A 144,179-nucleotide genomic window follows, 5' to 3' on the forward strand; every position below is an offset into this window, starting at 1 on the left:
TCTCAGTATTCATTTCGCCCTGTCTAGACATAATAGTCCTTCAGCTAAAAAAAAAGGGCAGGCAAGTGCATCACAATATTTGCAGCAATCATATTTTCTCCAGTCTATACATATACAAAGAAGGTTGCATACTCAGAGAATCACTGAGTTTGATTCATAGCTCACATTGAACTGCTTAGTACACTCCACTGCAACAGCTTGCCTCAGTTTTTCAAACAAAAAGACACATTCACAATGAGTAACGACTAGATTACATTTGTGAGGAATCCCTCTATTAGATGAACAGAAGTACAATATATGTTATGTGTACAGAGCTACAACACATTCAATACACATACATCATATAATGAGAGAACAAGTAAGTAAGTAAGTGTATGGCAAGACCAGGGTCCAGATATAACCACGACCCATGGAAAACCTGTGAGGTGAGAAAGCACAAAGACTCCGGGGAAGAAGCAATGTGCATTAAATGGACATGAATTCATACATTCATTCAAACTAGTAGACAACTAACACTCTAAACTGTGATATGGTTGTAGTCATGCTTTTATTGTAGTAATTATATATAATATATAATTATTATTATTATATAATAATAGCTTGGTGCTAATGAGTTTTCTCCTCTGCTCCCAGCGGCTCGAGATCCGTCCACCAAACCACGGTCGTGAAGAAAGCTGAATACACTCTTGAGTCTGTGAGTCATGCTTTGTTTTGTAATGTTATATACTTATAATGCTACTTTTCCTTCAGTAGAGAAATTATAAGCCTGTCTCAATCTTTTAGTCTTTATTTCAAAAGGAAAAAGGATTTTCTTGCAGCTTCAATTGATGCAGAAAGAATGACATGAATGGTGTTTTACAAAATTTCCCGTGCACTAGGAACTTAAGCACAACAAACCCGTCCACTTCCTCTTCGACTCAGTTCTGACATAACCCCCCTTAACACTGTTCTTGTCTCCCCATTTCTCTCTCTCTTTCTCTCTTTATCTTTCTCTCTCTCCATCACAGGACTACAGCAACAATGGGGGACTCTGCAAGTCTCCACTCTCACTGTTCCCACCCCACATGTAATACTTTTAATAATGCACATGCAGCTGAAGGAAATGGACGTGTTTCAGCTCTCTGCTTTCCTCAGCTTTCCTGACACATTTGTGTGTGTAACTTCTCTTAAACAGCAACCAGTTGATACAGATCTTTAAACTTCATCCTAAACCAGATACTAGTAGCACAATAACAAGCAAAACAATGTCATAATTATCATTTTCTGTTCTGTTCGGGTTCTGAAATAAATGCAGGTATTTACGGTTAAATAACTGTCTTTGCATATGATTATTGTTTATTCAAGTGTAAAAATATTGTACATGCATTTATATAAAGATAAAGATATATGTAAGCAAATGTCTCTATTATTCTAACATAAATCCATTACATCCATCCATCCATTTTCAATACCGCTTATCCTCATTAGGGTCGCGGGGGCGCTGGAGCCTATCCCAGCTGAAATAGGGCGAAGGTAGGGGACACCCTGGACAGGCCGCCAGTCCATCAAGGGCAATAAATCCATTACATTTAATTATATTTATTATAACCCACATTACTGTATCATAGATCAAACGCATGTTATTACATTAGCTTTGTTCAAAGCTTTTTTATCACAGTTGAGAAGGACATAACTCTGATCCTTCGAATAATTGTGAGCTGCTAAGAACACGTGTGCCAGGTGTGGTCTGGGGCAGTGGTTCTCAACTGGTCTTTTATTCATTTATTTTGTATTTAACCTTTATTTAGCCAGGCGAAACATTAAGAACAAATTCTTATTTTCAACTGTGGCCTAAAAAGAGGCGAAACCTCTTGAGGGAAAGGAGAGGAAAATAAATAAGTACATAAATAACAGGGTTAAAAAGTGCCAAGGAGCGGAGAAACCAACACGTTAACAGCCTGAGAAACAGCTGCATTCGTCTTTCAGCAAGTCCGTGATCTTGGCTTTAAAGGCCGACTTGGAGACCTAGGACTTCTGCAAGGATTTCTGTAGTTCATTCCAGGTTGTAGCTGCAGCAACATTAAATGAAGACAAACCAAGTGCAGAGAAATGTTTAGGGACATCCAACAAAATACGGTTAGCAGAGTGAGTGTTGTAAGCAGGGGATGAGATGTGCAGCAGACACAGGTAGGGCGGAGATAAACCAAGGAGAGTTTTATAGATTAACAAGAACCAGTGAATTTTTCGACGCGTACACAAAGATGGCCAGTTTAGTGATGGTCTGGCTGTGGGGACCCCCCCATCACCCCTGAATGAATGACAAGCCGAGACTTAAAACGAGGAACATTTTCAACTTCTGAAATTGATTTAATGAAAAGATGGTGCAGTTTGAACCTGAGATATAGAATATCACAGTATGCACAAACACAGTTAGAACTATTCCCTTGCAGTCAATTAAAAACCCCAAAGTGCTTCTTAAGGACACAAGGTATTACATAACAATTCAGTAACTTCAGACTTTTTTAAGATACTCAACAGTGCTTTCCTGCAAAAGCATGAAATAAAAAAGTCTAGTTTTCTAGAGTTTTCTTCTTTTTTTGTGAGATATTCACATGGATTCAAATCTCTTGTCTGCGTGTAGTATAGAGCTGAGAGATTAATAAAATGGTGTGTTTGTAGGTGTATTTTCAAATGTGGCCGCCTCCCCTGCTAAGCTAAGCTAACAACATCCTGACTCCGGCTCATCGTGGACATTATATAGGAGATTGATGTCCATCTTCACATCCTGCTCTCAGAGACAACGTGCATAACAACATTCCCCAAAATGTCGAACTGTTCCTTAGAAATATATACGTAATCTACAAAAGCATAACGCAATTTCCAGAAACTTCCTCCCGGAATTTCCATGAAAGTTCTAAGTCTGGATTTTCAAAATCATGTTAGCGCTACAATAGTTGTAGTGTTAAAAGGAATTCACTGAATGAAACCGACATGCTTGTTATATACATCCGACACAGCTGATATATTGATTTGTATAAATAATTTGCAATAATTTCACGCATATGTCTGAGAGCAAATGTTTTGAGTCCAGGAGTTTGAGGCTGAAGGTTCTCTTCTGGTAATGATTTGGTTCCCCTTCAGCAGAACATCCTGAACCCTTTTTGTCCCCCGTCTTTGCTGAGAGATCCGTAATGCAGCTGTGATCGATCCTGATGCCTCATTCCTCCTCTTTTTGGAACTACGTCGGGGTACCGCTGCACCAGCTCCTCCACCTCGATCACCTCCACCACCAGGTCACGGATCTCCTTGATGATGGTCAGCGGGCAGGACTTCAGTGCTCTCCTCCTACTGGGGGTGGGGGGGGGGGGGGCTCAGAAGGCTGAGAGGTTGCAGCATCTGCCGACTCCGCTTCCGTCTGGTCCTCAGGGGACGGCTCGTCGCTCGTGGCTTTGACAAAGTCAGTTTGTCATAGATTTGTGGTCGTATCATTTAGTTTTGTGTCAACCGATCTGTGAACTCCACCTCGCACAATGCACGTCACCAGCACAGCCGTTACCTTGGCTTGCTATCCAGGTAACAGTATCTTCTCTGTTGTGTTTAATCCGCCAACTTTTTTTTTTTTCAAAAAAAGAGCGAGGCCCATTGTTCGTGGGAGTACATCGTGGCTTTTAGGTGTGTAGTCTTTCTAATTACATACCTTCACAATCTTATATTTCAACAGTTAGTTTTACGACAAAAAAACACAAATATTTGTTAATTTTACATTATGTGCAATTCATGACACAATTTCAACGGAATCAAATAGTTATTTGTCCCTCACCATTAACATATTTGTTTGGGACTATTTGAACAGTGATGCGACATTTAGCGTGAGCAAAAAGGTTCATTAACAACAGAGTCAGTTACTACAAATCCGAAGTGAACACAGTGATTCGAAGCAGCAAAGTGATTTTCACCAAAGTTGCATTTAAAATGAACAATCTTTTAATAACTGTAACGTGTTAAATTCCCACCAGGAACATATCTGACTTAATACAGAGAATACAGAGACCGAATAGCCCGGCACCCAGTGGCGGCTGGTGGATTTTTCTTTTGGTATAGGGCCATCCAATCAATTTCAGCAACACATCCCATATGATTCAATGCAAAAAAGTATCAAACACACATTTCTACTTTTTAGTTAAATATGTAACATTTATTCAAACACTGACATATTAAAGACATCTTATTCATACAATTCAGTATATTATTATTATTATTATATATATACATATATCAAATACTAATATTCAATATAATATGATATATAAATACCATATAATGTAAATATACAATATACATATCATAACTATATTATAATAAAATATAAATATCGTATAATATAAATCACATATATAAAATCTAATTGAACATGTTTATATATTAAGATGTCCCTATGAACCTGTTTTTATCCACCTCACTGTGTTTCTTCACCTCATCCTGTGTCCGTCGTCCAGCTGGTAGTGACGTTCACTTTGCCCAATATGGCTGTTTGACGGAGTTATCTATGTGTGTCCTGGTGTTCTCATGTTTTCTTAATTCTTCCAACAAGTGCTTCATGTCCCTTACCCCCGTCACTGTCCATGCTGGATCTGTCCCCGTTGATTAGACTGGGTCGGGTCTTCTTGGAAGAGAAGCGCTCGCGCTGGCTGTTAACATCTCGTTAAAAAAGGCGCCTGACGAGAACGCGCAGCTTTTGGGCCAGATGACTTTGGCCCAAAGCTGAACCTATTTTATGACGCTGGTCTACAGCCTCCACTCCTTGCAGGCGCACAGCATGCTGTCGATGAACAATGCCGGTATCCGGTCCGCGTACTCTGCCTTAAGCCCTTTGACACAAAGGAAGCGCAGATAAATCCTGTGTGTATCCAACAAAAAGCCCGATCCAAAAATAGGGGTCTCCGGTCCGTGCGGGCGTGCAGAGGCACCAGATCACCGAGCAGTCGTCTTCATGTCGAGGGGGCTTGAAGCGAGGAGGGCTCTGGAGAGACTCCCGGGGAAAGTGCCCACTTCAGCTCCACATGGATGTCCGGAGCTGAAGTGGGCCAGGCCTGCTGGTGATGTAGAAGTAGAATATGGGGCTACATCCACACTGGGATCCTCTAGACATCTGCTGCTCCTTCACCCATGAGCGCCACAGGTCTCATACCTGCCCACACGGTGACCTCCAGGAGACGCGCATCACTTAGCTTCTCAAGTCCAGGATCCCCCGTCACCGGTCACCGGGCCACTCGATCGGTGTTGAGTTCAGGGACGTGCTGGAACACGCTGATCGGTTTGTCGCCGTCTAGTCAATGGGACGCGGCGCTGGGAGCGGAGATGGGGAGACCAAGCCCCGCCCTCCCTCGGTCGCGCTATGCGCTGCGATTGGAGAGCCTTCAAAGGGCGACTGCACGACTGACGGGCATCTGCAGGCAACAATGATCCCCTTTACTGAACGTTCCACGGAGGTTTTACATCATGATTTTTTTTAATGCCTCATATAAATAGGAGTAAATAGTAGTTACTGGTTTTAGGAGACAATAGGAGGATGTCATTGTATTCGGATGGTGTGCTGCCTGTCAGCCACAAGGGGGCGTCCAGCGACCACAATACCCGCCCTCACGTCAGTTAGTCTCAATTGATCAGACTATCAGCATCATAACAAGACAGAGATGGGTTACACTGCTCAAGATGCAATGAAGCAAGAAAGTGAGATTCAAATGCCTCCAAACGGATATAAATGGCGAGCGTGTTAATGTGGCGGCAGCTGCTCCCAAATGACTCAGTGTGAGTGACCTTGAGATGCAAGTGTAGTGACAGACTTTCCCCCCTGCAACAGAAAGATCTGCACCCAAAGGAATGTGAGAAGCACACGCGCATTGTGCCTGTGTATGTGCGTGTAATGTGCTTGTGTCAACCTGACAGCAAACCTGACAGTTTTACTCCTGATGCCTCTGAATGACTTGGGGCTGGTATTCAAGGTGCGGCTGACAGTGTCGCAGAGAGGTGACAAATTGTGTTAATCTCTCAATCATCTCTCACCTTCTTCCTCACCACCCCACCACACTCCTCTTCCTCCACCACAGAGACTTATTAAGGCTGAGTCTTAGTGTGTGCCATCTACAGCCCAACCACACCTTACATACCAAAGCTGCAGGCACTCCTGGGACCTACACAACAACTAAAACTAAATGTAATTAAATTAAAGCAAGCTACATTTAAATTAAATGTCACTGTTTGCTAATTATTAATTCATTCTGAATTCTTTCATAATTTGTATTTGCTTTCCTTCCAAGAGTTCATCAAGTACAATAAATATCAATCACGTGTGTGCAGTATTCAAGCTCAAAGGCTTAGGATAAAGACTGGAAGCAGGGGAAAACCATTAGCCTAGCTCTGTCCAAAGTAAAACAAATACAGAAACACTCACTGGCCCATTAATGAACACATCATATATCTAATTTTGTACACAAACAGATATGTAAAAAAATAAATGTTGTGGCTATTCAGCTTGTATGCTGCTCCACTCCTGTTCTTGTCCTCTCTTGTGTGAGCAGCCAACTGAAAGTAAAATGGTATTCTAGAACACTGGCAGGAGAAACACATACGAACACATGCAACAACTATTTATTGGCCAACGCAGGTTGGTGCAGGGTTGTTTTTGTCTTCCCAAGGTTGAAAGGCAACCAGCAGAGACACAGCAGTAAAAACACCTGCAGATGAGCTGTTGTCAATAAGCAGATCCATCTTATAACTCCCCCTAAACGTATTTATTTAGTTTTATTGTGGAACTATTCCTTTAAATGTAAAGGACAATAACACTTTTTGTTTAGCCGCTTTATTATAGTTAATATATATGTCACATTACTGTTTTTTTCATGGGGTACAATAGTATCCAATTAAAGTTTACCACAATGTATTTTATTTATAGATACACTACTGTTTATTTATGCTATCTGGTTATTATCATCAATATCTAATTGAAATTGTGCACATTGGACACAAGCTTATGTTACTAATCCACCATTTTGGCTTCTATATTTGTCAGTTATTTATATTGCTGTGTAAATATAGGCTGCATTACCATATGATGATAAATGCAATGTGATAAAAGGAGAACATGACTTTGTTTGTTCCTCCACAAGACCAGTGACCCAGATTGGTTCAGGTGTCATGTGACGGCTCTCAGACGGCCCCTCCCTCCCATTCACCCCCCTCCTTGCTCTGTCTCCATACCCCCAGGAGGCATATCCATGTCACCCTGCTGCTGCACAGGTACACCTCTGTCACAGGATCAGTGAGCTGCAGCAGCCTGCTCTCCTGTCCGACTGCCATAAACCAGGCAGCACTACACACAGTGGACATTCATATTTGTGTCATCTAGATACTGTTGAGGTGCAATATTAGCATCAAATCATAAAACATGGGCAGCCGTGTTGATATTGAGCACAGAGCTCATCTCAGTTCCCACCGATTCCCTGCACAGTCCCCTCTTTCAGCTTTGATGCAAAGTCCCTCAGGCGATGAATGCGTCTCGTCTTTCCATTTCCCTTCTATGCCAGTCTCTCTCACACACACACACCTGCAGATGCAAACCCCAAAACGTATACTTTTCTTTTTCCTCACTCCCTATGATTCATGTCAAACCCTCACGAATGAAAGTCCTGTCTCTTCCCTTTATGTGACTATTTGTCTGTGCGTGTGTGTGTGTGTGTGTGTCTTTTGGTTTCTGGTTGCTACATACTCAGCTCCACCCTAACCTCCACCGCAGAGTCAGAACATTTAAAGTTTGTGCAAATAGGGTCTGTGGATACAAAAGTCACTTTCAATAAGTAAAAGAAACAACATTAATGAGTCACATATTATAAGGGACACTGATGCAGTTGTAGCTTCTGCCATTTTGTGCCAGTGGAATATATCATATATCTTTGTAGGTGCAAAGATCATCATCGTTTATCTGAAGCAAACTGGGAATTAGTTTCACACCCATTTCTGGCTTAGCCTCCCCTGTCACCAGTTATTGGTTCCAATTGCCAGTTCCAAGCCGATAAAAATACCCAAACGCATTTAGCTCAGTCTAATTAATCTTTTATCTTCTTCTTCTCTCGAATTTACCTGAACTTGATAATAGGCACTTTGTGCTAAACATTTAGATATTTCTTTTAAATCTGCTCTTTGATAACTCTTTTTTTATGGACATCATTTAATTGCCATTTTCTCTTTCTGCACCACCTGGCTTTACAAGTGCAGACATGGGTGTTACCTCGACGTGCCACTAACCCTGAGGGTGTTGAGCTGAGAAGACAGCGCAGGACCACGCCCATTCACCAGTGCTCTGCTTTTAGTTGGTTATGTGAAAATCAACCATGTAAGAATCTCAACAGACGTTTGGCTTTCATTTGGCTTTAGCGTGTGAACTACACTGGCATCTGCAGTCCCAACAAGCATTAGATAGTTTTTTTTCATCTTCCTGGTTTCTTCTAATCTTAGAACAAAGACAAGCAGCCGCACCCTGAACTCCAACAATTATCATCAATAGGCCTTCTCATAACAACTTTTAATCCTTTCGCTTTATGACGTAACACTTTCTCTTGACACACACACGCACACACACACACACACACACACACACACACACACACACACACACACACACACACACACACACACACACATATACATGGAGACGGAGGTAGCCAAGGACCTGACAGATTGAGACAACCTCTCAGACAAAATACTTACAATGCTTCTCCTCTTCAAAAGCTTAAGAGGGAGAAGAGTTGACCTGTCTGCACATGCAGTGATGCCGTCTGAGTCAGCACGTGTTTGTGTGTGTGTGTATGTGTGTGTCCTGGAATAAGGGGTTTCATTTGATAGGATTTATATAATAGCTCTCCTCCCTTGATTCCAGGCAATCATGTGTGTGTTCATGGGTGTGGAGCCTGTATTCGCCCAGGAGTGTCCCTCAGTTTGCCCGTGGGGTAGTTGGAGGTGATAGCAGGGCGTTTTCACATTTTAATATCAATCTGAAAGGTTCTAACGGCTCAGAGACGACAAGTAAAGGTGTACTTACATTTTGGACTGTGTAATATTGATCGACACAACTCTGACGCTTGACTAAGTACAGTTACTCAAGTACAGTTTAGATGTACTTGTACTTTACTTGAGTATTTCCATTCCAAACCACTTATCCTGTTTAGAGCTGGAGCTGATCCCAGCTGACATTGGGCGAAGGCAGGGTTCACCCTGGAGAGGTTGCCAGTTCATCTCAGGGCACACATAGAGACAGACAACCATTCACATTCACACCTACGGAAAAAATGTAGAGTCTCCAATTAACGTGAGCTGCATGTCTTTGGACTGTGGGAGGAAGCCGGAGAACCCGGCGGGAACCCACGCTGCCACGGGGAGAACGTACAAACTCCACAAAGAAGGACCCGGGCCCCTCTTGCTGTGAGGTGGCAGTGCTAGCCACTACACTACTGTGCAGCCCCTGTAGAACTTAATATCCATGTTTGTTTTAGTGCTGGATTTATTAACAATTTGAGATTTTTAAGGTGCGTCACACAATATTTCCCAGAGCCGGTCAAAGCTTCAAAATATCAGACAACTTTTAGAAAACATGTTAAAGTGTGCAAGTCTTATCTTGTCTCTAGTAATCATGAATGAAAGGATATGGGAGAGGGTGAGGACACTGGGACTACGCCTCAGAAACACACCCTTAAATAATTTGAACCAGAGGATAAAAAAGACTAACACATACATCCAGCAAATGTGTTAAATTCAGTGATTAGTTTTGCAGTATTTAAAAGGATGGATGCATCATATTAAACATGCATTAGACTATAACAATCTCCTTCCTATGTCTTAATTTAGCCTTGAGTTAACCAACTAAAATGTGCACATGCAATTAAAAGTTCCATCATTCTAGGATTTTAAATGACACTAAAACTTTCAGAGCGGCAACATTAGGAAACAAAGTGTAGCTTTAGAAAATAAGGAGGACCGGCGCTGGAATGTTGATTATGCAAAAGGTGTGTATCTGTGTGAGTGTATGTACAAGCAAAGGCGTGTTCTTGAATGTCATTTGGGAAATAAGACTCTGGTAAGGTGGGACCTTTTTTTCCCCTGACAAAAATGTTAGACCAGTTTATTACCTTAATGAATCACTCATAAAGAGCACGCACAAGTTCCAACACTAAGCCAGTAGTAATTCAGTGTCAGGTCCCACAATATGATGGGTAACAATTCTTCTTTAGCCAGTCATCCAAACCAAGTCTGCAATTATGCAAATAGGAACAACTGTTTGCAATAAATCATGAACAGCAAACTAACGCTATACTATACCCGTTCCTGCCTCTCTTTTGTACATTCACTCTTGCATGCACATAACTCCGAATCCCACAGTCTTACACACAAACACACACATGTTACATTCCACATTAGCTGCTGAGTTTATTGGGGAGAGAGTGGCGTAAGGACAGCCCTACTGTCCTTGAACTGCACGGTCAAGTTATTATCATTTGTGCAAGTGGACAAATCAAGACTGAAGCAGTCTGAAGGAAATTCTGTCCTGCAGGCGAGTTACTGTGCCAAGACATACCTGTAAGGTGTTAAACATGATCAGTCTTGACTCCACATATGGAAAAACACCATTTGGATTTGTCTTTATCAACTTACTTTGTGCAGTCTAACTCTCCTCTCTCTATTTGCTTTTCTTCCTTCTGTATATTGTTAATTTTTTTCAATTTCTGCTCATGTCAAAGACAAAACACACAATCCTCATAAAAAGAGGTGATTATTTTATGAGAGAAAAAAGAATAGCAGCTCTGTGAGGGAGCAACACCCTAGCGACACTTTGAGCTAAATGCTAACCTCTGCATGCTAACATAGTCAAAATGACAATGCTAACATGCTGATGTTCAGCAGGTATGACGTTAACCATGCGCACCCTTAGTTTGTTGGTGACATTCTAATCAGGCCGTGGAAAAAAGTACAGCTGCAATGACACGTCATTTGTTTTGCAAGTATTTGGTCATTAAAGGTGCAACATTCCAAATTCAGAGCAATAATATTGCAGCAAACAACTATTTGCTATGTAAAGTTATTGTGGAGTAATGTCTACCGGAGCAGAGAATGAAGTAGCTCTCCCTCTGTGTTGTAATCCAAACATCTCCGTGCTCTGTGCTATGTTTCCATAGCCCAGGCCGACCACAAGTACATGTGAGGCTGTATGTGCTCAAGCACTAACCTTCGATGCTGAGGGATGAAGCCGACGCGGAATTGCCAAAAACTGCAATTCATCAAATGGCCACTGACTGCTGGCTCCAATGTAATGATGGATTTGCATCACTGTGTGCAAAGAAATTTGTATTCCTTGAAATGGTGGAAATGTATCATAGTGTTGTTCTAAATGTAACTGTGCAGAGTTCAGCTCATCTTGACCTTGCCTCAACGGCGCCAGCGAAGAGGGACAATAACAGATATATACTTATTATTGTCTCGTCGTCTTGTATTTTGGCTTTATCTCTATCTCTGTCACCTCTCAGGGACACAGCTAAACAACATATCTCAGGCAGACAGAACCTGTCTGCAGGACGCCGGGTGGAAGGAGGAAGGAGCAAGAGGGGGGGGGCAAACATTTCATCAATAGTTATGACTGTATAAAACTATGTTGCACTATCTTTCTCGGTCAGACCTCCTAACCATGTGTGGGGTGGAGCTCTGGCCATTCAATTGAATGAATTATTCCAAGTTTCTGTTTAATAAATGCTTAAAGACATTTGAGTGTTTCGACATCACACTTGTTTTCTCTAAAGGAGATTGAAAAGGTTAGTTTCCATTACACTTATATATAAGACCTGATGCTGCTATTTCATGGTGACGAGGGGCAGAACAGGGTTTGTACATTTATCTTTTTCCTTCATTATAGTTGAACAGTTGTCCGACACTGTTAATAACATTCAACCAACATGCTGTCAGTCAAGAGCAGCTGTCAAACTAGTTTTTCCTGTGAGTTCCTCCCATTGGCTGGGGGCAAGTGTTTAAGTGTGTGTGTGTGTTTGTGTGTGTGTGTTGGATTGAGAGAGAGAGAGTGAGAGAGAGAGAGAGAGTGAGAGAGAGCGAGAAAGAGGGAGTTCTTTCTTCTTGACAGAAAGACAGAGAATGAGGAGGGCACGCAGAGTAAAGACACAAGTTTGATAAGACGTGAGGAGTGGAGGAGAGAGATGCACTGTGGTTGTTTCTAATTAAAGTTTCACTGGATGCATCACCTGATCAGATGGATGCATCGCATGACATTGCAGACCTTTACAGCAGTCACTTAAAGGCCCAAGGAGAAGGATTTGTCAGTTTGTCAATGTTGTTCTTGTTAACACAACACAACACACTGCTAAATGAGGGTCATGGTGCTCGCCAGCGGGTGAAAGCCGATGCCAGACTCATTTCGGAACTAACTGTGTCCGTTTGCCTGTCACTTATTTAAAAAAATATATATTTGAGATTTTATGGCCAGTTTCAATAACTTAAGGCGTTTTTACTATCTGCTACCTGGTTACTATCTGTTGTAACCATGGTGCCAGATGTTGTAACCAGGTTGTAACCAACAGAAACATAAGAAAATACAGGCAGAGGGCCAGGTCTCTAAATACAGACAAAAACAGGAGGATAAATCGATACATACATTTGAATAAAATCCCTACTCACTGTGCCTTTAAGGTGTTTTAAGATTACCCATTTCATGTTGTCGTTTTTATTTATTTCATTTACATTTTGTGAATGATCAATGCATTATTTTAGCTTTACTAGCAAATAAAAGTTGAAGGGCACACAAACATGTTCCAGTTCCATACTTGTGAGGACACCCCACCCTAAATGTGAATGTGACCATCATTCTAACCTTAAACTTAAAACCGATTCTTCAGGAGCCGGGTTAGATATCCTTACTTTCAAACACTTTCCAAAATATCCACTACAAATAACCAAAAAGTTTACACTTCCCAAAAATATTTTTACCTTTCAAAAATGGCTCGACTTTTCCAAACTGTGCTCAATTTCAAGAATGTAAGTAAATCCCCTGACTAATATTCTCCAAACTTGAAAAAATGCCTTTTAAAAATATCCTAAATCTTCTTTAAATATCATAACCTTTTTATAGTTGGTCCCCACAAAAATATACCAGCACCAACACGCTCTCCGCCTCCAGCTGATTCTGAAGGGGAGTGGCACGGGGAGTTCTTTCTGCTCAGGAGGTTGGGGAGTGGCAAAGAGGTGCGGTCACCAGCCCCAAAAGGTGCTCTCCACTGCTCCTCAGCTGCAGTCTGACCGAGGGAACCAAGCTCGCAGGTGGACAGAGAGACTACCTGGCTGCTGAGTTTCGGACGGCAGATTCCACAGAGTCGCTTTGGCTTCCGTGTCCGTGTCAGAATGAGCATGTACGGGTCCCAGAAGGGCCTGAACATGAGCCGCACGGCCGGGTCCAAAGGCGACATGAACAGAGAGGGGACCAACCATTACGCACGAAGCGAGATCGTGCACGGAGGCGGTAATGGATACGATCCCTACTTTGACGGATACAACACCTACAGCTTTTCTAAGTCCTCTGGAGGCGGAATGCAAGGCGGAATGATGAGCGGCATGGGAGGCGGAATGATGAGCGGCATGGGAGGCGGAATGATGAGCGGCATGGGAGGCGGAATGATGAGCGGAACGATGAGCGGCAAGGGAGGCGGAATGATGAGCACTATGGGAGAAAGAATGTCGGACAGCATGGGAGGCGAAATGGCCGGCGGAATGAGGTATGACTTAATTTTCTGGTTAACTTTATAACTATTTAATGCGCTCTGTTTCTGTGAACCGAGGGGCCCTGCAGAGCTCTGTTTGCTATCAAATATTAATCATGACAGCCGGTTTTATCTCAGTATTCATTTCGCCCGTGCACAACATGTGTAGACATAATAGTCCTTAAGCAAACAAAAAGCTCATACACCAAACACGTGCATCATAATATTTGCAGCAATCATATTTTCTCCAGTCTCCATTAAAATTGAAAGAAGGTTGCATACATCATGACACATTTGACAAATAATGTGCCTGGTGTGGTTTCATGGTGTGTTTGTATAAGGAGTTAGCACCTGACTTACTTCTTACATTGATAGCACAGTGATAACAAAACAAAGCTGCACTTGAATACACACCTTTATGTCTCAATGAGGACTCAAGCTGCTGTTTTGTAGATTCTTTTTTTTAATCATCTCCTCTGCTGCTTTCCTTCCTGGAGAAAATCACTGAGTTTGATTTATAGCTCACATTTAACTGCTTAGTACATTCCACTGCAACAACTTGCCTCAGTTTCAGCCCCCCAAGGGGGTAATATGCCACTGTGGTACTTTAGAAAAGGGACAAGATGTTTGACACAATGAAAAATGTTAATTAATTAGTTCCTGGGTCCAATCATTTCTTATTTATTTCACATCATAGATTTTCTGATATTTGTTACCAGGTATTTGTATCAGTCTTTTGAATAGAAAAGTATTGTCAGAGGTGTAAACCGACTGGCACGATATATCAACCATTTTTATCTATAGCCAAAAACGTACATAATACAATTGGTGCAAAGGAAATAAGTGTGCGGATGTTCATTGCCATTTTTGCTTCAAGCTATTTTTTGTTTTGTGTAAGTGTGCATTAGCTTTTAGGGACGTTTTGCTGTATAATATATTGTTGTTGGTACAGAAGTAACTAGGCATTTTGGTACAGAAATGCCAGCCAGACATATATCTTATACTTTATTTAGTAAGGGGGACCTTTTTTGATGAAATATCCTTATTACATTGTTGATTATGTCATGCCTATGTTAAGAGAGACACCAACATAAGCCTCACTGTTGTCAGTGTGACTACTGCATATGATGATGATAATCAAGCTTTTATTTTTGTGTCATGCATGAACTATTCCCAGCCCACATTGGTTTACAAGACAAATCACTCTTTGGAGAAACTGCTCACAATTCGATTCAATTTATTTTGCATCGCTCAAAATCATAAATTTGCCTCAGAGCGCTCTACAATCTGTACACATATTCAATACAATTCAGTTTATTTTGTATAGCCCAATATCACACATTACAAATTTGCCTCAGAGGGCTTTACAATCTGTACACATACGACATCCCTGTCCCCGGACCTCACATCGGATCAGGAAAAACTCCCCAAAAATAACCTATCACAGGGAAAAAAGGGAAGAAACCTTCAAGCGTCTGTCCCAGGACCCAGTAAAGGATATAGTCCCCCCCCCAAAAGACTTTAATGGGGAGAAAGAAAAGGAAGAAACCTTCGTAAGTGCAACAAAGGAGGATCCCTCTCCCCGGGTGGACAGAAGTGCAAGAGATGTCATGTGTACAGATGAACAACATAACGGAGTTACATCACATTCAATGCACATGACTCAAATTATTCATATAATGAGAGTAGTAGGCATGAGGAAAAGGTTACAACAATAGTAATAGCAATGCAATTAATAATAACAATAATTATAGTAGCAGTAAGTGTACGGCAATACCAGGGTCCAGATATAACCACGACACATGGAAACCTGTGAGGTGAGAAAGCACAAAGCCGAAGAAGCAGAGTATATGTGCATTAATGGGACATGAATTCATACATTCATTCACAACTGATTACAAAGTAGACAAACTAAACTGTGATTGTGTTGTAGCCATGCCTTTATTATAGTAATTACGATAGCTCGGTGCTAATGAGTTTGCTCCGCTGCTCTCTGCAGCTCGAGTTCCATCCACCAGAAAACCACGCTGCTGCAGAACCAGTGCCAGGAGTACCTGAAGAAAGCCGAATACGCCCTTCAGTCCGTGAGTCATGCTTTGTTTTTCGTAACGCTATGGGCTCTTTTCCTCCAGTAGAGCAAATATAAACCTGTCTCAGTCTTCTAGTCGTTGTTTCAAAAGAAGAAAAAAAAATTGTATTGCAGCTTCACTTGCTGCAGAAAGAATGAGAGAAATGATGTTTTGTTGTAAATTGAGTCACTGGATGAGAGAGCCTTTAATGTGACACTCATAGACACATAATAGAAGCACTTTGAGTGTTTAGAGCCAAACCCTCTTGAACCATTTTCCAACTGTCAGTGAATCACACACACACACACACACACACACACACACACACACACACACACACACACACACACACGCACACACACACACACACACACACACACACACACTCTCTCTCTCTTCCTCAGGTCCTTGCTGATCAACTTTTTCTCAATTTGTGTGCGCTTTACTGCAATGTTCACTAGTGCAAAAACCATCGTTGTATGCTTTAATGAAGCGGTTGTGTGATATATTAGCTAATATCGCTGGCTCTTAGTTGAATGAAATCTGTCAAATACTGTAGTGAATATTTCCTTTAATCAGTTCCTTTCAAAAGGAATGTGACATGTTCGTGTTATTACACATTATTGTAGCAGTGTAAAGCAAAAGTGGTGCATTTGTTCAAGAAAACAAAGAATGTGTTTGGCTCTATGTCATATCCCAAAAATAACATCAACAAAGACATGTCATAGGAAAATAAATAAGGTACGGATACTTTTGATTCGTAGACACTGAATAAATTGAATAAAAGTGTCCTTTTATCGGTTTAAAAATTAAAAAAATCTAACATTTTGCACATTTCAACAGACAGAAACTTGTTCACAGTAAAATGAGTGGATGCATATTTTCCAATTGTCTTTCTGCACAGTGATGTTGTACACCTCCATGAATGCTTTGTCCATGCCTTGCAGGGCGGTGCCATGGGTGATGGAGAGCGCTACATGATGATGGCGAAAGAGACCATTGGCCAGCTGAAGAGCTGCGCGTTAGACTTGAGAAAACTGGGACAGCCCTCTGACAACGTAGTCAGGATGTAAGGAACACTTACTTAACACTCTTTTACTCATTTCTTTTTATCCGTAACTTAAAGGATTTTTATACTTTCTCTTATCCTGATCCGTAGTGTGGAGATCTGTAAAGACCAGCTGAAGGGGGTCCGCATGGCCATGAGCGGCTCCATGCACAGGATAAGGACCACCAGAGGTAGCTCCGGAGGATGGGAGGAGCCTGGAAGGAGCTTCCAAGATGCTATGGCCTGGATTGCACAGCAAAAGGTGTGCACACGCACACACACACACACACACACACACACACACACACACACACACACACACACACACACAGACCCCTTTTGATCACATTTCTATTGTGAATTCTATCGCCTTTTCAAGTTCTTCCATACTCATAAGCTAGATTTTAAATTTAGAATAATTTAAAGACAAAGAAATGAGCAGTGTTGAAATTGACTGTCAGATCTCACAAGAGGTAATTCACACATGTTGGGGATGTACTGCAGGGAAATGGACATTAAAAGAAGGCTCTGTCTTGTCATCAACTCTCAGACCAATTTTACTCCGGTAGTATCCTGAGATGTTTTTGGTGTAGAGGCTCTATCTTGGTTCTCTGCCGCCACCTGCTGGTGACATTAAGTGCATATCAAATAAATGTTTGAAACACACTTTAAACTCCCTATCTGGGAGGGTTTCAGAAGGTTTTGTTGCTGTCCGCCGCAAAATTAACTTAAAAATATGCTTTTTTAGCTGCCCAGATTTGTTCAATGTTAGTTTCTGCAGATCAAATATCATTTTTGCTTTTCAGCGTCTGATTGAAACTTCTTCTTGGGGAGACGATGCTGCCGCCATCGATCAGCAGCTCATCAGCCACCAGCAATTTCACAACTCCATCCAGAGGAGCGCCGAGGTGGACCGAGCCAAAGACGACCTGGTGGGTTCAGTCTGCACATTTATCATTCAAGTTATTAGGGTGGCAACAGAAGTCAATTATTCAGTCAATTACAGTATACCGTATTTCTAAGAAAGCACTAACTGACTCCCATATATCCAATGTTGTACCTCAGTAGCATAATTGTGTGAGATCCCCCTGACTGGTAAATGCTCATGTTTCAAACTCCTCAGGCTATTTTTAGATAACGTCTTAAGAGTGTCTTTCACTAACTGAGGTTGATTCTCTTAACACAGATTAAGAAAGGAGAGAAGGGCAATCTTCACGCTCTGGATCAGGAATGGGACAGTCTGCAGGTAAAAATACAAAAAACAATACTCTTGTTTGCTAATCACCTCTTGTGTTGTGCATTTTCAAATGAATCGTTGCATTTAAACATACTCTCTTCTCCCTTGCTAGAAAATGTCGCATGGAAGGACCATGCAGCTGCAAGAGCTCAAGCAGATCATTCAGGATATGTCCAAAGAGATCATGTGGGTGAACGAAAGGGAGGAGGAGGAGCTGATGTTTGACTGGGGAGACAAGAACATCGACCAGTACATCCTTCGCAAGCAGGAGAGCTACTCGGTAAGTAATTAAAATATCAAAAGTCAAATTGGAGAAAGGGGAGAGTTGGGTTTATTTTGATGCCTTGACGCTCCTGAAATCCTTGATTGAATCCAGTTTTTTTAAAAGAGCTTCTTTCTCGTCGCTGAACATTCTTTGCAATCCTGTGGGTCTAAAATACAATAATGCCTTTCTATGAGGTTAACCTGCCTCTTATAAGGGAGCAATCATCGGGGATGCATTACATAGTTGGCGGCTGCAGTCAGTCATCCTCTCAGAGTGAAGTCAGAGAGTGTTCCTCCATCTGCATCCTGATGTTTTCTGTGATTGCTAAACCTCCTCTTATGTAACAGAAACTGATGAGTGCCCTGGAGGACAAAGAGAAGGACCTGAACAAGCTGAAAACCAGAGTGGATACCCTCCTGAAGAACAACCATCCAGCTTCAGACAAGATCGAGGTGTGGGCCGATCCCTCCATCATCAGACAGTGTTTACATGCCTTTATAAGTGGGAGCTTTACCTTTAATGTTTCTGTTTTCTCTGTCTCTGTATTTCAGGCTTACAAGGACACTCTGCAGACTCAGTGGAGTTGGCTCCTTCAAATCACCAAGTGCATTGATATTCATCTCAAGGAGAACGCAGCTTACAACCAGGTTACATGAAAAAAACAAAAACAAACTTAAAGCCACTCTTAATAAACATTTGCATATTAACAACTGGTGTGTCAAAGTAGAGGGTGTTACTCATAGTGATGTCGTGGTTATTTTACTGTTTTGGTTGACTCGTCACTGTCGCTTTCGGTAAAACAAGCATTGATGTATTCCTAATGAAGTCTTCTATGTATCTCAGTTCTTCAAAGAGGCCAATGAGACGTACAACATTCTGCAAAAGGAACATGTGGCGGTCCGTAAGAAGTTCACCTGTGACAAGAACACTTCACTGGATAACCTAATGGAGCTCCTCAGCGCACTGGAGGTACAACAGCTTCCTTTTTTCATTATTTCTTAAATAATGGAAGAAAGTCTGTGGATGGATCTAAACTCACTACTATTTTGGTCTTCTTATTGCTGTGAGCTCTTTTGTTCCGTTGCAATTGTGTCCACCTTCTATTGTTTTTCTAATTATGTCCGTTCAAGTTTCAACCTTTTGTCATTTAATTTGATTTCTTTGTTTTTTTCGTATCATTGTCTTCAGATACAGAACCACTACTGTTTATAATTATTTATAATGATCTGCATTGTTATCATCATAATTCTTCTTTGGTTAGGGTTAGGATCATGATTTGTATTGTTATTTCCAGAGGGAGAAGGAGAAGATTATGGAAAACAAGAGGCAGGTTCAACATCTGGTCAACATGTCCAAGAACATCGTGAGACTGAGACCCAGAAACTCAGACGAGAAGAGCAGCAGCCCCATCCTTGTTACAGCCTTGTGTGACTTCAAACAAGACCAGGTCAGTTTTCTAAGGCACACGTCAACCATACACACCATTGGTAAGACATTAATATTGTCACGCTTGGTTTAGGGGTGACCAAGACAAAACATAATTTAAACATATCTTTCCCATTTCCCAAGCAGCCATGGATATGGATCACAGAAAACTGAATATTTTAGTTCATTTACTGATTTGGATTAACATACTTTCAGCCTAGTCCGAACTAAACAAACCAAGATGCCATCTTCACTCTTTAATGTAGGGAGTCATCATCAATATGTGCCAATCACCTCTATTTAATTGTTGATAGAATCTATTTTTATTGGCCTCCACAGAAGGTGATTTGTAAGGGCAATGAGGCCATCCTCAAGGACAACAGTCAGCGCAGTAAGTGGGACGTCACAGGCCCTGGAGGACTTGATATGTTGGTGCCCTCTGTGTGCCTGATCGTACCACCTCCCAACCCAATCAGCATCAGCCTGGCCAAAAAGTAAGATGCAACAATTCGTTTGTTTTGGCTGAGAAAAAAAGATACAATGACCATGTTGTTGTGAGGTTAAGTTTTAAATGTTGTCTTCCAAAGGAACGAGCAGTACTACGAGGCCATCCTGTCCATCTGGAGTCAGCTGTACATCAACGTTAAGAGTCTCATCGCCTGGCAGTACTGCCTCTTGGATATGAACACAATCAACTCCCTCACCGTGTCCATGGTAAGTGATGAGTAAGCCAAATGGAACAGAATGGAACGTTTGTTATCACGGGAGTGGTTTAAATAATGTTACCTTTTGGTTTCTGATGTTGGTTAGATGCAAGTCAAACTTAATGTGTGTGTGTGTGTGTGTGTGTGTGTGTTCAGCTGTCCAGCATGCGTCCGGATGAATACCGTCAACTTATCAAGAGTCTGGAGACTCACTACGAGGAGTTCAAACGGAGCAGCCACGGCTCCCAGATGTTTGCTGACGAGGACAAGAAAAGCATTGAGACCCAGTTCACCGGAGCTCAGACCCACTTTGATAAGATCGTGGTGCAGCTGCCGACTTACAGTCAGTATTACCAACATTATAGACCTTGCACCCCAATTTATTCTTTGATTTACAGGTGACGATGTGAAATTCTAATTATGTAATGAAAATATTCATCATTGAACATAAATCAAAGCTGTGGCAGTAAAAGACAAGAGAGAACTGTGTGTCCCTGTTTTTTTATAAAAACCTTCTCAGTGAAACAGAAATTGTAAGTGCAGTGATAATACAGAAATTCTATAATTTTGTTCATCACCTTTACAACCAATGTTGCCCAATTTCAACATCTATATTGTTATTGTCAATTGTTTAGAAACTTAAATGTCTGTATTAAGGAGAACATTTAAAATGTAAAGAAAATGCCAAAAAGCTCATCATTCTTAAAAAGCCCTTTAAAATCCCTCAATCTGTGTGATGAACAAGTTTCTAAAGATTTCGATTAGAAAACCCACTCCATGTTCTGGACTCAACATTTCAATATAAAGTCCTCTAATAAAACCACGTTGTTTCGACAAGTGTGCGAGATTGCAAAGCATGTTGTGTTTATACAAAACTCCACCTGTTTGACCATAGAATCATCTTTTCTTCCAACTTTTATAAGTACAACGTATCTTGTCTCAACTCACAGTTCAGGGACACATGGAAGTACAGCAAGCATCCGAGCAGCAAGCAGCTGAGGCCAGGATGCGCGAAGATGAGGCCAGGAGGCTGGAAGAGGAGGCTAGGATGCGCGAAGAGGAGGCCAGGAGGCACCAAGAGGAGGCCAGGAGGCGCAAAGAGGAGGCCAGGAGGCTCGAAGAGGAGGCCAGGAGGCTCGAAGAAGAAAGACGAGTAGCGGAGCTGAAAAAAGTGAAGAAAATTGAGAGCAAGACAGTGAAGAAGGTGAAGGCGCCCTCTAGTTCTGCCTCTCGTGTCTCCTCCTCCTCCTCCTCGTCCTCGTCCTCCCGCAGCTTATCTGAGCTGCATGCGCTCAGACTCAGGCTGGAGGGCGCCGAGGACACGCTGAGTCAGCACGTTCACATCTGCTTGGGAGACGACGGGATGCACGACTGTGGCCTCAAGATCTCTCAGTTAGAGGTAGACACGCACATTCTTAAATACAACAAAAATAGACAAGCACGCAGTATTGAAAATAAATGTTATTTTAAATACATATTCATTGCAATAACTGTACTTGTGCGTTTCCCCACAGACGGTGCAGTATGATGTCCAATCGCTGCATGCAGAGTACTTGCGTCTGAGGGAGCGTATCTTGAAGGAGCTGGAGACCATGAATGATTCTGATAAAGCCCAGTTCCTCCGCAGTGAGATTGGAGTCATTGACCAAAGACTGGGCAGTCTGGAGAGCAGCTCGTCAGCTTACATGCAGCGGTACGCAAACAAACTCTTGTTTTTTAGCTTTGATTATTCAGGAAGTCTTATTGAGATCAAGTTCTCATTAGCAAGAGCGACCTGAGATCAGATGTTATTCACACAAGATCCCAACGAAGAAGATCATAGATCTAAACGGTCTTTTCCAGCAGATGTTCTTATGTTAGTTAGTGTATTAAAAGTGCAGTCGCTTTTCTCAGATTACTAAGCCAACAAATGGTAAGAACTCTGACATCGATTTCACACATTATCAATACATGTTTTCTATGATTTCTTCCTCTCTATCAGGCTGCAGGCTCTAAGGGACATGCTGGAGAGTGTGGCACGAGCTGAAGACATAGTGAAAGTTCATGAGGCACGACTGACAGAGAAAGAGACCACCTCTCTGTCGCACAGTGAAGTGGAGGATTACATGTTGACCCTAAAGGTATTTTATAGGACATATTACATTTTCACAGAATTTGTTGTTGCTAAAATTGCTGCAGTTTTCAGGAAGATATTGCTATGTTTTAGTTTAGTTAATTGTTGTACATTTATTGCACAAGTAAGACATGATCACTGCTAAGACAGTGCATATTAGTGCTTGACTGGGTGGTCATCCATCAGTTAAAAAAAAAAAAGGGCCCCACTGTGTTGCATTTCTGAATGCAGCGATTTAAAAAAAAACATATTGATAACTTGTCCGGCTTTTCACATTTGAATGGTGTCTCTCGTGTCTTGTCGATGTGTAGAATATTAAAGCAGAGCTGGATCAAAAGAAGGATGTTATGGCCTCCATGGAGGCGGAGCTGGCCAAGGCCAGCCACTGGAACAGCCAGGTGGGCGGGCCCTTCCACAGGTGTGACATGATGCTATCCAGATACACTGAGCAGGTGAACCTGCTGTCAGACCGCTGGAGACGAATCAACGGGCAGATTGACACGAGGTATGTCTTCCTCTCTTTCTGATATCTATTTTACACAAGGAGCCCATGTTAAACCTAACCTGACAAATCTGAGGTATGAATCTGAGGCTCGTTTTACAGAAGTGATTTGTGAGCACTACTTACACACAGATTGTGTCCTCCACGGCTCTTGAATTCTTACGTTGAATGTATAGGTGTTAATGTAAGAAGAAAAAGGACTGCTGATTGAGTAAAACTATTTTAAGGTTGCATTTTGTGCGCTGGGAACTTGTGATGGGCTTGTTCAACAATGAATTGATTCATTGAAAAAATGGGAAGATTTATCTATTCTGAAATGTATTTTTTATTGCAGCCTCTCAACACAGCACAACCCATTTATACCTGCGTGCACCTGAAACTCTCTTAGTCTTTCTCTCTGTATCTCCACAAGAATCAATAGTTTCTACTAAAAAAAATGCTGATGATATGTTGCTTTATTATTAATTTATTCTCTTTCCTGCTCAGAGTCCAGGACTTGCACCTGTATCAGCCTCAGCTCCAGCACTACACGCAAACCAGCACCTCCCTTATGGATTGGATTGATGCCACAAAGAAAAAACAAGACGCCCTGCAGGCCACCAAGATAGAGAGCATCCAAGGACTGATCGATCATATTAACAAACAGAAGGTTTCCTGCTCAGCCCTTCATTGCTATTGATCAATTTGCTTACAGCATTGAGAGTCTATGTCCATGTGTTTTTCAGTCACCCGACATCTTTATATTATTGTCTTCTCAAGGTCCTGAACTCAGACATCAAAGCGAGGAGGGAGACGGTAGACAGTGTGCTGAAGGACAATGTGGCCTGTGTGAATGCTATCAAGGTAAGGAGGCCTACATATACTGTATGCTGCCTTCAAACTCATTCAAATAATTAATTGCATGACTATGTCTGTTTTACAGGACTATGAAACGGACCTGGCCTCTTACACCTCTGGTTTAGAGACTTTGCTCAACATCCCCATCAAAAGGACAATGTTGAAGTCGCCGTCGATGGATCTTAATCTGGAAGTAATAAAACCAAATTGGAAAAGTTGTCTCATTAAAACACTAAAGCTGCTTTTGGTATATGGTGTCCCACTAGTATGTGAAATGGTTTTCCCGTTCATTCTTGTATGTTAAGGTATAGGATCAATTACATTTCTATGAATCGTTGAAGTTAAGTGACGTGTTATCTAACTGTATCTGTTATCTTCGCCTTGTCTCAGGCTACACAACTACAGACCCGTTACATGGAGTTGCTCACCCATTCTGGTGACTACTACAAATTCCTGGCAGAGCTGCTCAAAAACATGGAGGAGCTCAAGGTACCGATGTTTTAACATTTCTGTTCGTGCTAAGTTTTTGCTTTTCACATTTTTTAAAATATGGATATGGATATTCTTTTGACGTTGAGTTTTTTTCTTCTTTTAACCCATTTTAATCAATCCTCCAAGTACACTGTGGCGAAGTACACTGAAATGTACTTGATTCAAGTTCCTAAAATTAGCTCTGCATTTATCTTGCTTTCAGATTCGTAACACCAGGATTGAGCTGTTAGAGGAAGAACTTCGACTGTTGAGGGACAACATGCAAGACCACAAGGCCAAGAACAAATCTCTGGAAGATGCTGTTTCCCGTTACCGGCTGGAGTTGTCCAACTCACAGGACATGATGCTATCGATGGAGGAGGTGAAGCAAACCTCTGCGCTGCAGTGCAACGCCACCAAGGACAGTCTTAACTCCACTCAGAGCCAGCTGGCAGACCTCAATGATGACGTGACACGTCTCAACTACTTGCTTGAAGAAGAAAAGAGGAAGAGAAGGCTGGCAGAGGATCGCTACACCACACAACAGGAGGAGTACGAGTCGGTGCTGAGGAAGAGGCTGAAGGAGCTGGAGACGGTCAGCTGGTCCAAGACGGAGGTGGAGAAGAGTGTGGCAAGTAAGGACTACGAGATTGAAAAGCTGCAGCGGCAGCTGGCTGAGGAGGCAGCAAGGTTCAAGGAACTACAAAGAGAGATGTCAAAGGTAAGGAGCCAATTCAGTACGGAGATCAATAACTTAAAGCTCAGCTATGAATCCCAGATCCACATCAGCCGCACAGATATCCAGAGGCTGGCAGCCTGCAGGGAGGAGGGCACGGCTGATCTCCAGCTGCAGAAGGACAGGATGGAGGCAGAGAGAAGGAATCTGGAGGAGGAGCTTAGGGGGCTCAGGGTGTCTTTGAACCTTGCTGAAGAACATAGGATAAGGGCAGAGGAAGAAGCTCACAGTCAGCGTGCTGTCATCACAGAGGAAGGGCGCAGGAGGAGAGAACTAGAAAGTCAGGTTGAGGAGCTGTTAAGGCAGATAGATGAGGAAAGCAGCCAATATACAGAGGAGCTGGTTCAAGTCATGAAGAGTCTGCAGGACAAGAGTGAGGAGCTGGCCTACATTACACATAGTCTGGAGGAGGAAACCCGCAGGAGGAGAATTGTAGAGGAAGGGCAGAGTGTGCTTGAACAGAATTTGGCCCAGCTGCAGGTGAAGCTGACCAGTTCATCAATGGCTGCTAACCAGCTAGGGGAGTGCGAGGAGGAGGTTCAGAAGATGCGTTTGGAACTGGAGAGGGAGAGCAGGGAGCGAAGCAGAGTAGAACAGAACATGAGCAGGTTACAGGGACGTATGAAAGACCTTCAGTCTGTGAGAGATGAGCTAGAGAGCCAAGGGGAGAGTCTGAGAAAGGCTAGCCAACAGGAAGCGTCCAGAAGAAGGCAGGTAGAAACAGAGCTGAAAGACAACACCATGGCCATGACAGACTACATCAGCACCATTAACACTCTACGCCTGAGCCAAGAACATGCCAGCACGTCAGAAAAGAGAGGGGAGGAAGAGCGTCTTAGGTTGCAGGAGGAGCTGGAGACAAGCTGGAGACAAAACAAGACCTCTGCAGAGCACCAGACCCTGCTGAGCGCCAAGCTGAAGGCCCTGCACCAACAGCTCCTCCAGGAGCAGGCCAGAGGCAAAGAAGCAAATATCAAGAATAAGGGCCTTTACAGAACTATTGAGGAGAAGAGTAAGGCACTGAATGAGAACTCTGTTGAGCTTCAAAGGCTGAAGGAGATGACAGAAACCCAGACCAAAGAGAGGCTGAGGCTGAAGGAGGAACTAAGAGCAACACAACATGATAAAGAGGAACTCCTGAGATCCAAACAGGCAAAGGATGATGAGCTCTCCTCCCAGATTTCTGGTCTGGAGCGGCAGCTGCAAGCCAGTGAGAGCAGCAATGTAGATTACCGCAGCCTGGTCTCAGAGCTCTCATCGGAGAGACAGAAACTCAAGCTGGAGACTGAGAAAATACAAAAGCAGGTCACCGAGGTACATGGAAGTGTGGCACTAAGTCCTGGACGACTCTCGTCTTTCCAAATCAGAGTCCTAATTTGGATCAATCAAGTAGCTATTAGTGTCTGTAGACAAACTTTTGCTAGATCCCTTATAAATGCCTCCCACTTGCTAACTCTGATTTGAACACATATTGCTGTATGTGTTTGAATTAACCTGCATGTCAATCACTCGCATGAAAATATAATCTGTGCCTTTCTGCCTGCCTACACTATGCAAAGTTGTGCAGTCTGCATGTTTTTCTTCCTTTCCTTCATGATGATTACATCATTACCGCTGGTCCTCTGGTCTGATACAGTTTGGTTGTTTTTTGTCACATTGACACATTTTGAAATCTTGTAAAAATGGCGCTAGTATACATGTAAAATATCCAAAGAATTTTACAGTATTGGAAGCAACTATTCATGCCATTTTAGATCAGTCAATCAATATTATTTATTTGTCCTGTTTTTTGCAACTTACAGAATGTAGACAGTAACTATTCTAATCTGTAAAAAGTATTAGTCAAAATATTGGATCTGCTTCAGGATTGGGAAGGTTGATTTCACAATGAAAACCTATTGATCTTTGAAATTGTGTTTCCTTCCCCCTGGATAGTTTTTGTATTTACATATTTTAACTTCCCAGTCTTGCAAGACATTGTCTTGTTTTCATGTCGTTTTCAAGGGAATTATTCTGCATGATATATTGTAAAGTAGAATGCACACAGACTTGCTCTTAATATGTTTTGACTATTTTTATTTTTTAAAAACGATTTTGATACACGCTACAGCAAGAACAAAAAACATGACATCTACGACATCTCCCATTTCCCTAAAGCCAAACGGTTGTTCAGTGTTCTGCTTCTGGTAAAAAATAGCATTTAAGTTTACCATTCAGGTTTACCAGCACCAGTACAAATTTAGGTGCAGTTCATTTTAATAGTGGCATGATGACTTCTGAATACATTTCTTTTAGAGCCAAACCTGTTCTATCCTAATCTATCCTTGATTGTATGCTTGCATATTGTGATGTAAATTGCAGAAAACAAATGTATGTACAAATGTATCTAAAATATAGAGTACATTTATCAATGTTTTTCCTGAGTTGACTAACCTTTTGTCTCTCTGCTTTTTTCCTTTTTTTTCTGCAGACAACCGGCTCGATGCTATCCATTCAGTCCCAGTACAGTGAGATTGTGAATGAGAGAGATGCTCTATTGCTGAAACTGCAATTGTCAGAAAAGGACAAAGATCGCTACCAGAGGCTAGAGGAGGAACTCAGTCGCATTACATTGTCCAAAGACTCTGAGGTTCGCAGCATGCAACGTCTGCAGGAGGAGAACGAGAGGGTTAAGAGAGATTTAGATTACTGGAAGGTACAATATGATAGTAAGCAGGGCCTGATAAGGCAACATGACACAGACAAGGAACGTCTGGAGAGTGAAAGGAACACTTTAAAAAGTGAGATAGAGAGGCTGATGAGGGAACTCAGGGAGCTTGATCAGACATATAAAAGTAAGCTGTCAACCATGCAGAGAGAACTGCGAGAGGCAGCTGTTGTCAGAAAAACCAATGAAACAGAGTTGATGAGAGTTAGGGAGCCCCCGACCTTGGATACCTCCACTCTGGTTTTTGACGGAGTCCGTAAGCCTGTCACTGCAAACCAGTTGCTTGACTGTGGTGTTTTGGACAAACCAACATTCAGCCAGCTTGTGAAGGGGCACAAGACTATCCCTGATGTGTCTATCGACAAAAAAGTCAGTCTGAAAGGGACAGGCCCAATAGCTGGGGTTGTAATTGGAGGTCTGAAAGGTCCAGGGTCTATTACAGGACCTATATTCAAAATGACTTTCACAGAAGCAAAAAAAGAGAATCTGCTACCTCGAGATAGCGTTGACCTGCTACTCGATGCTCAGGCTGCCACAGGCCACATAATTGACCCCAGAACTAATCAGAAGTTGACAGTTAAAGAGGCATGTGATCAAGGTGTGGTTGATGAAGACGACAGAGAGAGGTTGCTAGCAGCAGAAGCCGCAGCTGTAGGATATCGTGATCCTGTCACAAGCAAACCCCTTTCAGTATTTCAGGCCATGAAGAAAGGACTGATTGACAAGAACACAACACTGCGTCTGCTACAAGCCCAGGAGTCTGTGGGGGGAATTCTAGATCCTGTACTCAGTGTGTTCCTTCCCAAAGACACAGCCATTGAGCGTAACCTAATTAATGATGACATATATAGTGCTCTGAATCGAGGACCTGAGCTCTACCTGGACCCAGAAAGTGAGGATGGTGTAACCTATATCTCAATGAAGAGGAGATGTAAGGTAGAGCTACACACAGGTCTTCTGCTTCTTCCTATCTCCGGGAAGGTAGACCCCTCCAAACTTGTCTTTGATGGTGTTCGGAAACCTGTCACAGCCAAGCAGCTGCTTGATTGTGGTGTCCTGGACAAGCCAACATTTATAGATCTAGAAAAGGGGAAGCAGAATGTCCCAGAAGTGTCTGTGGACAAAAAGCTTAATCTGAAGGGGACTGGGCCTATTGCTGGGGTTGAAGCTGGGAGTCAAGGCAAAATGTCTTTGTCAGAAGCCAAGAAACAGTTGCTCCTGCCTGAAGATAGTGCCAATTTGCTACTGGAAGCCCAGGCTGCCACAGGTCACATCATTGACCCCAGAAACAACCAGAAGCTGACCGTAGAAGAGGCATGTGCCAGAGGAGTGGTGGACATTGGTGATAGAGACAGATTATTGGCAGCTGAAGCTGCTGCTGTGGGATACAAGGATTCTAGCTCAGCCAAGCCTCTCTCAGTGTTTGAGGCTATGAAAAAGGGACTAATTGACAGGAAGACTGGGCTACGTCTGCTTCAGGCCCAGGAGTCTGTGGGGGGAATTCTAGATCCCAATCTCAGTGTGTTCCTCCCCAAAGATACAGCCATCAAGCGCAACCTTTTGGATGAAAACCTCCGTCTTGATCTAAACCAGAGTCCGGAGTGTTACCGTGATCCAGAAACTGAGCGTGATGCCAGCTATGACGCATTGAAAAAAAGATGCAAGACAGAGCCTCACACAGGTCTGCTTCTTTTGCCAATCACAGAGAAGCTAGACCCTTCCAAATTGATCTTTGATGGTGTTCGTAAGCAAGTAACAGCAAATCAGTTGCTTGATTGTGGGGTCCTGGACAAACCAACATTTAACCAACTATTGAAGGGAGAGAAAACTGTCCAAGAGGTGTCTGTGGATCATAAGGTATTTCTAAAGGGGACAGGATCAATTGCTGGTGTGGCAGCTGGACCTTTAGGGAAAATGTCTTTATCAGAGGCCAAGAAACGGATGCTTATGCCTCCAGAAAGTGCAGATTTACTACTGGACGCTCAGGCTGCCACAGGACACATCATTGAACCCACAACCAATCAGAAGCTGACAGTAGAGGAAGCATGTGCAAGAAGAGTGGTGGACAATCGGGACCGAGATAGACTCTTGGCAGCAGAAGCCGCTGCTGTGGGATATCGGGATCCTAGCACAGCTAAGCCCCTCTCAGTGTTTGAGGCAATAAAGAAGGGATTGATTGACAGGAAGACTGGGCTACGCCTGCTTCAGGCCCAGGAGTCTGCTGGAGGCATTATAGATCCCAATCTCAGCGTGTTCCTCCCCAAAGATACAGCTATCAAGCGTAACCTTTTGGATGACGATCTCTGTCGTGCTCTAAACCAGAGTCCTAAGTGTTACGTTGACCCTGACACTGAGCATGACTCCAGCTATGGGACTTTAAAGAAGAGAAGTACAACCGAGTCTCACACAGGCCTGATACTTCTACCAATCAAAGAGAGAAAAGACCCTTCCAAACTGATGTTTGATGGAATCCGCAAGTCAGTCTCAGCGCAGCAGTTGTTTGAATGTGGAGTCATTGACAAGCCAACATTAGACCAACTAGTTAAAGGGGAGAAATCCGTTCGAGTAGTTTCTAAGGAAAAGACAGTCTATCTTAAGGGAACTGGAGCCATTGGTGGGGTGTTAGCTGGACATGAAGGACAAATGTCTTTCTCAGAAGCCAAGAAACAGTTGCTCCTGCCCTCAGATACTGCATATTTGCTACTCGAAGCCCAGGCTGCCACAGGATACATCATTGACCCTAAAACTAATCAGAAGCTGACAGTAGAGGAGGCATGTGCCAGAGGAGTCGTGGACATTATGGATCGTGACAGATTATTGGTAGCAGAGGCTGCTGCTGTGGGCTTCAAGGATCCTAGCTCAGCCAAGCTTCTCTCAGTGTTTGAAGCAATGAAGAAGGGATTAATTGACAGGAAGACAGGGCTATGCCTGCTTCAGGCACAGGAGTCTGTGGGAGGAATTATAGATCCTAATCTTAGCGTGTTTCTCCCCAAAGATATAGCTATTAAGCGCAACCTTTTGGATGAAAACCTCCGTCATGCTTTGAACCAGAGCCCTGCTTGTTATCTTGACCCAGAAACTGAGCTTGAATCCACCTATGGGGCTTTGCAGGAAAAATGTACAACACAGCCTCTAGCAAGCCTACAACTTTTGCCTGTCTCTGAGAGGTTTGACCCCTCTAAACTAGTCTTTGATGGGATCCGTAAGACCGTCACAGCACAACAATTGCTTGACTGTGGGGTTCTGGACAAACCAACATTTAACCAGCTAATGAAGGGAGAGAAAACTGTCTCAGAGGTGTCTGTTGATATGAAGGTTTTTCTGATGGGGACAGGAACAATTGCTGGTGTGGCAGCTGGACCTTTAGGGAAAATGTCTTTTACAGAAGCCAAAAAACAGAAGGTTATGTCCTCCGAAAGCGCTGACATGCTACTGGAAGCTCAGGCAGCCACTGGCAACATCATTGACCCCAAGACTAATCATAAAATGACTGTAAAGGAAGCCTGTGCCAGAGGAGTCGTGGATAAGGAGGACGAATCAAAGTTGTATGCTGCTGAAGCTGCTGTTATTGGTTACAGAGACCCAAATACTGGTAAGCTCTTGTCAGCAGGCCAGGCTATGAAGAAGGGATTAATTGACAAGGACACAGCTCTACGTATACTTCAGGCACAAGAGTCTGTAGGGGGTATTTTAGACCCTGCCCTCAGTATATTTCTACCCAAAGATATTGCTATGGATAGGGATCTCATCGATGAGGACCTATATCAGAGCCTGACTCAGTATCCTGAGTGTTATCTGGACCCAGACACCCAACAAGCAACCACCTATGTATATCTGAAGAAAAAATGCAAAGTAGATCCAAAAACAGGTCTTTTGCTTCTCCCTGAACCTAAAAAGCCATTAACTGTCCAGGGGCTCAGGGGCCAGGTGTCGGTCATAGATCTAGTGGATGCAAACCTTTTAAACCGGTCGGATATGGACCAACTTAGGGAGGGCAGATTGACGAGCAACGACATTGAAGACCGTCTGTGCTCCTACCTGAGAGGCTCCACCTGCATAGCAGGGGTTTATGATGAGGCCAGTGATAAGGTGATGACAATCTATCAGGCCATGAAAGATGGACTGTTGCAACCTGGGACCACTCTGGAACTGCTGGAGGCCCAGGCTGCTTCAGGTTTTATAGTTGATCCTGTCAACAACCATTACCTGACTGTTAGTGATGCCTACAGTAAAAGGCTGTTTGGGCAAGAGTTTAAAGACAACCTGCTATCAGCAGAGAAGGCTGTGACTGGCTACAAACTGCCTGGTACAGACAAGGTTATCTCCCTCTTTCAGGCCATAGAGAGAGGTCTGGTGGAGAAAGGTCATGGCATCCGTCTACTAGAGGCCCAGATTGCCAGCGGTGGTATAATTGATCCCGAACACAGCCATCGTATTGACGTGAATGTAGCCTACAAGAGAGGTTACTTTGATAAGGAAATGAACATGATCCTGACAGATCAGAATGTTGATACTCAGTGCTTCTTTGATCCCAACACAGAGGAAAAACTAACTTATCTTGAGCTTAAGAAACGATGTATCACAGATAAGAAGACTGGCCTCATACTTTTGCCTATCACGAAAGATCTAGAGTCGACTCTGAAGAACACTCGGAGAAAGAGGAGAGTGATAATTGTAGACCCAGTGACTAATAAAGAGATGACAGTACGTGAAGCGTATGACAAGGGGTATATTGACTACGAAACCTTCCTGGAGCTGTCTGAACAGGAGTGTGAATGGGAAGAGATCACTATCACTAATCCAGATGGTTCCACAGAATTTCTTATCAATGACAGGAAGACTGGAAAACAGTATGATATTACCGAGCTGCTTGAAAAGCGAGTAATTGATCAATCAGATCTAGATAATTACCGATCGCATCGGATCACCCTTACTCAACTTGCAGATATCATCGGCAACAAGTACAAGTCAACTTCAACATCATCAACAGCCGCAGGTACAACTTCGGTGACATCATCATCAACAACTTCAAGAACATCAGCATCCCCTGGTACATCTTCAGTGAAGTCATCATCAACGACTTCAAGAACATCAGCATCCCCTGGTACATCTTCAGTGACGTCATCATCCACTTTAAGAACTTCAGCAGCCTCAGTTCCATCATCAGTGACATCATCATCATCCTCAGTCCCGCCGAGACCCTTATCACCTACTATTGCCAAGATGACAACAACAAGAACGACAACTGTCACAGGGCGAAGCTCCTCATCAAGCAGTGTAGCTCAAGACTCACCTGACTCCCTTAGGGGTATATCCAGTGCATCTATCACTCTGGCCTCTCCTGTTGAAACTGTAGGTGACCAGGAACCTGTCGGTGCCATATTTGACACAGACTCTATTGAGAAAATATCCATCACTGAAGCTCTGAATCGTGGTCTGGTGGACTCCATCACTGCTCAAAGACTGCTGGAGGCTCAGGCTTGCACAGGGGGAATTGTTGATCCCACAAATGGCCAGAGACATAGCACCCAAGAGGCCACCGACCTTGGCATAATAACTGTCGACATGGCCTCGAAGCTTATCCCTGCCCAGAAAGCCTTCTTTGGCTTTGAAAATGTCAGAACCAGGAAGAAGATGTCTGCTGCTCAAGCCATTAAGGAGATGTGGCTGCCATATGAGGCTGGGCATAGGTTCCTGGAGTACCAGGTTGTAACAGGGGGCATTTATGACCCAGAAATGGGCTGTAGAATAAGCATAGAAGATGCTGTGAACAGGGGCTGGTTGAATGTGAGAGCAGGCCAGAATCTCCAAGACATCATGCACCACACAAAGAACCTAACTTGCCCCAAGACCAAACTTAAAATCTCCTACAAGGAGGCTTTTGATAATTGTCTGGTGGAGGAAAGCAATGGGTTGAAAATGCTGCAGGCATCATCTATGTCTTCCAACGGGATCAGCAGTCCCTACAATGTCTCCTCTGCCCCGGGATCCACCACCGGCTCCAGGAGTGGCTCAAGGCGGAGCTCCCGCAGGGGCAGTGTGGACTTAAGCTTCCCCGCCTCTTCGTCAACTTCTCACTACAGTCGCACCAGCTCTACCACCTTCTCCACAAAGTAAATCAAGAAAGATCCTGCACATTCATACTCTTTTCTTACACAAAAATTGGAATCTGTTAATCGTACAGTGATTGTTGAGAAAAGAACTTAGGTGTTGAAAATGAGGAGGAAAATTATAAGATAATGTACTTCGAACATAATGCTCTTAGGGCTTTTTTTTAGATTGTAGCTTTGGTGATGCTGTGCTTTTAGTTCAAATGATTGTGACAATAAACATCACCAAGATCTTTTTTCGAAACTGGACTATGATATTAATGGCAGCCATGTTATGGTATTATTGAAAATTAAGTGGATATTAATATAATTGTTGGTTCCCTTTAGTTGGCTTAGATATCTTATAGATTTCATAGACATATTACAAATATATTTTTCCAAATCATTCTTATATGCTATTTCTTTTTAAGCTTTGCATTGGTAACAGAATGGTTTTATGTTTACATTTATTTGTCATCTGAAATGCCTGTTTTGTGAGGGAAGGGATGCAGGGTTTGGTTCCATAGATTGGCTTAAGGACACTTTTTTTAATATGCTGTTAATGTTGTTAACCATTGTTGTTTTTTTGCTCTTTCACACTTCCGGTTTTGTAACAGTTCAATAATCAATATCTCAAAATAAAAAAGATTCAGTCTTTTTCTCATATGGATTGATGACTGTTATTCATGTTCAGTTTTCATGCAGACATTTGATATTTACATCAGAATTACATTTATTACACAGGTTTTCACATACAAAGAAATTGTTTTGGTGGGAGAAAAAAAAACCTGAACGATTTATGAATTTAAAATCAAAGAGTTGTACGGTTATGTGCAAAGGTTTACTGTATTGAGTATAATAATAATACTAATACATTTATTTATATCCATCCATCCATCCATTTTCAATACCGCTTATCCTCATTAGGGTCGCGGGGCGCTGGAGCCTATCCCATAGGGCCAAGGCAGGGGACACCCTGGACAGGCCGCCAGTCCATCGAGGGACATACAACCATTCACTCTCACATTCACTCCTATGGGCAATCTAGAGATCAATTAACCTGCAGCATGTCTTTGGACTGTGGGAGGAAGCCGGAGAGCCCGGAGAGAACCCACGCTGCCACGGAGAGAACATGCAAACTCCACACAGAAGGACCGCTCCGACCGGGAATTGAACCCGCGGCCCTCTTGCTGTGAGGCGACAGTGCTAGCCACTACACCACCGTGCAGCCCATTTATTTATATAGCACCTTTAAAAACAGAGTTTACAAAGTGCTCTACATATAAGCAAGGTAAAAACATAACATCAATACATGTAAACATTTTAGAAAATACATGAGGCAAAGGAGACAATGCCATATAGGCAATGAACACAATAGAGGAATAGAAAATTACAAATACAAAATAAAGCAGAACAGACAAACTAAAATAGGGGAAACAAGGGGAAATTGCATAAAACGACGACATCACTTAAAAGCACTTCTATAAAAATGGGTTTTAAGAAGTGATTTAAAAGAAGCTACTGATTCTGCTAGTCTTATCCCCTCAGGTAGGTCGTTCCAAAGTCGAGGGGCTCTGATGGCAAAAGCACGGTCACCCTTTGATTTAAGCCTTGACTTTGTAACGGCCAGAAGGGCCTTGAAGGGCCCCACCGGAGGATCTAAGGCTGCGAGCTGGCTCATATGGGGCTAACATTTCAATGATGTAGCTTGGGGCCAGACCCAGGCGTGCTTTAAAAGTGAGCAGCAAAATCTTAAAATCAATTCTAAAACTAACAGGGAGCCAGTGGAGAGAGGCCAGGACTGGAGTCATGTGATGCCGTCTGTTAGAACCAGTCAGAAGCCGAGCTGCTGCATTCTGGACTAGTTGGAGGCGGGAGATGGATTTTTGATTTATACCGGAAAGGAGAAAGTTGCAGTATAGTCGAGAGAAAATGAGTGCATGAACTTCCTACACAAGGATACATAGTATACACATCAGTTTGTAGGAAATTTGAAAGTGACCATAATTCTGTTACAGTGTAAAATGATACTGATAAAATGTAAAACTCTTATCATCATAAAATAGCATATGTTGAAAACTTATTTGTTTTCAGTTTGATCAAGTCAGAAGTAATAGTTAGTTATAATTGCTTCATGCGTTTGTTTGTAAAATGATTGACCTTTCTTACTTTGTGAACACAGAAGTCTATTTAAGTAAACAATTGAAAATATGTCACAAATGTTTCTATTTTTTGCAGGTAATTTTTTCAATATAGTCATTTGAATTATGTAAACATAAAACGGATATCAATTAATGTGTGCAGGAGAAACAGTAGAACATGCTATATATAATAAGAAAGTATGCATTTGATACAAAATCTCAGAAGAACAGATATTCTAAAAACAACAAACAAAATGAATGTTATGTATTACTATTTCAGTATTTGAGACGCATAAATAAATAATATGATTGAGAGCATGTGAGTTTTTAAAAAATATATTATAATAGCATTCTGATCTCCATGCCAGTTGGTGGCGGTAGAGCACTAAATCGTCTTTTGCCAGCCGTCAATATAACAAGACGACAGTGCGACCAAGAAGAGTTTAAAAGAGATGTCACGCGTCATGTCATTAGTGTATACACACCTTGCGCACATGCGCAACTTCACCGCACTGCGCATGTGCGATACCCCATTACCCGGAAGTGTTTCGGTAACAACAACGGTAGCGAACCAAAATCTTAATTTGTGTGTTTTTTTTCTCTGCAGTGCTACGACAACGTGCACCTAAATGCCAATTCATCCAGTGGTCGTGTCGTTAATGTTATACCGCTAGTTCGAAACGCTACGCACGCGCTGCGCTCTGGAGCTATCGTTAACTGAAGTTATGAAGTTAGCGAGCTAGCTCACAGTCTATGTGATTCAGTTGGCGTGAAACACACCTGAACAAGGTAGGAGTAATCATTCAATTTAACAAACATGTATCTTTAAAATGTACTAAAACGAAATGCGCACTGCACCTCACGCTCCTCAGTTAACGTCACTTAAGACTTAATCACACCTGTCGCACCTGTTTTGCAGAGAAACTTAACATTTGTGAAACTGGAACCATGGCATGTTTTTGCTTTGTATGCACCATATGTTATTTTGTAAAGTAACTAGTTACTAAAGCAGACGCATACATGTAGTGCTGTAAAAAGTCTAGTGTTTTTCTTCTGACATATAATGGAGTAGAAGTATAAAGTGCCATGGAAAGAGTTTGAGTTCAAGTACCTCACATGAGTACTTTGTTATATTCTACTACTGACTCATAATAAAAATACAATTAAGAAAGAGACTAAATGTGTTGTGGTCTTGTTAGGATTTGTCTGCCACAGCTAATGCCATGATTAACTCCACACTAAAGGTTTTTGACCAGGTATGGCTGACGACCCTCAAAGAAATTTTCGCTCTGCGTATTATGAGAAAGTGGGCTTTAGAGGAGTGGAGGAGAAGAAGTCTCTGGAAATACTGCTCAAGGATAATCCTCTGGGTAGGTAACAATTCATATTTGCCAGCATTTCTATCTAAACACAGCATGCATATCGAATGAAATTGGTTTAAGAACAGTATTGGGGTTCCATGAGTATGCCCCATCAGTGATGTCAATACAACACATCATACAGGTACATTCAGGTGTGTCAATAACAAATTACAATGGATTGTATTTCACCACGGATTGTTATTATATTGGTTGCTGGAGATTTGGCAGCTGTAAGTCAGTTCTTATCCTGGTACCAATGTTTTCACCGTTTTTAATAGATCTAGAAAAGCTGAGCACCTTCAGTCAGAGGTTCCCCCTCCCCTCGATGTACAGGATCCATGTGTGGAAGGTATTGTTGGGTGAGACGCACACACATATCGCACATATCACTGTAATGACTTGCATTTCCAAAAGTGCATGTAAAAGAATCAAATGTGATCTGCATGAACAGATGTTGCCAAGCAAACGCATTACAAATCATTGTGTTCCTTCAGGAATCCTACCTCCACACAGTGACTCTCACACTATGGTGGGAAGCTACAGGAAAGAGCAGTACCAGGACATCCTGGAGGCTCTGGAGGTGATGAGATACGTCAACTCTTCCACTCCCTCCACCCATATCTACCTGCGCATGTTCCAGCTGGAGAGCCAGGTGCTCGCACGGTGCTCTGAGACCTCAGCCCCGGTAAGATAGTCATGTTCGAGACTGATAACACATCAGAAAAACATTAGCTTGTACATGGTAAAGATTTACTAGATAATGCTAAATCATCCACGCAGGATTTTACATGACTGCTCGGTTTTAGATGCTCAAGTGATGGTCTAATGCAGAACTAATTACATGTCATTTAGCTGACACTTTTATCCAAAGCGACTTACAATAAGTGCATTAAACCATGAGTCCAAACTCAGAACAACAAGAATCAAGCAAGTACAATTTCTTCAATAAAGTTAAACTACAAAGTGCTATCAGTAAGAGCCATAATTAGACAATACAGTGGGAATTGTGACACTGATGCAAGCCCAAATGGGATCCAGAAATCTGAGTGAACTTGGATGTAGAGGATTGTGTGTTGATGCGTGTCCTGTGGCTGGAATTATTCAATTCATGGTTCTGGTACCATTGAATGACTAAAGCCTCATTTAAATGCCAAACCATAAGCACCAAACTTTTCATTATTCAATTCAGTTTATTTCAATTCAATTCAGTTTATTTTGTATAGCCCAATATCACAAATTACAAATTAGCCTCAGAGGGCTTTACAATCTGTACACATACGACATCCCTGTCCCAGGACCTCACATCGGATCAGAAACAACTCCCCAAAAAAAACATTTCACAGGGAAAAAAGGGAAGAAACCTTCAGGAGAGCAACAGAGGAGGATCCTTCTCCCCGGATGGACAGATGCAATAGATGTCATGTGTACAGAATGAACAGCATTTACAAAGTTACATAAACACATTACATGAATATGACAATGTATTAATGGAACTCCAATCCATGAAACAGAAGGAGGTAGAGAGGAGGAGGAGGAGGAGGGGGGGGCGGCGGCGCATCAGCAGGGCCGACGCGGGAGGCCGGCTCATCAGGCATCAGACACCGCCAGGTCCAATGGTCCTTATGAATTCATAAAAATAAATTCTAGCCTAAATGGAAAATTAAGCACGTGATGTTAAGATTTTTGTTAGGCCATCACCTACAATCTTTTCCACATAAAACCCTTTTTGTTTCAGTATTACATCAATAACCCACTAAGCAGTAAGTGCTAGAATTAAAAAGGGAAACTGACTGTCTGCCTTCGGTGTAAGAGCTGTGTTTTGTCTTTTTAAACCACGAACATGCCTAAAATGAACAAAAATTAACACATGTACATCACATACAATTGTAAACAGCACAACGTAGTGAAATTTAATCTCTGCGTGTTAACAAATCCTTCGCATTTAGGAACTGCATTCAAATACCTAGTGTCACGCTCAAGGACTGTATGCAGACTGGAGGAGCTTGATATTAATGTGTTGTTGTTGTTTTCAGGATGAAGAGAACGAGGACTTCCTCTCCATCAGTCGCGCCATGGATGAGATTGTAGATGATCCTATCGACTGCTATTGGCTGATCAAGTGTTTCGTCAATCAGTTCCACACAAAGTTTGGAGACTCGATACCCCACCTTGTAAGTGACACAATTATTGACCTAGTTTTATTAAAAGTTCTCAGCATAAGGTCCTCTGACTGGAAGCTTTCAGCTACATCTTTTGGCCTTCATCAGTGGATAATAAAGATGTTCCGATATCATTTTTTTTCTTTCCCGACACGGATTAAGATATCGGGGAACTTGCGTATTGACTGCTACAAGTACCGATCGATACGTGTGTTAAGAAACAAATATCATTGGCCGTATAAGTCTTGCCCTGTATGGATGCGATACGATTGCTATCATTGTTGTATGGCTTGGCTCAGGTTAAACCCTTTTGTAAAACATGAACAGAGAATGAATACTATAGAACTTTCTTTAATTACCTAGTTTGACAGATTTTCCAGTGTGAAATATTTGTAAATTGCTGTAATTTTGCTAGCTCTGGCTAACATGACACTCTCCGTTAGCACCTGCCCGATCGGTACTGCACATGTGCAACTCTCAACAGATCAGAAAGAAGCAAGATGGCTCACAAGATGGCTACTTCCGTCATTGATTTCGAACGCAGCAATAAGTTTGGGGGAGTAGCTATTGAGCGAGCATGTGTACTGATCGGGCAGGATGTGGGGATTGGGGAGCAAGTGACCCAAGTCAGCTTATAAAGGATATGATGAGCTAATACCGGATTGTGCATAGACTTGTTTTCTGATACTGGCATTGGAACATTTCAAGTTGATGAAGTCCAGTTCAAATCATTTCCAGTATGTGGATTTCATGCTAATTTTTCTGTGTGTCATTCATTCATTGATTGTCCTGGTGTAGTTTTGAACATCCGTCATGGCACTCTGTGATGAGGTGTACATTTAGTTTATAAAATGTCAGAATTGATATGACAAAGGAATTTGGATCACATTATTCTTGAATGCACGTCGGTGTGAATAAAGACTCGTCTCCTCCTGCTCTTGTCTTTTCGTTTTTGTGTAGCCGAAGAGCCTGGAGCATTATCTGAGTCAGGAGGATCCTCGCCTGCTGAAGCATCTGAAGAACACTGGAGCCCTGGCCCAGTTGCCCTATGGCCTCTGGTTCAGACGCTGCTTCGCTGGTTGCCTGCCCGAATCCAGCCTGCAAAGGTCAGTTTATGGACCTGGCCACTATATCGACACACAGCAAGGATTCACTCATTCTTTGTTCATCCTCAGCAGGCCGAGTCTGAAACAAACATGCTAATCAAATCTACTTTCTTCAACTGTTTAGAACAAGTTGGTAAGACAGCAACATTATGTCATTTTATCCAACCTATCGTGCTCTTTTTTTCAGTGGAAATCTGCTACTTAAACGTTTTTGTTCTTTACAAATGATGATACTTTTATTTAGATTTGACATCTTGACCTTTTTTTAAATTCTTCAATCTGGTCAAATTAACTGATGCCTTTTTGATTATCATCATTTTCTCAGGGTGTGGGACAAGGTGATCAGTGGGTCCTGTAAAATCCTGGTGTTTGTGGCCCTTGAGATTCTGCTCAGCTACAAGATCATGCTGCTGGGAATCAGCCGGCCTGAAGGCGTGGTCAGGTTTCTGTGCAATGTGAGCAAACGGTACATCGTGACATTGTTGTCCAAACATTTTGTTCCCCTGTGTGAAACCTCACCGCCACGTTTCCCTTCCAGATACCACAAGAAAACACGGATGCCATTGTGACTAAAGCGATCGACTTGTGGCACAAATACTGTGGCACTCCAATGCACGCCGTGTAGTCGCATGGAGCGCCCCCCTCACAACGGAAATGTGGGCGCACTGGTGAGATGCTTTCCCAAGATGCATCAGGATTGGCTCTTACAGAATGGATGAGTCTCTGCAGGACTGAACGGAAAACTCTTCATGAGCTACTACCTTCAATAATTCGGAGGACTTTGGAGCCACTGTTCTTTTTGACAACTCTCAGCTTTCCCCAAAGAATACGATGAACCGTACGTGGAAAAGACTGAAAGCTGCTGCTATGCAGAGTGAATGCAAAAAAAGGCAAGGAAGCATAAACTTTGTTTTTCTCAAGTTTCTTTCTTTAAGAAACGTCATACATCATAGAAGACTCACAATAAATTAATACCCACATGCAGTTTTTCTGCTTTACAAAAAACATTTGAAAAGTCTTGCTTACTTTCTTTGCTATGTACAAGTCTTATAATTCTGAGAACATTTCTTTCAAAAACATTTTTAAACATCCAAGAGACGGTAATAATACCGACGCTTGTACATACACACGCTTACTCAGTCATACACACAACTGATCAATCAAGGATTGTAAACAATAAGAAAAAAGTGGCAGATTTCATATTTTGTACCACCAAAGATTTATCTCGGGATAATAAAAAAAAAAAAAAGTCTACCTTGTAGTTTGGCAGAGTTCTTTAACTTTTTTTTCTGCGTCTACAGATAATTTGGCAACTTTAAAATCCCTGTAAACGATACCGTAGAGGCACAGTGACACCGTGGGTTACTGAACTCTCAACAGCAGTCACGCTGGGATGCATTCAAGATGGCAACTTCCACAGCAAGTCAAGTTGCTTTGGTTTAAAATGGAGATCTGAAGTGTTTTTTGAGCTCTTGAATGCAGCCCAGATACAGATGGAAGAAAAAAAATCTGAAATTATTGCTCAGTTGATTAATGTGTACGTGTGAGGAGATCTAAAGTCTCACTGTTACTGGCTTGCAGGGAGCATTTTGGCTTAAGATTCAGCTGCCATTTTGATTTCTCTGGCAAATTGTGAAACTATCATTGAGATGTCATCTATGGAATAAAACTGCCAACACAGGAAACCCCCTCGGGAAAGAAAGTCCAGTTGAGGACAGCAAGAACATTTTAAAAAGGCAAGAAATCAATCCGTGTAAAATAAAGTGCCATCCGTATCCTCCACATTGGCACAGATTCTGTTTTGACTAAAGCAGTGTTCATAAACAAAGTGCTGCAACGTAAACAAATGGCTGCCTCTGAACGTAATAATAAAATCTCCACTGAGGAGAGGCGCCAGTTCAGAGTCGAATCCATTTGTGTTTGTAAAAGTGTTCGCTCATGTTTCCTGTAATGCCCGCAGCACACCGGTTGTGTTCATGTGCAGTCCGTCAGTTCGAGGTCAACGGTGGGAAGTGTAGCCGTTTGAGGGCAGCAGGTCGGACCACTCGAGGCTCGGTGTGGGAGTATAAAAAGCACGTCCGATTATCGGGCTGATAATCTCATGGCCGATGAAACCTGCACGGAGAAAGTGAGTAACTTGAAATGCTGCTGTGGTGGTCTTTCACCAAAGAATACTAATTTTGACATATTATACGCTGACTTTCAAAATACCATTCTTTTTTTTTTGACATTGTATACAATAAAAAGTTTGACTTTTTCAACATGAAATGGTATACTATGACCTTTTTTTTAAATTACTTTACAACACACTATACTTTGTTTGACATACTACGTGTTGATTCCATAAAAGGTGTAATAGTATGTAATGACGTATTCAAAATGTCGAAATAGTATACTAGTGCTCTTATTATGGCCCTTTTTAAAACTCCTAATACTCTGCCAAATAAAAATGGTGAAGAAAGTCATTAGTCTGTCATAAGAAATACGATAAATGTCATACTATATAATATGTTGGTATTTCTCACCTGGTAAAATGACGGCTCGACTCGTGCACCTCCATCTCTGTGCTCTTAAACTCATTCAACTCCTTCCGGATGGCGGCCTGAACAACACAGAATGCAGTAAATGTACAAACTACTTTTAATCCAGCGTTCAGGAAGCATTGTTTGGCTTTGTCGTTGTGTGTTCGCTAACCTTATCGGCAGCCGTTAGCCGAGTCCACGGCTTGTCTGCTCTCCGGTCGTAGTCCTGAGCCTCGGCGACCTCCACATAGTCACTGAAGCGAATGAGGATCTTGGCCTCCCTCAGCTCCTCGACTGTGGGCCTCTGGCTGAGCTACAGGGCGCAAGAAAGGGGACGCGTCACCGACGGCAGCTCAATGCTCCGCAACGTGCATGCTGAGGAAAGAAGCCGCTTCCTTTCTCTTGGCTAGGAAACATTTCTTTCTATGTTGTCAATGTAAATATAAGTTAGGTTTTGAAATCAATAAAGTGAGTGAAGAACAAATAAATATGAATGATTATAAAATTGGAAGGCAATCATAGAACCTCTTCCAAGAATGGAAACGGACAACTAAGCTTCATTGTCTCTCCTCTAGATTCGGAACTGCATTAAAAATACACATTTGTATTATAATGGTCTTTCGATGTTAATAATTGGATTTGTCTACATCAATCACTTGTTCCTTGGCTCATCCCCTTTTTTCACCAAATATCATTAATATCTGTTAAGTAGTTTAAAAAAATATATATATATATGGGTTAGGCAGATTGTAAAAAAAACAAAAAACATTACATTTAAAAAGAGATTATTCACTGAACAGATGATACTATACTAAATTCATGCTTTCAAAAAAACTTGCATTCTGAAGGTGGCAGTTCAGACATTGATTATTCCAGACGAGGTCGTGGAACTAACCATCTCATCATGAACCCTGATGTGAAGACTGTCTTACCTTTTTGGACAAATGTCTTATGATCTCGCTCTTCTCCTTCTGCTCCTCCAGATCGTTTCGAGCTGGAAGGTTAGAGAAAGAGAGCGTGGTCAAACACGGGGAATATTAATACGGATCGGGGTTTTTCTCTTACCGTATTTAAGTTACTGACGTTTGAGTATGTTCCTCTGCTCCAGCTCCTCTGCTGATGGCCGTTGACTCAATCGCCTAAAAACAAAAAGAGACAGGTTTAATTCAGCAGGTACTTTTCAGATTTTGTGTGTGCACTTGCAGATTATTCCAATGTTACTCTTGTGGACAGGTGATGTTATTTTTCTTTCAGAGGCTGTACTTTGAGTTCAGATATAGAGTACGTGTTTTGTGTTTCAAAATGGCACCAATGTGACAATTTGTCATTAACAATTTGTAAGATATACACATTAGAACAGTAATAAAAAACTGTGTGTGTGTGTCCATCCATCCAGAGACTCACCGCGTCAGTTTGGTCGCCGTTTGTTGTCGTGACTCTGATTTCTCTTGGTCCGACTGCATCGGCAGGATGTTTTTGTCCTCCAGATCGCTCTTCGATGGACGGTTACTCAGCTTGATGGCCAGAGAGTCCTTTCGTAAAATCTTCATCGCCAGTGCGCCTACAATGTACAAGAGGCACAATGGATGCGGTGCATTAATAATACTCACTTCACAAGCTGCTTGGAAGGAGCTTTCATAGATTTCTTTCCACTGCGAACATCATTTTATCGTTCATATTTCAAGGTTTCCCCCAAAGGCAGAGAAGTATCTCCATGTTGTGATCCATTTAGATTCCAGATAAGGATCTAACAGTTTGCTCACCCTTGTGAGTGTTTTGTTTTCCCTGAAGCTCATTCATCATAACATTGTAATATGACTAACGTTAGCGGAGGCACATCTCAACTTGTAATGATCCACTGATGAACATTGTTTTTGTACCAATGTATTTAAATGATTGTAATGTAATAGAGGTCAAAAAGTCCGGAGAGAATTCCCACCAACGCTGCAGCTCTGACTCTTTTGAGCCTCCTTTACAGTTATTTTTGGTTTTGCGGCACATTTATTCTGGTTAGTCAGGCAGCTGTTATCAAACAAGCTTTGATAAATCTACTGTACAGTACCTGCCCACCATCACCTTCTGTGCTAAATAATTCACAATTATGAGAACAAATTGCAGCTTCAAATTGAGTGCTTCAAGCCATGTGCGACGGCGGCGCTTATGCGACCTTATGGAAACATGTTGCCCGCCTGTATGTATTTTTCTCTCACATGAAAATTAAAAAAAAACAGCAGACGACTGTTAAATGATACAGATCGACACTGACTTACACCCCAAAAAAACCCCCACTACAACGAGGGAAAAAAAATGCCTACTTGTAAACAACGTATCGTCGTCGTCTTCGTCATCGTCTTCTTCATCGTCGTCGTCTTCTTCCTCATCATCATCTTCCTCTTCCTCAGGCAGTTCCTCGTAGTCCGCCTCGTTAGGGAGGTTCTCTTTGTTGCTGTCACGCTCGATCCTCACCTTGGGAACCCCGTGCATCATGGAGCTGCAGGTTGGTGGGAAAGGGCAAAGGTCAGACGTGTACGCTCCACGTCGCATAAAGTTGTGAAATAACAGCAGCTGTATGAGAGAGTGCGAACATGGGTGAAAAGTGTTCTGCTATCCCACTATATTGTCCATCCCTGTTCCCTTGCAGTCAAAATGGCAGATAATATAGCTAAATGTATTTTAGTTATTTGTCTCCATAATATAAAAAAAACATGGATGCCATAACCAATACAAATTTAAGTAAAAAAAAACAATTCTGTGTGGCGATGAGCAGAATAATATGGGATTTGATCCACACCTCTCAAACCTCTGCATAGTAAGGGCAAGGGTCTTGTTGAGCTCCTCTATGATTCGGCTGGGCGGGTGGAGGGGTATCCCCCCGTACTGCAGGGAGTGCCCGCCCATTGGGGCATGGCTGTGAGGGGGGCACTTCTGGAAGGCGAGCGAAGAGGGCTCCATGCTCCCTGCAGGTATGGAGATCGTGAGCTTCTTTGGAGGTAGAGGAGGAGATAACTTCGCAGACATGCACGGCAACTTCACTGGGGCACCGTCTACACGGGAGGGGGGGTTAAAAGATTAGACATGCATACAAAGAGTCACACAAGCGTTTATAAACGTGTGCCAAATGTACCTGCGATGTGATTAGGTAGCCTGTTGAAGGGCTTGGGTGGCGGCACAGGAGGTTGCTTGTGTAGCGTAGGCGGCCTGGAGAGCGTCGATTCAGCGCAATCGGCCGGATACACATAGGACTTCTTCATGGGCTTTTGGCCGTGGTCCTGTTGACATGCGCTTTCTTTTGGCATCTGAAACTCCAGAGAGCCTGAGGATCAGAAACACAGAAAAAAAAAGAAAGAAATAAACCAGTCAGATGCTGCAATATGAGGTGAGCGACGAGGCCGCGATGGTGGCTCTGCTCTGCTGCCTACCTACAGCTGCAGCGGCTCCTTCCATCAGCTCAGTACCTTCAGACTCTGACAGGCTGGAGCCGAGCGCCGGAGAACGCCCGTTCTCCATCTTCACCTCCTGGAGTCCAGCCGAGGAAGAGCCGTCTGGACACAAAGGGAGGGGGGGGGGACAACAGGAGGAAGAAAAAAAAAAAAAAAAGGGACATTAAATTCTAAAAAGGCAGACGAGGCAGTGTTGCAGCCCCGGCTCCACGAGCCAGTCTTTAAAAAAAATAATTGTATCCTTAATAAATACATACAAATGTTCAACTAATAAATAACTAATTTAATCTAAATGATTACATTTATTTAATTTAATAAATAATATGATATGGCTAATTCATGCAAAATGAAGTGTAAAATAAACAAACTGATGCTTAATATGTTCCCCTGACATTAGAATCCCCTGACCAAATAACTAAGTCAGCAATATACTGGAACCATTAATCAATATTTTTTTTATGCTCAAGATTCCGACATAAATAACAGGTATTACTTATAGTAACAAACTGAAAGCAACAGTTATTCCAAAAATGACATGAGAGGGAGAAAAACAAGCAAACAGGCTCATCTGACAAATCAATCTATTAAGACCACTTTTAACCTGATACAATGTAAACTGTCAAGCACAATAAATAAACTAACACATTTGCTAATGAACGGGTTGTTTTACATTTGAGTCCCACATTTTATTGAATCACCTTTCTCATAAACCTCCTTCAGCACTCCTTTCTTGATGAGCTGCTCTCTGCTCTGGCGAGTGGACATTTTCCTCTCCAACACTGAGGGAGAAAAGACATGAAGATGAATAAAGACCACGAATAGAAAGACCACTTGTTGCTGCCCAGGAATATAATATGTGACTGGACCTCTGAGCGACACACGAGAGTCCAGCAGTAACACGCGGTGCTCCCAATGCATTTCTACCTTTGTGCTGCAAAATGAAGGCCGTATTGTGTTGTATTTGCATGCAGAGAAAAGGGAAGCGACCGGCTGCGACAGCTGGGAGAACAGCTTGGCTGGAGGAAGTCTCTCTTGACCTTCTGGGTCTCTCAGTAGGAACATTTCAGTTGTTGTTGTTGTATTGTGAAATGTAGCCGAGAAGCTATTATGTCCCCACGTCCACGTTTCCTCAGATACTGTGGCTAACATGGAGTTAATTCTTTGAAAAAATTAAATAAATGAAAGAATTTAAACCTATTTTGTTGCTGCAGTAAACGTTCAACTTTACGTCCACAGCTGTTGCGTCTCTGATAAATACTGTAATTAACAGCTTGTATTAATGTTTGAACGATCCAATGTAAACTGTGGACATTAACTACTACGAGCTATTTGATTTGTTCAGACTATATATTTTTCCTTTTTTAAGAAGATCATTTACTTAAGTTAAAGTAGTATTTCCACAGTGAGTAATAATGAAAAGTCCTGGATTCAACATTTTAATTTCCTAGGTTTTGAATTTATTAGAATTTTTTTTATTTTTTATTTTATTCCTGACTTCTCTGTAAAGGCATTTGTCAACATGTGTTTTTTTATTCATTGTGCTACTTCAGTAAATTGACTTGACTAGACATGTCAGGTACGAAAACACTCCGTGGGTAGACGTCTTGGTAGGAAACATTTCTTTGTATTGTTGAAACAGACTTGGAGCCTAAATAAACTCTTCAAGTCAATGCAATGCTACACTGGAGAGACACACGCCTGCAACGATCCTAAAAGATTAAAACGAGGTTTAATCCGTAATGAGAGACGCGCAAGTGAGAAACAAACATGTCCGATAGGCTTGCAGTCCAGAACGGAGGTTAGCCAAGTGTCACTCAATCAAACATTACAGCAGCAAAGTCCACAATATTTCACTATTTACTATATCATTCATTATTAGTGTGTTTGGTAGTCTACTTACTGTCTTTTGAGAATTATTACACCCTTTTGTTATTGGAGTCAAATTATTCCACTCTGCCTCCCCGAAGATGCTCCACCGAGCAGCACAGACTTGTACTGGTGTAACCGGTGTACTGGGAGGTCTTACTGGACTTGCTAATTGGACTTTCCTCTTTCCTAACATAGAACTTTTAACTACATTCATTTTTCAACTCTTACCATGTGGTCCGTTCATGTATGACATCCATCTATCTTGATATCAATGACTTGTTACAAACCCAGACTGTGCGGCATGAACCAGGCTCAGCAGTTGGTCTGCTACTGGTCCGGTTGATGATGCAGCAGGAGCTGCTGGCCAAAGCCTCCTGGTGCTTCACCGGCTTTACATAACCATAATCACAGATTGGATATCTTTGCTGCAGCCCCTATATCACCCTCTGCTCTGCAGAGCCATTCATCAATGCAGCTGTTGCTAGGTGCCAGAAGGAGACATGCATCTCCCCCTCCCTATAGCTCATGACAACACGGGGGGGGGGATTATGTGACGAGGTGTTTCGGTTCTCACCGGCAGAGGTCTGCTTGAACTTTTCACTCTTCTTCTTCCTCCATTTCCAGGGTTTAAACAGACGTCCCAGGGTGGCGAACTTGCTCCGCCGCCGAATGGGAGGCGTGTGTGTGCCGGGAACCAGCGAATCAGAGCGCATCGCTGTCAACCTCTCCACTTCCTCGGCTGGAAAACAGGAAAGGGAACAAAAAGGTCATTAACAGGCAGGTGCTTTATTGAGATGCGTCTGTTACTTACGACACAATTATATATCGTGAAGGGAGACAAACGTCTATGTCAGGAAGAAAGTAAATATCCAGCATATTTTCTGTAATATGGCCTTCTTAAAGCCAGAGTTAATAAAAACAGATCATCACTTGGTCTGTGATTCAAATGTGGGGCTGCAAAGAAGCTTTATTGAAGCACAAGTGAAGAAAAAGCTCTGCACGGGCTGACAGAGAGGAACTAAATATGGAATGGAGAAAGGACGAGTGAGTAAACAACAAGTGTTGGATTGAAAACTTCAACCGAGTTTTCTTTTAAATGTTCCTCACTGTCTGCCTGTTTTATGTGCAAAAACTTCAAACACCTCAACAAGCTATCCTCAGCAAAATGACCATGAAGAGCAACCCTGCATATACATATATGTATATACATATGTATATACATATATACACACATATATACAGGTTTAAAGCTCAATATAATGCAGGTCACAAGACCATAGGTGAGTCTTGAAAGTACATCAATAGGGATCTTAAAATCAATCTCAAACTCGAAATCCCTGTAGAAAATAGAGAAAGTTAAGAGTGAAACATATACAGTACTGAATTAATTAATTAAACACTGAATAATACATTTCGTTAACCATCATTTTATTAAGAATCTATACAAAAGGGACAACAAGGCTCAAATCCCCATGTAATTAAATGTTTTGTCGAGCATCTCCTGTTCTCTGCTAAATCCAAAATGCTATTGAAATAAAAGCCATGGATAATAGTGTCAACATTCTTGAGCGATAAAAGCAAATCAAATGTGTGAAGTCGTTGAAGTAAAGGAAGCGACTGAAGTCAATATGCTCAAGAAAGAGACGGCGTGTTGTGTTCTGTGGAGGCCAACAAAGGGTCACAGGTTGTCGCTACACATCTCTACCAGCAGGTGGAGCTCACTCACGCGTAATGAGGCTGGCATGAATTGACAGCTGGGCTCCGAGGCGCAGACTATCTATCAGAACCGAGTCCGTTATCTCCTCCGTGTCACAGCAGGGAGCTGTGTGTTTGAAGGAATTCTATTTTAATAATTTCACTCATGTGTGATGTTGATGTCTTTTATGGAACACCATAAGATCAAAAGCACAAACTGTATTTCCCTAGCTGCAGACGATGAGTCGCTATATCAAATTCAAACCAAGTACCAGTGTTTGTATCAGGAGATGAAAGGGGAACAGTTTAGTGAACGAGCCCTCCTCCTTTAAGGCCTCCAGCTCTTCTCTCACTTACAGGCAGTGGTGGAGGAAGCGTTCAGATCCTCAAATTAAATAAAACTACAAATAACACATTCTTAAAGTCGTGCATTGAAAATATTACCCGATTGAAAGTTTGTGAATTTAATCAGCAAAATGCACTCAAAAAAAGTACTCAAAGCAGAGGAGTGTCCCCCGTGTCTGTTGACATTATTATTATTATTATTTTTTAATGTATTTATTGATGGAAATTGGTGGTATACAGAAAGTAAATTGGGAGGCATTAATGGTACAATCTCCATGTTTTTTTGTTTTTTTCCAAACAAATAACATCATCCATCAAATAACATCATCCAACAGTACTTTAACCTATAAATAAAACATTGCCATTATTATTACTTTACATGAACGTAAAAGCACTTTGATTTTCTTTGTCCAACCAGTACCACAAACATGAAAACGTGTTGTTGGGTAGTTTAATTTATCACAACGCATGCTATTTTACTAGCTCCTCAAATTTTTAGGTGAGACTGCAGGTAGGACTTGCATTACACACAGAAGAGACACAGAGAAGCATTAATTGCTCAACACTTAACTCACAGGAAGTATTTCGATATTTGACGCGAGCACATTTTGTCGATAACATGTATGCATTTCTACTTTTACTGAGGCATCAGCTGTAAAGATACTCATTATGCAGGTTGGCTCATTTCAGAGTGTTATACGTGTCGGCTCCACCAGGCTGGTGCAGACTGACATGTCTAAACTGTGGAGCGAAACCTTTGGAGGGATAGTCCTTTAATTCGGTAGAGATATCTGTGGTGTACCGAGTATGACTCCTAAAGACTTTGGGGATCTTCTGATTGTTCCTCTAGCACCACCAGCAGGTCAACACTTGACCTTGTCCAGCATTTTTTATTCACGACCCAATTTAAACTCTTTCCCATCAGCTTCAGCTGGGCTTTGTGTTAACTGCTAATTCAAAAACTGTAAAACAAACCGTGTACCTTCGAAACTTTAATGTATTTGAAGGCCAGGCTGAGGATGAAATAGTGAGCGGTCAGATGAAACCACCCTTCGCTATTTATTATATCATTTTAATCTGCAAAGTTTGACTTTACTGTCAAAATAGTAAGTGCAGTCCTTAAGACGGGGTAAATGGACTGCAGTTAATTAGCGACTTCATCCAGCGATTGTAGAGCGTTTCCTCTCATTCACACACACAGATAGTGGTTTAACTACAATCTATCCTCATAACCACAAGAAATATAAGTGTCATTTAATTTCAGTTCTCAGAAAGGCGTCTTGTTCCCTGCTCGCATTAGTGGTGGGGCGCGCACACACACACACACACACTCACACTCACACGACCACAGGTGTGCCTGTCACATCAGAGAGGGCCTCACACCCTCTGCCTGTGGTGTGCACAGCTGTCAGATTATTTTCGATCTGCGAGACACTGAGCTCTCCACATCTGTCTCACCGTAAACCGTCCTGTCCAACGGCGTCTGTATTCCGGTACCAGCAGTCTAAGCGCGTCTCTCTCGTGAACCGTGCAGACGTGTGGCCTCACCAGCACGCGGTAAGCCTGGAGGGTTTCTCATCTCCGTGCCTTTGTACTGGGATGGAGAAGCCTCGACTGAATCAATCTGACGCCTGAGCGGGGAGTCACAAATCTCTGCGGGGCCAAGTCTGCCTCACTCTAACGAGCTTCCACGCCCGTCTCCGAAGCTCGTTAACCAACCCTTCTGGTATTAGAAGGATGTAAAAATAGATCCCAGAGATGAACTTTCACACTGCACGTGCATATTGTGGCTCAGGGTGGCTATATGTGTTCGATTAATCAAACAATCAAATTGAACTATAAATCACGTTCGAAAGAACCACCCATGTGGATAAAGTGCTGTGCACCAGAGAACGTAGCTCAACAATAAAACAAACACTGACCTAAACATCAGGCACAAATAAACAGCAATAAACATAGGCACAAGTTTAGTTTCTGGAGGATTCAAACACAGTAGAATCAAAAGCATTTGAACCTGGACTTAAAAGGGTCCCTATATCTGATAGTGGAGTGGGATGATGCTGCAACAGCTCATCCATGAGCTTAAGTTCAGATCGTGGGACAGCCAGGAGGCCCAAGTCAACCAAATGTATTTTTCACACTTAATGTGCCTCATTTGATATATTGCCTTTTGATGCTTTTATTGCCCTATTTCCCCTTTTCTTCGTCATTTAAAACGCCTCTTAACTTGTGTTTTGAAAAGTGATACGAGTAGAGTTTGCGATGTGAAAAAGAATTCAAAGAAAAGGAGCTAATGTGGTCTCAACAGCTCCACACTAAGTAGCAAATGGAAATACCACGATCAATAGCAGCACTGTTGCTGATGCCCTGACTGATGTTGGCCCACTATTAACAGGTCAAACTTTTAAACCGTGCCTCTAAGCTAAACGTTGCTCACTTGCAATTATCAAAAGTGAAATTTAAAAAGGTGTTGCTCATCATGACAAAGCCACAGAGAATTATTACCAGACTGCAGTTTCATTCGGCTGTTCACAGGATTTTAGCATCATTAATCTTTTAAATCCATTAAATATAGTGTGAAAAAGGGCTGAGAGCCCAACTGATAGCTTCAGATGTCGTAACAGTCCAAATTCGTATTATGTTCTTTTTCAAATAAAACAAAGCACACAGAAGCAACACGTCTTCACAAGTGAGAAGTTGAATCCAGAGAGTATCTGCCATTTCTGATGACAATCCAATAATACAAAAATTGAATGTCAAAACGGTCACAGATCCACTGATCTATTAGTTAACTAACTGTTTGGGCTTTATGATTCTCTCCATTTTAACTTTGTGTCTCCTGATTGTAATTCCACCACTGCAACGGTGGTCTGTCATGTACATGCAGCACCTTTGGCTCGGTCCTGAAAGATGGATCTCTTTGCTGTTACTTTTTCTGAGGGTTTCCTCAGCGTTGCCTAATTCAAATGGAACAAACACGTTTAGTGTACTCTGTACAAACCCCTTTACCAGTTACTCCACAGACTGAATCTTCACAGAAACTGGATTCTCAAGCAAATACAACTCTAACTATCCTCCTCTCATGATTCATGACCGTCTCCATGATTGATGTCATACTGGACGACCACATGACTTCCCCTCTTCTCTATTTCAGGCAAAACATATTAATCATCCCATCCGACCTTCGACGATGCTTCTGCTAAAGTTAGGCCCCAAACTGTCACTACAGTCCTGACAGAGGTTGAGCAAAGTTATTGTGTTGCTCCGCCACTGAGACACGAGAGGTGGAAACCTGCTGTTTGGAGTCTAAAACAGACTCCCATTCAATCTGTATCTCTCTGCCGCGGAGGAAACGCCTTGTCAAATCTGAGGACCTGGGCGTTCCTGGGTGACAGAAGCAAAGCAATTTGATTTCAGTGGATGGAAGAGGCTAAACGTGCATTGTTATGAAGATGATTAGCTGCGCAGCAGGGACACTGTCCAGTTCCTAACTTCACAGTATCGCTCTTCAGGGGACAAACAGGAAGTCAAATGGGGCAAAGAGAAGTTTCATCCTCTGGCTTCCAGTGTATAAACCCTACTAAACCAACACAATTATCATCATGTTCAATCCGGGTCATAAACTCTCATAAAATATGTTTTCATTATTAGGGTATTTGCAGTGTTCACCAAACTGAGTGACTTTTAAAAGACCCTTTTCATCGAATTCAGATGAAATGCAATGTGAGGCCTATAATCATTGATTAAGTGTATGAATTGATTTATATTCAATTTTGTAAGCAGTTTGCAGCTGTAGATGACAATAATTCATAGTCTCTTAACCGTAATCAATTAACGTGTCCTTGGCTCCTGATTGGTGGCAGAAATTGATGGATGGGTTAACCAATTAACAAATTATGATTTATTGTTAATTGAAGTAGTTGCTATAATTGACACTGGCCCATTAGGAGCCAGAGAGCGTCCAAAATAATGATGGTGCTGAGACTGTGGCATCTTAAATACTGGAAAACAAACACATTCAAAATGATTGGATGTTCTTGCAGTTAAACCGGGAGTGAGCCATAATGTACAATACGCAATTCAATATCACAATATTTTAAAAAAGGTGTATGTATTGAATTTATTGCACTTTATATTTATCTTGTAAAGTCACATGAGTAACTGATGAACTGTATGTGTACACGGTGGAAACGACTGCCTATCCCGAGGCAGGAGAGCCGTGGAGGGATCCCTCCTCCATAGCTCTTCTTTTAGTACTTTTTTTTTTTTTCCTGATCCAAATTAGGCTCAAAAGACATATGGGTCATATATTGTACAAATTGTAAAGCCCTTTGAGGACAATTTCTGATTTGTGTTTGCTGCATGAATAAAACATATTAGTCTAATTTTGAATGTGTTTGTTATGTTTTCTTATGTGTCTGGTTTGGAAATACCACAGGGTGGGTACAACTATTAAAGAGAGGCTTGCAGACTGGCTGCAAAACAAAGAAGAGTTCAACACAGTAGGCAACCGATAAGGGATTATGAACCAGAAATGACATTACGGAACGCACCATGCACAATTACACAAGAAATAGAGCCTGACCTAAATCTGTGAGGATAAATGTTTTGGAAAAAGAGTTATCTTAAAAAGATATATTGGCTTGCATTTGTTTTGTACTTATAAGTACAGATAAATGCAATCTATTTTTAAAAGAATCTCTTGGCATCAGTAACTGACAAATATGATGGAAAGTAAACTCACACTAAGAAAGTCCTTTCCAGGGTTACTTTACTGACATGACGGTACTGATGCTGTGCCATCACTTTAACTTCAAAAAAATATAGATCTCCAGTGGCTAAATAGCAGACGTGAGCTCAAATAATAATACAGAAAACAATAAAACTTCATTAAAATCTTCATACACTCATCCTGAATACAGATAAATCCCCCCCCCCCCAGTGAGACCTATAATGCAATGCACCCGGGCTGTCAAAACGCATTCAGGAAAATAAAAATCACTGAAACGGTGACGATTCGAAGTTAAGGCAAAAGTAAGCGCAGCCCAAAAGATGTTCTTACATTACCACGCCGGCTTATTGCTAATCTATAAGGCATTAGTATTGATTACAACACATTAATCATTTTGTAAAGGTGCCTTATAAAGCGGTTCCAACATTTTATATACTCAAAAAGGTCAACGCATAATAAAAAAACTTGAATTCCGAGTGTGCTAATCATTTAAGGAATTTTCCCACAATGCAATGCATAGAGGAACGAGAGGAGCTGAAGAAAACATTCAAACAAATAACAAAAAGGTGGTTAGACGCCTCTCGGAAAATCTGGACTGTGTGGGCCCCCATTTTGTTTTTGTTTTGTGCTCAAGGACGCACACGCATGTGGTCGTGCACGTGTGTGATGTGACACGCAGTCAAGCCGACGGTTTCACATGTGTCCACTGATCGACAGATGGCTGTAAAATGGAAAGAAACACAGCAATGTGAGAAGAAGAAGAAGAAGAAGAAGAAGAAGAAGAAGAAGAAGAAGAAGAAGAAGAAGAAGAAGAAGAAGAAGAAGAAGAAGAAGAAGAAGAAGAAGAAGACTACTACTGCTGGTTAATTAACATGGATGTTAACTATATTTTACAGAGGAAGAATATAAAGCATCCTGACTACAAACAATACAAAGTGGCATGGGATGTGTACGGCCCAGCCACAGCCTGTTGTTCACCCTGCTGTCTGGAAAGAGATACAGAAGTCTCAGCTGGCGAACCTCAGCTTCTGCCCTCTGGCTGTGACACGCTTCATACTACACCCTCCATATGTAATATATATATATATATATATATATATATATATATATATATATATATATATACTGTATATATATTTTTCTTTTCTTTTTTCCCCCTATGTATCAAATTGGGACGACAATCTAAATGTTGTGTGACAAATAAACACCTTTTATGTAAAGAAGGCAGATTCTAAAACGATAATGTATCCTGACTTCTTTCTTAACCGCTGTAAATCCAGTGCACTATTAACATATATTACATACTAAATGCAACTACGATGCAGTGTCAGGTTTGGAAACAACTTAAGAGAAGAAGAAGGACAGGGGGAGTGGTGACAACCAAATCATAAATAAGAAACAACGATGATAAACCAAACAAGTTACAGACCCCATACATCTCCTCATGACCTAAATTATACTCTCATTGCTCTATTTAGTACCAATTTAATTTCACTGAAAATATCTCCATCAATCAAGGAATCAGCCCATAGTCCAGACCAAAAACAATCCACGCTTCAATATACGCTCCTGTACTATGACATCATACCAGTCTGAGTCAGACTCCTTCCTTGGCTCAGGGTCTCTCTCTCAGCACAATGGTTAGCTTGTTCTGAGCTGAATGGATGAACCTGCATGCCAGTGGAGGAAGAGTGAAGGGTGTTGTATGTATGGTGGGAGGCAGCGAGGCCGGAAGTACTCGAGTACTCTGCATTTAAAACTCTCCCGTGTCCTCCCAGTACCCCTTTTATAGTCTGTTGCCCAGGTATCTACAAGGCCTGGCTAATGTGTGAAGATATAGCATGTTGATGTATGTGCATGAGAGCTAGACAAAAGAGTATCATTTATATAGTGGTAGGTGTGTGTGTGTGTGAGAGCACCGTTACCACCTTATTATATGGACGACAGCCAACTCTGTCTTTATTAGAGCGTCCTGTGTTTGAATAAGAGTGGTAATGCCTGCGTCTTGGTCTTTGTGAGAAGGACTAAGCTCTAATAACTGAGCTGACCTGGATTTACATTGCTGGAGCAGAGCGGTGCTGCCCGGGATCCGGACCGGCTCAAAGCGCAGAAGGACCGCCAGGCTTTTAGATGGATCTCGTCTCATAAATTAGCATACAGAAATAAAGAAAATAAAAGATTACCATTAACTTCCTCAACCATGATTAAATGGAAGGTACATTCTTACAAATCACTACATTAATCATTATTTCTATACTAATATTGAGTCAAATAACTGTAGAATAGGAAAGGGGTCGCTTGGAGTGACAAACCAACAGATCTTCTGCACATTTCTGACAGCAATCGCCGTTTAAGATCCAGTGACTTCATTCCAAAAGTCCGTACTGTGTTTGGTCATAATGCCAGCTGCAAATGACTGGAACTCACTACAAAACTCGCTCAAACTAACAGCTCTCACCTCTCTCAACATGTTCAAACAAAAGCTGCAACAAGTCATAGTTGACTGCTGTACTTACTGACCAGCCATCACTTCTCTCTGTCTCTTACATTTTTACAAAGAACATCCAGTAATCCGCCTTTTTTTTTGTACATAGTGTTTATTAATTTACCTATATTGTTTTTAGCCATTTTCTCATGTGTTTGTCATACTGTATTGTGTTGTCTGGACTATACTGCCTCTTGGCCAGGTCATCATTGAAAATGAGAATTGGTTCTCAATTGATTTTACCTGGTTAAATAAAAGGTCTAATAAAGATCATCAGAGCCATCAGAGCTTTGTAGCCTCTTTTAGCTCATTGTTTTGGTTTTACAGATGACCTCAGCCTTGTTTTTAGCAGCTGTAGGAGCTGTGTTCAGCATACAGCCTCTGACAAACCCGCTTCAGGTTAGAGACGAGTGTCCAAATGCCATTACCCATCAGCTGTCAATGTCAACTTCAACATCCTCAGAATTTAAAGACCCCGCAGGAGATAACAACAACACCCAAAATGGCTGGGTAAAGGAATGTCCAATATGTTCAAAATAAAGCTCCAATGAAGTGATGGAATGAAAAGACAACGACTACATGTGGGATACGGAAACTAGTTCCACTATAAAGCCACTTAAGGGGAACTGTGAAGACCACGTTGGGGTTCAACTTTCTCTGCATATTAGAGATTCAGCAGACTTCATGATCTGTGAGTACATTCATGTTTCATAGATGTATTCTCCACAAACTGTTTCTAATACTGATCAGGTCAATGAAGGCCAAGAGTTCAACATGAGCAAGCAGAGTGATGATTCTGCACTATGGCACAAAAATGAACTGCAGTGAAATCATCGAGTACCACTCAAGAGAGCAACAGCAAGCCGTTTGGTGATTAACTCTTGTTTACTACATCCAATACTCATATCCACCCACACACACACGCACACCGGGCAAGCATGCACACTGAAGATGGCATGAATATTTGTCACATATGAATTGTGACACACATCAAAGAAAACAGTGGGATGGATGTATGCAAAAATAACAGCAGCTAAACACACACAAGTAAATGAAACAGGCGAGTGGGTGGGCAGAAGGATGTGAAGAGAGGGAGAAAGAGAAAAAGGAATGCTTCACGGTTAAAGAAGAAGGTGTGAAGAAAAACATCCCGCTGTAGCAGGCAGTGCCTGCTGGATTCCAGATGATGCCACGCCGCTCTGTTTTCTCAGCTAATAGCCACGAGCAGCAACCCCCCACCTCCTTCACATTCAAGCCATGCCTGGTGGAAAGCCTGACACAAAGCTCCAAGAAAGAATAGTGTTACTCATATCGGCGGAGGCTCGGCCAATCTCGCTAAGAGGAGGTGCTGCGTTTAACAGGAAACAAAATGGAGAGGAAGATTGTTGAGGGCCAGAGAGGGCAGCTGAGAGAGATTATGAGTAGATGGGTCAGAGCATAATGAGCAGGCTAAAGAAAAGGGTGAGGGGGGGCGGGGGGGAGATAATTCCTGATCTCATTAAGATTCATGCAAGGCTGTTATTTTATTATTGTCATGCTAAATCTGCATAGAGCCTTTATGACAATTACTGACCACGGCATTGGAGGCTGCATGTTGAAGAGCACAGTAGTGGGAAATAAAGACAAAGCCAGAACAATAGCCGGGCAGGGGGATTTTCTACAGTTGTCTATTGGAAATGTAGGCCCGGGTTGAGCCACTGCCAGGCACACCATGTGACTGGGATTTGTCACATCGGAAAAAATTCTGGGGGAGGGTTGAACATAAAAAGAAGAGAGAGAAAAAAAAAGGAAAGCCCTCTCATACATGTAAAGTGGATGATCACCAACAGAGGAATGCCGATTCCGTCTCGAATCGCCATATTCTGCTCGGTGGCATTTCAGCACCGAGGGGGAGTGGACAGCTCCGCACTGATGCGATATTCAAGCAGCCCCCCTCGGGGATGAGGGGGGCTCGCTCGTAGGAGAACATAGGTGAAGCTGTACAGTCACACCACGGTGTCGATGATCCAGGCTTCACGACAGCCATCGTGACCATGGCAACAAAGGAAACAATAACTTATCTACCTCTGTTTACGTGCGCGCACAAAACGGTGGTGAAGCCGGAGCGTCCGTTCCTCACCCTGTTCTCCAAACGCAACACAACAACTGCATTTTAAATGACTAGCCAGAGGCGGCCAAGTTCGCATGAGCGTTTTCACGGCAGCCGAGCATCAAGGCGGAGTCTGGTCGGGGCGACAGCAATCACTCGCCCTATAGCCATAATTAAGATCCCCGTACCTTGCCGTGCCTTGCAGACCGTGCATCGCATGCATATTTGGAGTCAAAGCTAGCCTAATGTGGCTATGCATTCCCCGCTCCTCTCTCCCTGCGCGTGAGTCACTGTGTGTGGTCACCTATGTGCAGCGGAGCACCATGGGTACCGTCAGAGCTGCACAATGAAAGCCCAAAGTCATGCTGATGCGTGGGAACTGCTAATTAAAACGACAGGGGTGATTTCTCTCACTGCGATCGCCCCACCACAACCCTGTGGAGGCTGCTAACACACCCAGACACGCAGCGGCAGAGCATCCGTGTCTCCGGCTGCCATACCTGTCTCCAGGTGCAGAGAGATCCTCGCCTCGTTGATGTAAGGCGTGTCACTCTTGGACCGGACCCTCCGGATCGGTCTGCGGTCTACCTCCTCATCCGGGGCCGCCGCCATGTTCGGCCAGCCGGGCAGCGTCCACTGGCGACCGGCGGGACTGCGAGAGGATTCGGCGCCGCAGCAGCCACTCGTGCACCGGCCCGGGCAGACGGTGTCGGAGGAGGGAGGGCTATTGTAATGGTGATGGAGGGGGTAGGGGGGAGGGGAGAGAGAGAGAGCGAGAGAGAGCGAGAGAGAGAGAGAGAGAGAGAGAGAGAGAGAGAGCGAGAGAGAGCGAGAGCGAGAGAGAGAGCAAGAGAGAGAGAGAGAGAGAGATCGAGAGAGAGAGAGAGCGATAGAGAGCGAGAAGCTTCTGTTCCTTTCTTTTCTTGTAAGTCAAGTTCTAACTGCACGTTAAGAACACACAGTGGCACAATGAAAAGCAATAGTTCACACCAATCACCATTTAAACTCTTCTCCTGCATTGGCACAATTAGCCGATGGTTTACTTCATCAGCTGAGAGAACAATGCTGGCAATTATAATAGAAAAAACAAAAACAATCAAGCTTACCAAATTACCAAAATGAAATGGAAATAGTGTTAGTACATTTATTTAATTAGTATAGTTATTTTGCATATTCAATAACAATACAACATACTATCAACACATAACAAAACAATACAATACAAAATACAATCAACACATAGATGATGTAACATAGGTTCAGATAAGAAATTCAACAGCTACTTGGCAATATTCATTGTTAAAAACTAGGCCCCACCTTCACCAGGTGCAACAGTAATGCACTTATTAATGCATCAATGATTCTAATAAATAATTATACAAACATTATTCCGGACATTTTGAAAGCAGAACCTTAAAACAGAGTATTCCTAGACTTTGGGAAAACAAGTACTTTTTCTCCCACTTGTGGCTATATGCATATAAGCAGGTAGGACAGACCATCAAACAAATCCAACGTGTAGTTGTGTAGTTCGTTGTTATGAACAAAAATAGTTCAAAAGAACAATAATCGGTGTTTCCTAACCGCGGTGATGCCTCTTAAGGGGACCAGAGCTACATGAATACGGAAAGAGATAAGAGATACGCGTACAGTAAAAAATACCACTGTAGTACCACTGCGTCCCCTGCTGGTCACATCTAGATTGTGGGACGGTTGTTATTTACCTCGCTGGCCCTCCTCATAGGCTCACTGTCTCACACCGACCTCAGCAGCTGAGCTGGTGAGAGACAGTAAACACCGACTGAGCTGCTGCTTCCTTCAGCTGATGGTCCAGGCTTCAGGTGACGTTACCTCTTTATTGAGCGTTAGAGAACCACAGATGGAGTGAAATATCCCACAACCGCACACACGTCCGTGGGCGCGCCGCGTTCACGGTCTTCACAACGTAATGGGATACTCCGGTGCTGTTTCTCTGGATCCCAGCGCTCACTTGTTAGTGAGCTAGCTAAAGACAGACTCGGTCAGAGCCAACTACGATCAATGGAAGCAGGAAAACCATCGTCATTTGAAGGTTTTACTAAATTAATCACACAAATGTCATTGCTTATGTCGTAATTAACAACTACAACGAAGTCCCCAGTGAACACGTTCGCTAAACGAACCGAAACACGGGCTAGCTCTGAGCTTGTTTATGTTTACTCACATTACCATTTGGCTCTATAGCTTCCCGAGAACACAGGCCACCATGCACCCCAGGTCTACATGTTACATCTTACATTTAGACACTATAAACAAATGTTTTATTAAAAGATAAAATACAGCCAAACTTGGAAGAAAACCATTCATTGGGCCATTTTGACGACACTTATCTCGGGTTTAAAGGCATTTTCAGATTACAGCTGCACAACCGGAACCAACACATTTCTTTTCCTCAAGTTTCCCAAGTACAACCGGAAGTGCCGTAAAAGTTAAATGCGTCATCTCCAATTCCTCGCTCGTTTTGTAATAACCTGACTTGTAATTAATTGAAGCAAAATAGCTTTGTGTGCAAATGTCTCAATTGTAAGTTAAAAAAAAAAAAAGCAGTGATGGAAAGCGTAAAACTGAATTGTTTCCGTTCTCAAGAATTATCGTATTTTTCTTCCCTAGTAGCTGAAACCCAATGATTGTACGCCAGCTCCCCTGTCGAGGATTCATAAACTCTCACCTGCGTGCCCACCTGAAAAGGCCGCAGGGCAGCCAAGACATGGCCAGACCCAGTTCAGGTAGTCGTCATTCTTTAGTCACTGCTGCTGTTATTTCCTTATCCTGATGAGCAATTATTACCTTAGTCATGCACAAATTCACAGGCCTTCATTAGTGTCATTTTGTGTCTGTAAATGCGCTTGTTTATTTGCAGACCTTGCAGCATTCAGGGAGATCTTCTCCAAGGCCAAGAATATAGCCATCGTCACCGGAGCAGGGGTGAGTGCAGAGAGTGGAGTCCCCACCTTCAGAGGAGCAGGAGGCTACTGGAGAAAATGGCAAGCACAGGTATGCAGGCATATTGTCATATTGTTGAACTGTAATGTATTACACTGAGAGGTGTTTCTGCTACTTGGCTCTCCCTCATTTATTTAATTAGGGTAGAAACACCTGACGGTATAATGCAATTCAATCCGACACCACCACAAACCACAATTATTTAGAGAAAAGACTTCTCTAAAACGGTTTCAACCAAAATGGAACACTTTAACCTTGGATGGGAGGATTCATTCCAGGACTGTTGTTTTATAATTTAAGCTTAGTGGACCTAAGAAACTGGCAACTGAGCTTATTCTACAGTGTTTTAATTGTAAGTTTCTGCTGCTTATCTGGGGCCGAGTCACGCTGGCAGCAAGCTAAGCAAAGTAGTCCAGATGTCTCTATCCCCAGCAACATGTTCCAGCTCCTCTTGGAGGATCCAAAGCCAGATGAGATGTATGATATATGATCTCTCCAGCCTGTTCTAGGTTTAAGGGGGGGGGGGGGGGGGGGGTACATTTAATTTATTAAACAAATATGTAACCAACTATTCCCCAATGCTTTCATTCTTATTGCAGCTGACAGCACACGTAAGCATATGGCACAATTTCAGTCATCAGTTTATACAGATCAATCTATCACTCTTTAATGTGAAAAAACTGCAAGACGGCATGTATTAAAAAAAAGACTGTACTTTTCTGAGAGTCATAAAGCAGCGCTAATCTTTCGCAAGGGAGACATTTTTGGCTGAGAGAGGGCTTAAAGAAAACTTAAGAAATAACTATTGAGTCCTCGTCAGCTGGAAGAGTCTGGTCATGGGTCTCAGTCCCTCCGAAGAACTAGCCAAAAATAGTTCTTACTCAAAGAAGAAACCAAAAATACCTAATTCTTCATTGTGTTTCTGTAGCTCAGTGGAAACAGTCCTGTGCAGTCTGTGCTCTTCTGTGAATGTTGGAGTTTATTTAACCTCAGTTTACAACAGCAAAAAAGAGCTGAAAAATGCCCTGGGGAACTTTTCAATCAGCACTGGGTTGCCATTTCTCACGCTTTCAGAAACTTGCCACCCCAGAGGCCTTCTCCAGGAATCCCTCGCTTGTTTGGGAGTTTTACCATTACCGCCGCGAGGTCATGCTCACAAAAAATCCCAACCCGGCCCACCTGGCCATCGCAGAGTGTGAGGAGCGACTGGGCAAACAGGGACGCACAGTGACAGTCATCACGCAAAATATTGACGAGCTCCACCGCTGCGCCGGATCCCAAAACATCCTGGAAATGCACGGCAAGTAGACAACACTGAATGCCAGCATGGATCTGGTAATCTACTCTTAACGGTTCTTGTGCTCAACAAAGAAGTACGTTTTCAAGCAGAAATGACAAACTTTTACGCTCTCCAGCTTCTACATTTTGAAGATTTGCTACTCTTCCTTGTTGGTCAGACAAAACGGGAAATTCAATGGCATCACCTTTTACGTTAGGAAACTATGATGGGCACATACTGTATCAATTCAATTCAGTTTATTTTGTATAGCCCAATATCACAAATCACAAATTTGCCTCAGAGGGCTTTACAATCTGTACACATACAACATCCCTGTCCCAGGACCTCACATCGGATCAGGAAAAACTCCCCAAAAATAACCTTTTCATGGGAAAAAAAACTTATTATTATTTTCACTACTGATTGATCCACTGATCAATTTTTTCAATAGTTGATTAATTGGTTAGTCTATAAAATGTCCAACAATTTTTTTTTTTTTTTTAGGTTTTTATGATTTATATATATTTGTACATCTCCATGCTATGTTCCACAAAACAATCATCAATTGTTAGAATAGTTGTTAATTAATATTCTGTCTTTCGACTAATCACTTGACTGCAGCACTAATCTATTGTCTCTGCTATTGTTAATCCAGGAAGTCTGTTTAAAACACGCTGTATGAGCTGTGGTCATGAAGCGGACAATTCCAAGAGCCCCATCTGTGCCGCTCTGGAAGGCAAAGGGTGAGAGCTTCATGTGGGGTCGTTGGGTCATTGGACTGCTTTCACCTCGACAATGTGACGTTATGGCCAAATAAGGCAAGCACGAGCGAGGAATAAACTAAAAGAAAGGAATTTTTATCAACAAAAAGCTCACAAAGAACATGCTGCCCAAACTAATGCAAAAATGAAGTGTGAATGACGACAAAAGATGTTTAAAGCGTACACACTGTGTCAAATGTGTTAGAAGAGATATTGATCATATTCATTTGGGCACAAAATGCCAGAGAAAACAAAAAAGCCTGTTTCGGTCTGTCAGATGGCAGCAGCTAAATGACACCCGATGACGCGGTGACGAGCAAAATCTGTCCAAAGTGAAATGTCACTGATCTGACATTTGTTTTTTTGAATAGCTGAAATGTTTCACTAATCAATTTAGTCACCGCCGTGGACACAATGATGGACATGCTGTGCTAAAATTAAACACGAGTATCAGAATCATTAATGTTAAAACTGATCTGACCAGACTGTTAACAGTCATTCTGATTACATGTCCATTCATATATGAAGATATAAATGATATAAATGTCTCACTGCCAAATCAAAACATTTAGTGGACTACACACACTTATGGCTAAAGTATCACTACGGTTTACTTTCAGGGCTAATCTAACTTTTTATTCAGTGTATTTAAAGTTGTCGTGTTTTTGTAAAATATTTTTTACTTAATTTAATTATCTTAGTGTTATTCAAAAACACAAATTAATCTAATTGAAGACGGATGTAAAGCTAGCAATGTTTGCAAAACCTATATTACCTATAAAAGCCACATATTACCAACAATGGTTTAGATCTATTTGCAATGTGAATATATATTTATATATGTATGTATGTGTATGTATGTATGTGTGTGTGTGTGTGTGTGTGTGTGTATATATATATATATATATATATATATATATATATATATATATATATATATATATATATAATCAGATAGGGATTGTCCATTTTAGTGTCACCTAACGTCTCTGACCAAACTGCCCCCTCAGAGCTCCAGACCCAGACACAGGTGATGCCCAGATCCCTGTTCAGCAGCTACCCAGGTGAGGCACACACGCTCATGTTCTCTTTTAGTGCACTGCTCTTTTAGTGCACTGCTCTTTTCAAATTAGGATATTTGTTTTGACAGTGTGTGTGTGTTTCAGGTGTGAGCATAAAGGCTGTCATGGTCTCCTGAGACCAGCTGTGGTTTGGTTTGGAGAGACTCTGGACTCCGACATCCTCAGCCGTGCAGAGAAAGTATTGGACAGCTGTGACCTCTGCCTGGTGGTGTGTGTGTGTGTGTGTGTGTGTGTGTCTCTGTCTCTCTCTGTGTGTGTGTTTTTTATTTCCATCCAATTTGTATACATGTTTGATATTTCTCACAAAACATGAAACGTTCCATTGTAATTGCAGTAAATACATACATCATGTATTATTACTATAGACATTCTCTTTTAAAGCCTTCTAAAAGTAAAGTATCTTTGAAATATATATGATTAACACAAAGAAGATGGAATGTGCAAAACATTGACCAGGGAGTGTGCAAATGTTTACAGAATGAAAATGTGAAATAGGATTTACATTAATGTAACTGTTATTTCCTTATTCATTTACATTTTCAATTAAAAATCTCCCTCTGCAGGTCGGCACTTCATCCGTCGTGTATCCAGCAGCCATGTTTGCTCCTCAGGTGGCAGCCAGAGGTGTCCCCGTGGCCGAATTCAACATGGAGAACACACCGGCCACCATGCGCTTCCAGTACGTGTCCTTTTACCATCGCACACTCGGTACAATGTACATCAGACAACATTTCTGTTGTTCTCTTTGTGTTTCAGGTTCCACTTCCACGGCCCCTGTGGGACCACGTTACCCCCGGCGCTGGCACGCCACGAGACCGAACACACATGAGTCCCGGGGACATCAGCTGCACACGGACCAGACTGTCTTAACACCGGAGGACTTTATTGGTGCAAATACCAAACAATAATGTGGTTGAGTGTAATGAACAGTGTGGCAATGGGGTTTATGAAAAGTAAGATATTAATGATTTCATTTCTGTGATTTTAAATAACATTGTAGCAGCTTTAATGTCAAATCACACCAGTGCTGCAAACGCCACATTTTAAGAGTTATAATTGAGAGACTTGTCCATAAGCCATTGCAAAATTATTAACTGTGCTCTTTCTAAAAGTTATTGCTGAAAAAGACAGTGACACAAATAAATATCATCGACTATGGATTAAGTATGATCACGTATAGGCCCACTTTATCACCTTTGTATTGAGCGATAAAGTGAGTGACTGCTTGTCAGGCAGTAGGGGGCAGTATTTAGCTACTGCTGTGCTAGCTACTCCACCTCCAAATGGGAGAGAAAATAGATTCCTTCCAGAGGATCTCTGGGCTCTGCCTGGGATCTGTGCTGTAAGTGTTTGTGTGTGTGTGTTTGAATTCAGTGTTGTGTGAATTTATGGACCGTCATGAATACTGTGTATGATGCCTTCCAGTGGGCATGAGTAAGCTCTAGTTAAACCAGGGGAAACCAGTGACTGTGCATTCCCGCAGCCAGCCAGTCAGGAGGAGACAAGGGATTTGTTACATGTATATTAAGGCTCGGAGATGATTGAAGCAGCATATTTGTGTGAAATGAATACATGTATGCCGGTATAAGCTGAAGAGTGTCCCTGCAGAGCGCCCTCAGAATACTTGCATGCGTGTATCTAGAATAATTGGAATGAACAGTCTGAATCAGGAAGGATCAACCTTTAATACTTGCAGCGCGTGGTGGAGACGACGGTAGTAGTGTAGAAGTATGTATTGACTGTACACTCTATATGGTTTCTGGCAGGCATTTTTCTCTGCTTTGGCTAAAGGTGGGATTGAGCCTGACACTTTAATGCTCGGCCATAAACTCCCCCCCCCCCCAAAAGTCATTTAAAGTGTACTCATGACAGCAAACATGTGAACCTTTCCTTGAACATCCATCCATCCATTTTCAATACCGCTTATCCTCATTAGGGTCGCGGGGCGCTGGAGCCTATCCCAGCTGACATAGGGCAAAGGCAGGGGACACCCTGGACAGGCCGCCAGTCCATCGAGGGCACATGTAGGGACATACAACCATTCACTCTCACATTCACACCTATGGGCAATCTAGAGATCAATTAACCTGCAGCATGTCTTTGGACTGTGGGAGGAAGCCAGAGAGCCCGGAGAGAACCCACGCTGCCACGGGGAGAACATGCAAACTCCACACAGAAGGACCGCTCCGACCGGGAATTGAACCCGCGGCCCTCTTGCTGTGAGGCGACAGTGCTAGCCACTACACCACCGTGCAGCCCTTTCCTCGAACAATGCCTTTTAATTATGTTAAAGATCCATTTGAAACATGACAGGGGGGTTGATGAGGGGTACTTGATATATCTGACAGGGCTGTGGGGGTGCATCAGACACAAATGCTTGGGAACCACTACTCTTCTCTGATATAGAGCATGTTGGGCTTTGGCTAAAGATGGTAACGCTCATTTGCGCAAGGGGCGAATGTCAGCAGAGGTTATTCATATTTGGCTAATCCGATGGAGATGTTCATATATGCAAAAATATAAGAAATCCCTACCGTCTCATTTTTTGTTTTCTCCGTCTCATTCACCTTTTTTTGCAGAGCGGATTTCCCGCTCCGCTCGCATCTGTCCATCTGCCATGTGTGCGATGTTTGAGACGCCCCCATCACCTGCGTATTAGAGAGGGGATGACGGTCCGACGGTCCCCGATGACTGCTCCAAAAATAACAGAGCCAATTTCCCGCCTGTTAGGCGGCGATTTCACACCAATCTGAGTTGTACTGCCAGATAGGCCTGTCGGAGAGCGATGAGCTATATGAGACATACGGTGGAAAAGAAAAGCAAAGGAAAAATGTAGGTCAGAGTGTAATGGATCGAGAATAGAAGTTCTTCTATCCTATAAACACGGCGCCCTCATCCGCCTCGAGAAGCCTATTCACGTGCAATTGGAGCCATTTTGGGAGATTGTTTACATTGTGAAGGAACCCTGTAAAAACAACAAGCTAACGCAAGCTAGCCAGCGTCTGGCTGAAGCTCCATATTTATTGTACAGACATGAGAATGGTATCAATCTTCTCATTTAACTCATTAATTGGTCAAAAATGTCAAAATCTTTCCTCTATTCATTTAGTTTATAGTGTGATAATGTAGTGAATCTCCCAACAGCAACGTTTTGACGTTGTGTATCTAGACAGAATATAGTGAACACAAGCTCCACCCTCAAAAACACAACATTATCAGTAATATATGTTTATCTATATATATTCCTGTGTAAGTTTGTATCCCTAAGTTTGAATTGAAAACGCTACATACTGAGTCTTCAGCATCGTGACGTTACACAAAGGGACTGTTTACAATGGTTTGTTCATATAACCAGTTATGATTTCATCACATCAAAAAGTTGTCAAAGCAGTGAGAACCAGTTTCCAGTTTCCAGCCACACTTTCATAACGTATTTAAAAAAAGATTAAAAAAAGAAGCATGAGACAATACTTGTGCTCAATGAGACCCCTCTTTATATAGGCCAAATTGAGCTTATCAATCTAATTATACTCTATTTATGTAACCAGGCACCACGTCAGTATGGTTAACCCCCCCCCCCCCCCCCCCCCCCCCTCACACCACCAGCTTTATGAGCTGTTCGCCCACATGTGACCTCTAACGGACGGGGGCTTGTGTTTGTGTGCGAGTGGCTGTGTGACTTGGAGGATGGAGGCAGTGTAGCTGATTTCCAAGAAGTTTGTCAGCTTCATTTTATGCAAACATTTAAAAATATTTCAAGAGTATTTGTTCACAATTATCACCTCAGGCTGCGTGTTTGACTTTCTGTATTTCCGTAGCCATTAGGGTCGTTAAAAAAAAGGAGAGAAAATAAGACGACGGGTCCATGAATAAAGTCGTGGACATCGGCGTGTATGTAGAGCCGTATTTAAATAAATATGTGAAATGACTGCACAGAGCATTTTTGTCCAATTTTAATAAATGTAGACGTTCACTTTCCCCCAAGACCACGAGTTACCTCACGGACCAACTTGATTAAATGTACAGTATGTGAGTGCGTGTGTGTGAATAATTTGTCTCCCTACAACTTCTCGTTCAGCTGACAGAAATTCCAATTAGAGAATCTTTCCTCTCGAACTGGAGCGTCATATTTTATTCATTCGTTTGGCAAACTGAAAGTGAATTGACTTTGATTCCACATCCTCCAACATACCTGCAACTTTCAGCGCTAGTAAGAATTAGCCTCAAGGAAAGTGGTCAGTGCGTGTCTTATCGTTTGTGTGCATGCAATATTCATCTACACTCATTTGTACTTAAATGTGTGAATATGAACACATATTTGTGCTTTTGAGGACCTGCACTTTTTTGCAAAATGTCCTATTTTTTTCCACAAATATCCCTAGGTTCCAGTTTGTTAAAATCTTTTCCACCTTTCAAGATCTAACAATCACATTGTTCCCCATAAAGATATTTCACACACACACACACACACGCACGCACGCACACACATTTAGTTTTCTGGCTCCACCATGGTAAAGTTGAGTCCTAATGTGTTGCGGTGGTAACTAAGATGTGTGTATCGCCTCAGCAGAAGGAACCCTGAAGCACGGTTAGTGTACACACACTTCCCTCATCATTTCACAGACATTTGTCCCCAAAACCAATCAAAGAGGTTTGGTGGAGACCTAACCCAGAGCTAACAGATTTAAATAAATGTAGACATTCAACCAGAGCTAAAAGCAGAGTGAATATTGGACTCATATTCATAAGTTAGATACAAACACGACTCCAATGGGATGATACTGTTGCTCCGTGTCTGCTGGTAACGTAGGCAACCGTCTGCCAAAACAACACAATAAGGTATTATGTCAGGGCTGCTTGTTTTTCTATTCAATTAGAAGTTGCTTTGTCTCGCCCATTGTTCAATAACACAAGACCAACCTTTATGTTGCACCTGATCAACAACAAGTTGAACTAAGAGACGTTTTGATGTGTCCCAGTTGCTTCATTGGATTTCTTATACTACTCTAAACCATATGTGGAATTGTAGAAGAGTGTACATGAGCTACGTCTATTCGGTCCGGCCATTAATGGGCTGATGTTGTGCAGTCTAAATCTGGCTGTGTATCTGTCAGCTTGTATTGAAATGTTTCTGTCCCAGAGTGGCTAAATAGCTTTGAAAATGATTGAATGAAGTGATTATCATCTTTTTCTCCATTTTCTATTGGACAGTGACAATGTGTGAGCGCCAGCCATTTCTATTGGTAAGGATGTTTCCACTGTTCCCCTACAGTTTTGTTTTGTACCACAGTAGTTATTCTTAGCACCTCACTCAGTGTCTGTGCATCTGTATGTGTGTGTGTGTGTGTGTGCGTGTGTGTGTGTGTACTTGCTGTAGAGCAGTGTTGTTTAACAAGCTTAGCAGGATCAGGTGCTGAGTAATCTGCTAGTAATGAGGCTCACAGTGGTGTGTGTGTGTGCGTGTGCGTGTGTGTGTGTGTGTGTGTGTGTGTGTGTGAATGTTTGCATACATACATGGTAGCATTTCTGTGTGTATCTTACAATTACCAAAGCACACAGCTTTACATCTGCACCAGCTCACATAGTGTACCACATGTCTATTTCTATATTCTCCTCTTTCCTCTCAAACTGACACCCCGCAGTCATCCTGCTTCCCTTTCGATTGCTACCAGCTAAACAATGTATGCATGCTGTATGTATATGTCTGTATGGTTGCATGCAAACACACATCTATGTTGTCTATTGCCTGCCTGTTGGGAAGGGTTTAACTGAATTAAGATGACTGGGGCTGGTGCTCTTCCCAGTCATCCCAGATTGGGCTTTGGAGTGAAAATCCTCCAGGGAAGCACTAATCCCTGACTTTCGGGAGCAATTTTTTTTTCCGTAACTAAGCTTTCTTGCTCTATCTCTCTCTTGCTTGCTTCCTCTCTTGCTCTATCATTCTATTTATAGCCCTCTTTAGCTGATCTGCATGCCACTGTTTACATTTAGAGCCCCAACTCTTTAGATTTAGAGCCCCCTCCCCCTCCTTTCTCCTGCTCCCGGCCGTCCCTTGGCTGCAGAATTAAAAGCCGGACATTTCTATCGGCTAGCGTGCTCACGTCTAGAAGGGGTCGAGATGGACAGATAGAGAGATTATGAGGAACAGAGCAAGACGGAGAAGAGGTGGAGAAGAGGAAAGACAAAGACGAGGGAGATGTGAAGTGACAAGCAGATCCGAATGTGTATTCCAGGCGGTCAGGCAAGCTGTCGGTGTTTTGAGAAGACAGATTGTGATGGAGAGGAGGAACACGAGGAAGAGCCAGAGAATGTGTCTCTTGTATAGAGGAGGGAGAAGAAAATGGAGATACAGATGATTTTTCAAATGACAAACCATGAAGGACCTGATGTCCAGTGCATTGTATTTTCTGGGAATGTTGGAGGGTTAAAAGGAACAGTGTGACACAGATGCTCTTATTTGCTTTTCTTGTTAATGGGCGAAGATTGATAGCACTCTCATGTATACACAGGTAATAGTTGGAGCCAGCAGCTTTATTTGAAGTTATATCTTGTTTGCTTAATTTGTGAAAAAAATAAATAATCTGATTCTATTTCTTCTTCATGACTAATAACTTTCCTAGAGTCTCCGCTGGTTGCCTGGCAACTAGTCCCATCCAACAAAGAGTCATAAGCCCCCCGAAAAACATAAAATGTCTGTATTTTTACACTTAGATTTTTGTACAGAAGATATAATGTGTTATTTAATACGTTCGGCATATTTTGTCTAATTGTTTTTTACTCTTTATGCTAAGATAACCAGCTGCTGGCTTAAGTGAAATTAAGTATTATATAATGCAGTTTTATATACAGTGTTACGGATCCATAGGACCAGAGATAGACTTCTAGTACTCTGCTGCTTCTAACATGAGACAAACAAAAATAAACGGTAATATAATATAATAACTCTACGCTATGAAGCATTATATAATACTTAATTTACAAATGGTTAATCCATCATTTATAAAGTGTGGAACAATGCTTTATAAATTATGAATTAAGTGTTTACTCAACTAATGCTTCAAAGCGTGCAGTTATTATAAAGTTTTACCGATAATCGTACTAAAGATATCCTAATGAAAGTGTTACCCCATTATCTGTAACTTTAATTATTGGCCAATAAGCTAATTAACTAAATAAAAAAACACTTACACTACTAGAATCTGAAGCAGCATTACAACTGTAAATGTATGTGTGTGTTCATGGTGACGAGTAACATGTCCCTCAGTACTAAAGTGTGGCTCATATGAGTTCATCATTTTTTGGGACATCAATGCAGCTCTATAGCACAGAGGAAGAAGGTAGAGCAGGCTTTGATACTCACACAATAGGCTACTTCCGAGTAGGATTATTTACTGCAGCTTTGGGTATTATACAATACTTTCAAAAGACAACAAATTGAATAAAATTGAATTTATAGATTTCCATCATTTTACTTTGACATTGTTGCCCTCCACAATGCCTTCCAGTGTGTTTCTGTGGAGGTCAGCTCTGAGAAGTAGCAGTTAAAGGCAGCAGCTATAACATTCAGCTCATTATGTAAATGATAGTCATCAGTTGTAGCACAGACCCCCGGGGGTTGACACGCATGTACGTAATTCTAGTACATAAACAAACTGATTAATGGATTGCGAGGCTCCGCTTTCCTAATCTGTCAGTTTTGTTCCTTGAACGCAGTAAAGCAGCCTTGATCTAAACTAGTTAGGTCATTTATTGTGACGGAGCAGCCTCGACCTCTGTGTATTTTATGAGGCACGCTTCCATATGTGTTTCCTGTCAACAACATAATCAAATGTGGGGCTCACAGCTGGTCTACCTGTGACTGTGTGTGTGTGTGTGTGCGTGTGTGAGAGTAGGGAAAACAGACAGAGGAATACAGTGCAGTATTTGGACAGTGACATATGTGTGTGTGGTGTTGGCTCTGTCGTCTGGTATATTGGATATATCAGTAAGATGAAAAATAGACTTTTCCCAGTTTTAATTCTGTGTCTCAAATATATCAGACCAATCAAACATCTGTCTTTTGACTGTGAAATATGTCAAATGTTTAATGATTCATCCTCTACTCTGGGATGTTTATCAGAAACCATCTAAATCAAATGGAACTTTTGATGACTAGCAAGCCACAGCAGTCATATAAAACCGCACATCACCGAGATGTGTGTTTAGATATCAGAGGCCAAAAACCTTGTTTTCATTTCCAAAACAATGGGGCTGAGGTCTAATTCATTCAAGGGAACCGTTGTCAATTGTCACAGACCTGAGCTGACAGACATTCTCAAAGCTCCTTGAAGTTCTCCATTTTCTCCGAACATCCCCTCCGTGAGAACATGTTGGATGTGCCGGTCAGCTTGTAACATGTGAGTTGTCTTGATCAGCATCACAGAGTCAGTAATCAGCACCTCTGTGCAACAGGAGTGTATCTGGGGCTCCACGATGCTGCTCATATCCATTGAGCTCCAACTCATTAGCTCCTCCTCAGCCAGCTGAGAGCTCTGATCTGCAAACATTGATTGGGATCAATAATTCACACCGCCGCTTTAATATTTGATGTCGCTATAATCTGTTGAGGGGATAAGTGTCAGTGTTGCGCATGACACACACACACACACACACACACACACACACACACACACACACACACACACACACACACACACACACACACACGCAGCTCCTGGTGATTTGTGGTTATGTAGCTTTCCCTCCTCTCTGTCTTTCATTTGTTCTTCTGAGCCTGCTTTTAGAGACGCATTGTCAGGATTTTAAAGTTAAAGGGCGTTACCATTATTTCGGTTATTTCCTTTGTTCTTTATATAATTCTGTAACTTAGTGGTGTTTGTTATACTGCAAGTTTTCAAATCCCCAAATTCAAATTTCAGGTCGAACTCCATATGTTTTAGTGTCAGAATGCCGGGAGGCCCCGACAGTAGTATCGCTATCGGGTGCAATATTGTGCTTGTGTACTTACTTATTTGTAAAAACTACTCCAATAATTGAGCGTACAACCGCTCCAGCTGCAGTGTGGGCACAAGACGGACAACTGAGTCCCCTGTTCACCCGTCTGCTGTAGTTAGCAGCCACTATGTTGACAAGCATTGTGGTGGACCCACGGCGCCACTTTCCCAGTAAGTCTCCAACGCGTAACGTACCATCAGCGAGTGTGTGGTCAAGGGAGAGAGAGAGAGAGCTTGTGTGTGACGACGAGGCAGCAGCAACAAAGCTGTGAAGGGAGCGAGTGTACAATTTATTGGTCGGTGAATTAATGCTACAACTCCACGAGACACAAGCTAAGTTCCCATGTCTTGCTTTCCAGCCACCTGCTGATTGAAGTGAAGATGGTTATCACCAGTTCCCCCGGCGGAAAGGGCTGTCCGATAGAAAGGTGAAGCGCTTAAGATGTTCTAAATATAGTGTACACTTTCCCAATCCCAATTTTTAGGTGGGCCATTTGTTAGATGTCTATAATACGTGTTTCTGCTGCTCCCATCCGAAGCCGCTTTACCTCACTGTCAACTGGCATTTACTTTTGGAAACGTGCAAAGGAACACAGATGGACCGGACACTTAAACTCAAACTGACAAATGTATTCTTCTACATAAAGATCGACTCTCAGTCATCCGGGTCAGAGGATATCTTTAAGTTAGTCAAAGGAAACTGGACGTGCACATTTTGAGAGCAGACTGTTGTTTTGGGGTTTTATGAAGTTCTCTGTATCCACAAGGATAATTTAAAGGTCTGAAGTTTGAGAGAGAAGCTCTGTCTGTGTGAGATGCTTGTTGTTGTTGTTGCTTCTGTGGGTTTGTTGTGTATCATGTAACATGTATTTCAAGAGCACTTATTTTCCAATTTATCTCCACGTGAAATGATGAAGACATCTGGCTGTTAGAGGCCCCCGGGCAACAAAACGTTGCTGTTTATTTAGGAACATTTCCCCAAATTTGCAAAAACTAGATTTTGACAGAGGGTAAAATATTCACAATAAGCACACAAGATTAAAGTAGCAGTACAAAATGTTTGATAAATACGGTTATTTGCTGTCCAGGCTGAAAGTTAGATGAAAAAATTAAGCTACAACCAGCTGCCTGTTATCTTAGCTTAGCACGAGGAGTGGAAGCAGGGTAAAAATATAAATCCAAACATTAAAGTAAAACATTGTGCCTTCATGCTACTCTAAAGCACACTGATGACCTTATTATACCTCATTTGTTTAAATTTCTCAACAATCAAGATTCTTGCCTGATTTTGTTGCCATTTGCCATTTTCCCAGACATCAATACACTACTCTGGTGAGAATACAATGATATTACAACCAATAGAAATGATGGCCCATTCTACAGAAATAACACCCACACCAGATTAAAACTGCATTCACACCAAATTCCAACGGAATACATTTTAATGTGGGTTGTGCGTCAATCAAAGGAGTATCATTCATTCAGGCCAGTTATGTGACACTCCCACACTGCCACGGTTCCCTAACTTTAACACGCCAAAAGACAAATAAACACGACCATAAATAAAGTCGTAAGTCTCCAACAGATTTGTACTACAGCTTGCTTCTCTATCCTGCTTGTTTTAGGGCTTTGGCCTTCAGCCTGGTGTTCACCTGCAACACACATCATCAGCTGGACTCTAGGATTTATGTCAGATTTATGTATGTTCTGGATCATTGACCTACTGTACAGTCATTAAATCTTCAGATTGAAAATAAAAGAAACCGTGTCTGACATTGTTCCCCGAACATGGACTAGTCCTCCAACTGAAACGTCAAAATAGGTCTTATTACCTTAAGAAATGACCCATAAAAGCCTTTTCTAATCTGGTTTACTCCATAAGTGTCCAACATGCTGTAGATGTGACGGCAGCCATGTCGCCGCGGTCAGCAGCACTGCTCTCACGGATGAGTTAAATATACACTATTAAAACTATATAATTATTTCCCACTGACATCTGAGATGATGGTGGTCAAACTTTTGCAGGTTGCCGCTGTGTCTCGTGTTACTATGGGAACCACATGAACCCATTTGAAGAAAATACAACAGCTAATTGTTCTGGTATCTGAACTGAATTCTACGGCAGCTGTGACCAAACAATTACCATTAATAGTTTTGGAGCGACATGAACTTCACAGTCTGATCATCTGCTCTGGGCTGAGATCTACACCTGGTGGCGTATTGCTCATCATTTCCTCTATTTTATGATGCACCCCAATGTGATGAGATTAGAGCCCGTGGATAGAAGCAAACTGAAGTGTGTGGTACAAGTCATTTGTAGGATAGGAGGTAACCAGTAGTGGAACAAGTATTTATAGCAACAATAGCAGCATCACAATGTAAAAATACTCTGTTACAAGGTAACAGCCCTGCATTTAAAATGTTACTTCAATAAAAGTAAAAGCATGCTACCATATCATAAATGATCACTAAACTATTACTATACTATTACTACGACATGATCATTTTAACTATACTTTATACACCAGATAGTTATTAGTTCAACCCTTAACAATATTTTACTTTAGGTTTTTTCGTGTCAGATTTTAATCTGAAAAGTAACTCGTAACTAAAGCCCTTAAAATCAGATTCGAGTAAAATAAGAGTAGTAGAAAGTACAGTCTTTCCATGTGAAAGGTTGTGTATTAGTATAACTCATCTTAAAATGGTAATACTCAAGTAAAGTACATCAAAACCGTACCTCACTATAGTACTTGAGTAAATGTACTTAGTTACTTTCCACCACTTAATATACTGGATATTAAGTCTGTGTTGTCGACTTTTGTGGCAGGAGAGCATTTACCTTGACATGGTTCATCACTATAATATGTTATATGACTGCAATATAGTTTAAAATGTGTAATCTGTAGCCGGAAGTACATATTTATCCTTTCTAACTAAATATCTACTGAATCATTTGAGGAACTATTTTAATCTTTTTGTGACTCACCTTTCGGATCCCTCGCAAATGTTTAACAGCTAGAACGCTAATAATGTGCTGGTGCATCAAGAGAGGCTTGAAACATATTATATTTAATCTATACGTGTATATCTAGAGATTAGCTGTAAATCTATCATGCCTGGGTAGTCAAATAGAAATAGAGCATCTTTCATGCTGAGGGTGGCCACATAAACTCTATGTGACGTGTTATTTGTTCACGAGCTTCACTAAGAATAGGAGTGTCAGCAAAATCCTCTTATCTTTTTTACTTAATATCCTGCGCTATAATCCACAAGGATGACTTTAATCCTACTTTGCAGTCCACATGGACTGTACACACTCCTAAAAGCAGTGGAATGGAAGAAAGTCATTAGGTTGATGACTGCTGCTGCACCGGGAAATATTATTGTCATTATCTACTCTATGGTGGAGTATTATTTAGTCACTGTGGCTCGGAGGTGTCGGGAGAATTAAAAGCTTCCTTTTCCTTTCAAACTAAAGATCAGAATTTTTTTTTTTTTCTTCTTCATAAGCGATGAGGAACAGTTCTCTTAATCTTCTTAATTCCTTTCAGTATGAAATTCACATGTTTTTTTGTGACACGACAGGAAGATTTGATCATTCATTTGAAATTGTACCCATTCAGGATCACATTCATATTTCACATTCATGTTCATGTGAAATTCCCTCACAAGCACTCCGAGGGAAATTCATGAAAAACACCGACAATCTGGCAGGCTTTTTATAACTTTCAAAGACGCAACTGGTGCCATATGAAAGAGTTCTGAAACGGCGTGTGTGTTGTGTGTGTGTGCGTGTGTGTGTGTGTGTGTGCGTGTACAAGCAGACACGTGTGTGTATATTTAAATGATAGTTGCATTGGAAATGTTTTTCAACTTCCCTCCAACATCTCTTGCGAGGAGAGATGAGAGGAGCTGACACACAGAATTAAAAATATCTCTCAATAGCACTCCCACACACACACTGCAACCCAAGAGGCCACACAAACACACACACACACACACACACACACATACACACATTTACACGTTTACACAGTTTAACACACAGCCTACTGCTGAGGACTCTTTCTGTGTCTCCCTCATCTTTTTAATTTCTCCTCTCGTGCATGCGTGTGCAATCGTACAATCTGCCGGACAGATTTAAAGGTTTGTTCATTTGCGTCTCCTTTTGACCCCCTATTATAGCATCGTTACGCATGCTAACATCATGTAAAACCTAGGAATAAATCCACTTAGCTTCGCACAGTGATTTTGCGGACAATGGGGTTCACAAGGTCTTTTAGCGGCTCTATAAACACCAGTGTTTATGCATGAGAGCTGGTTTCTGTGTTCATCTATTCACGTCTTCCACAGGAAAGGCATGGAGCTAATTGTGTTTGTATGAATGGCAGCAAGCAGGTTTATTCATGAATGCAAACAACACTGCAGCAGCTTCCCCAGCCTCGACAGAGGGCTCCTATTCATGAATGTACTGAAGATCCCAGTCTACTAAGGTCCCATTTATCTGTCTCTGTGTCTCCCTGCCAACTGGCTGCCATCACACACACACACACACACACACACACACACACACACACACACACACACACACACACACACACACACACACACACACACACGGATCGGGTCCCACTCCTGAGACATTAAAAATCAAAAGATGCAATCTCAGGGTCACCTGGTTTGAGGTGGTGCTAGATTTGGTCTGACGTTTTCAAAGTGCATTATAAATGTATGGATTTACTCGCTCTACAAACAGTATTTTGTACTGGTTATACAAACCATTGCATCTCTCCAGCCTCCTCCACTCACCCGCCTTCTATGTTTTTACATGGCTGGTGTGAAAGGTTTTGTGGGGTTCGGTCGTCACCTCTGAAGCTTTCATCTGCACACCACCCCGTCCTTGATGTCGGAGCATCAATTTGGAGAAATGTCAGTGAGCACAATGACAGGGCAGGGCGCTGTGTCACCGTGGCGCAGACGGATACAAACTCATCAGCTCAAACCACCTGAAATAAAGTCAGAGAGAGAGAGAGAGAGAGAGCCAGGGTGTCAGATTGGGATACACCTCAGCAGCATATCAGTCACAACTGCTGGCCTTACTGCCTCTGTTGCCATGGCAACGGGGGACTGTCAAGGCATCCTGGAAGGAGGGATGGTCCGAAAATCTGCAGCTGTCACTTACTTCAGAAGAGGGAGAAATGGAGCCTGTGTGTTTGTGTTGCGCTGCCCGGCTGCTGAACCCCGTCACTTCACTTCATTGTTAGGATGCTAAACAGGAAAGCTGAGACACTTCTGAATGGAGCCATGTGGGGATATAAGATGGAAAATAGTTCTGCATTTGAGGCTTCAAAACAACTCGGAGCTGCTCAAGATTTATTTGCATAGCACCATATACAAAAGGAAATTTTTTCACGATGACAAAATGTATGAGGGAGAAGCCAACGTAAATGGCAGTTACAATGTTGACACATGTGAATCTAAAGTCAGTGAGTTCAATCTTACAAAAGTGATGAAAGCAAGACTAACAATCTGTTTTAAGAGGTGCTTAAAAGCCTCAGTTGATGATTCTGTCCTCTTATTAATTTTTATATTAATGAACTGCTTAGAAATGCTAAATATGAATAAAGCGTTACCTTTAATTAATGTCTATCTCACACTGATCTTGGCTGCTTATTGTAATTTTAAACCAAATTCATTCATGTTTTCTCACACATTGTACCTCTGCGGGCCATCCCATTCTCTTAGTCTGAGGTTTTGGTATACAGTGGGCAGCAGAAAGTGGACTCTATGAGAGCCATATCTTTTCAGCTTATCAACATGCATATTTAAGTCCACCAAGGGATTTCTACAAGTTCGGAGCTTGTAATCTTCAGACCAACTGCATCACTGAACTGGTGTGTGCTCTTCTCACCATCAGACACAATCTTATTGGTCCGAATGTCTTTCTTCTTGATCTCATCTTAGCACGCTATTGATTTAAGACACGCCAGACAATAGTAGATATTGACCACATAGTTATTGACTGTGCGCATGTGGTGACTTTCTGTTATAGGGCGCTCTAAGTGCTTCACATTGACTTCTTCATCGATGACTTCCTTAGCGATCTGAGACACAGGTAACAACAACAAAAAGGTCATTGGTCAGGCCACCGAAACACCCGCATTTGTCTCATGCACTGAGGAGGATTTTAGGTTTTAAAATACTTTATATATTTAAGTATTTCAATATTTTTGACTTTCAGACCATTACAACTGATGTTAAGCTGGGAGAAGGAGGCAACTATGTGTCGAACACAAACTGATAAAGGATTGAAATATTGTAGGAATCCTTGTCTGTTTTTCCCATTCAATCAAACAGACAGTTCTATAGGTCCTTAGAACTATATTTCTGCATAGCAAAATGGGTAACGTTGTCCTAATCGCTCTGGGGCCCCCAGAAAACTGTACTGCAGTTTTTTCTTAAACTGTTTCTCAGAAATATCTGCATGATCACCACTAAAACTCAAAGGAAGCATTTGTGATGAGAGCCATGGTGTATTTGTTTGTCTTATTGGATCCCCTTTAGCTTCAGCTACAGCTTTTATCAACAAAAGCTGTAGCTGTCCAACTATTGAAAATGTTGATATAAAACATTTATAAAATAATGAAAGCAAGGTCCAAACCTTCCAATCTATAGGTTCATGTCTTAGAAACCTTCCTTTGTACCTGAGAAGAGAATGAAGTCACTCCCTCTGTGTTGTAACCCAAGCTTCTCTGTGCTTTGTTTACGTATTGATCCAACCATGCTTTTTGGTGCATGTGAGTCTCTCTGGTGATCCCTACTGCTAGCTCACTGCACATCTGTCATAGTGATGTGATACTCCAGCATAGGAATGATGGAGAAACAAGGGGTACTATAGGTCCAGCAATGCCCCGGGACCCGGAAGAGTATAGGAATCACGATGGACACGTTCCTGTAAACCCTTTTATGTGCTGCTATATTCAAATAAATAGTATTACTATTGCGTACTCTTAACCATTAAATATTATAACTGTGATGATGATGTTGAAAGGGCAAATGATGCATTTGTCATGTACGTCAAACCTTTACGTGTAATGTTATGATAAGGTGAATATATACAGCTCAAATGTGGGTGCTCATTATCTACATGCACGTAAATACTTCCCATTATAAATGAGTGGTACTCAGGTGAGCTCTTAATGTGATGTCATAAAGACCTCTGCGACAGTTATGTTGTCACTGAAATAAACCTTTATTTTGTTACTGTTTGTTCTACAACTCCTGAATTTGGACTTAAACTCACATTGGATAACCATGACAAAGATAAACAATACCTATTTTATGACTCATCTCCATTTGAATACGAGCACATTTTTTTGGGATATCCTTAATATTCCTGCTCATTATATATGCTTATATAACATGATCTTTTTTTCTTTTCTTTTTTTAACTTTTCTTCATGTCAACTATATTGTATTCTTCATATGCACAAATGCATGCACACCAAATTTAAATATACATAACACATCGGTGCATCACAATTTATAAGATGCACGCCATTATTCATACATATTTGCTAATTCGGAGAGAGAGCTATTTTTAGCCTCCCTGCACGATTATATACGACCCATCTCCGACGTGTTTTCTGGTAATTCTCTGCGCGAAATGAGCACTTGACTCTGCAACAAAATATATGAGGGGAAGAGATGCGGGGAAACCAAATTGTTGCTATATTGGACCATCCAACGGTGCAGCTGGGCTATTTTTAGCGAGGAACTACATCAGCTCTGACTGCAGACACTGTGAGGGGAAATCACCGGCGCTGTTTTGCTGCTGTCTTCACCCAACCACTGACATTTCACTAAAGAGAATTAAAGCAGCAGAAGGACACTGTAGAATATAATATGCACTCTGTGTGTGTGTGTGTGTGTGTGTGTGTGTGTGTGTGTGTGTGTGCGCGCGCGCGCGCGCTTGTGTGTGTGTGTGTGTGTAAGAGAAGGAGACAAAGTAAACCAGGAAGAATGTTGTCGAATGATGTTTCAGCAGTGCTCGCCGAGTCTCGTGGTGAGCTGTTTTGATTATCATCAAGGAGTCCGCTGTAGGTGCGGGATCACCCGTAACCCTGCGTGAGGCACCGCAGGTGGTCCGAGAGGGTGAGAGAGAGAGAGAAAGGAATTGAGGGTGGGAGAGAGAGAGAGAGAGAGAGAGAGAGAGAGAGAGAGAGAGAGAGAGAGAGAGAGAGAGAGAGAGAGAGAGAGAGAGAGAGAGAGAGAGAGAGAGAGAGAGAGAGAGAGAGAGAGAGAGAGAGAGAGGCGTGCTGCACATTGGTCGGGCTACTTTTCTGACGACGCACCAACAATCGTCAACCTGTGGATAGGGCGCGCGCGGTGCACTGTTCCCTCCGCTGCCACCCTCTCCCTTCTGACACCGTGCCCGACCCTCGGACATCCAGGACGCATGAACTGGGAGAGGGTGCCGGTTCGATTAACGACCGGAGGACAGGGACCGAAAAGTTGAGGGTTCGTGCGCCATCCCCGCTTCATGAATGGCCGGAACATGGAGGAGAAGCCATTCGAAAGAGTCAAGACCCGGCGGAGGAAGGGTCACTGCCCGGCCGGTGCACCCCTGGGCGCCCTAACCTGCGAGGACGAGTTCAACAGCCAGGAGCTGGAGGCTCTCTTCCAGAACTACAACCTGAAGCTTGAGCAGACCGCCACCCTCAAAGCGCTGGCGGTGCTCATCGTGGCCACGTCGTCGCTATCCCTGGTGGAGCTGCTGTCCAGTTCGCATCTCACCTTGTCCAAGGGCTCCTACCCGGTGCACTGCGTGGTGTTCCTGTCGCTGTTCATCGTCACCAACGTCAAATACCTACAGGTGACGCAGCTGCAGCAAATAGCGAAGCTGGCCCTGCTGTTCAGCTTCACCTTTGCGCTCCTCTGCTGCCCGTTCCCGCTGGCGCTCGGCACGTCGGAGCTGCTGAGCGCCGCAGCCCCTGAGCAAGGCGTGTGGCAGCTCATGCTGGTCACCCTCGTGGCTTACGTGCTGCTGCCGGTGCGGACGCTGTTGGCCGTTTTGTTCGGGCTGATGCTGGCTACATCTCACTTCATTGTCATAGCGACGTCGTTCACGGGAAGGAAACAGAAGCTGTGGAGACCGGTAAGTGTGCACCGTGCATCCTGGTCAGCTCGGAAGTCACTCAGTCAACTTTGCTTGACTTGTGCTTCATAGTCAACAGTTCACTCAAACACTAAAGCCTAAGTGCCCTTGAGCAACTTCTCCGGAAGACAGTTAGTGGGAAGCGCCAAGCTCGGCGCATCCGACTTTCCCTTGAGAAGAAAAGGTTAACAAAAAAAACTCCCCCAGTGATCAATATCAGCTGCAGGAGACTGTAGGTGGAACATTGGAAGCGAGCAGACAGTTTCACTTTAAACGCACCTCCGTAATGGAGCAGACGAGGAGCTGTCCAGCTGCCGGTGCTGAAACAGGATCCTGCAGAGCCATTGCACACATCCAGTTAGTGCTTATTCTTGACTGCTCCTCGTGCCCCATATTGTAGGTTGAAGTAATCATTTTTGTATAATTATTTTTTTGTGACAAATATGTTACATTCCGAGTTATGTTATCTTGATATTCCTGGTCCTATAAAACAGTAGTTCCCAACCGTCTTGGCGTGTAACCGCTATGTCTACTTGCTTCCCCTCCTCAGGTTACAGATTGCATTGGATAGTGAGTGACCAGTTCCGCCGATTACTAATTATTCCTTCTCAAATTGCTTTGTTTGACATTTCGGCGTCTTAAAATGTAAAATAATCCAGAAATCCACAAGTAAAATTAGAAAAAAAAGTATGTGAAGTCCCTTTTGCATACATCCAGATCCTTTGGCTGCGATGGACTGTGCTGGAAGTGTTGGTTTTGCTCTAGTGTGAAGTGGAGCGAGGTCCTATTCAATTTAATGAGGTGGTGTGTCCTGTCATCCATCTTACTGTGATGGCTGAGCATGTGACCTTTCACCCTTGACCTTTTAGGAATCAACGCAACCCAATGGTTACAGAGTTCATCCTCAAAATTGAATGTTTGGCACGACCAATAGTTTCAAATCATCAATCAATAATGTGCTTTCTCTGCCAGCCATTTCCACTGTATGGCTTTTTGTTTCTTTAAGTCCCACCCACAGTGTGATTCATGTTGTAATCAATGTGCTGACCGGGAGGTTCAGCGTGTACTCCATCCTATGGATTAATCAAGGATTGTGAAGTGTAATCCAGCTAGGATGTATGATTGCACACAGAAATGCACATATGGACACGTGTGTTCCCTCCGGCCCACACACAGTATGTAGATGCTGCCAGCTTCGTTTGACGTGTCTGTTCTTGTTTGTGTGCAGCTGGTGGCCAACGCGGTGCTGTTCACCAGCGTCAACTTGTCGGGGGTGTTTGTGAGGATTCTCACCGAGCGCACCCAGAGGAAAGTCTTCCTGCAAGCCCGCGACTGCATCGAGGAGAGGCTGAGACTGGAGGATGAGAATGAGAAGCAGGTGCATTAGCACACACACAGAAACATGCACAGATAGACAGTAAGACATTTAACCTCGCCTTCAGCGCATTATGTTCATAAGATTAGAATTATCTTTTTAATTTGTTTAAGGTTTGCAGGTGCCAATGTATTCTTACAACCTGCCCACAGGCAGTAACTATGACAGCGGCTATTTAAGGAAGGAACAATTACTGTGGCACATGCACCAGCGCCACACGTTCCACCTACGTGGAGCGACTCACAGTCACAAAAGAACAATCAGGCAACTTTACACAGAAACACTTTGTTATGAGCCGCACCCTCCCCACCCGCCACGAAACCAACCTACAGCAGTTCAATTAATTATCCGATGCGTGTAATATGCCTACACATCTCACCTGCGTTGTACACAACACCGGTGAGCGCAGGCGCACACTCAGCTGTGCTTTGTAGATTAGATGATGATACGCTGTGTTTTTATGCAGCAGTAACAGGCTCCCTTCTGACAGGTAATCACATAAGCAGATTGCTTTCTTGCCCCCCTTGACCCACACCCCCTACTCCAGTAAAGGTCACAGTTTATCTGGGTGAGTGGAACACACACAGACCCCTGATTGGGATCTATCAACAGCCATCAACCAGGCTGCTGCTTACGTGCCCACCAACAAGCGGCTCGGATTTGAATTTCACTAATCAAACAGTTCTCTGGTTATCACTCGGCTGTTTACTCGGGCTTGAGTCGGATCCATACGCGGTATTGATTCTTCAACATGCGGAGGCTGCGTGCTGTGCGTTTGGGTGGTAAATTGACTTCTCAGTTCAATGAGTAAGATCAGAGCGCAGAGGAGATGCGTCGTTTCTTCTTTACGAGAAGCGTTCAGGAGCAGCACAACCACCGTTCCAAATGAAAAAGGGATTTTATTACACGTCTTTACTTTGAGGACTTCTCATGCATGTTCTCTTAAAATGTAAGCATTAAAGTTCATTCTTGGCCACAACAATAGTCCCATCTCAAGGTCCACCTAGGAGTTATGTTAGTAGTTACTTTATATAGATGGCCAAAAAGTCAAGACAAACTAAACATAACTCCTTTGTTAAAAATATCTGAACTGAAGGTCCAATGGCTTTTTTCAGAACTTTCAATAACATCTCACAGTCTTTGTTTTGCTCAGTTGTCAGGAAGTGACTTCGGTTGGGAGTAGTTGTTGTGTTATCATTCAATTCAAATCAATTCAGTTTATTTTGTATAGCCCAATATCACAAATTACAAATTTGCCTCAGAGGGCTTTACAATCTGTACACATACGACATCCCTGTCCCAGGACCTCACATCGGATCAGGAAAAACTCCCCAAAAAATACCCTTTCACAGGGAAAAAAGGGAAGAAACCTTCAGGAGAGCAACAGAGGAGGATCCCTCTCCCCGGATGGACAGACACAATAGATGTCATGTGTACAGAATGAACAGCATTACAGAGTTACATAAACACATTACATGAATATCACAATGTATGAATAGAACTCCAATCCATGAAACAGAAGGAGGTCTCCACAACTTCCCGACGAAGCATTTATTTCCCACTGTGTGCAAGCTCGTTGGATTCCTTCAGCTCAGGGTTCATTTCAAAGATGTAGAGTTTTGGTGGGAACTCCCCTTGAATGGATCTGGAGGGCAGGGAAAAGTGAGAGAACGTGAGCCGGCGGTTCATTAATAAACCACTGAGTGGAGAGACACACAGAGCACACAGGGAATTAAGCCGAGGGCAGATCAGAGAAATGGGAATTATAACACATTTAGGGAGGAGGAACGGAAGAGATTAATGAAGCAGAGATTACTTATTTCATTAAAACAACCACTCCTTCACACTTTGGTTATCATGACTTTTACACCTGACACGATTGTGTGTGTGAAAGAAACACACGCACATATGAATTAAACCCACTTTCATCCGCAACCTCCAGCAGGAAGTGCGACGGCTGTTTCTAGTGTAGTTTTTCATTCACGGGTCAGCTGTGTGAATGGATGTATATTGTGAAGCGGTGCTGGAAGGAGACACAGGAGAGCCCCGGCTGCTTTTTAAAACCTGCCTCTCGACAGCTATTCAGCCGCCTGATGATTCATTGTGCATTCACAACCATTTGACATCTTTCGCGAGAGTTTCAAGAGTTGCTGCTGCAACTGAGACGATTCACTCACACACAAAACAACAACATCCTGATGCGTGAGCGTGATATTTAACCCTATCTAGTTACAGATCATCAAAATAGTTGATACAAATAGAAATACATTTTCTGTTGATCAATTAATCAATCAATCGACGAATCATTCAAACTATATTTCAGTTTTTCCAGTGTTGTAAAGGGGATAAGCTCAATTTGACTGCTTACACCTGCGTCAATACAAACATCCAGTACATACACTTATGTCCTCCCAGTTAAAAATCCTCACGCCGCCTCTTCTTCTGTTTTGCCCCCCTCCTCCCCTCATTCCTCAGGAACGTCTGCTAATGAGCCTCCTTCCCAGGAATGTTGCCATGGAGATGAAGGAGGACTTCCTGAAGCCGCCTGAACGGATCTTTCACAAGATCTACATCCAACGCCATGACAATGTCAGGTACGAGGGTGTCATGACAACTGTGGGCCGCAGAGGTGTGCGGAGGGGCCGCAGGGTTTTGATCCAAAAGTCACCTGCCATGACGCCGAGGAGACCAATTAAAGTTAGTCAGTTATGCAGACGCAATCAAACTACGTGGAGGCTAGAAAGAGAAAAGGGACAGAGCACTGTTGCCACCACCGACAGATTAGAAAAAAGCTCCCCAGCCATTTTGTGTTAAAAGCTATTTTATCAACTCAAGGTTCACTTACTACCAGTTTAATTATCTGTGAGATGCAAATTACTATTCTTTATTTTGTGAGACTGGGGACATTTTACCACCACGTTTTCCATTTTCACCAAAATGCACTGATGAAACAGGCTCGTAACATTGAGCAGGAGCAGCTTTGTGGCTGAACCAAAGTTAAATACCACATTTTGAAGGGGCTACATTTGTGGGATGCAGCAGGCAGATGTTGTCAGCGTGTAGACACAACTATAGAACACACTTTCTGTTTCTAGCACCTCAAATGCAATGTCTTACTGCTTCTCTGCGTTTTTTTTTATAAACACCATTGTTGAAAGAAGGTTGTGTACTGTTGATCAGACCAAACATTCCATCTGAAGATGTTACTTTTGGCTCTGGAAAAACTTTGATGAGCATTTTTCACTATTTTCTGACATCTTGAAGACTAAACAATTAATTGAATGATCATAAACTAATTGACGACTTGATGAAAACATTCACAGGGTCTAGTTATACAGTATATCACTGTCCAGTAAGTTGAATCTCTTTGGGGTTTTTTGACGACTAAATACTCTTTGGTTATGAGAACTAGTGATGGGCATCTTTTAAAAACATAAGAAAACAATTGAGAGAGTCATTTTTGAAATTCCATCAGCCTTTTCAGCAGCCACGTCTATTGCACTTGTAATGAGGAAAATTTTACAGAGCGTGAGAACCTTTGCCCGACTTTGAGCTCATTAGGTTCCAACGGGGCCGGGAAAGAGAATTGGAGAGCTGCATCAGTGCTGCTGAGTGTGGGAGTGGAGGGCCACGTAGCATGTCAACAGCACTCCTGTCAAGAGACAGTCCTCTCTCCACTCTCCGCCTCTCTCTGCCTGTCTATCCGCTCGGCTCCCACACAGCTCGGGAACATCGGCGCTCGCTCAGCCGCCTCGCCGCCGAACTGGCACAGGGCCGAGCATCACACAGACACACATGTAGCCGATCACCATTAGTTTGTTGAGCAGGGGTATGACATCTCCCTGATCTGGCCCCCTCTTTGATGTGGCCCCCCCGAGGAACGTTTGATCCCATATACCTATTTAGCTGTGCCACCGCTCTGCTCTGCTCCCCCCCCCCCCCCTCCTACCCGGCCCTCCTCTCGCCTTCTCTTCCTCAGCCACCAGCACAACCTGCAGAACAGCGCCATTCAAAGACAAAGCACACAACAGAGCTCTTCTGTCGAGCATCTGTCTTGATCCCAGCTTTGCATACATCAGGCTCCTGAGCAACTACACTGCCCTGCCAAAAAGAGCATAGCAACTCATTCACAATCCAGAGGAAGGGCCCTCTGTATGCTACTAGAGCTGAATCTCAGAAAGTATTGGGTGCCGACCAGAAATGTTTCCCCTTCACGATGAGTATCAAAAGTACTGAAAGCTGGCGTTGAAGGTCTGGTCAGCTACATTTTGTGGTTCACAATTTAAAGTAATTCTTTTCCATTTTTAGACTTAGTTATTGAGACAAATGTCACGTACGGTTGCTAGGGTTTGGACAACATTTAGGGAGACACAAGCATATATGTTAGCATGCTAACATCTGCTAACTGGCACTAAAGGTACAGTTACTGAAGTGCTGATGAATACTATTTGTTTGCCATTGCAAGTATTTTGTCCTAAACTAATGTACTGGACAAATTCATATTTTGACCTGATGATGGCATTAGATGAATAGTTAATGGGTCGCCGAAGTGATTACACTTGATCCTTTGAAGGACATAAATGTCGGTATAACATTCAAATTGTGGTTGAGGCATTCCCCAGCGACAATCTCCGGTTCTGCCACGTTAATCCAAGGTTGACGTGTCTTAAAACTTGCATTCGCTCTTCTGACCTGTAGGGGGCGACTCTTCCGGTTGCAAAAAGTAGTCTGATTGTATGGAAGTTTATGAGAAAAGGGCCCTACTTCTCACTTGATTTATTACCTCATTAAACATTGTAAACACAGGTTTATGGTCTCAATCGCTAGTTTCAAGTCTTATTCAATACAGCATGATGTTCATTGTGTAAATTACGGTCCAGTTTAGAGTCAAATAGACCATAAAGCAGAAGGTGCTTGAGGGCTTACTGTCCAATTAAAAGGGTATTTATATCTGTCTAAAACCGGATTTTGTTTTAATGTATTGAATGTCGCAGACGAACTGATACACTATTGTTAAAACATTATTAAGCTGTATCAATATTTACAATATATATATATATTTAATAATATATTTTCTAGATCAACCTCTTTTTTGCTAAATCAAATTAACAATTTTCTAGGGAAGGTATCCGAATAAGACATTCAAAAAGTGTTGTTTTGATCTCATATCCATAGCCACAGTGTGACATATTTGTTCATCATGCTCTCCACACAGCTCTAGCTCCGATGCCTTCGCTCCACTGGAGGCAGTGCTATTATTTTGGACTGAGAGTCAATAAGATCCATAACACTTCGTTGCCATCTGGCCTCTCAGCAAATGAATGAGAGGCTAAGTAGCTTTCAAAACCTTCTTCATCCCCATTACAGCAGCTAGCCAGCAGCAGGCGTTTTAGCTCTGTAACTGATTTCGTGGTTGACCTAAAAGATGCTTTTACTTATCAGGGATTAGATTACGGTGTTCTTACTTCACGTTTGAGCGCTATTATCCAATTTCTCTGCTGCGGTGTGATCTGTGGGTATTTTAAATACTTGTTTGTGTCGTCAATATTCCCTCTCTGCTTCTGTAGGATGTGTTTGCTGAGTGTTCTGAGAATTGCAAAGTGTTTCCTTCCTGGAGAACACAAGGAAATCAGCTTCAGGACAAGTAGAGCTCTTCACATCAGACTATAATTCGTCTTTCTCTCTCCTGACAGCATCCTGTTTGCAGACATTGTGGGTTTCACCAGCTTGGCTTCTCAGTGTACGGCTCAGGAACTGGTCAAACTGCTCAACGAACTCTTTGGGAAGTTTGATGAGCTGGCTACAGTAAGTGCTCTTCCTTACCCTACTCCTTCCCTACCCCTCAGTTGATCATAAGGAAATTGATGCAACGAATGAATGATCCTCAGGAACAATTGATGGATCTCCTATAAATGATCCTCATTTATACCCATGTACAGGTGGTCATCACAACACGGTCAAGTTTAAAGGGGACATATAATGAAACAACTAGCATTAGTGCTTAATAAGACATTGTGTGGGCTACACAGATCAGAAAACATGATAAAATAAGCCTTTTAGATTGGGCTCTGCTTCCTATGTTGCATGCAGGTTCGTTAGGATGAATCCGACACCTTTGCAAAAAGACCATTTTTATGGATAGCCAATCAGAGCAGACTGGGCTTTTACAGGAGGGGGGGGGGGGGGGGGGGGGGGGGGGGGCGTAAGGTGACAGGCGTTACCGTGGAGCTTATCAGACAGAGGTTGAATACAGATATATTCAGACAGACAGTATGAGAAAAACAATGTTTTGTTTTTCTTAAACATCCAAACATGTTCTGGTGGAAACCAAAACTACAAGCATGAACCTGAAAATGACCATGATATGTTAAGTTTATACGGCGAACAATTAGAAAATGATTGCCTTTTTACACATTCGGCAGACTTCACTCAATTGAAATCATACCTTCTGCTATGAAATGATGTCATTGAGCCATCACAGGGAGGAGGCAGGCTGGCAGCAAGTGACACCAAACAGTTGGTCAGCCTGTTGTTTCTCTGTGTCACGAAAAGCCTGCAAGAAAATGAAATGTATTAGTTAGTCTTGGAGCTTATTTATTATGCAAAGGCATATACAGTATTGGTTCAATAGTGAAATTAAAGCTGGACAGGTAGAATGATGATGATGATGAGGAGGAGGAGGAGATGAAGGTCAAGAAGGAGTAGGAACTGGGAGAGCGGGAGAGATGAGTGAACCAATTTTTAGACAGATGGGAGATAAGGACTAAGGAAGAGTGTTGTGTGTGTGTGTGTGTGTGTGTGTGTCAGAGAGAGAGAGAGAGAGAGAGAGAGAGAGAGAGCACTATTAGGAGTACTACACTTGATAAAGACAGAGAATGTGTATGGAAGCACACACAATGCACTTTCTGTCACTAAGCCTGTGTAGCGTTGTTTTCCGGGTAAGAAGATTAGGTGATAGGTAATCTACTGTAACATTAATACTGCACACACACACACATTCTTCCATTTCTCACGGTCTTCATCAGCTGATAATGTTGGCTCAGCTTTACTCATCGCGTGACCGACAGTCAAGTGTGTACACGTGATCATAACATGTTGGCAAATGTTAAAAGATGATCTCCCAGATATTTTTCTGAGCAAACTCCACGTATGAAGGTTGTGACATATGGTTGAAAGCCCTAGAAAAAGTAGTTCTTGATTTGAAGGGAAGTGTGTATACTTAGGGGGGGGGGGGGGTTATTGGCAGATATTGAATATAATATTCATAACTATATTTGTGTAATCACCCGAGACTAAGAACCGTAATGTAATGTAATGTTTTCGTTCGCTTGGAGAGAACCAGGTGAAGTAAAGATTACTCAAGTTGACGGCCACTCGGCTTGCTACTGTACCTGCAATCAAATAGTTGCGTTAAAAAAAAGCCAATACTTAATCAATATATCTGTGAACATGCTAAACAAAACATTATTTAGCAATATCTAAATTTAAAATAACTCTTTATTCTGCTCTGATTTCTTTTTAATAATGATTTTGTTGTATTAAAATCCTAATACCTTTCCCTTCCTGAAGGCCACCAAAGTTCTCTGACACGCTGGAAAGGGAGAGTCTGAGAACTATTTTCAACACTGCAGATACATGTAGAGCATTTTTAGCATCGTTTAGCCTGACATTTTGATTTTACTCCACATATATGCTCTCTGCCACCTTGTTCGCAGCATCAACAGTCAACAAGCTCTTGTTGACTGCCTGCCCAACAGCAAACAGACGAAGTAGCTGGTGAATAAAGTGGAACATTTAGCAGCTCAAGAGTGAGATGTTTTATCAGAAGTGGGTGGAGACCAAACCAGAGCTAAAAGCATCATGAATAATTGGACTATGTTCATCTGGTAGATGGAGAAACACACCACCAGTGGGATAATAGATTTGGATGTTATCTGTGAGTTTGTTTTAATGTTTTTTTTCCCCCCCCTTGTTGCCAAAAGTAGATTAATTAATCTTTCCAAATGAATACATTTAGAAATGTGTTAAATGGTACAGTAATAGTTTCCTAGCATATTTACCACAACAACTTTTTTAAAGCAATTGTATGTCAGAGAGGTGTGTTTTTCCCCTAGCTGGGAGTTCTACTGCCCCCTAATGGCCAAAACAGTACTGACACGACAGAAATTGTTATCACTTTAATGCAAAAATAGACCGACTGTGTTTTCCTTGCTTTCGTTTTCTACAACAGATTTGGAGTTTGAGTTATTTGTTGTTTTAGATTTGTATTTAAATTCTAACAATTTATAAAAAATAAATATACAATGTTAAGTAACTTTAAAACACCTTTTAACAGTTGTCAGCATGACAGTGTTTCAATAAATTCACAAGGTTACATTTAAACACAACACATTTAGGGTACAGTGTATATAGCGTATATTTATTGTAAAATCCTGTCAACAAGATTCAAGCATTTCGCTGCTACCTAGCGTCTGCGGTTATCAAGGCAGCCCAAACTTAGCCTCACCGCGTCATCACTGCAGTAACGTAGCAGAGAGTGGGTCAACTAAAACGAGAGAGTTTAGCTTTTTAAATGATTATGTGTTTATCATCCGATAGATCTCATCAGGATCGGAAGTGCTAAACGTTTAGTGCTGAGCGTTTAGTGCTGAGCATTTAGTGCGAATGTGATGATGATTGACCAGAAAGGGCAATAATCGATCACCGCATTCGGAAAAAACTTGTCTATCTTCTACCAGGGACTTCTACCTCCGACACACATACACAAAAGTCACATGATCAGTAGGATTATCCCTCTTGCATCTCAGCAATCAGTAATGGCTTAACACGGGTTGAAAGGGACAGAAAGTGGGGGGAGGGTGTGTGTGTGTGGGGAGGGGGGGGAGCAAGATACAAGGTGATATGTGGCTTGCTATCAATGTGCCAGCACTCAGAAAGCCATTATATGGAACTCCTTTGATGAGGATATATATTGTGTGTGTGTGTGTGTGTGTGAGTATAGCTGCATCCTAATTGAGATTTATACCCTGTCGTGTTAGCGAGGGAGAAATTCACTTTCCAACCGGCTCTGTCACAGCTACTGAACCCGTCTGACTGCTGAATGCTACACAACACATTTATTCCCAGGAGGCTCAGCCTAAATCAACCACAACAGGCATACACCTAACTTAACCCTCACCTTCACCGTACCATGATGACATGAATCAAGCCAAATTGATGCCACAGATTTTCACACAGATTTTGCCCCCAATTAGACAAAACGTCAACGATCAAAAATCCAAAATATGTCTCCAAAAACGCACACAAATAACGTTCTCCTGCAGACAAGGCTTCCTGTCAGCTGATCATTTCTCTCTCATTTCTGGTCTCACACACACACACACACACACACACACACACACACGCACACACACACACACACACACACACACGCACACACACACGCACACATTTATATTCCTAGCGCTGGGATAATCATCCACGTTCTGAATCCTCATATCCTCCCACGACAGCATCTTTCTGCTCCCATGAGCAAAAAACCAGAGCACCCAGTCTCCTCTCTTCTCATCTCCGCCTCTAACCCAGCAGTTGTCATGAATTCTCTGTATTTGTTTGTGTGCACGTGTGTGTGTGTGTGTGTGTGTTTGTCAATCAGAGGCTTGCCTGCAGGCTAAGCTTTGTAGGGTATACCATTACGATTTTCTGATGACTGTGAGTGATACAGCGCCAAACGGAAACCCTGTGCGTGTGCAAACAAAACCAAAGTACCTGTACTGTATGTTTGCATGTAACCATGCTGCTGTTTGGGCTTTTTCCACAGCTATGTTTGTTTGGGTGTTCATGTGTCCTAAAAGTGTGTGTGTGTGTGTGTGTGTGTGCAAGTGTTCTTGTCATCGTTGCGGAGTTTGTGCACAATGTGCGCTGTGACAAATAGCTGATCTGTCTGGGAATGTGTGGGCGGGATTCTACTTCAAGAGCATGTCAGAGCAATTAGAGTTGGCCTCAACTGCAAACATACACATGGTTGCACACACGTCTGATTTGCATGAGCAGAGATGCATCCACGCACAGTCTGTACAGTTAGATCTCATGTCACAGGAGTACAAGTACACTATCTCCGAACATCGAGTGTGACCAACTTGTAAAAATGGTCGACATCATGATTTGGAGTCATCAAGTTCTGCTTTTTATCAGCAGCATGGGTTTGAAATAGCAATGGTCCTGTCATAATAAGTAACTTGTGGCGAGGGATTAAAACTATATCAAAATCCAGATCCAGATCCAAGTACAAATCCAGAGAATTAGATCCTACAATCTATGATGGACTATGAGTTCTCCTGTTTAAAACAAGACTCAGGAGTCTACAGCTATGCTAGTGGCACAGTGCTGCTTTAAGCTAAATGCTAAATTATTGCTGACATGCTCAGAATGTCAAGGGCAACATGTCATGCAGGTATAATTTTGAACTATGTCCGACCACTTAGTTTTGTGTGTCAGCATGCTAATTAGCAATCTTTTTGCAGGTATTTGATGATATTTAAACCATAGTGTTGGTATACATTTGAATTATATGATGGTGCTTGAGGGACATGCATGGACTTAGTTGTTGAGATATTTCAGTCTGGACCAAAGTAAAGGACCAACCGGACCGACTCACATTGATATCCGAGCCATTAGCGTGGCTAAAAACCAGAGTGGCTACCACTTTAGTTCCCTTATTTAAACTAACATGTTCCACCTGACGGACTCCAGTACGTTGTTTCAAATAACCACCTGTCCGTCTCTTCCTTTGTGTCCGTCTGCAGGAGAATCACTGCAGGCGAATAAAGATCCTGGGGGACTGTTACTACTGTGTGTCTGGCCTGACCCAACCCAAGGCAGACCACGCCCACTGCTGTGTGGAGATGGGTCTGGACATGATTGACACGATCGCGTGAGTCACGCACACCGACATAAACACACGCACACACACACCTACGTCTTCTCTAATTCATCTGGGCGCCCACACATCTGTATGGGTCAACACACAATGTTTATTTTCTGCATGGACACAATGGATTGAAACAATTAATTTGGCTGCTGTTACCTCCAATAAATGTGTGTTTTCAGTCCACTACGTTTGGTTGTCTGTTGGTCGCAGAATGTGAGAAAATTCAACAGTATCTCGAAGCTCTTGTAATTTGATCACAGTAAAGCTACTGTTTTACACTAAAAGCCTTTCAGGAAGTGCTGGAGGATGTACTCTATTGCCTCCACACGGCTCTCAACATGCTAGTGGTCGGTGGTTCTCAGCTAATAAAAGCTCTAACAGTGTTGACAGAGATAACATTCCTAAACTGTTATGAGCCATATAAATGAGAGCAGTGTTGATCGGCGGCCTTGAGGTAGCCAGTGGGGCCAGATGACATGCACTAAAAGGCACGTGCAGCCGGCCCAGCACATAGAGGAGCTTGGATTACAACACACTGAGAGGGAGAGGGACTTCATTCTCTGCTCAGGTAGATATGACTCCACTCTATCTTTACATTGCAGACAGCTGTTTGATGCTATATGAGAACCTGGTGAACCATGAAGTAAAAGTAGTAGTGCGGCACAGTGTAGAAACACTCTAGAAGTTAAGGTCCTGCATTCAAATGTTTGCTTAAGTAAAAGCATCAAAGTACTGGCATTAAAATACTGTCTACTTAAAGTCCCCAAAGTAAATGATGGAGCTAATTTCAACGTTTGACTGTGTTTCCAGTTTGTTTGGACACAACGCACTATCGGAGACATCCGTGTAAGTCTTAATATTAAGATATTCTACAAGCTGAGACAAAATCCAACTTGTGACAAATTTGCAATCACAAGGACACACATGCTTACCCCAACCCCCCCAGCCGCGTGTTGACTAGCGCACACACACAGAGCCTTTACCTCATTTCCTTGTGTGCGTCCTCGCCTGTCATGTTCTTTCCCTGCTGCTCTGTCTGAGTGGATGGCTGCTGCTGTAGGAGTCCTTTATCTCAGAAGACAGGTGAGGATGCATTATAGAGTTATATAATAATAATAATAAGTCAACAAGCCACCAGATCTGCGACCTGGACTTCACAAATGGTATTTGTTTTGTTCAAAATGGGGAGTGTTTATTCCTCATAGTAGTTCAAAGAGTTTAAGGCCTTTTGAAGAAGAAAAAGGAAATCAGAAACTACTTAGAGAGCTTATCTCCACCTAGGCATTAAAACAAGTTTGAGAATTTGTTCCCCCGCTACATTTGGATCCAGCGCAGTGTCAAAAAAAAATAATAATAAACAACTCGTCAGATAACAGTGTCGGAATATTCTAAGAAAGAGCAACAATGTTATTACCGCCATGACGCTGTGAGGCTGTTAGCATCAGCATGCTGACATGCTCACTCGCACAATACTAACATGCTGGTATTTAGTTTACCATCTTAGTTTAGTGTGTAAGCATGCAAACATTTTCTAAATAGTACGAACTATTAAGGACAATTGAGGCTGATCATTAGGTTTGCAGTAAAAACGACGTGATCCAACATAAATAAGTGAAACGACCAAAACCTCTTAACAGGTTGTGGCATGTGTTAAAATGATGTGTCGGCACCACAGCAAAACAATGTAACCTTAGGTTTAGGGAACAAAACCACTTATCTAAATGACTTAACAATAACACCGGTCTAGTGGTCAAAAGTCCTGTGCTCACCGTTCATACTACGTCGCTAACTCTGATCAAATCCATCTTACGGTCGTTGAGATATATTTCAGTCTGGTCCAAGGCAGAGGACCCGCCGTCTGGCGGTGACCTGGATTCTCACACATTCTTGGATGCACACCTGGTATCAGAGCAGCACCCTTAAACTAATACTTGTTCTATAATCCATTGCCTTAAACGTCCACCAAGAGCGTGGAAATGTGGAAAGGTTTTCGACATCATGCTGACAAACAACCAAAGAGAGAGCGATGAATAAACCACGCCGCAAGTTCAATTCTCTTGGCCTCGTTTCAGTTTTAGAGACGACATTTCTAACCCCTTCGGCCCCCTGTGCAGGTCGGTGGTGGAGGCGACAGAGGTGGATCTGAACATGCGTGTTGGTCTGCACACTGGACGGGTGCTGTGTGGTGTTCTGGGCCTCAGGAAATGGCAGTATGACGTCTGGTCAAACGATGTCACACTGGCAAATGAGATGGAGGCTGGAGGGCTGCCGGGGTCAGTGCTGACTCTTACACCCACTGGAACTGGACTCTGAGCAGTCACAGTGCTAACACACACACACACGCGCGCACACGCACACGCATGCATGCATGAACACGCGCATACACGCACGCACGCGCACACACACACAAACACACACGCACACAAACACGCGCACAGACTTATAATGTATGCATCCAATCACAGTAGAGATGGGGACATGTAGTTTCATGAAGTATAAGCCTGACTTTATTATTGATTCAACAAATATAACAAATCTACTGAAAAGACAAAAGAAAATAATGAATTGAGCCACCTGACAGCTATTGTCCATTTTGCCACAGCCTTTACAGACGCACATTGCATTTACCATAGGAAGAAAAACTGGATATATTATCTTGTAATTATGAAGCTGTATTATGATATAGCATCTCTATTATGATATCATAATTACTAGATCTCTATCTAATTGTGATGAGATCTGTATCATATAATTATGAGCTGGTTTTCAGCTACAGACATTGTCGTTTAAATGAAGAGTTAAACATGGTTATCAAAGATGTGGTAAGGATGTCATAATTATGACATCAGATAATTATGAGAACTTTTCACCTAATTATGAGAAATAGAAGTCAGAATGTATTGTGTTGCAAAACTAAATCAATCAATCAAATCAACAGGATATCGGAAAGTAGATATCTTTGAGTTTTGGCTGAATTTATGTGGATTTTGTCCAAATTGAATCAAATTCTTGTTGTCAGCTGTGCCCGAATTATATCTGCAATACGCTAATAATCATAAGCGAGAGAGAGCACTTGCCATGCAAGGAGGAATATGTTACCTAAATGCAGTGGCACAGGTTTCTAATAGTTTTTGCACAATGATGAAGTTTAATGGCACAAAAACATAAGCTGCATTCGGCTTTGGCTACAGATGCAATACATGTTAGTAGGATTAATTAACTGTTGGTTTTGCTCTTTTTATGTGGTTTGTAAGGAAAAAATAGTCACCTTATCTCATATTCAGTCTTAAAAGGTTATTAGGATTAGGATTTTTTTAAATATAATTTTCTTTAAAGGACAGCAGTTTAAAATAAAACAGACCCCGAGTATTAAATTAATACTTTCATGCAAGAAAACCCATGTCCAATAACTAGCTGATTTGCATTTAAAAAGCAGTGGAATGAGGTCACCCCATTGGCTCACTTTGGTCTTGTTTCAAGGGAAGTCGAGGACCCGTAATCAGATTAAATGACTCATTGGGATGAAAATGTCTTTGCTGTAAATAATTCTGAGCCGGCCGAGGGCCTATTAGGCCGCTGAAAATAATGAGGGTGATAATGATTTGAGACTTTAGCGTCGAACCTCTCTCACTAACTGGCCTGCGTCCTTCTGCTCTGCTTGCGCTCTCAGCAAGGTGCACATCACAAAGACCACCCTGGAGTGCTTGAACGGAGACTACGAGGTGGAGCCGGGCTTCGGCCACGAGAGACACGCCTTCCTCCAGAAACATCACATCGAGACGTTTTTCATCGTGCCGTCACACAGACGCAAAGTACGCCGCTGTCATCTTCTTCTTCTTCTTCTTCTTCTTCTTCTTCTTTTGCATCTCTTACGCCAGAGGTGATACATCTGTTATGTCAGTTAATCCTCTGATGCAGAGAGGGAGGACGGACCAAGCGTTAAGCTGACATACACATGGCAAGGATCACTATCTCTCACATTCACCGTGCATGTGCACGAGAGCCGAGGGATTTCCTTTTATGGTTTGCTGAAAATGAGAAGTTGGACTAGTTTTATATCTAAAGTTTGTAAAAAAATTAGGCAAACTAGCGGAAAGAAACACACATGTAGAATTGAGATCAGTTAATTTGATGTCTTGTACAGTTTGTGTTTGTATATTCTATCTATATTTTAGCACATTATGATGGTCAATTTGAGGATTTTTTTGGGGCTGCACGGTGGTGTAGTGGCTAGCACTGTCGCCTCACAGCAAGAGGGCCGCGGGTTCAATTCCCGGTCGGAGCGGTCCTTCTGTGTGGAGTTTGCATGTTCTCCCCGTGGCAGCGTGGGTTCTCTCCGGGCTCTCCGGCTTCCTCCCACAGTCCAAAGACATGCTGCAGGTTAATTGATCTCTAGATTGCCCATAGGTGTGAATGTGAGAGTGAATGGTTGTATGTCCCTACATGTGCCCTCGATGGACTGGCGGCCTGTCCAGGGTGTCCCCTGCCTTCGCCCTATGTCAGCTGGGATAGGCTCCAGCGCCCCGCGACCCTAATGAGGATAAGCGGTATTGAAAATGGAAGGATGGATGGAATTTGAAGATTTATCATCTGTCAGTTAAAAGTCAGAGAAGTTGCTGACGCAGTACATCTTTTTGTGTTTTTGTAGATCAATGATCACAAAAAATCATCTTTGTTTGAAGTCACATTTTTATATTATAAGTGAAATCTGAATGTTTTTCCGAAAGACAGTGCACATATAAACATGTGGAAAACACATCCTGCTTATAGTTTTGGGCCTTGAATGAAGAACTGTTTATAGAATGTGAGGAGATTATATAGGAGCACCTCTCAATATCTAGGTCGTTCTTTTTTTTGTTCCCTGTTCATCTCATTATCTTCGTCTCCTCAGATCTTCCCCGGTCTTATTCTGTCAGACATCAAACCAGCCAAGAGGATGAAGTTCAAGACGGTGTGCTACCTGCTGGTGCAGCTGATGCACTGTCGGAAGATGTTCAAGGCCGAGATCCCCTTCTCCAACGTCATGACCTGCGACGATGACGACAAGGTATTTAACAGAAAGAGCCTCTATCTCATAGAACGTCATCATTTGAATATGTGCATACATGTGTGTACTACTACTGTGCAGGATAGATGGAAATACACGTGGGTTACGGCGTAAGAGAAATCCTTTTAATGGGTTTGTATGTCCATTCGTGATCCTGCTAGGATTCCTAATCTGCTACACACACACACACACACACACACACAGACGGTAATCTGGATTTCTAGATTTTGCATCATCATAAATCCTACAGTATGCCTGCAATACAACTACTTGTCGAAAAGTAAACCAGAGCAGTAGGTATTACGACGTAAAGTCACTTCTTTTAAACTGTCTGTGTGTGTGTGTGTGTGTGTGTGTGTGTGTGTACACGTGGAACTGATATGTGTGTGTGAATATAAGCATTGATTTGAGCTTGTTCACATGTTTCTCATTAACTTTGTGGGAATATTTGATTGCATCGAGTCAGTCACAGTGCTGCTGGTTTGTTCCTCGGCCTGTCGGTGTTTGGTGGTTTTGGTGGTTGTGATTGGCTACGTGGACTCGCAGGTCCGCCTGTCAGAAATAGCCTGCTAGCAATAATCCGCCCAACTGTGTGAGCTTGGCCATGCATTAGCACTGACTGCTGGTAATCACCCACAGCCTGGTATCATCTCCTCTAATAGCATTAGCCACATTGTAACATGATTATCCGAGTAGCCACAATCCTAGCATTGTGACACAGTGGAATTTTATAATGGATTTTACGAGAGTGAAAAGAATTTGGGCGAAATAATATTTTCATCACGGTGAAGTTGTTGAAAGTGACAAGGGCAAGATGTAAATGCACAGCTGTATATATATATACAGCTGTGCATTTATATCTTGCCCATGTCACTTTCAAATATATGTGTGGTGTTGTGCATTTGTCCATTAATTCCCTCGCAGGTAATGTGAATGTATTTGGGGTTTTATTTCGTATTCCAGAAATTATGAGTATCCTTCAACCCTTAATTGCGCACAGCCTCCAAATGCTGCATGTTCATGCTATGCATTCTGCACTTTTCATTGTGTTAGTGTACCTAAAGTGAACCAAAAAATTCAACCAAAGCGATGCAATTATTTATTGTGTTTTTTTTAGTACAAATCAGCTGGTTTCTGGATGTTTCAACGTTGTTGTTTTCTTGACGCGAGTGCGGCAATCTACTTTATTCTGTTCCGTTTCAAAGATAATGAAAATTCCTGAAAACAAAGAAAACGGAATCACCTTCCGCCTTGAAAGATGAAAACGAGACAAAATGCCTTGTCAAGATTGATGTTCAGTGTGTACGATCAGAGAACGGTAATTATCTTACAACCTCTGTATCACGTCCAGTGCAGCTGGATGATTAAGGGAGCTGTTTTCAACTTCACTCCGTAGTCGCGGATGTAAATTTGAAGAAAACTTCACATTCTATTTGCGTTACTGTACTGCAGCTGTCAAACGCCTGTAAGTGAGACAGAGAACTGACTGGCAACCGCTCTAATAATAGCAACAGTAACGACTTTAGCGATGAATAAGTACAGCATGTGCCTGCTTGACATGCTGTATGATATTTAAACAGGCTAACAGTATGTACCTGTTGCATACCATTTGTCATGTTATTTATTCATCTATCTATCTGTCCTTTGAGTTTCTCGACAACCGTTCATCCGATACACTTCACACTTGGCGTGCGTGTTGCTGAGGAGCAAAGGGAGTGCAGTGTCGAGTGTTAAGTTGTTTGGATGAGCGGTTCTTGGGGACGCTGCAAGCAGCAATGCCAGAGGTCAAGCAATCAGCAGAAAGGGCACTGCACTAGTTTGGAAATAGGAGCCAACATCCACAAAAAGAAAACCTCCCGCCAATACCAAATAAAAACAACATTTTCGGTAAAAAGTGAAGGTTATGAAGCTTGACAAACATAACATTGAACATGAATGACAAGCAAGTAATTGTAGATACGAGTCATTTAAAAACGCAGAACAAAACACACCCATACAGACAAAAAAACGTGATATGGTTATTGCGAACGGATAAATAATGCTTTTTTTCTCTTTTCATACTGCTGCTCTTTACAGTTTGTTGCACAGGTAATTGTGGTTATTTTCAACTTGAGCCATATTTTATTGGTTTAATGCATCACAACAGCTGATATTAATTGAAGGCATCTCCCCAGGACGCATGACTTATGCCAACTCCATCAAACCCAAAAGGCAATTACTGTAAAACGCACAATAACAATCAAACCACAGTGGAATCTACCTACAGATGGAACTTCAGTTTGTTGGGGCATTATTATTAGATTTAATTAGCAGCTGGCAAGAAGGTTATACATCATATCATCAGATCGTAAATTAGACCTTTCAAACTGAGAAATGTAATAGAAAATTCCTCTTCTTCATGAACTTTATAGCATGTTACCAGGTTAGTGCAACACTATAAACATGCCCACGTTAAAGTAATTGGCTTTATCTTACTGGAGCATGGTGACATGCTAATGAAAGAACTATAGCTACTTTACTAATAACTTTCTAAATGTGATACATGCTATCGAAACATTAGCACAAGACTAGACTCAAATTGACACACTTGAGGCTGACCAGATACTGCCTATCTAAAAAGAATAACGGTGATATACTGTATACACACTGTGGGGGAAATGATCCAGAAATAAGATAATAAACAATCAACAAAGGTGAACAGAGTTATCCGTTGCTCTGGCTTCATTCAGAGACCTCTCAGTGGGACTGAGCCCTCATACACAGATGAGTTAGAAACATGCGTTGTGACTGCTTTCTATTTAGGGTCACCAGTCAGGGGGCTCTGGTCATGCTGGTTGCTTACTGGGACACATAAACGGAACAGAACCATCACTAATGTGATTAATTACTGCGCCTTTGCATTTAGGACTCTGTGTCTGAGCCATTTGGGCTGCGGTGCGGATTTTAGGTCAATAATTACTTGTTTTATATCTAGGACATCTGTATCCGCTTCCAAGTTGCGATCATCCTGATAACGGAAATGTGCTGCTTTTGAATCTCACGGGCTGCAATTTGTGCAGGATGATACTTCTGAACATCTGTGCAGACTTAAGGAAAGACACCATACAAACACACTTTCTCGCCTCCTTGCACTCGCTCCCTGTCCGCTATAACATCTAATTGAAAATCTTATCAGTTGTTATGGCTGATTAGATCTTCCAACTCTGGTGTGTTAACTACTGAATCACAGGGTTGAGTCTGAACTTCCTTTTCTTTCTTTTTTTTCACCTGAAACCATCAGAATGACTGAGCCTGTAATTATTTTGGTCATTTGAACATATTTGTACATTATTTCTTTACAGAGTGGATTGATTTGCTCTCTTTTATTAGGCTTCCTCTTTTTTAATGCATTTAATTTATATAGCGCTTTTCATAATACTCAAAGACACTTCACATAATTAGAACATCCTAAAAGCTAAAAATAAATAAATAAGAATAGCTAAAATACAGGTAAAACAAATAAAACAAATAAATAGGGACTTTCTGAGTCGCTCGGACCATGATAAGAAAACAAAAACAAAAACAAACAATCACACAAAAGCATCCTGTAATTGCAGCTTCATGTTTTGTACCTGATTGAAACCAGTAATTAGTCACCCTTAATTTACATCTATGCTTTTCTTACTGTGAATTGTTAAAATGTCTTTGGTGAAAAAGGCATATAGTATATATATATATATATATATATATATATATATATATATATATATATATATATATATATATATATATATACGGTAAGGAGGTTTCCAGTTTTCTGTCCATATGTGATCAAACAATTTAGTGTGTTGGTGCATAGCGTGCTCCGTGGCCTCACGGGGCCAGGCCAGCATGGCAGGCCGGCTTTTTTCCTCTCGCTCCCTTTGATGTCTGTAAAGTCATGATGACACAATCCTACGGTTGTAAAATGCTGAGCTCGCAACACGTTGGTATTGGTATGCCTCACGACGCCGGTCAATGTCAACACTTCGGACGAGAGACTTATTGGGTTGCCTTCTCGGTGTCTGACAGCGGAGAGCCATGCGGACTGCGTCAGAGAAGATGAGGAGCCGGACGTCCTTCTCAGCCACGACCGTGCAGAACTCCCCGGGAACACGGGTCAACCGCTACATTGGGCGGCTCATCGAAGCCCGGCAGACTGAGTCCGAGACAACGGACATCAACTCCATCACTCTGTTCTACAGGAGCAGAGACAAGGAGCGCAGGGTGAGGACACGCACTGAACATCTGCAGAGTAGCCAGCAACATGATGCACAAAATGCAACAAATATGTCCTTTTCCTCATCATCGCACAGAACGTAACCTGCTTCGTGACTGCACCCCCCCCCATCCCCCACTCCCCCCCTACCACCACCACCAACCGCCCTTCTTCTCTCACAAACACCCAACACTGTCTCTAATTTCTCCCCTTTCTCCCTCTCTCCCACGCCTGTTGTCTGTGATGTGTGTGTGTGTGTGTGCGTGTGCGTGTGCATGTGCGTGTGTGTGTGTGTATGAAGAATCCACCCACCTTCTCAGGAGGGGGTGCAGATAATGATTTGGGAACGTCTGAGCAGCACACGTGATATCCTTCTTCTGTGTGTGCGTGGGTAGAGCCATAAAGGAGACACAGAAGAGGGACGGGTTTGTGTGTGTGTGTGTGTGTGTGTGTATGTGTGTATGTGTGTGAGAGTGTGTCTTTGTCTCGGTGTAATCTAGACGTTCAAACTGGTAGCAGACTAATTAAATCCCTACACAGTCAAAACTAATTTTTGACAGATTTCAGAAGTCTCTCCCTTCAGGAAAAGAAATGCTCAAATGAGTGTTTATTTGCTTCCACGCAGCTACGATGAAGACATCAATCATATACTCATAGTTCAGGACACGTTTGTTGTCCCAGAGAAATACCGGTCTTCCACAATGTCACACTTCACCGTGGAAAAGGATTATTATTTGCTCCTGCTTTTACCGAGACATAAATACACATCTGACAGGATGGATATGGTAAATGCTTCTTGTGTTGACATTTTCTCTCTGTTGTGTCCTTCAGTACCACCAGGTGTACGACGACCATTTCATCAGTGCGGTGGTTCTGTCTCTGATCCTCGCTGCTCTGTTTGGCCTTATCTATTTGCTAATGATCCCACAGTACGTACACACACACACACACACACACACACACACAGTTTCTCTATTCCTGTAGCGTAATTGGATCGATCTCGCTGGGGTGTAGTGAGACGATGAAACGAGGAAGGTGTTTATGTGTAAATGTGGGAAAGCCCTTCTCACGCCAGTCTCTCCTCTCCTCCCTCAGGGGGATGCTGGTGCTATTGCTGCTGCTGCTCTGTGTGTGTTTCCACGTGGCCTGTGTCATGTACCTGCAGCTCACCAGCGTTCAGGTAAGACTCCCGGACCAGTCTTTCGACGACACGAACAAACAAACAGATGCTTTCTGAATGGCTTAAGCTATGGGAGAGAAAATGAAGCCGCGCTTTGACAACGAAGATGTGTATCAGCAGTGGATGTTGGCACGTTGCGACAAAATGTAGTGTACTCACACGTGAATGAGTGTTGTCGCTCCCACCTGGAAGATAACATCACACTGGGGCTTTACAACAGATTAAAAGTCCTCTCCTTATAGTAGCTGGAACAAGTGAATGTTTTGCTTTTTTGCTTCATGAATGATTTCAACAATTAATTTTCCAATGGGTTTTCTGTAACCCGACTAATAAATGTATTGACTAATCGTCTCTACACAAAACTGGGGTCCGGTTGGAGTGACTGTGACGTCTTCTATATGCTTTGACATCACGTTACTCCATATGACACTGTGGTATCATGCATGTGGGGTGACTATGGGTCAGTGTTTAGCATGCCCGTCTTTCAATCAAGAGGTTGGCAGTTCAATCCCCGCCTTAGTCGATGTGTCCTTGAGCAAGACACTTAACCCTTCATTGCTCCCCGTAGCTGTGTCTACGGTGTATAATGTAAAGTGTCTTTGAGCATCTTGAAAAGCACTATATAAATTAAATGGATTATTATTATTATTACATTGAGCTGTCATCATATCCTTTAAGCGTCTCCTCTAATGGGCCTGCACATAATGAGCCACACCACAAAATGCACTCTTTTAATTTCCACTCCTGGCTAATGATGTGTCCAAAATGCTATTGAGGCAGATAAACAGGTGCTTCATTTACTCTTTCATCTGGTTTTAGTGCCAACCGAGCTGCCTCACCATCCAGATCCGAGCAGTGCTGTGTGTCTTCCTCGTCCTGCTCACCTACTCTGTTACCCAGGCCTGTGTGGTAAGGTGGTACTTTTTACATGCACAGTATAATAATACAATAATAAATTCAAGCATATTTGTGAAGAACAACATCATTCAAAATCAATTATAAGCGGTCTACAGTGACAAAACAATACAAAAAGGTTCAAACAAATAAGGACATAGTGTGAAAGTTCATTACTTATGGTCTTCCCTCAGTAATATGATGTCATATGCATGTCTCTGAGGAAGACCACAAGATACAGTCGAAAGCTCCATATAAACATATATATTCGTGTGCATATCAATGAGTTACAAGTAATTAATTAATTGCTTGTATTGATATCACCATACAATGACTTAAAGGCCCAAATGTAAATAATGGTAATAAAACAATTGAGTACATAATGCAGAGCTTTTGAGTTGGAAACAGTGCCATCGTTTCATTGTCATTTCAAGTCTCTGCAGTACACGAGTTGGCAGAGTCACAGCTGAGCAGATGTTGCTGTCGCAGAGCCTCAGAAGAATAAACTATGCATTGTTCAAGTGTAAAATATCCATTTAAATATTTCAAACGCAAATTGTTTGGTGTCAGCGTCGGCCCCAAAACTCGGTCAGGCTCTGATGTGTGTCTTTGTGTGGATGTGTGACTCCTGTAGGTGTACAATTACATAAATCAAAAGGATGCCGTAAAGAAATGGCCCCACAGCCTTTTTTATAATATTCATTATCGGTTAATCTAATTATTGCATGTTTTTTCTTTGATGTATACAACATATCAAAGATGAACCTGAGCCTGAAGAGATGCCTGAAACGGCCAGAAATGCATGCCGGGATAGCAGCTCTGTGAGCCTTGATGCAGAAAAATGTCCCCTGTCACCCTTACACTATTAGTAGACTAGATTATATCATTTGATTATTACGACTCGTGCATTAATGTAAAAGCAGGGTTTTTGTGTTGTAGTTGGTTGAGGTCGAGCTTATTTCTCAGCAAGTAATGATCATTTTCACTTTAGCTTAATCAGCAGATTATTTCAGTTTGGACACATTTTCATTATCATGAATACATTAAATCCTCTCCAGCATAACATACAGCGCTGTGTATCTTTATCAGCCCATTGCATCCTCACAAATCGTGTCCGGCTGTCTAAAGTGTGCATATATCCGTGGTTGTTTCTCTTTTGTCACCCGCTCCCTTGTCATCTCGTCCCCCAGGTGGGATGTGTTCCTTGGGGGAGAGTCGGGACAAACACCAGCCTCTCAGTTGAGGACTTCCCTGCAGACGCCAACAGCACCGCGGCGGACAGAGCGTGTACCAACATGGCGTACTCCCTGCTGTCCTGCGTGGCCGGCACCCTCACTCTTGTCCCCTACCTCCGAGTCTCCTCGACCCTCAAGATCCTCCTGCTCCTCCTCCTCTCTGTCACCTACACCGTCGTCATGGAGACCAGCGGCTATCGCCAAGCCGTGGGGTAAAACTGAGCTGCACGTGACGTGTAGTTTGATGTGGAGCAAAAAAAAAAAGAAAAAAAGATGTGTGTTTGTGGTCCGACGTTGTTCATGCAGCGTATTTATGTTTCTTCTTCTCCTCTTGTAATTTGCCTGTCAGGGAATTGAAAGAAGCAGAACAGCCCATTTTGTTTCTCCGTGTGTGTCTTTCAGAGGAGGGTTCCTCCACTCACGGGGTTATGATCCTGTGTTGGCTGCGGTGCTGTTCTCCGGAGCTCTTGCTCTGCATTCGAGACAGCTGGACCTGAAGCTGCGGCTCGACTATCTCTGGGCAACTCAGGTATGATCACGTGAACGCGTGGCACACCTGTTGCTGCTCACGTACGCATACGGCTTTGTCTGTGCGCACCTAGTTGTTCATGTGCACTGAAAAGCATCTGCCTATCACGTTCTGTCTGCACATGGGTCGTGAAGTGATACTCAGAGGGTGGCAGTGGCTCAGGTCGAGGGGCAGGTTGGCTGTTAAGTGTCGAGTTGTTGATATTCAGCTCTTCCTGGCTACAGCTTACAGCTCAAGTGTCATTATTCTTTATTAAAAAATGTCGACCAAGAAGATGAAACCACAAGAAATTCACAAAGACAAAAAAAAAGGAGATGCAGACATGAAAGGACCATGTTGTTGTGTGATGGAAACGGTCAGCGTTTTTTAAAACAAAGGTTTTGAGATTCAATGTTTAATGTTGGTGTGTTCGCATGCACAGTGTTGTGTAGATCATGTCAGTGATGCTGTTTCTATTTTAAGAATGTAAGTGAACATTTGCCTTTTTTTGCAAATCAGTATCTCCCTCTAGTGATACGGAGAAGCAATTGCATCTACCTTCTGAGCTGTGCGACAATAAAAAGGCCCATTCGTATGTGGACATTATAGCAAACAGTTTCATTTAGGATCGACATCCTCGTCACTCTCTAAGTGTAACCTCTCCTTCTCCACTTGTGCGTTGTGTATATTGCGGATCCAGGCGGAGGAGGAGAGATGCGACATGGAGAAGGTGAAGCTGGACAACAAACGGATCCTTTTCAACCTGCTGCCGGCTCATGTGGCTCAGCACTTCCTCATGTCAAACCCCAGGAACATGGTGAGCATCCACAGACGTGTCCCGGCTCGTCCAACATGGATCAACACACTAAAGACAGTTAAGGATTCTGGAACCAGCAAAGACTTCCCAGTGTTTCCTGATAAGTGAGAAGACACCCAGGCACCCAGGGTAAAGCTGGGGCCATATTTAATTAAATGTTCTTTAGACATCACGATCAGGGACTGGAGCGATGTCCTGCTGCGAGCAGTTCAAAACAGTAACACACAAGAAGAAAAAGTATAAAAACTCAAATCATTTTGAATTTCATTTTACTACGACCGACACATTGTGAGATCCTGGCTCCACAATGGGAACACTGGTTTGGGTTATCGACAGTATTGTGTCAGCATTAAAATGTAAATATTTGAAGCATTGAAACATTCAGACTACTTCTGTTGTTTCAACAGTTATGTGTAATTCAGGGCATCTGATTTCAAAGTTAAATATTTGATCATATATAATATGCTATAAGTAGCTACACCTTATTTTATGTCACTGCATGATCGATTAAGAAAAATAACAAAAATAAATATGGGCAAAATTAGACATTCAATACTGATGACAATGACATAATATAGCAATATTGTAATATTTTATAATACTGACGTCAGAAATTACATACTAAAATCACTAAATGACAAAGTCATGCACTAAACCCGACATTAAATATATATAGCATATTCAATAACACATTTCTTCAGGCAGACAGAGATGGATTTGAGGAAATTACCCTCTTCATGAAATGAGCTGGAGCAAGTGTTTCTCCTCAGCTTTCTGTCACCAGCTGCAACTAAAAATATAGTTGTCCCTGACCTCAGGGATGATAAAGTTCTGCAAGCAGTAATGAAATGCACGAGTAAATCAGCTGCTGACATGGCTGTTACAGGGACAACCCATGCACATCATTATTTTTAATAAGTCCCACTTTTTCATTCTCATTACTGCGGGTTTTGCACATACTGCTGCTGGTTTAAAGCCAACTTATACTGCAATATCATACCACAGTGAAACTAGAGGCCCTGATGTGTCACTTTTCAACTCAATTTAGCCATTAGCACTTTGACCCACACATCAAGATGGTCTTTTAACCCATAAATCACCAAAGGTGTGCTTCTTGGCTAGGAGATTTGAAACCTTCTAATGAGCTTTATGGTTCAGGTCTTTTAGGTAATGAAGGAGAGGGATAAGTAGATATGTTGCTGATTATCATGTTTGGACTTCCCATATCCCAAAGAAAGTGTTGAGGTCGTAATGTGGGAAATGTCCCATGTGTTTAGGACAAAAGTACTGTTGACCTGACCATGTGTTGAAGTGGAAGTGTGAGCCGACAGCCCCGTGTGTCTGTGTCCATTGATTAATGAACATCCCCTCCACTGATCTCGGTTCCTTCCTCAGCCCCTTTCTCAGGAAGTGATGAAAACATACATCCTTTCAGGAAATGCATAGCCCCTTAATATAACAAGTGTGGTACACTAAACTATGTTCATATTTGTTATGCTGCATACTTATTGTAGCAACATTTTTAGGTGCAACGTTAGTATCCAAATGTTGTATGTAAAGGTGATGAGTATACAACACGGATTGAAACATTACGTATGGCGCTGATGGCCCACAACCAGTACATATGGTTTATATTCTCAAGTCTCTTTTACTTTTCGAAATAGATACAAAAGCGGGACATGTTACCATGAAGGTTATGCTCATTTGCAGGGAGACTGCAATTGTAATACTTTGTATATTTTGTGTAAACAGAAGAGAACTATTAGGACACAGCTGTGATGTTGCAAGCCAGAATTTAGCCTGTTTAGCATATTAAAAACAAATAATGGCGAAATATTTGCATAATGAGCTCAAGAACTGCATATGGGTCACACTAAGAACATACAGGATCCTACGTTTCCCAAAATGGTAAATGTCCATGTTCTTCAAACACCCATGACCTTATGTTTGTCTACAATCCCATACTAAAATAAACCTTATGACATCATCCAGAGTTATTCTCCAACTGACTGGGACTCCTGCAGAGCCACAGATTATTTTAACAAGTGCATCGGAGTCCTATGCGACCCTTAGTATTTAAAAAAAACACATGAAAGAGCAATACTTAATGCACTGGATGACATGTTCCTACATTGCAATGAACATGGCCATCGTAGTTTATTTTGAAAACTGCAGTTTATACCTCAAGCAGACGTTACTGAGCTCTGAAACATGGTTCCATGTTAACACTGACGAGCTGAGAGGAATGAACTACAATGGACACAACCATCATAATGACAGAATATGTTAACCAGTTGCAGCAGTATAGTTTATTATTATTATTATTATTATAATATATCATTATTATTTTTAACAGCTCTTTGTAACGACAGTGGAGCTCTTTAGCATGGAGGCATAAGCCGTAAGCCATACAGGCTTTGGCCACACAGACAGTATCAGTTAATAGGTTAAATTAATTGTTCATTTTGATCTCGTCATGGGATTTGCTAAAAAGTAATACCAAGAAAAAAGTAACGGCGATCTTATCCTTTAACAATCAGCTGGCTGTGCATCAGTTAGTTGCTGGGATCATCTGAGGCGAACACTAGTACACACTGGGGGCAGGAAGTCAGGAAGTGTGTTCCCGGCACATCGGTGACCCCTCGGAGCTACAGTGTATAGAAAGGCTTCCTTTCTTTCCTCTGGGCTAAAGTTCACCCGTACACTGTATTCATAACACAGCGCAGTGGGACTCTTTTGCCTGGAAGTTTCACCGCTCGCAATTTAAAAATAGTTTTGGAGCATTGGGAACAACTTGGCAACATTATTTTTTCCCTTTACATAAACAACCTCAGTCAGTATGTGAAGTGCAACCCAAAAGGTTGTCTTGGGTTGTTTGCTTGTCTTGTATTTCCAAATGATTTGGCACTTGATTAGTAATACAACTGCACTGTTGCTGTCAGAAACAACTTAACAATGAAGCTCTCTTGAAGCTTGAACCAAGTCAATTGTGCCACAGATGGAACTTGGGTGCACAATATGTAGCTAAATAATACAAGCGTTTTTATAACAAGAGACCATATTGCGAGGGAACACAACAATGGCCCCTTCCCCACTTCCTGCCCCCCTACTTGGACAACACCCGTCTTCAAACTGGACCTTCATTTTAATCTTAATTGGACTTTTGCACAGCGCCTTTATAGTTTTCCAACCACTCAAATTCTCCCATTCACACACATATTGCACTACAAGGTGCCACCTGCCCATCAGGATCTAATCTAACGCTCACTCACACACCAACGGCACAGCATCTCGCCCATGGACTTTGACATGCAGAAAAGGAGGAGCTACAGGTAGAACCGCTGGTCTTCCAATTGCACCGCCAAGTTTCGTGACTCTTTGTGACGCTGTTGTGGTGACAACATCTGTCCACAGACAGACAGACAGAACAGGTGGTAAATTACTCAAAACTGTTTCTGTGGTACTTCCTGCTACAGTGGATGTTTCCAGGACCCCATTTTGGCCATGTTGATACAATACCACGTGGCTGTCGCACCTGGTAATTGGTAAACTAATGGAAGCTATATTACATTACTAATCGGTGTAAAGAGAATTACAAAGGGAAAGACTGCCTCTAGAGGCAAGGCATAATGTTCTGGACATTTCAAAGTCCGATATCTCAGAACTATCAGATCCTTTAATGCCTTGTGATTCCAACAGTAGTGTAGTCCAGCTTGGTCAGACCAGTTAATCTTAACTTCTTTGCCCTCCAGGACCTGTACTACCAGTCCTACGCTAAGGTTGGAGTGCTGTTTGCCTCCATCGCCAACTTCAACGACTTCTACATTGAGCTGGACGGGAACAACATGGGCGTCGAGTGCCTCAGGCTGCTCAATGAGATCATCGCCGACTTTGATGAGGTGAGTAACCTCTCTGTTGCATCGTAAACCTGCAGTTTTCATGTCTGCTTGATCTGCCTTTGGAAAATTTGGGGTGAAGCTCTCATGCAATATGACCTCCATGATGTCATTTTTGAAGATGACATTGTGGCTATGGCTTTAAAAAGGAACTGTGTTTATTGATGCAATATAATAAGCAATGGTTGCATTTGGGAGAGTTCTTCAAAATGAGTAATTACTTACAGATGACTTTTGTCATGATTACGTCTATGATCAACAACATAAAGCACCAATGTACTCAAGCACGCTAAAATAGTCTATTTTAAATTGCATCTGGATTTGTTTGCCAAACACAACCTATAATATATATGAACTCAAACTGTCAATTTACTCCAATTTGATTTTAAATTGGAGTAAATTGTAAACATGCTTTCCTCCTGTTTTTATCTCCTTTTTCTTATTTTGTTTTCACCCCTCCAGCTGATGGACAAAGACTGCTACAGGGATATTGAGAAAATCAAGACTATTGGAAGTACATACATGGCTGCAGTAGGGCTGGTTCCTACAACTGCCTCCCAGGTACACATGCAGCAGCTATATTTGATCCTGTGTGAGTTTGTGTGTGTGTGTTTGGAGGGTATTAGCATGCTTTGAAATTGTTCAGAATGGACACGGCAGTTTTGAGAGGCCTAATATTTGCAGGTAGCTATTTTCCGGGCGTTGATATTTAGAACGCTGTCAGATTTCACTCAACAAATCCTCTGCGAGGGATTAACGGCCTCTGTGTTTCAGCATATTCTGCATTCATAAAGTTTCTTTAAATCCTGCAAAGCTGACAAACAAAAGAATCCCTTCTGCAACTCCTGCAAAATTTCCCTCAAACATAACAGTCAGTCACAAAGGTGGTTTGACTCTGGGGAAATACCCTGGCGTGAGCTTTTGTGGCGGTCGTAGATGATAAAAACATCAGAGAGACAGAACTGAAGGATTAAATAACTTCCTAACTGGGATGTAGGCATGCTTGTTTGGGCATTAATCTGTGCTTTCCTGATATCTGGGTGTTTTTTCTGATTCACAGTTGAAGAAGTCCATCACCTCACATTTATGCACTGTGTCAGATTTTGCCATCGATATGTTTGACGTCCTGGATGCCATCAACTACCAGTCTTACAACGACTTCGTCCTCAGAGTAGGCGAGTGAACGACACACACAAGCACACACTGTCTATGTAAACAATGGCGTCGGAGCTTCTGACCTGTTGCACTGGACACCACTGACGCTCAGTGCCGGTAAGTTTGGGAGGAAATGCATCACTGGGAGAGCGTTCCCTCCAGGAAGCTCGTCACAGCGAGACCTGAAGTCCTGGGTTCCATTGTGTTGGGTATCCTGTGAGGAGCCTGCAACAGGAGCCCTTGTTTAATCCCAGCGTAGCCTGGTGTACACAATGCCATCCTGTCTGCAGACTGTGGGGCTCCATGTGCAAAAACCGCATGCGTTTGTGTTCTCGACTGAACCCCGGCTGCAGAAACGCAACTTTTGATAATCTGCGTAACGCAGAATTTTCAGTAAGTGCAGAAAAACAAAGTTTGGTCTAGTTTCACTTGTTCTGCATGTGCCATGCTGCTGTCCAACCTCCTAAACGTGTAGAGCTGTGGCTGTAAAGATGAAGCAACACCATTGATTTGTAAGGACATGTCGTTACAGGGATGTCATTTCTCAATACTGAAGACAGGCTTAGAATTACAGATCGATATACGTGTTATTAGTACCGATGCTCAGTCTGGTTTTGAGCATCAATAGGATTGATACCAAAAAGAAAATAGAATCACAATAGAATGATCTGGTTGTTCATAAATTTTACACAATAGATATATTTGTTATTTATCATTCAAAAAAGTTCCTTTGTGTTAACCTGCATGTGATTGAGTAATAAACAGAGAATGGTTAAGATGAATGCAAAATGCACTGGGTAGGGATGAAAAGTTAATTAGGAGGAGTAGCTCATTAACTCTTCATTCACCTTAATAAAAACCTTGCCCCCCAATTGGGGTGAAATTTACACATTATGGTTAAACTGTGTAAAACACTACAATAACCATGAGAAAATATATTGATGTTGTACATCAAATTAAACAGAACTTGGGCTATTTCAACACAACTCAAAAATCAACTAAAATAATTATTAAAATATCATTATCATAATTTTGTCAGGAGTCAGCCACTCAGCACGTTTCCGGAATCAGCAACCTGTAGCTCGGTGCTATCAGAAAAAGCCAGATAGCAACGACTGCACACAGATTCTAAACAAACAAAATCATTCTGCACCAAAGCATCAGCGAGATATGAGCCAAAGAACACAGAACATGAATCGCTTTAGCGCTTTACAGTCAGCAAATGCTGCTTTATACCTTTGCCGATTAGAAGAACAAAAAAAGCTAAAGACTGCTGTATTTGGATGTATTGAACATCATAAGTACATCAATAAGTACAAGTGAAATACGCAGATGAGAACATTTAAATTGCACAGATGGTGCCCAAATGTCCATTTTGGAGACCTCGCCTGAACTCTCTGTACTAAACTCTCTCTAACTTTGTTCTGCTTCACTTTATCAAAGTCGAACTTTGCAGAGAGACTGTTCACATAGTTTTGGGTTAAGACCGTTGCACTGCATCCTTCCAAGAGATAATCATCCTGAAAGTGCTTTTTTTTTCTAGACGAACCTGAAACTTCTATTTTTGTTGTGTTTCATTTTCTCTTAACCAGTAACACATATACTGATATTTACACATCTGAACAAAAGCTCACATGGTTTGCCTTTATTATAACACCAACATTATTCAAATAGCCTTTGTGGTTGCAGAGATACATCCTTTTTAGTTTGGGTATGTTATTTCGAGCAAAAACCTAAAAAATAGGATGTTTTTTATAAGGTTAATTAAACATCAAGAAACAATGCTCTTCCATACATGAATTTGCAGCAGCAGCAGCTTTTAAAGACTATCAGTGGTTCTGGCCTTACTGTTACTTTGTATCAAATTGAGCAAGTTTGTAGAGCGAACCGGAAAAGTTGTCACTGAAAGCTGCATTTGCTCCTCGTTTGTTCAGGCTTTGAAGGACCAACACATGGCGCAATATTTTCTGTCTTTAAGGACACAATAATCAAAAAATATATTTTTGGGTTGATTTAAAACAGATGACAATTAGATGAGTTTACTGTGATCTCACTTTGAGCTTCATTGTTTAAGAACTTGTAGTTACATATGCATACTTTGTCTCAAACACACCACTGACTCCTTTGAAAGGAGTTTTCAAATGTCATGTCATTTTAACTGTTAACACTTGGAGACCTTCCTGAGAGTAAAGATTATCCTAAACGTGTGCGTTCATTTTTAAACTCTGGGTGTGTTTGGTTTATGTGTCCAGGTATCAATGTGGGACCAGTGGTGGCAGGAGTGATTGGAGCTAGAAGACCTCAGTATGACATCTGGGGAAACACAGTGAACGTAGCCAGCAGGATGGACAGCACTGGAGTACAAGGAAAGATACAGGTACAGTACAGCAGTCCACTGCAAGATTCTTCTTTTCCTGCAGGAAAAGGTTTGATAGCGATTAGAATCTGTTTCAGAAGAAACCTCTTCCCTCCATGTTTCTTCTTTAGGTGACAGAAGACGTCCATCGTCTCATGGCAGACTACTACGACTTTGTCTGCCGAGGCCAGGTCAGCGTTAAGGGCAAAGGTCAGATGCTTACATACTTCCTGGAAGGGCGCAGGAAAGGCAGCAGGCTGTCTCAAATCCAGCACCAGTCCAGCAACGCCGAGCGGCGGTTCAGCGCGTTCACCCAGGGCAGCGTGTGCACCAGGCTGAGCCCCGCCCCCACCGTGACCACCTACGCTACCAGCAGAACCCCGAGCATGGCCAAACCAACCACCTCCACCAGCACCATCAGGTACCTGCCCACTGTCGCCATGGCAACGGTGTGATGGATGCTGTATCCATGGTGATTGGGAAAAACAAGAAATTGAGAGTGGAGGTGGGGAAACAGAATGGTAACAAGACAACAGGAGCAGAACGTTTATTACAAAAGGAAAAAGTAGAGCCGACCTCCACTCTTCTTCTACCGTATGTGGGAGGCAGCTGAGACCCTGATCATCTGACGGCAGACCTGGACTCTGGCCTGGACTGCGTTTAGGACTGGAGTCTGAGGGGGCCCTCAATCAGACTCTCCCTCCACACTGGAGCCCTGTTTGTTGTTTCACGACACACGGTGTCGTGAACAGGATGCAGGATGCGTTAGCCACGTTGCTCTGTAACCAATCAAAGGCCAAGGCGACTCCCAAAACTGTTTCCACAACTACAAATAACTAAATCAGCATCAATATAAAAACAATTGCACAATTGATAGTGTAGCATGCAACAACCACATCCAGAAATTCCTTTAACAACTTTAGCTGACCCTTTTCTCTCAGTATAAAACCAAATCAGTGCTGTTGCCTTAGCGACCACTCCTCACAATGAGTTTCTTGCCATCGTTTTTGTTGCCTTTAAGATTCTTTATTGATTTATTGGACACCAATTCAGATGTATTAACTTACAGGGGCATTGTTGTCCGAGATATATATGTTTTTACAGTGGATGAAGCCAAATGTATAATTGTAACTGGCAGTTAACAGTTTTAACTTGCCAAAATATGACAGGGCATTGCCTTCAATCACTACCTGGACGTTTATACCCCTTCACTTTAACCCTCCAACGGCACATGAGGTATCTCTTGAATCCCTGAGCCGCGCCGCTCAGTGTCCTTAAGTGCATGATGCCACGGCTGCATTTCAGTCTTGTTTGCGGTCTGTTTCCCTGTGATGCTTGACTTCCAGATTCTTCCTCGTCAAAGTGTAGCAATAAAGCGGTTCGTCTTCTATCTCAGCCCCTTGCATGTAACCAGCTGGACCCTATTTTGACATGATAGTGTATGTAGCCAGTAGAGTGTGCATAGCTAGCCACACCAGTGTGTATCTCCGTGGAGTTGAAGCATGACTTAGAACATACTTATTTTCTGTAACCGTGCGAGTGTGATTCCTTCCTCGTGGAATTCTATTTTTTTTCTTGTTTATTACGAAATATTTTCTATATTCTGTTCTACTATTTTTATGAACTAAAAGCTGCTTTGATCGGGAAAAGAAAACTGCCGTTTATGAGGAGACACCCAAACCTCCGTGTCTGGCTTCCCCATACAAAATCAGATGATTTATTGTATTATAGCATGCTACTCACAGTATGGCTTACCACAGCCATTAACTCTCCTCTAATCTGTTCTAGCATGCACTGCCTGCGAGCTTGTGGCTCTTACATGCATGCTTTGAAGAAACATTCATACAGGCCGAGCAGCGGACACACAGTGACTCTTTTTTAATGTAGTCCTCATGCATGCGCTCACGGTAGCGGTCCTCTTGAATGTAAGGTGCTTTTTTGACCCGTGTCTTCTTCATGAGCTTGGCGTGTGAATCTTTTCGAGGACGTTTTCAGGACGGTTTGACATCAGGCCGGGGGTCCCTCCTCCTCCTCCCCGCTCCTGCTGTAGTCAACAGGTAGCAGGTTTTCAAATGTGCCAACCTATTTTCATAAACATATCAAACTTTTTGGTGTTGAGCTGTAGCACAACTGAATGTGTGGCTACGGTTATTGTGGATTTACTTTTGTTGAATGCGTGTATTTTTACTGTTTGAGCAGTTCTTTAACAGTTTTGTAACTCAATGATCAAATGATGGCAAATATGGAGAGATTTATTTGGACACCATAACTGACTGAACTTATATTAAAAATAGATTTAAAGTCTATATAGTATCTTGGATGCTTACTTTGAGTTTCTAAGAGATTAAAAACAAGGATTTTTATACACTTGCTTTAGACAGTTTATGGAAAGTTTATGGAAAGGAGTTATGTACAATATTTTTTCCTGTAAATTGGATATTTTCATACTGTACGATACGGGTTTCAATTGTTATATGTAGGTAATACTTGCTATTATTGTACATTGTAGAGGTTTTTTTCAGAGATATATGATGAATGATCCGATATTTGTCAAGTTCTTTTGTTGAAGAAGTATTTATTGAGATGTTTTATGTCAATGTGAATTTTGTTAAAGACGATATTTTATACTAAGTGTTTGCACTGCAATGATATAGACGTATCATGATTATAAAAATAAAGAGTAAAAAGTGCTCTTCCTGTGCTCTTTCACTTTCTCTCTCTCTCTCACACACACACACACACACTTTGGAGAGGCTATCAAACTCAGTTGTAACGTTGCGTAACAGTTGAAAAACAGAGTAGTTGATGTTAGAGGTTTAGAGCAACATTGAGGTCAATGTCAGCCTGTTATTCACTAGGAGCCTCATGCTGGTGTTATGAACACATCTGCTACCAGAAAAACATGACAGCCTGTGTGTGTGTGTTTGTATAGAGAGCAGATACTGTACGAATTGTGCGGATAACAAAGACTACGAGCGTGACAACCTCCCATTTCTGATATTAAGGGCTCGATAAGTTGTGATGTAAGAATGTTGTTTTTTTATTGAGTTCAATGTCAGACAGGTGCTGAGGAGAAAAAAATCACATGTAGCCTCAAAAATGAACCTTACATGTAAGTAAGGTTAATTTTTGTATTATCAATAAATCTTCAATACATTTAATAATAATACCCTTTAAATAGAGAGTTCTTAATAAATGAAACAATTATTACACTACACTATACAGAAACAAAAAAGAAAAACATTAATAGTTGCTACAGTACAAAGTGGAAGTTAAAAGTGACAAGCAACATGGAAAGAAATATTCATGCAGAAATACAAATGTTATGAAGATACAGTAGTATAGTACATAGTAGAGAAACATTTCCACTACATAGTCGACAGAATATGACACATTTGTCAAATAAGTAATAATAATAACATCATAAATCCCAGAGGAAGGGAAAATAATGCCATCAAGTGTATCCAACCAACAGTCCTAAAAATCCTAAAATGTGTTATAAAACAGACATTGGCTAGCCTGATAAACGACCTATTACGCACATTTCTCACATATTTCGTATGTAGAATGTAATGTTTATGTTTCTACTACACTTTAAATGAAGGTTTTAAAAGTTTAAACAAAAATACACAAGTTTGTAAAGAGTCCAGCGTTTAAGACTCACCGTTTCAGCAATGAAGGATATTTCCATTAAAGTAAGTCAGCTGGCTCTCTTCACAGCAGACAGTTTGACATTCAATAGCAGAAAAAGCACAGGTGCAATCAATAACATTAATGATGGCTGCAGTTGGCTCACTGGCTTATTGGGACAATATATTAAGCAATCATTCATGTGATTAATTACACCTGTGGATTTCCTGCTCTGGACCCCCAGTGAGTTGCCGTCACCTGTCACATCCCTGTTTGTGTCGGAGTGTGTGAGAGTGGGACGGCACTCTGCGAAATCGTTCCAATTGTATTTTGTGAATGTCGGAGGAAGAAAATGAACCTCCACAGTGGACCGTTTAAAACGCCTGGTGTTCGGACCCCCGTTCATCAGCAAAACAGACTCCATCAGAGTTTTATTCATGTTTCATTTCTCTTTTTTTTTTAACCATGTGGAGCTCTGCTGCTGTTGCTATTTTACAACACCTTCATGTTGTGGGTTATTCCCCTGAGCAAATCATGAGGAGTTGTGGACAAAACAGGGCATACATTTGCCGGAGGGAAAACGTCAGAACTGGACCGGTGTCTGGCCTGACGATGGCCTGATGCAGCTCACATCTAACTGGAAAGCAAGGCATATCTGTCTGATGGATGGGAAAAAAGGGCAGAGCAGCATACAATGAATGACCCCCCCTCACCCCAAGAAAATATTCATGGCTCATCAGTTCGTGTTCAGATAGAGCTTTTAAAAGAAGCATAATATGTCCAGTACTAGACAACCTCAAATCAGTACCCCTTAACTAGTCCGGTTACCTGTTCATTTATTTATCATCTATTGTTTTTCTAGGGACACGTATGGACCATTGGGACATTTCGCCTGAACTCGTTCTTGTATAAACTGAAACGAAAAAACAAAAGATGATTAATAACCTTGACTGATCCGTCTTTAAAAACGAGAAAACAGTGTGTGAGAAAGGTGTCAGGGCCTTAGTGGTTTATACATGTTTCTGTCTCCATCTTCACTAACACTCCTCTTCATCCCCCCGCCCCAATAGAGGAATCTAACAATCTAAGGAGGAAAAAGAAAGCAAAACAAACGTGGGGCCTTATCATTGTGTCTGTTTGTGTCGAGCTGAGTGCGAAGGGATGTTTCAAGTCCTGTCGCAGGAAGAACCGACATCCAAACATTCATCAGTAATGCGTGTGTGCGTGTGTATGTGTTTGCTTCAGGTGTGTGTGCAGAGTGAAGCAACTTGAAATGCTGTCACATGTAGTGCCTTATAATGAGTGACAGATTGTCATGGCAACACAACAAAATCGTGCCCTGACGGGAGCCCATCGGGGTTGTGTTTTTCAACGGGTAAATAATGAACCAGTTGATCGACCTCCTCCTTCCTCTGTTAGCTTTGTGATTCATGCCGGTTGTGTGAAATCACTTAAGAAGACGTCAATGCTCCGCTTTATGTTGATAAGTGAGAAATGTACAGCCAGCAGGTGGTTTACACACACAATAGGAATAGACACGCCTAACTCAGGGAGGGCCAATGACGGGAGTGGAAAGACTACCGGGCCGCTCGTCAATGATTTTACAGCCCCCCGTCCCGCCCTCACACTGCTTACCCAATGACCCTGTGTGTCATAACCTACTTTACTGTAAATCGTGGGAGGAAAAACCCAAACCAACTGATTAAAGTGTGTGCGTATACAACTTTGTTTATTCTTTTCAGCTGCATGCATGTTTGTGTATCTCTGTTTGTGTCCTTGTTTAAGTGAGAGCATTTTTAGTGTGTGAGTGTGTCAGGATCTGTAGTGTTGTGTCGTGTTTCCTGTCTTATTTTGAAGTCCTTGTCTCTCGTGTCCTCTGTTTCTCTCCACTTCCTGTCCCTGTGATTGTCTGCCCTGTCCCTGATTGTTTCCTCCTGTGTCATGTCTGCTGTCTTTACTTCCTCATATGTGATTACCTCTCCCTGCCCTGATGTGTTTCACCTGTGTCTCGTTAACTCCCCTCCCAGTGTGTATATATACTCTGTGCTTCACTTGTCTCGTTGCCAGTTCGTTTTTCTTCACCTGTGAGTCAACTTACCAGCGTTCTTCCTGCCTGATATCCTGTGCTGATTCCGACGTCCCTTCGTTTCCGAGTAAGCCCGATCCCTGCCTGTACCTCTGCCGAGTTTGACTGCCCTCCTGTGAATGACCCTGGACTGTTTACGTTGACGATTCTACTCTCCCCTGAGTGAGACAGCTGCTCTCACCACAGCGGGTCAGAGCCTTGCCGACCGGCCTCAGTCCCTCCCCAGTTACATCGGGAGAACCTTCGGCGGTCCTTCTCCAGAGACTCTATCCTGTTAGAATATTACCTTTATCAATAAAGGATTCCTTGTGAACTTTACTCTCTGCCTCGGGTCGTGCATTTGGGTTCTCTCATTAGTGCCCCGGCGTGACAGAGTGAAAGCCAAGTGTTGAACTTTCAGCTCTACTCCAAACATGTACTACGTCTGCAGCATGTACTGTACCTAAAAAACAAACAAGACTTTTAAATAAAGAAGCCCTGATGCACTGGATCAGTGGTTGACAAATTGGAGGTCAGGGCCCCCGAATGGATCGAAAGATAAACCTGATGTGTGATTGACAAGATAGGAAAGAGGAAGAGATGACAATTCTGCCACTCAAAAGTTTAATTAGCTTTGTTAGTGCCATTTTGGTATCATTGGTCTACATTTGGAGGTTTTGGTGGATTTTTTGGGTGGATTTCGAACCTATTTCATGGTTAAATGTTGTGTAATAGCAGTGGTGTAAAGTAACGAAGTAGAACATCTTTGTTACTGTACTTAAGTCGTTTTTTTGGATACCTGTACTTTACTTTACTATTTATATTTCTGTTGACTTTCATTTTTACTTCACTACATTTTGCAAAGAAAACTTATACTTTTACTCCGATACATTTCCCCTGAAACCTTCGTTACTCGCTACAAAATCAAATCTATCCTTAACTAGCGAGCGACTACATGAGGAGATGACTGATTTCATGATGGAAGCAGAAATGGAAACACCTGCTACTCCCCCAACAAACGACGGTGGTGACGAAGGCCAACACTGGATTGGAGTATATCTTTCGCGGGGGAGGGGGGGAGACATGTGTCTGATCTTCTAATTTAGCTATACATGGTGTATGTTAGGCTAATGTTCGCTAGCTACCGTAAATCAAATGAGACAATTAGTGTAGGAGTTCCATTCATACATTGTCATATTCATGTAATATGTTTATGTAACTTTGTAATGCTGTTCATTCTGTACACATGACATCTATTGCTTCTGTCCATCCGGGGAGAGGGATCCTCCTCTGTTGCTCTCCTGAAGGTTTCTTCCCTTTTTTCCCTGTCAAAGGTTATTTTTGGGGAGTTTTTCCTGATTCGATGTGAGGTCCTGGGACAGGGATGTCGTATGTGTACAGATTGTAAAGCCCTCTGAGGCAAATTTGTAATTTGTGATATTGGGCTATACAAAATAAACTGAATTGAAACTGAATTGAAATAGTGTATGTAGAGGAGGTGTTGACAGTAGAGGAAGTGTTGACAGTTGTGAGATTTTGTTGATTTGAGTCATCTTAGCTATAATCATTGCAGCACTAGTTGGCTAACGTTTGTTAACTTAATGTTAGCTTGCCACCACACCATAGGATTGACAGGAGCCTCGAGAGCGCAGCGTTACGATTTGAACCGCGTCAGAGTGCGTAAGCTGTGCACACAGCTGTCTGTGAAGCTGAACACATCTTCACTAACACTCCTCTTCATCCCCCCGCCCCAATAGAGGAATCTAACAATCTAAGGAGGAAAAAGAAAGCAAAACAAACGTAGGGCCTTATCATTGTGTCTGTTTGTGTCGAGCTGAGTGCGAAGGGATGTTTCAAGTCCTGTCGCAGGAAGAACCGACATCCAAACATTCATCAGTAATGCGTGTGTGCGTGTGTGTGTGTTTGCTTCAGGTGTGTGTGCAGAGTGAAGCAACTTGAAATGCTGTCACATGTAGTGCCTTATAATGAGTGACAGATTGTCATGGCAACACAACAAGATCGTGCCCTGACGGGAGCCCATCGGGGTTGTGTTTTTCAACGGGTAAATAATGAACCAGTTGATCGACCTCCTCCTTCCTCTGTTAGCTTTGTGATTCATGCCGGTTGTGTGAAATCACTTAAGAAGACGTCAATGCTCCGCTTTATGTTGATAAGTGAGAAATGTACAGCCAGCAGGTGGTTTACACACACAATAGGAATAGACACGCCTAACTCAGGGAGGGCCAATGACGGGAGTGGAAAGACTACCGGGCCGCTCGTCAATGATTTTACAGCCCCCCGTCCCGCCCTCACACTGCTTACCCAATGACCCTGTGTGTCATAACCTACTTTACTGTAAATCGTGGGAGGAAAAACCCAAACCAACTGATTAAAGTGTGTGCGTATACAACTTTGTTTATTCTTTTCAGCTGCATGCATGTTTGTGTATCTCTGTTTGTGTCCTTGTTTAAGTGAGAGCATTTTTAGTGTGTGAGTGAAAGCCAAGTGTTGAACTTTCAGCTCTACTCCAAACATGTACTACGTCTGCAGCATGTACTGTACCTAAAAAACAAACAAGACTTTTAAATAAAGAAGCCCTGATGCACTGGATCAGTGGTTGACAAATTGGAGGTCAGGGCCCCCGAATGGATCGAAAGATAAACCTGATGTGTGATTGACAAGATAGGAAAGAGGAAGAGATGACAATTCTGCCACTCAAAAGTTTAATTAGCTTTGTTAGTGCCATTTTGGTATCATTGGTCTACATTTGGAGGTTTTGGTGGATTTTTTGGGTGGATTTCGAACCTATTTCATGGTTAAATGTTGTGTAATAGCAGTGGTGTAAAGTAACGAAGTAGAACATCTTCGTTACTGTACTTAAGTCGTTTTTTTGGATACCTGTACTTTACTTTACTATTTATATTTCTGTTGACTTTCATTTTTACTTCACTACATTTTGCAAAGAAAACTTATACTTTTACTCCGATACATTTCCCCTGAAACCTTCGTTACTCGCTACAAAATCAAATCTATCCTTAACTAGCGAGCGACTACATGAGGAGATGACTGATTTCATGATGGAAGCAGAAATGGAAACACCTGCTACTCCCCCAACAAACGACGGTGGTGACGAAGGCCAACACTGGATTGGAGTATATCTTTCGCGGGGGAGGGGGGGAGACATGTGTCTGATCTTCTAATTTAGCTATACATGGTGTATGTTAGGCTAATGTTCGCTAGCTTCCGTAAATCAAATGAGACAATTAGTGTAGGAGTTCCATTCATACATTGTCATATTCATGTAATGTGTTTATGTAACTTTGTTAAACCTGATGTGTGATTGACAAGATAGGAAAGAGGAAGAGATGACAATTCTGCCACTCAAAAGTTTAATTAGCTTTGTTAGTGCCATTTTGGTATCATTGGTCTACATTTGGAGGTTTTGGTGGATTTTTTGGGTGGATTACCTGTGAAGCTGAACACACCTCTACCTGTGAAGCTGAACACACCTCTACCCGTGAAGCTGAACACACCTCTACCCGTGAAGCTGAACACACCTCTACCCGTGAAGCTGAACAAACCTCTACTCGTGAAGCTGAACACACCTCTACCTGCCTCAGCGGCCTGTGAAATGCTATTTAGCATTGCAGGACTAGTCTCCAGCCCAAAAAGAGCAAGACTAAATTCTCGCAATTTTGAAATCCAACTTCTTTTGAAGATGAACAGGACATTTGTCAGTTTCAAGTAATGACTGGTTTGTTACTTTCGGTGCTGCTTTAGTATTGATCATAAGCAAAACCTTTGCCTATTGTGTTCAAATCAGGCCATGGGGAGTTCACAAGGCAGGTGTCCTTTCTCAAAACACTGACCTGATCCATCAAGTTGATATTTCTTGCTGAACACAATATTATGCATTTGCCCTCTACATCCTCTAGTCGGAATGAGCATACTTATAAACGCACTGTTACAACTCCTTCATAGTGTCATATTGCTTTTCGGATAATTATGATAAGTTCATAGTAGATTCAAAAGTATACTTGTGTACAATATATTATGTTGAACATTGTTGCTCCTGGATGGATCACAGACAACCCAATTATTTTCAACACAACTCCTTGTCCTTGGTCATGGTGGCCACAGCACTTAAAAGAATAAACTTCATAATTCTCAAAATTCTGACCCTTTTCTTTTTTATTAAAAGCATTTACTTGAACTTTTACGTTCAATACTTAAGTACATTTAATATCAGAAAATTACTTTTGATACTTAAGTACAGTAAATATCAGATATTTTAAGACTTCTACTCAAGTAGTATTCTCATAGGTGACTTTTACTGGAGTCATTTTCCAGTACGGTATCTTTACTTTTAGTATTGCTTTTGGGTACTTTATACACCACTGTGTAATAGTGATACTTATTGCCCGGAGATATTGGATATTGTGAAGTTTAGTGAAGGGTCAATTGAGGAAGTAGTGACACCACGGATGAACAGGAACATTGTTTTGGATCATTACATTACATTTCATGTCATTTAGCTGGCGCTTTTATCCAAAGCGACTTACAATAAGTGCATTAAACCATGAGTCCAAACTCAGAACAACAAGAATCAAGCAAGTCCAATTTCTTCAATAAAGTTAAACTACAAAGTGCCATCAGTAAGAGACATTTAAGTGCTACTAAAGTGCTACCTTCCCTATTCAAGGTATAGTCGAAAAAGATGTGGATCAGCTACGTGGGTTGTGTTCATTGTGTTCGTTCAATTAGTTTGGGTTAGTTGGAACCAAGGAGACAACAAAGTGACAACCATAGTCTTCAAGTAAAACACTGAAATTACGTATTCAATTGAAATACTACATACTATCATGCAGTAAACCCTGTTATGCATGTAAACTGATGTCAAAATATGTCGCCATCTGATTAGGTTGCAGGTTATGGTAAACAGTCTCCGAAAGTTATCTTCTAAAATGTGGAGGCTGTTGTGCTCAGTTTTGTGTGTACACTTGCTAAAATAACAACAGTTTGTTCCAGTTTACGTTTTGCGTGGTTCACCTGCAACACTTGGAAGTCAGAAGTTGGGAATTGGGAAAAATAGTAAACAAACAGTATTATGCTGAACTGTTTTTCAAGTCTATGCTCTTTTTTTTGTGGAATCTTGGATTCGAGTTCCAAAGGCTGGAGACTGAGTGTTCTTCCACTACCAGCAGCCAACTTGAGATGTACAGACTATTTGTTCCACTTTTACTCTCTCAAGGCCATCCATCCCACTGTCAGGCGCAGAGCATAGTTTGAGTTAACGCACATAATTCATCATGAAGGATTACTTTCTAGATTTGATCAAATCCATATGCAAGGATTAAGTGCTCAGATGCTTTGAGTGTACAGAACTGGAAAAGTTGGTCCGAGAATTTTTACGTCACAACCGACTTTCTGCAAAAGTGAGAGACAAAACGTCTCCTTGAGGTCTCCAACAAAAGCCCAAAACACAAACTGCTCCCTTCTGATTAGTTGAGAAAAAACATCCTCCCATGAGATTGTTCCTCATCAAGGATTTCCCCAGTGCCAGAGTGTTATTCTCTGTCTTCTACGTTATGTTTTCCCTGCAAGCACATCAGCACAGATACACACAGGGTCAATGAACTCCATGTTGTGTAAGAACGCAGTGACCCTTACTAACCTTCTGCTACAGCTCCTGCATGTTTGGTCTCTTCTGAACATCCACGCAGATGGAATGTGACGTGCTGAGAGAAAACACCTTAAAACGCGCAGAAAATGTCATAATAACCAAAACAGAGCGGATCACGGTGACCTGACATAACCTGAATCCTGTGAAAAACAGATCTGGAGAACAATACTTTGACCCACAGACTGACATCTGCAGACAAATATGCGATATCCCATTGCTACAATTACATAAATACATATGTTCCTTCTTAGTTTCGCTGGAAGGCATCAGAAGTCTCACATTTTAAGCACACATCAAAAACTATCGGCACAGTCAGAAACCATCCGATGTGAGGGGAAATAAGTCCTTTTGTAATTTCAGTGAACTGTACATAGAACATACTTTCTTTTCTTTTTTTTGTCTTCCTTTGGTGGGCCTCAAAAAGTGAATCTGAATCTCATTATGGGCTTGTTATGATGTGTGAAGAAATGTACTCTTTAGTAGAACAAATACATTCCTCCTGCAGTCCTAATTCAATGCAGCTCAATTATCTGGACATCTGGGGGACGATGAAGTTGAAAGTGAAGTGGAGTCAATTCAGGCAACATTACAAAGTGGCGACTGTAACACTCCCTGGCTGTATTATGATCTTTCAGCCTTTATTTACTGCACAGCATCCTTTGATGTGGATGTTCTGGACAGACTGCTCTTGTAAAGGAAGAAAGGATCTTCAGTCATACATTTGATGGAAGGAAAAGGCAGGAGGAGGGAGAGAGTAAAGTAACAGTGAGTTTGGATGGTAAACTCCATGCTCCTGCATGGGGACACAATAATGGTGAATCCTACCAACACAGCTCCCCTGACCCATTCATGAGATTGTTTCCCGTTAACTTTGCCAAGTGCAATCCTCTGGCTGGGACTTCCTTCTACCTCTCATTAGAGCCACAACGAGAGAAGGAAGCACTGCAGCTAAACACACACACACACACACACACACTAAGAGAGAGAGAGAGAGAGGAGGAAACTACACACAATGGATGCTGGCGCATGGGAGCCTGGATTTCCTGGGTTTCCCACACAGAAATGTACAATCACAAGCTCACAAACATGTACACTTATTCGAAGAACCCACCGGAGCACACACACAAACACAAGTTAAACCATCACACATCATGCCACGACGCTGTGGTCCGACATTAAATCCATATCCCGTTCACTATATGAAAGCAGCGAGAGTGTCCCGAGACTCCTCGGCCATTAATGACCCCCGCTCTGTTTTAGTGTTTTTCTCCCAGACCTCGGTCTATGATCTGCGCGGTCTGTTTAATAAGACATGGACTATCCGATTAAGGAAATCTTGTGAGAGGGAGAGGAGAAGAAAAAGAACAACTTTGCTGAGGATTAGCGTCATTGTGCCCACTCGCATCACATTCCTGGCTGCTGATTTCTCAGCCCTGGGAGAGGACACCCGGGCGTGTCCTGGGACTAGATATGTCACACAGTCACTCATGTAGACCAGAGCTCCCATCTGCACCACTACATCTGCTCGACATGAAGTGTTTTTAATTCAAACACAATCTGAAAACATTACATGTTGTGGGCCAAGTTGCCCAATTACATGTCACTTTCCCTTCCGAACCGGTGAACCTGAATAATCCTATATAGGAATAAACCTTGTGGTGCCAACCGTGGTACCACTGTCTGATAATTCAGACTTTAAAAAAAAAAAGATCACTAACAAACCATTGCTAAGAATGCTTTGTGGTTTGCTCCTCCACTTGTTATGTGCAGCTGCAGGTAACTGGACCCAAACGCCGTCAACACTCGAAAAGGCAACTTTATTGCTCAACAGGATTTAACAGGATTCAAAAACCAACAAAACAGGCTCACACACATGATCTTCAATGATCAAGACAAGACGAACCGACAAAGGGGAATGACATGAACAGGACTTAAATACAGAGGGCTGGTGCAGGTGATTGGACACAGGAGGAAACAATCAGAGACAGGGCAGACAATCACAGGGACAGGAAGTGAAGAGAAACAGAGGACACGAGAGACAAGGACTTCAAAATAAAACAGGAAACATGACACAACACTACAGATCCTGACACCACTGGCATACTCTGCTCTTTGCTTTACCAGTTGCACCCATTTAATAGGCCATTCAATCACTTAGACCAAAGTCCATTTATTGACCACTAATTACTAATGAGAATGAAACATGATTTTATATATTATATATTATTTATACGTGCTAGATTATAAAATGAGAAAACTCTGAACTGTTTTGTGCATTATTTACCTTCTTGTCAAATGGCTGACAGTCTTCTTCTTCACTCACTTTGTTGGTGCATTGCTACGTTTATTGCCACCAACTGTGGATCAGCAGAATAACACAGAAATGCCAATACAAACAAAAATAAGAGCCACTCATAAAACCACGCATGTACATCTACAGCTCTAATAACTCTCTACCTGTGGCACATCCAGCCACTCTGCTGCCCTGCATTCACCTCCTCTCCTGCCATTCCCTCAACCTGGTCTCTCTCCTGCTCACCTGTTCTCCACTTCCCTCATTAGTCAGTACAGTGCATGCCACCTCATTTTCTTCAATCAGATTGTTATTGTTGTTTCATGCAGGTTCTGTACCTTTACCTTTACCCATACCCATACCTTTACCTGTACCTGTAACTGAACATGTACATGTACCTGTACCTGTACCTGTACCTGTACCTGTACCTGTAACTGTAACTGAACATTAACCTGTACCTTTACCTTTACCTTTACATGTGCCTGAACCTGTACCTGTATCTCAGCCTGGACCTGGACCTTTACCTGTGCCTGTACCTGTACCTGTATCTCAGCCTGGACCTGTAACTGAACCTGTACCTGAACCTGTACCTGTATCTCAGCCTGGACCTGGACCTTTACCTGTGCCTGTACCTTTACCTGTACCTGTATCTCAGCCTGGACCTGTAACTGAACCTGTACTTGAACCTGTACCTGTATCTCAGCCTGGACCTGTACCTTTACCTGTGCCTGTACCTGTACCTGTATCTCAGCCTGGACCTGGACCTTTACCTGTGCCTGTACCTGTACCTGTATCTCAGCCTGGACCTGGACCTTTACCTGTGCCTGTACCTTTACCTGTACCTGTATCTCAGCCTGGACCTGTACCTGAACATTTACCTTTACAAGTACCTGTATCTCAGCCTATACCTGTACCTTTATCTTTACTTTTACCTGTGTATGTGAATGAGCATGTGCCTGCATATGCACCTGTACCTGTACCTGTACCTGTACCTGTACCTGAACCTGTACCTGAAGCTGTACTTGTAACTGCCTGAACCTGTACCTGTGGCTGCACCTGCATGTATACGTGTACCTGAACCTGTACCTGTACCTGTAACTGAACATGTACCTGTACCTGTACCTGTAACTGTAACTGAACATTAACCTGTACCTTTACCTGTACCTTTACATATGCCTGAACCTGTACCTGTATCTCAGCCTGGACCTGGACCTTTACCATGTGCATGTACCTTTACCTGTACCTGTATCTCAGCCTGGACCTGTAACTGAACCTGTACTTGAACCTGTACCTGTATCTCAGCCTGGACCTGGACCTTTACCTGTGCCTGTATCTGTACCTGTATCTCAGCCTGGACCTGGACCTTTACCTGTGCCTGTACCTTTACCTGTACCTGTATCTCAGCCTGGACCTGTACCTGAATATTTACCTTTACCTGTACCTGTATCTCAGCCTATACCTGTACCTTAACTTTACTTTTACCTGTGTAAGTGAATGAGCATGTGCCTGCATATGCACCTGTACCTGTACCTGTACCTGTAATTGTACCTGAACCTGTACCTGAAGCTGTACTTGTAACTGTGCCTGAACCTGTACCTGTGGCTGCACCTGCACGTATATGTGTACCTGAACCTGTACCTGAACCTGTACTTGTACCTGTGCCTGTGCCAGTGCCTGAAACTGTACCTGAAGCTAAACCTGTGCCTGAGCTTGCGCCTGAAACTGTACCTGAACCTGAAATGTTGACCCTGGAACCTGTACTTAGATTATTACTGTTGTTTCATGCAGCCTTTGCTTTCAAGCCACTTGAACCTGCAACCTTAACCCTGGAACCTGAACTTGAAACCTTGACCCTGGAACCTGTACCTGTAAGCTTCAATGTGTATACTTTAGTCAGTAACTATACCTGAACTGTTCCTGTCTTATCTAAGTCTGCGTTTATATACTCGTCCCCCTGTTGCCTCTGTCCCGGCTTTGAGACGTGTTTAATAACCTTTCTAGTATTACACCTGAGGGCGTAGAGTAAGGTGTAATAGAAGAAGTTGAACCTCTCCTTCCAAGTGACGGAGGTACATATATGCGTTAACCCTAGAGAGCCCCTGGGTGTTGGCCTGTGTGTAGTAATCAAACAGGTATGCATTCTTTCTGTGGGTGTGATTTCAAACAACTCTGTTTTCCTGAGCTCATCTGTCGAAGATATCCTCCTTTTGACATCCTCTAAAGGGCAAGGTTTAGATCACTATACATTTCACCTGGAGGGTGTGTGTGATTGTGTGTGTGAGTGTGTGTAGGGGTGTGTGAGTGTGTGTCAGTGTGTGTGTGTGTGTGTGTGGGGGGGTGTGGGGGTGTGTGTGTGTGTGTGTGTGGGGGGGGGGGGGGGGGGGGGGGTGAGCAGCTCCTGAGACAACAAGACTGTTTTTCCCGGTGCTCTTTTCAAAAGTAAACATTCCAGTCTTGGGACGTTCAATTCCAAGCGCTGTTTGATCTCCATCATGTGACATCTGATGGAGATCCCCCCCCGCCCCCCCGCTGCCTTATCATCGCTCTCCCAAACACAAACCCTGCAGCAGCCATTAGAGGGCTTTGTGGTTTTTGTGCCGGGGTCTCAGCACTCTGATTGATCATGCTGTGTACATGTGTTTCTTAAAAAGTAGGTCTGTCCCTGACCTGAGATAACTATGTTATGTTTGACCACTCTGTCTCTCTGATCTGACAGCTCAAAAAAAAAAACTGTCAGATACCACATGTGTCTCTTTCATGAGAATACTTCACATGTTTAATCCCTCATGCCTCTCCGTCTTCACATCAATCTGCTAATTCCCACACGATCCCATGCTGTGCTTTACAACAGCAGCCAGTCAGCCATATGAGGTCATATCATACGATATTACAGACTGGCTTTACACAAGACTGGAGGCCTTACAAGGAGATTTATATAAAGTAGAGTTGAACATATGAGAAAGAAAAGTACTGTCCAATCCACGTTCCAGCTCCTTGCGACCTCGGGGTCCACTTATACAGTTCAACTGAGGACAGACTGAGACGAATATACTGCATGTGCATCAGGAAACGTTTGAATGTTGGAAAACTGAAACTCTTTAATGCTCGTCTATTATTTTGGCAGATGAATAAGGGGGTGAAACAAGTATTTTGATTCTTTACTTTTACATTTATGATATAACGGTTAAACTACACAATAGTACCGCAAATATAATCACATTGATGCATCAGTAATGATATAATAACAGTATATGTCATATTATAACAGTGGCTCTATTCTGCTGCATTACGAGTACTTCTACTTTTAAATCTTGACATAAGTTTATAGCTGATAATACTTACATACTTTTTACTCAAGGAATATTTTTAATGTAGCCTTTGGCCGACCTTAACTTATAATTAAGTATTTTAGCACTGATGTATTGCTACTTTTACTCAAGTACAGTATCCAAATACTTTCTGCATCACTGTCTGGGTTTTATATCATTATAATATAATATAAATATAGTGGAGTAAAGGTACAATATTTCCACCTTTTTCAAAATGTAATGGAGTATTTAAGTGAAATACAAGTACCTCTTCCTCCCGCAGTTGTCATGATGAGAATGGAGACAGCGAGTTAAAAGACTTCAGTGAGAGTGAGAAAAAACAAAGGTACATCCTGTAGGATGTTGCTGTATTTAGGCGCACATGTGCACAGATCACATGAGTTATTGAAAGAATGGACTCAATAAATCCCTTTAACCTCACATGCTGTGAAGCAACTTTAATCTACATTCATGTGGCAAACAGTCTACATCTGAGGGAGTTTGGGGGAAATGGGTATAAAACAATGCATCAAATGTAAAACAGAACAGATTATCTATAAAAGCAGTAACAGCATAATGTTAAAATAGTCTATTAAAAATCCTGCATTCAAGATGATTAATAATGAAGTAAAAGTACAAAGGTGTTATCAGTACATATATATATATATATATATATATATATATATATATATATATATATATATATATATATATATGTATATGTATATGTATTATTAGTGCCTGTTGTGCATGCCTACAACAGTAAAGTACATTAATTTAAGTCCTACTTGAGGGCAATTTTAAAGTATTTTGACTCAAGTTGAGTATTTCCATTTTGTATACATCTATGTTTTATCAACTGATTAGATATTTTATGAAAATTATTAATCTAAAAATAACGAGTAACACAACTGGTGCTGGCACACACATGTGATGTCCAATGCTCCCCCTTCCCCCCTATATAGAACTATATAGTGGCAGATGATGGGAATATTCAAGTTAATTAAGTACCTGCACTTAATTACTCCCCAGCACTGTCGAGTGTATCGGATTGAACACAATTTAATGAAGATGCCAGCATGTATATGAAAACGCTCTCACGCCACATCACATTATACTAAACGCGATATGTGGCCCGGGGCTTTAACGAATACACGTCAGAGCATCACGTGAGAGGGAATGTTAACCGCGGTTGACAGATGATGCAATACTATAACGCAATTGCATGGAGCCGATCACACAGCGCAGCCCGTTGTATCCGAAAAAGTGCAAATTGGTACCCTGGGTAATGAAGAGGGGGGGGGGGGGATTAAAGGAGAGGGTTGCTCTGAGAGCATTGTGTTCGGTGTTTTTGAAGCCCTTTTTTTTTTTTTAAATAAAGGGAACATTACAACAAGCCCGTCATGGGTTCAGCAGTGATAGGACCCCAAATGCTTTGCAGCAAAAAGCCGTAAAAAACACGCATGTTATCCAGCATGGGACCATCAAAGCCCCCGCAGAGAGTGGTGAGGCCGATGGACGTGTCTGTGTCCATGTCTGCGCAGCCCCCATTCAAAGCCTTGGCCTATAATTATCCCAGGAAACGGGAAATGACAACTGGACATCTCCAAAGCCTGCTTCAGTATACGCGCGCGAGGGACGGGAGCGATCACGTGACCCACAGAGTCCCCAGCCCCTGACTCAGTGGCGGAAACGACGAGCCTCATTTGCGCAGCTATTTCTAAAAAGTTTTTTTTTTTTTTTTTTTTATTATCCCTCTGCAGTGCACGCACGCTTTCCCATGTCAAACTGGAACCGTGGATTCGCTACCCGGCGGGCCCACGCTTCCTCCGCGCGCAGCGTGGGCGTGCGTAATGTGCGCCCATTACTAGTGTGCCTCAAAGTTGTGCACGAAGTACGGGAAGGACAATTCCTTGGGAATCTGTCATGAACAGGAAAAACACGCAACAGTAAAAGACCTTTTGAGAAGAAAAAAAATCGATGAAATCAGCTGCTGAGTGACGTCACGTTGGAGTCATTTTTTTCTCCTTCATTTCGAGTGAAAGAAACGCACGGCCTCTGTGGCTGGGCTGCTGTGGCGGTGTGGCGCAAAGGAGTTAAGTGTAGCACCCCCGTGAGAAAAGAGGGGGTGGAGGGTCCTTGATTGCAACATCAAACACGGGTGTCGTCACTCACCAGCAATACGTGCAAGCACTGCCTGTTCCAAAATAAATATTGGCGCGATTGTTGTATTCAAATGAGCTGCATGACCGGCCATTGACGGGCCAATCGGAGGCCGTCGTATCATCACACCTTCTTTCCAGAAATCATTCATAACGCCGATGCGTCAAACACTCACAGAGGACCCGGCTATAAATACGGCTGCGCGCAACGCACAGTTAGACATTTTCCCAAAATCAAACGAAAGACACAACTGAGGACTCCGGCTTCTATACCTTTGATTATCCTCTCTGTCTTGCTCTACATTTTATATTCTATATTTAGTATCCAGCTCACTATGTTGGCCACGGCTGGATTATATCTGAAGCACGTCGCGGTGGCAGCGCTGTGCTCCGTGCTGGCCACAGGGACGCTGGGGTCCCCGGTAGTGGGACCGGAGCCGATCCGATGCGCCCCGTGTTCTCCGGAGAAGCTGAGCCAGTGTCCGGCGGTGGCGCCCGGATGCGCCGAGGTGTTGCGGGAGCCCGGCTGTGGATGCTGCCTCGCCTGCGCCCTGAAGACTGAGGAGCTGTGCGGGATCTACACGGCGCCGTGCGGCTCCGGACTGAGGTGCACCCCGAGACCCGGCGACCCCCGGCCGCTGCACTCCCTCACCCGGGGACAAGCCGTGTGCACGGAGAGCACTGAGCCCGAGCCGACCCTCGAGCCCCAGACACAAGGTAGGCCTATAAAGGCTCCACATTTACACATCCAGCAAATGCTCATTCTTGCCCCCCCCCCCCCCCCCCCCCCCCCCCCCCCCCCCCCCCCCCCCACCCCCCCCCCCCCCCCCCCCCCCCTCTCCCCAAAAAACACCTGGCTGCTCTAATTGCAGTCACATTCAGTCAGCTCCGCTCTACATTCATTCAATGTGCCTCTCCAGATCAGGGTGAGCCAGAGGCGGAGATGGAGAACGCAGCCATCGTCTCGGACCCCGGCTCCAGCCTCTACCTACCCGGCCACAGTAAGCCTTACGACCCGAGGGCTGCCGCCGACGCTCAGGAGAGCATGAAAGCCAAACTCATCGCCATCCGAAGGAAACTGGTCGAACAGGTGAGACCCCCCCCCTCTCCCAAAACCCCCGCTGCAGTAAGCCTATCATTGCGTGAAATCTCCCCCCCCCCTGTGTGTAATATGTTGCTAAAAGTTTTTTTGGGGAGGTTTGGGGAGGGGGCTCGTGCACCACAAGGGGGAGCTCGTGTGCCGTTTTGAGGAGATGGGGGGGACAGAGAATGCGGGGACGCTTGTTGTTATAAGTTTTATATGGATGTCAGACCACGTGCTCGCTGACGATAACGCAGTGTTCATTATGCATTCCGTGCAGCTACGGAGCTCCGTTAACCCTTCTTTCCCCGGTGTCCTCTCTGCAGGGGCCCTGTCACGTTGAGCTGCAGAGAGCCTTGGACAAGATTGCCAAATCCCAGCAGAAATTAGGGGACAAGTTAACCAGATTCTACCTCCCCAACTGTGACAAGCACGGGCTTTACAAACCCAAACAGGTAGTTATCCTCATTTAAATGTGCTCTGTGTGTGTGTGTGTGTGTGTGTGTGTGTGTGTGTGTGTGTGTGTGTGTGTGTGTGTGTGTGTGTGAGTGCCAAGATTATATATCAACCACAGCTTTAAAAGTGTGTGAGTGAGGTTGTTGCAGGCAGGGTGTTTGACTGTTTCGTTTGAGTGTGATGTTAAATAGTTAGTGCTGCATGACCATACGTGTGTCTGTGTGTCTTTGTGTGCGTTTGACATATGGAATGGACATCCAAGCAGTTGAATAAAAGGATGTCCTGCTTCTTTTTCTCCTGCAGTGTGAGTCCTCTCTGGACGGACAGAGGGGTCGATGCTGGTGCGTGAACCCCTGGAACGGCAAGAAGATTTTAGGTTCGACTGACCTGCCTGCAGATGCCGAGTGCCCTTAAAGAGATCAACCACTGAGTCAGATCTCACACAAAAAAAAAAGAAGAAATAAGCCACTGATTTTTCCTTCTTTTTGATAGCTGTTTATTTATTGATCTTGTCCATGGTGGTGTTTAATTCAGGTACACTGTCATTGCGGGGCTTCGGGTCCCAGCTACCCTGACCCCCTCCCTCCCTCACCTTCAAACACCCGTCCCAAAGAGAAAAAATATATCTATTTTTGTTTTCCTGAAAAGAAGATTTTAATATTGATGCATTTACTTCTACTCTTCCGCCTTATTTATTTCAACTCTATTTCATTTTTATTTGTTGTTTGTAATTATTTTATGAGTATTTATATCATTATTTTTTGCCTTATTGTTATTATTATTTGTATGGGTGTATAAAGTGTACATATGTATCTTGGCCCTGAGTAACTCCACTAATGAGTTGAGCTCGCTCTACCCTTAAGGAGTTGTCTGGAGGTTTGGTTTGTGACAAACCAAGCAAGAACAAAAGCACTGAGTTACCAAATGTCATTTAGAAGTATTTCTAAATGTGTTTTTTTTATGATTCATTTTCATCTTGTTGCCATTGTTATGTCTTTTATTTTATTTTTTATGCTTTGACACATGCTCAGCTCTTGTCAGTGAATGCAAAACTCTCAGTCGGGAATCCTTAAACAGTACACTCAGAAAACATTTCCCATGGTTCCATGGGGGTTGCAGTTTGCATGACAGGCAGTGCCTCCCTGCGCCGCCTCTCAGACGGGTATTTCTACATTAACCTACCTCCAATATTTATGTGTCTGCTGTAAGTTGTGTTGATGTATCTGTCAAAAAAAGAAAAGAAAGAAAAGACTTGCTAGTTTATTTTACATGTTGCCGTTCTCTCTGACCGGGAACACATGACCACAAAGAGCGACTCCCCGCCTCTGCTCTTCATCTACATGCTGCTGTTGGAGAGAGAATTATTGTTTGTGTGAGTCTATTCCAAAGTGACAAACTGCTCACATGTGTGTATGTACACTTTTGTAATTGAGATGTAATGTAAGAAGAAAAAAAAGGTGATATATTTAATAAAAACATTAACCTCAGCTATACGCTCCTGGCCTCTCTTTCCCCTCAGGCAGGTTTACTTTGTGCACAAACATCCATATAGGTGCAAAACATCAGAATCATAACAGCCTCATCAGGACATGATTATGAAAGTCTCCGTGTAGATGAAGTCCCGCACCACATTTTCTATATTCGGCGGGCTTGTGCAGTGTTATCACGGTGATCTAAAGTGGAGGTCCTTGTCTAACTTTAGACAGGCAGCTCCACGCTGCCTTTTGACCCGCTCTCTGTTTGCCTTGGTCGGGCACAGGAATGCGCCTCCACCTCTTGTGCCCACTTGCCAGCCTGCCTGGCACCACCAGATTTATTTTTATTCTTTACAAATTGAACCTTTGCTTTATCCTTATTGACACATTCCAAGATTGAGGGGAGCCCGATTGCGTTCAAGGGGAGCAAATTTGTGTCCCGTTTGCCCCCAGACACGAAGCTGAGATGATCGGCCTAATGGGCCTCATTCTTCCCAGTGATGTATTTTATTTTTCAGTCTCGGGAGACACACAAAAACACGTTAGAGACAGCATCTTAAAATGTGTGTGTGTTTTTATAAAAAGAAGACAAAAAAGAAGAAAGAGAAGACATTAAATACAAATTATATTTTGAATCAAAATCATTTAATTACTCAGAGAAAATAATAGCGGTGTGATTTCTAGTTAAGTATCATGAACAGTTTGAATAATAATAAACTTGAAAAACAAAATACATTGACCCGTGAACAGAGAGATTCTTAGCGTGACCAGCAGGGAAGAAATAATGATCGAAAATAAAAAAGTGACATTAAAGAATTGTGACCCTGGCTCTGCACTAACAGACTGAGACGGGATGGCTGGGTGTGCATGGAGAGAAGTGACTTATTGAGGGGTGAGAGGTTCACCGGCCGGAAGAGGCAGTGAACTAAGAGGACCAGAGACCTGAGTGTCTGACTCACACAGATTTTGCCTGAGGCTGAAACTCGCCTGCTGGGCACGGAGCTTACGAATGACCCTGCTGCGCAACAGAAGGTAAGAAATACAAAAAAAAACATTCATTAGTGATTATATTCCCAAAAATACACTGAATCAAATACACTTTGCTGTGCAATCGGCGAGTCACTGAATTGTGCATAAGAAAACCTAGTTTGGATCAGCTTATAATTCATTCTTAGATAAATAATTTTATTTTTAAGTACTGTACATGATGTCTAGTCAGACACAAAGCTGGCCAGGAAATAATAATAATAAAAATAATAATAATAATAATATATAAAAAGACACACTTACAAATATGAGGGAGGGAATAGCTTAACCATATTTGTATGTATGTTCCTCCCCGAACATCAAGTCTTTGAATAGATGGGATGAAGCACCAACAGGTTGGTTGTAAGTTGCTGCTCTCTATTAAAGGAAGTGTACAGCCGATTTCATGCTACCAAGCTACTGGGCTAGCATTCCTCATCGGCACTCTCTCCCTTTTTCAAGTCTTTACACAGGATGTGGGAGAGCATCGGGCAGGAAGCTCCTCGGGGAAGACCCCGCCTCCTCCCACAGACCCCCTACCACTTGTGTGAATGCATATTTGGTGCTGTGTCCACCTTGTGGAGATTTGTTGGCATATGATCATGCAAGCATTTTTTTTTTTTTCTTCAAAAAACAAAAACAACAACAAAAAAAAGAAAATAGTTGCATTGAATGGAAACATTTCTGAGGGCTCGTTCGCTAAGTTCGCTGTCAGAAGTCCTGGGTGTCGCTTCGTTGTTGTTGTTTTCTCCTCTCCGATCTTTATTTCCCCCTCCTCCCTGGGTTATTATTGTTTTCTTACAGTATCACACTGTTTCATCTGACATTACCTCGAAGGAAAGGTATGCAGATGCAGATAGGTCCAATTGTCTTTAACTGCATGCATTGATGAGTAGCGGCGCAGCTAAAGTGCTTTAAGTGCTTGTGCTTGGGCTTGAAGCATAGGGGCAGCTGGCACCTGCGGCAGGGCGGGCCGGTCACAACGGGCTCGTCCCGTTCAAACAAGCCTACACCAGGTTGCACCACTGACAGGAAAAGGACCGGAGGCTGGGAAGGGTGCCGGAGTGGGGACCAATAGGGCGGTTTAAGTGGGTTTGGAGACGGGGATTAGGCACACAGACGAGGACAACGTTTTGGACGGGAGGGGGGGTAAAGACATGTAGGAGTGGAGGTCCTCGGCACCGCAGCGGCCAAGAACGGAGATTGGAGTGGAACAGTGGACGTGGACGGAATAGAGGCGACTCTGCAGGGCGCCGTGTGAGCGCCTCACAATAATACTCCACCAGCAATCCACCCTTTGAGTTTGAAATACTGGAGATTCACAGCAGTTACAGTGGACTCCATTGCAAAGCCAGAGTAACACAAAAGTATAGAAATGTCCATGGAAACTTCTCAAACCACTGCAGCAGCAACAATCCACCTCTCCGCCTTCCACGCATTCGTGCCGTGGCTAAATACACGACTTCTCTTTGTTGTCAGCACAGTTAGCGCTACACTGAAAACATAAACACCCGACTGTTCTGGAAGCTGTGCCTTCAGCCGGATTTTTGGAGGCCCGATAGTCTGACTGAATTGCCGCTTCGTGTTTGCTCCGTTCTCCAATCGGATGCGATTGATTGGCCCTTATTTGGAGTCGTTTTGCACCAACCAATGAGAAGGGAGACTTTTTTTTTTCCGTTAGCACCTTTCATTTTGTTAAAACTGAAACGTGAAACTGCGGTAGCAGAGTAACGCAATGTTTTCAAGAAAGTTGCTTTTACAGTCATCAATGAAACAAGGGTGCTATGTTGGCACATTTTCCATCTTAATCTGCTGTTGATCCGTCCCTTCAGTAAACGTCTGCTGCGTGTCGTGTACCTCGCTGGAGGAGTGGTTTCTTAAGTTTCTACGGATGTTTTTATGCCGTTTTTGCAGGATCATCCTTGAAATCTATCGAAGATGTTTTGTGGCAAGACTAACTGCAGCCGCTTGTCCTCCACAAATGGGTAAGCTACTAATTTGTCAGAGCCACATTTCAAGCCTGCAGGGAACAAGTATTTGATACTCAAAAGGTAGATTTTCAGTGAAGTATTCTTTTATTGGCGCACTACGGGGGGGGGGGGTCTGTTTTTTTTAAGGCACTGTAACTGCAGGTTTCACCTCCATCCCCTTCCCTATAGCAGGGCGAGGGACAAGCCCGAGGCAGCAGGAAGGGCCTTTGGACCTGGATAAGAAGCCAAAGCCCTGCCATCCCATAATCCTTCCCTTCAAAATGGACCCTGAGCAGGAGAGCGTTTACTTGTTCCGCATTGTTTGTAACGGAGCAGTGGCTGGGGACGGGCAGTCTGACATCTCTAAACTGAGCTTAGTGACTACACAAATAAACACTTTTGGGAAAGCGCACACTTCGCGCGCCATCGTGCACAGACATGCAGCTGTGCACAAGTATGTTATGCAAGTGCTCACGCATTAGGACACACGCACAGACTCTCGGTTTCACACTCACAGACAGACACGCGCACACACGGTGGTGGTTGCGTTTTCTTTTTCTTCTCGGGTCACAGTCACAAACAAGTCTTCTTTAAAGTGAGTGGAAAAGTCCCTCCTTCCTCTCTCTCCAAAAGAATAGTGCAGGTGGTAGGATTCTCTCTTTCTTCCCCTTCTCGCTCAGCTTTCAGCTTAACTGGTTTTGTTTTTATTTTGTTTTAAAGAAAAGGATAAAGGTTCCCTAAGCACATGGGACAGATAACTGTAATGGACAGGAGACTTGCACCCTTTCCCCTCCCCTCCCCTCCCCATTGCTCTCTACAGAAATCGGACCTGAAATCAAAGGCCAGCGCCCCTTTAAATGTTTACATAAAACTACATGCAAGGGCAAAGTAGGCTCTCTCTCTCTCTCTCTCTCTCTCTCTGTCTTTCCACCCCTCCCATTCCCTGTCTTCCTCTCTCCGTCCACTCGTCATCCCTCCGTCCTCTCATTTGCTCTCCAGGTTGTAGCACTGCGTCTCGCCCCGCTCCTTGCCGTCGTAGCCGGGCAGAGGCTGCCCGTATTTGTCCACACACCAGCAGTAGCCCCGCCTCCTGCCTTTGGATGGACGGCACTGCGAAAACAGGTCGAATAAAAAAAAAAAAAAGAATTAGCACGCTGCTTGTTTGCGTTTACCAAACACGATGCAGAGACGAACATGTACGGCCTTCAAAGGGAAG

General features: G+C 42.5%; 8 protein-coding genes across 12 annotated transcripts in view; 6 read left to right on the forward strand and 2 right to left on the reverse strand.

Annotated features, from left to right (window-relative positions):
* Window positions 1-1,390, forward strand: part of LOC117729742 (glycine-rich cell wall structural protein-like) — a 2,097-nt gene extending 707 nt beyond the window's left edge. Inside the window, exons 2-3 of the mRNA XM_034531081.1 lie at window positions 634-694; window positions 1,008-1,390. Coding sequence (XP_034386972.1) covers window positions 634-694; window positions 1,008-1,070 — 124 coding nt within the window. The 3' untranslated portion in view covers window positions 1,071-1,390. The remainder of the gene's footprint in view (window positions 1-633; window positions 695-1,007) is intronic.
* An 11,949-nt stretch (window positions 1,391-13,339) lies between these two features.
* On the forward strand, window positions 13,340-34,650 carry LOC117729919 (desmoplakin-like). 2 transcript variants are annotated; one of them, XM_034531322.1, is made up of 24 exons: window positions 13,340-13,796; window positions 15,781-15,865; window positions 16,798-16,919; window positions 17,010-17,160; window positions 17,705-17,830; window positions 18,085-18,144; window positions 18,248-18,415; window positions 18,748-18,852; window positions 18,952-19,047; window positions 19,244-19,369; window positions 19,695-19,847; window positions 20,165-20,319; window positions 20,413-20,539; window positions 20,686-20,872; window positions 21,480-21,928; window positions 22,044-22,222; window positions 22,511-22,649; window positions 22,954-23,147; window positions 23,631-23,793; window positions 23,904-23,987; window positions 24,067-24,174; window positions 24,372-24,470; window positions 24,676-26,502; window positions 27,659-34,650. In XM_034531322.1, exons 1-24 carry the CDS (start codon window positions 13,426-13,428, stop codon window positions 34,010-34,012), a joined length of 11,628 nt encoding a protein of 3,875 aa, XP_034387213.1. In that variant the 5' UTR covers window positions 13,340-13,425; the 3' UTR covers window positions 34,013-34,650. The 2 variants fall into 2 exon arrangements, with proteins under 2 accessions (XP_034387213.1, XP_034387214.1); XM_034531323.1 differs by having other exon boundaries at window positions 24,676-25,173.
* A 1,977-nt stretch (window positions 34,651-36,627) lies between these two features.
* Window positions 36,628-43,019, forward strand: tbc1d7 (TBC1 domain family, member 7). Of its 2 annotated transcripts, none has more exons than XM_034531570.1 (8): window positions 36,628-36,914; window positions 37,370-37,495; window positions 37,765-37,845; window positions 37,981-38,171; window positions 39,520-39,657; window positions 40,606-40,751; window positions 41,077-41,206; window positions 41,290-43,019. In XM_034531570.1, the coding sequence occupies exons 2-8, from the start codon at window positions 37,384-37,386 to the stop codon at window positions 41,374-41,376; spliced, it is 885 nt and encodes a 294-aa protein (XP_034387461.1). In that variant the 5' UTR covers window positions 36,628-36,914; window positions 37,370-37,383; the 3' UTR covers window positions 41,377-43,019. The 2 variants fall into 2 exon arrangements, with proteins under 2 accessions (XP_034387461.1, XP_034387462.1); XM_034531571.1 differs by having other exon boundaries at window positions 37,382-37,495.
* Window positions 42,772-60,540, reverse strand: phactr1 (phosphatase and actin regulator 1). The gene is made up of 13 exons (XM_034531568.1): window positions 60,429-60,540; window positions 49,157-49,321; window positions 47,412-47,492; window positions 46,693-46,815; window positions 46,398-46,586; window positions 46,065-46,317; window positions 45,589-45,764; window positions 44,678-44,834; window positions 44,357-44,412; window positions 44,206-44,267; window positions 43,446-43,586; window positions 43,277-43,353; window positions 42,772-42,866 (listed from the first exon to the last, which is right to left on the reverse strand). Exons 1-13 carry the CDS (start codon window positions 60,538-60,540, stop codon window positions 42,851-42,853), a joined length of 1,608 nt encoding a protein of 535 aa, XP_034387459.1. The 3' UTR covers window positions 42,772-42,850.
* A 1,109-nt stretch (window positions 60,541-61,649) lies between these two features.
* Window positions 61,650-67,327, forward strand: sirt5 (sirtuin 5). 3 transcript variants are annotated; one of them, XM_034531768.1, is made up of 9 exons: window positions 61,650-61,769; window positions 62,581-62,693; window positions 62,828-62,961; window positions 63,985-64,210; window positions 64,845-64,932; window positions 65,961-66,014; window positions 66,117-66,210; window positions 66,596-66,711; window positions 66,789-67,313. In XM_034531768.1, exons 2-9 carry the CDS (start codon window positions 62,591-62,593, stop codon window positions 66,859-66,861), a joined length of 888 nt encoding a protein of 295 aa, XP_034387659.1. In that variant the 5' UTR covers window positions 61,650-61,769; window positions 62,581-62,590; the 3' UTR covers window positions 66,862-67,313. The 3 variants fall into 3 exon arrangements, with proteins under 3 accessions (XP_034387659.1, XP_034387658.1, XP_034387660.1); XM_034531767.1 differs by having other exon boundaries at window positions 66,117-66,240; window positions 66,789-67,307; XM_034531769.1 differs by having other exon boundaries at window positions 61,659-61,769; window positions 62,578-62,693; window positions 66,117-66,240; window positions 66,789-67,327.
* A 16,242-nt stretch (window positions 67,328-83,569) lies between these two features.
* Window positions 83,570-120,500, forward strand: LOC117729878 (adenylate cyclase type 1-like). Its single transcript, XM_034531260.1, has 20 exons — window positions 83,570-84,184; window positions 85,413-85,562; window positions 88,035-88,153; window positions 91,253-91,364; window positions 96,365-96,492; window positions 98,604-98,762; window positions 100,160-100,301; window positions 101,381-101,536; window positions 105,587-105,781; window positions 106,605-106,702; window positions 106,869-106,953; window positions 107,773-107,862; window positions 109,038-109,294; window positions 109,485-109,611; window positions 110,291-110,407; window positions 114,160-114,306; window positions 114,766-114,864; window positions 115,364-115,478; window positions 117,711-117,835; window positions 117,946-120,500. The coding sequence occupies exons 1-20, from the start codon at window positions 83,570-83,572 to the stop codon at window positions 118,267-118,269; spliced, it is 3,360 nt and encodes a 1,119-aa protein (XP_034387151.1). The 3' UTR covers window positions 118,270-120,500.
* A 16,637-nt stretch (window positions 120,501-137,137) lies between these two features.
* Window positions 137,138-139,978, forward strand: igfbp1a (insulin-like growth factor binding protein 1a). The gene is made up of 4 exons (XM_034530814.1): window positions 137,138-137,672; window positions 137,876-138,045; window positions 138,363-138,491; window positions 138,796-139,978. The coding sequence occupies exons 1-4, from the start codon at window positions 137,291-137,293 to the stop codon at window positions 138,904-138,906; spliced, it is 792 nt and encodes a 263-aa protein (XP_034386705.1). The 5' UTR covers window positions 137,138-137,290; the 3' UTR covers window positions 138,907-139,978.
* Window positions 139,979-143,919: 3,941 nt separating this feature from the next.
* igfbp3 (insulin-like growth factor binding protein 3) overlaps window positions 143,920-144,179 on the reverse strand; it is a 13,752-nt gene continuing 13,492 nt past the window's right edge. Inside the window, exon 4 of the mRNA XM_034530813.1 lies at window positions 143,920-144,073. Within this exon, the coding sequence (XP_034386704.1) occupies window positions 143,948-144,073 (126 nt within the window). The 3' untranslated portion in view covers window positions 143,920-143,947. The remainder of the gene's footprint in view (window positions 144,074-144,179) is intronic.

Source organism: Cyclopterus lumpus, chromosome 4 (genome assembly GCF_009769545.1).
Source record: "Cyclopterus lumpus isolate fCycLum1 chromosome 4, fCycLum1.pri, whole genome shotgun sequence".
In the NCBI taxonomy this organism is placed as follows: domain Eukaryota; kingdom Metazoa; phylum Chordata; class Actinopteri; order Perciformes; family Cyclopteridae; genus Cyclopterus; species Cyclopterus lumpus.

Coding starts and splice junctions, on each gene's coding strand:
- LOC117729919 (XM_034531322.1), top strand. CDS start 13,426: ATGAGCATGTACGGGTCCCAGAAGGGCCTGAACATGAGCCGCACGGCC. Junction 13,797..15,780: donor GAAATGGCCGGCGGAATGAG/GTATGACTTAAT, acceptor TGCTCTCTGCAG/CTCGAGTTCCATCCACCAGA. Junction 20,540..20,685: donor ACTCCCTCACCGTGTCCATG/GTAAGTGATGAG, acceptor GTGTGTGTTCAG/CTGTCCAGCATGCGTCCGGA.
- tbc1d7 (XM_034531570.1), top strand. CDS start 37,384: ATGGCTGACGACCCTCAAAGAAATTTTCGCTCTGCGTATTATGAGAAA. Junction 37,846..37,980: donor TGTGTGGAAGGTATTGTTGG/GTGAGACGCACA, acceptor GTGTTCCTTCAG/GAATCCTACCTCCACACAGT. Junction 40,752..41,076: donor CCCGAATCCAGCCTGCAAAG/GTCAGTTTATGG, acceptor TCATTTTCTCAG/GGTGTGGGACAAGGTGATCA.
- phactr1 (XM_034531568.1), bottom strand. CDS start 60,540: ATGGCGGCGGCCCCGGATGAGGAGGTAGACCGCAGACCGATCCGGAGG. Junction 46,816..47,411: donor GAAGGAGGTTTATGAGAAAG/GTGATTCAATAA, acceptor CTTTGTGTCCAG/ACGGCTCTTCCTCGGCTGGA. Junction 46,318..46,397: donor GCTACCTAATCACATCGCAG/GTACATTTGGCA, acceptor CCTCCCGTGTAG/ACGGTGCCCCAGTGAAGTTG.
- sirt5 (XM_034531767.1), top strand. CDS start 62,591: ATGATTGTACGCCAGCTCCCCTGTCGAGGATTCATAAACTCTCACCTG. Junction 66,015..66,116: donor CCTGTTCAGCAGCTACCCAG/GTGAGGCACACA, acceptor TGTGTGTTTCAG/GTGTGAGCATAAAGGCTGTC. Junction 66,712..66,788: donor CCGGCCACCATGCGCTTCCA/GTACGTGTCCTT, acceptor TTTGTGTTTCAG/GTTCCACTTCCACGGCCCCT.
- LOC117729878 (XM_034531260.1), top strand. CDS start 83,570: ATGAATGGCCGGAACATGGAGGAGAAGCCATTCGAAAGAGTCAAGACC. Junction 85,563..88,034: donor AGGATGAGAATGAGAAGCAG/GTGCATTAGCAC, acceptor CTCATTCCTCAG/GAACGTCTGCTAATGAGCCT. Junction 117,836..117,945: donor GAGTACAAGGAAAGATACAG/GTACAGTACAGC, acceptor TTTCTTCTTTAG/GTGACAGAAGACGTCCATCG.
- igfbp1a (XM_034530814.1), top strand. CDS start 137,291: ATGTTGGCCACGGCTGGATTATATCTGAAGCACGTCGCGGTGGCAGCG. Junction 137,673..137,875: donor CCTCGAGCCCCAGACACAAG/GTAGGCCTATAA, acceptor GTGCCTCTCCAG/ATCAGGGTGAGCCAGAGGCG. Junction 138,046..138,362: donor GAAGGAAACTGGTCGAACAG/GTGAGACCCCCC, acceptor TCCTCTCTGCAG/GGGCCCTGTCACGTTGAGCT.